Source organism: Triticum urartu, chromosome 1A (assembly GCF_056163025.1).
Source record: "Triticum urartu cultivar PI428250 chromosome 1A, HENAU_Tu73, whole genome shotgun sequence".
Classification (NCBI taxonomy): Eukaryota; Viridiplantae; Streptophyta; class Magnoliopsida; order Poales; family Poaceae; genus Triticum; species Triticum urartu.
In genome coordinates, this window is record NC_141873.1 from 6,820,497 (window position 1) to 6,953,061 (window position 132,565).

Sequence of the window (132,565 nt, forward strand, 5' to 3'; positions counted from 1 at the left end):
GCAGCTTCACCCATTGCAGCATCATTGGGCACATCGTCTGGTTCCTCTTGATCTTCACCAGCTCCCCCCGTTGCAGCATCACCGTATTCAGGGGGCACATAGTTGTCATCGTACTCTTCTTCTTCGCCATCTTCCATCATAACCCCTATTTCTCCGTGCCTTGTCCAAACATTATAGTGTGGCATGAAACCCTTGTAAAGCAGGTGGGAGTAAAGGATTTTCCGGTTAGAGTAAGACCTCGTATTCCCACATTCAGTGCATGGACAACACATAAAACCATTCTGCTTGTTTGCCTCAGGCGCATCGAGAAACTCATGCACGCCCTTAATGTACTCGCGGGTGTGTCTGTCACCGTACATCCATTGTCGGTTCATCTGCGTGCATTATATATAATTAAGTGTCCAAATTAATAGAAGTTCATCATCACATTAAAACCAAAGTGCATACATAGTTCTCATCTAACAACATATAGCTCTCCAGAGCATCTAATTAATTAAACAATACACTGAAACTATGTAAAACATTTCAATGCGAAAACAAATGCGATCATAATCGCAACCAAGGTAACAATTGATCCAACGGCATAATGATACCAAGCCTCGGTATGAATGGCATATTTTCTAATCTTTCTAATCTTCAAGCGCATTGCATCCATCTTGATCTTGTGATCATCGACGACATCCGCAACATGCAACTCCAATATCATCTTCTCCTCCTCAATTTTTTTTATTTTTTCCTTCAACAAATTGTTTTCTTCTTCAACTAAATTTAACCTCTCGATAATAGGGTCGGTTGGCATTTCCGATTCACATACATCCTAGATAAATAAAATCTATGTCACGTTGGTCGGCATAATTTTCATAAACAATAAATGAACCAATAGTTATAAAGATAATATACATACCACATCCGAATCATAGACAGGACGAGGGCCGACGGGGGCGGATACCAAAACCATCGCACTATATAAGATGCAATAATAAATGTAAGAAAATGATACAAGTATCTATCTAAACATACAAGTAAGAATATTTTTCCTTTCAGAAAGAAGATAAGAACAAGAGGCTCACCACGGTGGTGTCGGTGATGAGATCGGCGCGGGTGATCGACGGCGGTGAAGACGGGGACGGGGCATGACGGACCGCTAAATCTAGACAAATCTCGAGGAAAATGGAGCTTGGAGGTCGAGCTTCGAGAGGAGAAAGCTTAAGTAGTGTGGCTCGGGCATTCCATCGAACACCTCATGTGCATAGGAGGTGAGCTAGAGCACCACAAAGCCCTCTCCCCCTCGGCCAGAAAAAACAGAGCACTGTGCTCTGCTCTTGCACGAGGGGGTATATATAGGCACTTCATTGGTCCCGGTTGGTGGTATGAACCGGGACTAAAGGGGAGCCTTTGGTCTCGATTCAAGCCACCAACCGGGACCAATGGTGGTGGGCCAAGAGCGAGGCCCATTGGTCCCGGTTCATCCCACCAACCGGGACCAAAAGGTCCAGATGAACCGGGACCAATGGCCCACGTGGCCCGGCCGGCCCCCTGGGCTCACGAACCGGGACCAATGCCCACATTGGTCCCGGTTCTAGACTGAACCGGGACTAATGGGCTGAGCCGGCCTGGACCATAGCCCTGTTTTCTACTACTGAGCCATCTAGCACGTCAATCCCTCCTCGAAACTTGAAACAGGGAGTAGCATCGACTCTGTAACGCAGCCGTCTTGGTTTTAAAAAAACATGGTGGTAGTTTCTGGGTGATCCGGACACATACGGACAAACTCTTGCGTATCTCGATGTAACGCGTCGTGCGCTGTCGTAGAAAAATTTGATGTGTCCTCAGATTGACAGATCGTCAGAGACACCTGTGGCGGCGCATAAGCCGTAACCCTAATTTCTTATGAACTTAATTCTTGTCCTCGTCAGTCCAACTGATTATTGTTGATGTAAACTCTTCCTCGCCGGCTATTGCTCATCCGGAGGGTCGTGGCCTCTCGATCCTTAAAAAGATCCCTTCAAGAACTCAACACCACCGTGCGCAAGCCCCACGGTGGGCGCCAACTGTCGTGGATTTGTCACGGCAGATGTCCTTAGTGTTAGGACTTAGTCGCGAGGCCAACGCATCTATGTGGTAGCTTGAGAGGGGTTGGGTGGGACGAGAGACGCAGGGCGGATCAACACACAAGACAAGGATTTAGACAGCTTCGGGCCCCGGGAAACATCATCCGGAATAGCCCTACATGCTGTTTGTGGCTAGGTCTCATTATCATCATGAGGGAGACGCCGTAAACCGGGTTTTGTGTCTAGCCCTAGAGATTGTTTCTTGCTTGTAGCTTGTCCCTCTTTGGGGAGCCCTGCCCCTCCTTATATATGTTGAAGGGGCGGTTTACATGACTAGTCCTAGTTGGATTAGGATTACTCTATTACAAGTGGAGTCCTAGTCTTGCTTCGTTTGTAAGGGAATATTCCTTGTGCTTTCCTCATAAACCGGCCCACCATTAAATGTGAACCGGCCTTCTGGGCCATGGGCCTCGTCATCCATCTGACCCGCCCGCCGGGTTACTAATGAACCGCCAAGACCGGGCGGGTAGCCCGTGAACCGCCAAGCTCCACGCGGGTTACCAGTGAGTCGTCCAGTCCGGCCGGGTTATACTTCCGGCCGGTTTACGCCACAGGGTATATCCTCGACAGCCATGGAGCGTCGGCGGCCGCCGGAGTTGCCGTGCCTTCTCCAACCCAACACTCCGAGCAGCTGTCTCTACTCCGATACGACTGTGACGAGCTCTCATGCCCAACCGAAGGTATGTTTCTAAAACATGTGTCGTATTGCGATGCTTGGCCTCGTACGCTCTAACGCCGGGCGCTCCTCCAGGTCTGCAATCGGGACTATGTTTCTGAAACACGACTCATGTTGCATGTTGCAGAAGAAAAAAATCTTCATAGTTGAATTGTTATTTTTCTTTCTGGAGTCAACATATGAGAGACATGAGGGCGACTGGGCGGGCGTCCGGGCCCCCGACCGCGACGGTGCCGTCCGCCGCCGGTGACCGCCGGCGCGTCGGCAGGCGCTTCTGGGATCTCGCTGAGTCCGACGAGGAAGACACGGACGACGATGGGGATGCATCCCCGGTGGAGTCGCCGCCCTCTCCGACGCCCTCAGATCTCATTTGCGAATTTTTCCATTCAGGTTATAGCGAAGATGAAGTGGCCACGACGATCGATCGATTTCTGCCACTGGACGATCCGGCGCGTATCGGTCTTCACGCGGGCGAGAAGAATGAGATGATCCGACGTGTAGTTCATCAGAAGACGGCGGCATCGGCGCTCATACCATGGAAGGGTCCCCTACCTAAGGTGAGTCTTCCGAATCTTACGTTAGTCGATTTGATTAGGCCGGAGTCTTGGATCACTGTCAAGAAGAGAAAGAATGTGAGGCGGCATGCCGTTACTCAGGCAACGGCGGCGCCCGTGACGGCCGCATCGGTGACCGGGATCTCGCTCGCGAGATCGCAGCGTTTGAATCAGCTGCTGGGTGGTGTTGGGCCGGTTCGGAGCGAACCGGGTCCGCGAGGTGTTGGGCCGGGGACAGATGGGTATGAGGCCCAGGCTGTACCGGGCCATACTCCTACCTATATCGAGGTCCCATGCACGTACGAGGGCGATCGTGTTTCTCTCGCTCGTGCGCCGTCGCCTCCTGGTCCTAGGGTTCGGAAGCACGGGATGAGGGGATTCCCGGTCTGTGGAGTTCGTCGGGCTAGGAGGATCCGGCCACTGCTAGACATGGCCGGCAGCGGGGCTGCGCCGCCGCCAGCCAAGAAGGCCTCATCCGATCCAACGGGATGGGGTGGGGCGGCTCCGCCGCCGGCGACGGGTGCCGGACGTGGAGTCCTGGCGCCGCCTGGCCAGAGGCCGCCGGCGGAAGGGGGCGCTGTGCAGGGTCACCCGGGCAGAGGAGTTGGCCCCTTGGGCGTGCGGCCTCCGGGGCATGTGCCCTTACAGCCGGCTGCTGGTCGGGGCGGGCTGAGGCCTCCGGTGCTGGGCGCGGCACCCGCCGCTCAGCCGGCTGCGGGTCATGGAGGGCCTCGGCCTATTGCGCCGGGCGTGACCGGTGTGGTTCCTGCTGGCCGCGGTGGTACTACCCTTGGGGGTGTGCCGACACCGTCGGGCGGTCAGCCTCGTGCCGCACCTCCGCCCCACTACGTCGCGAGGCCGGCGCAGTAACAGTCGGGTCCGACTCAGACGAGATAGAATTCTACCAATAGAGAGCCCAATGATCCGCCCCGAGGCCAGTGGGGGGATGATGGGTATGATGCGTATGGTGATGGACGGCATCGTGGTTCCTCGTCCACGGGAGGAGGTCGTGGCTATGCCTGGCAGAGTGATGGGTCTGCTGAGAGACCGTTTCTCGGCCCTCCAGGCGGATTTGTTGAGGGAGCCTCAGGCCCGGACTACCGCCAGGGAGGAGGCTATCGGGGCCATCGTGGTGGTCGGGGTGGGGGCCGTGGGAGGTTTCGCCGACCGCCTCCGCCTCCGGTAGTTGTTGACCATGCGGCGTCAGCACTGGAGGCCGACCACGTGTCCACTGATCTTCCTTCCCAGGCGATGGAGGTGGTGACTGCCTTGGCCAGTGTTGAGGTTCCTGAGGCTGCGACTGTGGCTGAGGTTACCGACAGGTCAGATGCTGAGAGGGTGTCCAAGTATGCGCGCAAGAAGGAAAAGATGCTTTGCTACCATTGTGGGGAGAAAGGCCACTTCATTGCTGAGTGCGTGGCCGAGCTGTGTGAGTCATGTGGCAAGCCGTCACATGCCTCGGGGGAGTGCCCGTTCTTGCGTGACCAAGCTCCGTCGCTGACTATGTATGGAGTCTATTGTGCTGAGCTTATGTTCTTTGAGTCACCGGCTACGCGAGAGATTCCGGAGGGGACCCCGAGCTTGACCACCGGGGTTGTGAAAGCTACCCAGGGCGAGGTGACTGAGGCTCAGATCGTGCGGAGGCTTCAGGAGCTGGCTCCGGGGGACTTTTGTTGGGAGCTGGTTGTTCTCGAGGATAATGTTTTTAAGGTCGATTTCCCCACGGTGGATGACTTGCAGCGGTTGTTGAGCTTTGGTTTGTGTAGAGTCCCTGGCACTACGTGCATTCTAGAGTTTCACGAGTGGAAGAAGGTGGAGCCTAAGGAAAAGCCGCTTACGCAGGTCTAGTTGCGGTTTGTAGGGGCTCCATCTAAGCCTTTGCAGGATGTTCGAGTTGTGGCCAGTTTGGGTATTATGGTTGGGAAGACGGAGAGAGTTGATATGGCTTTTACCCGGGCTCATGGGGTGGCCCAGATTTTAGTGAGTATTCTGGATATTGAGTTCGTGCCTGATGTGGTCAACTGGACTTATAGGGGAGAGGTGTTCCCGCTCGAGATTGAGTTTGAGGACACTGATCTGTTTGCTGATGCGGTTAATGGGAATTATGTTGATATGCACGAGGGTGACGGCGGTGCGGGAGCCAATGGGGCACCGACTGATGAGTCGACACGAGAGGGGTCTAACGGCTCTCACCCAGATGCTTAGTTGCCCGGGGATGGGACCGGGGTTGAGCCGGCAGAATCGCCATCGGTGCCTATGACTTCGTTGCGGTTTGGATCCTTTGAGTCAGCATCAGTGCCTCCCAGACTTTGGAGTGACCGGGTAGACTCTGATGATATGTTTGAGCGCACGCTTCCTTTGTTGGATTTTGAGGGGGCTGGCGGCTCTTTGCCTGGACGCTTGGTGAGGGCCTCATCGGCGAGGACTGTGGATGGAGTTGGGGTGGGGGAGCCGGAGGTTACTTCTCTTTCCCTTGCTCCTCCTGTGGTCGAGGCTCCGGTGCCGATGGCTGCGTGTGAGTTGGTGCTGGGGGGAGGGGGTTCGGGACAGGAGGCCTTGACTTCTCCTCTCCATATCCCGACGCCGGTGATGTCGGTCACGTTGGGATCGGCCAGCGCTGGGGGAGGGAGCCTGAGGCAGGCGGCCTCGGCTCCTGCTACTCCGGTTGTGGCGGCGACACCCGCGCCAGCAGCAGCGCTGGGGGGGGGGGCTGGGGCAGGTGGTCCTGGCTTCTCCTTCCTCTTCGGCGGTCAGGAGGACCGCGTCTCCTACGACGACGGCGCTCCGCTCTGCGCCAGCGGGTGGGGCGGCAGGAGGGCGCGGGCAGGCAGCCCCCGCCATTCCCTCTCCTGTCGTACCCGTGGCTGTGGACCCCGGCGTGGGGCATTTGTCTGAGGGGCTTGGGAGCCCGCAGCCGCCTCCTCCGGTAACCTTGGTTGATCCTTTGAGGGACTCAGCGCGAGGCTTTACTAGGGAGGAGGTCGTTGCTTTTGGCGGGATCCCGGACCCAGTCTCGACGGGGAGACGGATGAGTGCTCGCATTCACGAGCTTCCGGAGGTTGATGATATGCAGCAGCGGTGCGCTATGAGGGCGGCCAAGCTTCAGGATGCTGCGATCTCTTCTGGTATGACCGTCAACATTTCTAATTCTTTATTGCATTTTTCTAATGAGGAGATTATAAATAATGCAAACCAATTAGGAGTTTCACTAGGTGATACTGATAGTGAGATTTCCAATTCGGTGAATGATCTATTAGATTTGGAGGCGGAGCGTGCCTTAGAGACTATTCATAATCTTGCAGCGATTAAACCAATGAATGATGATGAGATTGATGCGTTAGGGGTTAGAGTGCTCGATAATCTGTGTGAGGATCTAGCACCCCCCAATCATGAGTCTGAGGACGATGATGTGCCCCTAGAGAATGCCGCTGGTAGTATCGTTGAACCCGGTTATGAGGACCGGGCGTCAGAGCCTAGTAAACCAAAGCGCAAGTGGAAACGGAAGATCTATCCCGATTCTGCAGTTCGTAGGAGTGCTAGGATTCGGACTACTAAAAATTTCCATGACGAAATATGAAAGGAATCATTTGGAATAGCAGAGGTCTAAAGGACTTGGCTAAAAAAAGGTTTCTTGCTGAGGCATCTTTAGAGCAGCGTTTAGATTTCATTGCTCTATCGGAGACTGGTAGAGAAAACTTTGCTTCCTAGTTTCTTTCCTCTCTTGCGGGTGGTATTGATTTCTATTGGCATTGCCTCCCTCCGCAAGGAAGATCGGGTGGTATCTTGCTAGGTGTGAGATGCGATTCGCTTGAAGTCCGAAGTGTAGTGATGGGCAACTTCGCGGTAAAGTTTTGAGTAAGGTCTAAAGTAGATGTTTTCAACTGGGCTTTGGTGGCGGTTTATGGTGCCGCACAGCCCGAGCTTAAACCGGAGTTTCTGGCGGACCTTTTTCGAATCTTTGGGTCAGAACAGCTTCCAGTTTTAGTTGGGGGTGATTTCTATATCATTAGGAGGAGAGAGGAGAAGAATAATGATAACTTTGATGGCAGGTGGTCGTTTATGTTCAATACCATTATTGAAAGCTTGGATCTGAGGGAGATAGAGCTTTCTGGTAGAAAGTTTACCTAGGCTAATGCTCTGCCAAACCCAACTTACGAAAAACTTGATCGAGTTCCCGCGAGCGTGGAGTGGGAACAAAAGTTCCCTCTGGTTACGGTGCAAGCTCTCTCGCGGGGAATATCCGATCACACACCCTTGTTCGTGGACTCAGGGGAGCCGAACCACGTGGGTAACAAAAACACCTTTTCTTTCGAGATGTCATGGTTCGAACGCGAGGGGTTCTTGGACCCGATTGCCAGGGAATGGGCTAGGGGTGCAGGAGGTACGACTGCGGTCGAGCGTTGGCAGAATAAGATTAGGCATTTGAGAAGTTTCTTACGGGGTTGGGATAAGCACCTCAGTGGTGTGTATAAGATTGAAAAGGATAGACTCCTTTCTCTTAACAGGCCCTAGACATAAAGGCTGAATCCACGATTTTGCTGCCAGCTGAGCTTCAGGTTAAAACTGAGGCGGAGAAGAGGTTGAAAGAACTGCTCCGCGAAGAAGAATTGAAGTGGGCTTTGCGAGCTAAGATCCGCAAAGTGGTCCAAGGGGACGCGAATACTCAATTCTTTCATTTGATTGCTAATGGTAAGCACAGAAAGAAGCGAATCTTTCAACTTGAACAAGATGAGGGCACTATTTTAGGACAGGATAACCTAAAAACATATATTACCGAGTATTATAGGCAGTTATTTGGACCTCCAGAGGATAATTGTGTGTCCCTCGACGAGTCCAGGACTGAGGATGTGCCTCAACTATCGGCTGCCGAAAATGATATTCTGGTTGCCCCGTTCTCAAAGAAGGAGGTGTTTGATACTATTGCACAGATGAAGAACAATAAGGCTCCCGGACCGGATGGATTCCCGGTCGAGTTCTATAAAAAGTGCTGGCACATTATTAAGGGGGATTTGCTACCTATGTTCCATGATCTGTTCTCTGGACAGCTTCACTTATTTCACTTGAATTTTGGAACTATCACACTGCTTCCTAAGAAAACGGATGCTGTGAGAATTGATCAGTTCAGACCGATCTAACTCCTCAATGTTAGTTTCAAAATCTTCACCAAGGTCTGGACTAATAGGCTCACACAGATTGTGCATTCTGTGGTGCAACAGTCCCAAACTGCTTTCATGTCGGACAGAAATATCCTTGAAGGGGTGGTCGTCCTGCATGAAACGCTCCATGAAATCCATTCCAAAAAATTAGATGGAGTGATTTTTAAGGTGGATTTCGAGAAAGCGTACGATAAGGTCAAATGGTCATTCCTCCAACAGGCATTGCGTATGAAAGGTTTCCATGAAGCCTGGCGCCGACATGTTGAATCATTTACGCAAAAAGGTAGTGTGGGAATTAAAGTAAATGACGATATAGGTCATTACTTCCAAACACATAGAGGCCTAAGACAAGGAGATCCGATGTCCCCTATCCTATTTAACATTGTGGTGGATATGTTAGCAATTTTGATAGGAAGGGCTAAGGAAAATGGTCAAGTAGGTGGATTGGTACCTCATCTGGTTGATGGAGGTGTATCCATCCTTCAGTACGCTGATGATACAATTATCTTTATGGAGCATGACTTGGCCAAAGCGAGAAATATGAAGCTTGTGTTATGCCTATTTGAACAATTGACTGGGTTAAAGATTAACTTTCATAAGAGCGAGCTGTTCTGTTTTGGTAGAGCCAAAGACGAACAGGAGGCTTATAGGCAATTGTTTGGGTGCGAGTTGGGAGATCTACCCTTCTCTTACCTCGGTATTCCAATCCACCATCGTAGGCTGACAAACAGAGAATGGAAGTGCATCGAGGACTGATTTGAGAAGAAACTGAGTCGCTGGAAGGGTAAGCTCATGTGATACGGAGGCCGATTAATCCTGATAAATTTGGTGCTCACGGTATGCCTATGTTTCTCTTATCGTTCTTTGAGGTCCCAGTTGGTGTTAGGAAAAGACTGGACTTTTATCGATCGCGTTTCTTTTGGCAGGGTGATGAGCTTAAAAGAAAATATCGGCTTGCTAAATGGGATATCATTTGTAGACCGAAAGACCAAGGGGTCTTGGTATTGAGTATCTAGAAGTTAAGAACAGATGCCTTCTTAGCAAGTGGTTGTGGAAGCTCTCATCGGAGACTGATGCCATGTGGGCTCAAATCCTTCGCAGCAAGTACCTCCAGACAAAAACTTTGTCCCAGGTCATAGTTAGGCCGACTGACTCGCCTTTCTGGAAATGACTGATGAAAGTCAAACAATCTTTGTTTAATAGGATGAAGTTTGTTATTGGAAACGGCGCTAGTACACGTTTCTGGGAGGATACTTGGCTCGGCGAGACACCCTTGGCCATTCAATATCCGTCTTTATACCGTATTGTTCAACGACGTGAGGTGTTCGTCGCATCGGTATTTCAATCTATCCCCCTTAATATTCAGTTTCGACGGTCGCTAGCAGGCAATCGTTGGAAGAATGGCTCCATCTAGTTAGGAGACTGATGGAGGTTCAGCTTTCTCAACAACCCGATGAACACTAGTGCAGAACTGGGCAATAGCACCGGTTCGTAAGGCCCTTTAGTGCCGGTTCCATAACCGGCACTAAAGTGTGGTCACTAAAGGGCCCCCCCTTTAGTACCGGTTCAGCACGAACCGGTGCTAAAGGGAAACCACGTGGCACGAGCCAGCTCCGGGGGCCGGGAGCCCTTTAGTACCGGTTGGTAACACCAACCGGTACTAAATGTTTGTGGGTTTTTGTTTTATTTTGTATTTTTCAATTAAATTTGTGTTATCAATTTAATTTAGGATTGTTTTACGTTATAATGAGTTGTAGTCGTCATCATCATCATCATCATCATCGCATATTAATAAATAAATAAACTCTAGCTAGCTAAAAATCATCGTAGTCGTCTAATTACCACTATTTAATCATCATAGTCATTACCGCTAGCTATCTAATCATCACCAACACTGGCTAGCTTAAAGAGGAAACATTCACTTTCTAACAGAAGCAAAGATATCATCGAGTTCAACATAATCATCACCAATATCGAAGTTCAGGACACGGACATGAGACACTAATTAAGAGCATGAACTAGTGCTGCTCCCTCTCAGGTAGAATAGCATAGAACATGTATAGCTCTCCTGATTCATCATACTGGAGCATGCAGATGAATCTGTCTCCTAATCTTGGGTTGCGCTTCTCCTTGCTGCCCCCTAGTACTTCTCTGCGATCGTTAACAATTTTGCTCCAATCTTTCACTATTAAGCATTCTTCGCTTTCAGAAATCCTGAATGCACTCATGTGCAATGTAGGATATCTTGGCCGTAAGCTAACCACGGACATGTCACCTTTAGTCTCGATCCACTGAGACACAACTGTCATCGGAAGTCCCTGTTGAAGAACATCGTATAGTAATTAATATACTAAGCAATGAAAGTTTAGCTTCAAAAATAATGTATGCAAAAGATGCACTAATTAAGGACAAATAGTTAAAATCTTACCATCTTTCGATTATAGATGTGACCATAGTTCAATACGATCACCATTGGTCGCACGTTTTGAGTACTAACATTTCTAAGTTCAGGAATTTTTTTGTCTTGACAGTATTAAGATCCTCAAGCCATGAAACATAATGACTTATCTCCTCATAGTTTAGTTGAGCCCCGGGGCAGTAGTAGGTCCTGTCTACCAAGTGCCGGACATGTTTGCTTGAACCGAAATAAGCTGACAATACAAATTAGTTGTCACCTATTTTTGAATAAACTGTATCAAAGACATAAACATATGCATGCATGGTTGAGAAAAACTCACATAATGGTAGAACTGGAGGTGTTTGCACATCGACCCAGATGTCTATATTACCTTCAATATCATCTTCCGGACGAATATCAAAGGTGACAACCATACCAGGCTCAAATGCATAAGCCTTGCATAGTGCTTGCCAAGTTTTGTATTCAAAATGGGTGTATGTGTCTCCATTATATAATTTGACGTTGAAAGTATACCCATGCTCCTTCTTCAAGTAAACTCTCTTTACCTCCATATCATCTATAGCACTAAAACCTATCTTATCCAAGACAAAAATTCTTGCATGGCAGGGGATGCGCTAGTAGAATAGTGAAAATTTAAATTTATAAGTTGAAGCAAATGAAGCATAAGTTTTGCATTCAAATAATAATTGCCAAAGTGACTTACTGTATCAACTTCGAATGCCTCATCCAGCTTGATGCTGAAGCGCCTACCATCAACAAGGAAATTTCTGTCGTACAGGCCGCGCTGGTCTTCACAGTGTTCGCACATAATGAAAAAAATTTCGTCGTCAGATGACATTTCCTATGTTCATATAGGTGAAACATTAAACACCTATTACTATCTAACATTAATTAATATCTAGCCAAATATATATTCATCTAACATTTGACATTAATATAATTAACTATATTCATCACTAACAATTGACATTATTATATATTTAACTTTTCTATCTAATTCATCTAACATTCGACATTAATCTAACATTTATATAAACTCAAAATATATAAAAAATTAAATAAATAGAAAAACTCATTAACAAATAATATTTTAATTAGATCATCAAATCTCAGATACCTAAATTTTCTTACTAAAAATAAACTAGTTATATTAATTATTGAACTAGTTGAAATCTCATATACCTAAATAAACTAGTTATATTAATTATTGAACTAGTTCAAATCTCATATACCTAAATAAACTAGTTTGACAATTTTCTTACTAAAAATAAACTAGTTATATTAATTATTGAACTAGTTCAAATCTCATATACCTAAATAAACTAGTTCGATAATTTTCTTACTAAAAATAAACTAGTTATATTAATTATTCAACTAGTTCAAATCTCTAGTTCGACAATTTTCTATCTAGCTAATTCATCTAACATTCGACATTAATCAAACATTCGATCATCTAATTAACTTTTCTAAAAAATAGAAAATAAGTAAAAAAAATGTGTGTGTATGTGTGTGTGTATGTATATATGCATGTGTGTGTATGTGTGTGGCCCCGTACGCCGCCGCCCCGTACGTACGAGCGGGGGCGCCGGCGTACGGGGCGGGGGCGGCGGCGTACGTACGGGCGGGGGCGCCGCCATACGGGCCGGGTGCGACGACGACGGACGGCGGCGCGGCGGGTATACGCGAGAGCGAGAGACGTACGGGACCGCGGCGGGACGACGACGGACGGCGGCGCGCGGCGTTCGGGGCGGCGGCGCGAGACGGCGACGACGACGGGCGGCGGCGGGGACAGCGACGACGACGACGGACGACGGGCGACGGGCGGCGAGGACGGGTTCGAGCGGCGTGCGAGAGATTGGACGAAAGAAGTGGGGAGATCTAACTGAATTTTCGTAAGTGTTATATATATAGGAGAGGCTTTTAGTACCGGTTGGAGCCACCAACCGGTACTAAAGGCCAACTTTGGCTAGGCCAAGAGGCCGGAAGAGCAGGCCTTTAGTACCGGTTGGTGGTTCCAACCGGTACTAAAGGGTGGTCTTTAGTACCGGTTGGAGCCACCAACCGGTACTAAGGGCCTCGCGCTGCCACCCCAAAGTTTAGTCCCACCTCGCCAGGCGAAGGGCAGCCGCACTGGTTTATAAACCCAGCCGCGGCTACCTCTTCGAACTCCTCTATATAGCAGGCTTCTGGGCCTAATTAATTAGGCGAGCTGCCTTGTGAGCCTGCTGGCCCTTCTGGGCCTGCATTTGCACACCCTAGGTCTGGCAGGCCCACTGGGCAGCGCGCCAACAAATTTTTTATATAGTTTTTTCTTTTCTGCATTATTTATTTTCTTCTATTTATTTTTGAGTAGTTTTTATATAGTTTTTTCTTTTCTGCATTATTTATTTTCTTCTATTTATTTTTGAGTAATTTTTTTGTATAGTTGTTTTATTTTCTGCATTATTTCTTTTCTTCTATTTATTTTCTTCTGGAAATTGAATACTGCATACTGAACAATTAGGTAAATGACCGAAAAACAACAAATGATGTCAGAACATGTTGGAAATTGATGACGTTGCTTTGAATGCTGCATACTGAACACAAAATAAGTCCGGAGTTCAAATAAGTTTAAAAAACATTGAAGTTGGCCATGTAACAGATGAGTTCTCGTCCGAAACCCTGATACTCTGAAAGAGTTTGTCCAGTTTGTACACGAAGTGCGTCCAGTTTTTGCTGTGACCCTCTCTACTCTTTCGCGCATGCTATGCGGGTGATATGATGATACCATGGCAAGTTTCAACATTTTTAGGATTCATTTTGTAGTGATTTTCAAATTCACGGTCATTTAGCTCTCTAAACAATTAGGTAAATGGCCGAAAAACAACAAATGATGTCAGAACATGTTGGAAATTGATGACGTCGCTTTGAATGCTGCATACTGAACACAAAAGAAGTCCGGAGTTCAAATAAGTTTAAAAAATATTGAAGTGGCCATGTAACAGATGAGTTCTCGTCCGAAACCCTGATACACCGAAAGAGTTTGTCCAGTTTGTACACGAAGTGCGTCCAGTTTTTGCCGTGACCCTCTCTACTCTTTCACGCATGCTATGCGGGTGATATGATGATACCATGCCAAGTTTCAACATTTTTAGGATTCATTTTGTAGTGATTTTCAATTTCACGGTCATTTAGCTCTCTAAAACAATTAGGTAAATGACCGAAAAACAACAAATGATGTCAGAACAAGTTGGAAATTGATGACGTCGCTTTGAATGCTGCATACTAAACACAAAAGAAGTCCGGAGTTCAAATAAGTTTAAAAAACATTGAAGTGGCCGTGTAAGAGATGAGTTCTCGTCCGAAACCCTGATACTCTCAAAGAGTTTGTCCAGTTTGTACACGAAGTGCGTCCAGTTTTTGCCGTGACCCTCTCTACTCTTTCGCGCATGCTATGCGGGTGATATGATGATACCATGCCAAGTTTCAACATTTTCAGGATTCATTTTGTAGTGATTTTCAATTTCACGGTCATTTCGCTCTCTAAACAATTAGGTAAATGGCCGAAAAACAACAAATGATATCAGAACATGTTGGAAATTGATGATGTCGCTTTGAATGCTGCATACTAAACACAAAAGAAGTCCGGAGTTCAAATAAGTTTAAAAAACATTGAAGTGGCCGTGTAACAGATGAGTTCTCGTCCGAAACCCTGATACTCCGAAAGAGTTTGTCCAGTTTGTACACGAAGTGCGTCCAGTTTTTGCCGTGACCCTCTCTACTCTTTCGTGCATGCTATGCGGGTGATATGATGATATCATGCAAAGTTTCAACATTTTCAGGATTCATTTTGTAGTGATTTTCAATTTCACGGTCATTTAGCTCTCTAAACAATTAGGTAAATGGCCGAAAAACAACAAATGATGTCAGAACATGTTGGAAATTGATGACGTCGCTTTGAATGCTGCATACTAAACACAAAAGATGTCTGGAGTTCAAACAAATTTAAAAAACATTGAAGTGCCCGTGTAACAGATGAGTTCTCGTCCGAAACCCTGATACTCCGAAAGAGTATGTCCAGTTTGTACACGAAGTGCGTCCAGTTTTTGCCGTGACCCTCTCTACTCTTTCGCGCATGCTATGCGGGTGATATGATGATACCATGCCAAGTTTCAACATTTTCAGGATTCATTTTGTAGCGATTTTCAATTTCACGGTCATTTAGCTCTCTAAACAATTAGGTAAAAGACCGAAAAACAACAAATGATGTCAGAACATGTTGGAAATTGATAACGTCGCTTTGAATGCTGCATACTAAACACAAAAGAAGTCCGGAGTTCAAATAAGTTTAAAAAACATTAAAGTGGCCATGTAACAGATGAGTTCTCGTCCGAAACCCTGATACAATGAAAGAGTTTGTCCAGTTTGTACACGAAGTGCGTCCAGTTTTTGCCGTGACCCTCTCTACTCTTTCGCGCATGCTATGCGGGTGATATGATGATACCATGCCAAGTTTCAACATTTTCAGGATTCATTTTGTATTGATTTTCAATTTCATGGTTATTTAGCTCTCTAAACAATTAGGTAAGTGACCGAAAACAACAAATGATGTCAGAACATGTTGGAAATTGATGACGTCGCTTTGAATGCTGCATACTGAATACAAAAGAAGTCTGCAGTTCAAATAAGTTATTAAAAATAAAAAAGGTGCAATGCGGGTTAATTTGCTTCAAGCCATTCGGAATAGTGTAGACTGCACTACACATAGCTCAATGCAATCTATGCTATTCCGCAAGGCTTGAAGCTAATCAACATGTAGGTGAGCATTGCAACTCTTCGTCATTGTCTGTGCACTCACGGCTTATAAACCGCTCATATTGCCTCTCTCTTGGCGAGGTGGGACTAAAAATCAGCTTACAAAGAAACTCTAGTACCGGTTCATGGCATGAACCGGTACTAAAGGTCTTCGTGGGGGCCCCAGACTGACCATAGCCTGACACAGCCTCATTAGTACCGGTTCGTGGCATGAATCGGTACTGAAGGTTATCCACGAACCGGTACTAATGATGCCCGCCCGCCTAGCCGTTGGAACCGACACTAATGGTCACATTAGTGCCGGCTCAAATTCAAACCGGCACTAATGTGCTTCACATTTGACCCTTTTCTACTAGTGGAATTACGCTGGAAACTGACTAAGTCTGGAGTATTCACAGTTAAATCAATGTATATTGATGTTATTAATTCAAACTCCATTCCTACCTCCAAGCATGTTTGGGATGTCAAAGTTCCTTTGAAAATAAAAGTGTTTATGTGGTTTGTCCATAAACAAGTTATTTTAACCAAGGACAACTTGATAAAGCGTAATTGGACAGGACCTACTAGGTGTAGTTTCTGTGATCGGGATGAGACAATCAAACACCTCTTTTTTGATTGCCCGTTGGCCAAAGTCCTTTGGCGGACGGTCCACATTGCTTTTAATATCAATCCACCAAATTCTGTCAACGCGTTATTTGGGACATGGCTTAATGGGATTGAGCCTGACTTAGCGAGACACATTCGGGTTGGAGTTTGCGCTTTGCTGTGGACTATCTGGACTTGCAGAAATGATTTGGTTTTTAACAGAATATCACGTATCCATTTTTTGCAAGTTATATTCCGAGCCACGGTAGTGATACGTTCGTGGTCGCTACTCACTCCGATGGAGGCAAGGAAGCATTTGGTTACTGGATCTTTCCGCTGGGAGATGGTAGCTCGGGATATCTTCAACCGGTTTGGATGGCGGTCATGTAATAGGATAGGCAATTAGTTTACCTATCTTTTTTTAGCCAGCCGGTTGTGGCGTCTTTTTGTGGCTAGTTTGTGTTTTTAGCCCTTTTTGGCTCTGTGTGAGCTTTCTTTGTTTTTTATTACTTTTGGAGACCTTGTAACCATTGTGGCACTGCTTTATTTGGTTAATAAGATGGCCGTATGCATCACTCGATGCAGAGGCCGGGGAGTCCCCTCTTTTCAAAAAAAAAACAAGACCTTTGTTGCAGAAACTTTCTGAACAATATGCTTGTTGCAAAAAAAAATTCTAAAAAAATTGACTGCACGGTACTTGTGGCCAGCATGAGCGCTCGATCAAGATCAATCCGACGGCTACGCAGGCGACGGACGCTGCGCGTGCATCAGCCGGCTGAAGGATAGCGTTTTCCATATAAAATATAACGAGCACATATCCGGCCTCTGCATAATTAAGATGTACACAACCACCAAACAAAAAAGCCAATGGAAAGAAAGAAACAACCCATAGGGTCTGGGCGAGGCGAACAACTCACTGCAACAAAATATCAGCTACTACCACCTCTATCGGCAACACCGGTATGACGAGTTCCCTCAACAACGACCCCTTTAGCAAGGAGACGGTGCATGAACGCCGTCGTCACAGGATCCAACCACATAGACGAGTAGTGTTTTCACCCAGAAGAGAAAGATCAAGTATGATCCAGGCAGTGCCTTCAACAAGGGAGCAGCCCACCGCTGCCATGTACAACCAGAGAAGGTCGAACCTCGGGTTTTTGCCGTGGAACTCGAGATCTGGTACTCGATGAGAAGAATTCACCAACTTTCCAGAGAATAAGTCTTGCTGCAATGTGTTGATCACTACCCAAAACACGGGTAAAAGTGAAGTCCACACATCGAGCAGTTGCAATGCCATATCTATCCAAGTAGACAACGAGCATCCTAACAGATGCACCGATGTGGGACACACTCCGACCATCACCGGAACACAAGGATATCCATCAAACGGCCCCTCATGTGGACGGGAGGCATGGGGGAGCCTGGAACGCGAAGCCTGACAGCCAAATCAAGGGAACCACCACCGAACATCCCGTCGAAGCCGGCTCCGTCGGTCACTCCACCGGCTGTAACCATGCAGAAGGATGGCGCTCGGCGCGAAAGCCAAACAAAGCAGGCACTCCTTCCCGGTCACACCACCAAGGGACCAAGACGTGATATACTGCATCGTTTTGTCAAGGCATGCCAAGGCCAAACCGTGGACCATGCTCAAGTCTTTGCCCTAGACTACCCGCACGCCCTTCTCACACTAGATTGAGAGTTCAAGGAGCACGAAATGAGCATAGCTTGGTTGGGTTTTTCGTGCCCACCCGAATTCAAGCCCTAGACTTGGTATGAGTGCTTGTATTTTTTGAATTTATTCTAGGCTTTTTGGTGATGCTCTTTTAGTGGGAGTCGACGTTTCCATCGAGGGCAACTATTGATTTCTATGTAGTGTGTCCTCCGTATTGTCATGAGGTTCTCATTCAGTCAACACACAATACATTCCGAGAACACACAACAGAGTGCAAGCTGCTGCTTGGTTGACTATTCTTCGCTATTTATCGCCATCTCTGCCCCTTTTTTCTTTCCTTTGGCAGCTGCTGCTGGGCTCCGTGTTTCTCTTCTTCAATGTTGCCATGTTTTCCTGTTTTTACTTTTTCCTCATGCTTGTGGAAAAATTACACAGGAACTATTCCTAGAAAGCAATTGAAGGTAGGGATGGAAGGGCGCTCACGGTGCACATCTACTCATATCTTTCCCAATTAATTCTCCTCCGTCTAAAACTTATGCACTGAGTGGACTTGAGTGGACATAACATTAGAGTTTTTATTTTATGGTATCTCCTGTAATTGGTTTCATACTAGTATTTATTGTTTATTTCATCATGTAACTTGTAACTGCTTATGTTATGGCAACTCCGTACATATATTGAAGCAGTTTGTGTTAAGCTATTCTATAGTACTAATGTTTCCCTTTTCGCTTTTCAGTTGCTACATAGTAGAACAAAAGATTAATTGTGGGAAAATTCCATGGTGGAATTCTATCGATGTACGTGTTGATTGCTGTGTAACAGCCAACACGGCAATACTCCTAGGTATGTCGTTTGTAATTTATAAGTAATCAAATGTGTGCGAATTATTACTGTCGTCTCCATACTTTGGTAGATCCTAGTAGTGCATAGAGATGTACAATACAACATAACAGAAACGGCAGTAAACACTTGCACGAATGCGATGAAGATAAAGCACAATAAGTTTCCAAGATGGTGTTGAGGAAGATCCCATTTTGCTGCCTAGTGTTTGCATGTTGTGTATTGGTTGGGGGATGTGATTCCGTGGATACTGTTTGGTGAATATTTAAGAATGTGTCGTCCAGTGTTATGAGGTCTTAGTCAGTCAACACGCAACAGTTGAGTGGAAGATACTTCTGGATGACTATTCTTCCGTGTCTGCCTCTTTTCTTTCCTTAGGCAGCTACTGCTCGGCTGCCTGTTTTTATTCTTCATTATCGCCATCTCTACCTCTTTTTTCTTTCCTCGTGCCTGTGGAAAAATGACACAGGAATTAGAGAACGGATGTCCTGGACACGGCAACATATGGTACTAGACCATCGAAGGTGAGCGTTGCCGCGCCCGCCTATTTTTACAATGGATTGGTAGGAATTCCCATCAATACATTAATGTACGGAACACAAAAGTTATACATAAATTTCGACATGTTTTGCAAAAAAAGTGTTATGAAAATGTAAAAGGCTATAGATTTTGCATACGATGTCGAAAAAAACGTATAATATATCAAAATGTTCAGAACAAAAATCCGGTTCCGATTTCGACTGCCGTATGTCGTTTTGGAAATTTTTAGAATCCTCAAATTCTGAAAGGAAAAAAAGTTATCCTCAAATTTAAGTTTTTTTGAATTTTTTGTCAAACTACTTATTCAAGAAATATTAGTGTTACAAAATAATCATCATTTTTTAGAATAATAGTTTCAAACTCAAACGGTGAAACGTGTGACTTTATGCTCAAGTTCAACTCCTAAGGGTTAATAGGATTGATAGCTTACTATTGTCAGGAAAACAACAAGTGCAGACTTGGAAACTAGGGGGAATAGAACTCGGAAGTTAAGCGTGCTTAAGCTGTAGTAGTAAGAGGATGGGTGACCAGCCGGGAAGTTAGACGATTTGGAATGAGTTGAGTAGTGATGAGGGTGATTAGAGATTAAATTGTCAAATGATTGAGAAATTGGAAATTTGAAAAAAATCATTTTTTAAAAAAAAAATTCCTTTAGTCCTGGACAGCAGCCACGTGGAACTCCAGACAGCAGCCACGTGGAACTCCTTTAGTCCCGGTTCATAAGCCAACCGGGTCTAAAGATAATGAGCATTAGTCCCGTTTGTTTTGTCCCGGTTCCAGAACCGGGACTAAAGGCCCTCTGACATCGACTTGGCCCGTCAAGATCGAAATGTAAAGTACTCCCTCTAAAAAAATTATAAGAGCGCTAAGATCACTAAAGTAGTGTCTAGAGGCTCGTATATTTCTTTATAGAGGGAGTTGAAGTTACGAGATGAAAAAAATTCTAGCACTGTCAGCAATCAATTTCAATAAGTTACCTGTTTAGTTGTCGAACTTTCTTTCTCTTTTACCACAAACTTGGATCAATGATTTTGATTTTTTTTTCTAGATGAATACTGGTCAATCAAATTTATTATCTGAACCAGAATAAATATTTTTTCTTACCAAGGATGCGAACATGAGAAATCCAAACAAGCCGATATTGGAAATCTAGAACTTCAGAGGTGAGACATAGCTTGGGAAGACCGACATTCTGATTTAGGACTATTCACAAAGTAGATACTGTAATTAAATTCCCTTTCAATCAATAAGAAAATTTTGATTTCACAATAAATTGAATGAATCTAGTTTATTTTTTTGAGAAAATGGAGAAAAATCTAGTGTTTTACCATTATCGCTTTTAGCGAGCAACAAGTAGCACTCGCCTGTAGTTCCCGGCTGTGGGCCGGCAAGGGGCGGACACAGCCCAAAAAGAAATACTGTCTTTCCATGCTCCGGCCCGCTGGCCACCGCCGGCAAGTTGCGGCCCCGGCGGTGTCCGCTCGTCGGCAATGGTACCGACCACGTCGGCGAGCTCTGCTATGACAAGCTGGGTGCTCTTCTCCCAGTCTCATTCTCAGTAGGTGCTGCATGGTCGCCGCCTCGTGCTCTCTTGATCTACAACTTCTGGTGATTTATGCCACGGATGAAGGAAAATGTTAATTGTTTGTGTCTTGCTGCTAATTTTGGTCGCTGAGCATCGATTTCAGGGACAGGAAGGGAATTTGGAGGAGGTAGGCGACCGGGGCCATAAAGATCAGCTCCCGCGCACCGCCTGTTCGATGAAATGCCCACAGCATGCTGCAGCCACGTCTTCTTCTCCTCTCTTTGTGGGCGCTCCTTGTAGGTAAAGGTTGTGCACTTATCTGCATAGATTACCTGTTAGCAAGCTCTTAGCTTGCACAACACAGAAGTTGGAATGCTATTGTTGTTCTTAACTTGAGCTGCTCATTATCCTGTATCATTTAATCATTGTAGTCTAGTGCTCTAATCTTTATACTCCCCATGCTCTCCCTACTGGTATGAAGGACAAGGTGGCATGCTGTACAACCAAACTTATAATCTTGACCAAGTTGCTCTCGCACAGGAGGGAATTAAGATGCTCAACAGAATGTATGCTGCCTTAATTTCCTATATATCAAGTTCATCGTTGATCCCGGTTCTGGCTCCCAAGATTAAGTTGAAGTGTCATTCATTTTGCAGATGACTGCAATGAAGGCTGCCAATAAAGAGCTGAAAGGGTTGATGAAGGCTGCGAGGATTGAAGATATAGATTTACAAGGAGCAGATCAAGAAGACCAGGCCCCACGCAGGAGGCTGTCAAGGTGCGCGCCATGAGGATCCTCAAGCAGCGCAAGATGTATGTAGTAATCCGTTCTTCCATAACCTGCCGCTACTAACCCAACCCAACCCCCCTCCTAATTTATTTATTTATCTCTGTCCGACTAGTCTCACAAACCAGACAATTGCTGAGTACTAGCTGCTACTGAACTAATGAGGGCATGTAAATTTCTGGGGTAGAGGTCTAGATGACAAGATGTGTATTAAAAAAAACAATTTGAGGATGTTTTCTTACCTAATAGGACACACCTGAAAAATATACTGAACTAGTTTTATTAAACAGTTTTAGTATGTTTCACATTCTCTTATCTTACTAGTCCATAGCTTCTTCTACTCCGCATCGAGGGGCTCCGTAACAAATCATCATCTGCTGCTAAACAGCGCTGATTTTAAAGGGGATCTCCAAATATGCTCTGTTAATGGAATTGCATGGGTAGTTGTGGGATATCCGCATTTGTTATGATTGCTTTCTTGGCTTAGGGGAAACTAAAAGGGAATATTGCATTTTACAATGGAACAACAGCGCCAATACTTGTCAACTAAAATACATGGTTGGCCAGACAGACTTACTCCTTTCTGGTTGTCCAAATCTTGTTGGTGTGCTTTCATACATATCTAGAACTTTTGTAATGTTTGGAGATTTTCTTATCAGTAAAGGTTATGTTCTTATCTGCTTATTAGTTTACTTGATATAGAAACTAGGATTTGCTTATTTGGAAGGCTAGCAAGTTCTTAACATGGAATTTAATGTAGGCAAGACAGAAGTGGAATGCAATTGTTTATCTATGCACCAGGCTTTATTATAGTGCTCTACTAGTCTTTATCCTTGACATGCTTTCCCTGCAGGTACGAAGTGTCAAACAACATTGTTACGTGCGTGACAAGGAGGCAGCCGCACCAGATCATCTTAGGTAGTTCGTAGAGTTGGTTAGCTAGGATCTATCTTTATCTTCCCTTTGTAATCTTATCTCTACCTAGCTTCCTCTCCAAGATGTAATCTAAACTGTATGCGCTATCAGGGAGGTACGCCCCTGCCTATAAACACGTACGGCGTCCCCTCGAGTTGAGGTACGACGCTTTCCACCATCGCACATGGTAATCAGAGCCCTTCTCTTCCACGTCTAAACCCTAGAATTCCATCCAGTGCAACTATATCGTCTTCCTCTTCCTCCGGTGCCTCCCAGGCTGGTCCCAATGGCCAAGTCACGGAGAGGCTCTCCCACACCAACTACGTCCTCTGGCGCGCGCAGATCATGCCGCAGCTGAGGGGCGCGGGTGTCTTCGGCTACGTCGACGGCACGACACCGGAGCCGGCCAAGATCCTCCACACCAAGGACAAAGATGGGAAGGAATCCTCTGAGCCGAATCCCCTCCACTCTATCTGGGTGCGAGAGGACCAGCAGGTGCTCGGGTACCTGCTGAACAACCTCACCAAGGAGGTGCTCGTGCAGGTGACCGCGATCACCACGGCGCGCGAGCTCTGGGTGGTGATGTCGGGGATGTTTTCCTCGCAGTCGCTCAGTCGCGTAAACAACATCAGAACCTCTCTGGTGAACGCCCTGAAGGGCAACAAGACCGTCGCCACCTACTTCGCCGAGATGCGCGGCTTCGCAGATGAGCTGGCCGCCGCCGGGATACCTCTCCAGGATGATGAACTCATCTCCTACATCCTGCACGGCCTCGACATGGACTGCCAGCCACTCGTCTCCGTCCTCGACGCCCGCATCACCCCGGTATCCCTTGATGAGCTTTTTTCCATGCTTAGCAACTTTGATCAGAGGGTGGCGCAGTACCAGGGATCGGGCGGCTTCAAGTCGTCGGCTAACGTCGCGACGCGTGGGCGCGACGGCAATGCTCGTCACCGTGGTCCCCCTTGCTCCAAGGGCAAGCAAGGGAGCGGCGGCAACAACGGCGGGTCCAACTCCCGCAACGGATGGCCAAACTACACCAACACCAGGGGCCGACGCGGCGGTTCTTCCAGGTCGCGCCCCGACGCGGTGCGCTGCCAAATCTGCGGCAAACCGGGCCATACGGCGAGGGACTGCTGGTACCGGTTTGATGAGGATGAGGCCTCCTTTGAAGATGAAGAAAAAGTTGCTGCTGCTGCTGACGGTTCATATGGCGTCGATACCAATTGGTATCTTGACAGTGGCGCAACGAACCATCTTACCGGCGAACTGGAAAAGGTGACACTCAAGGAGAAGTATCACGGCAAGGACCAGATCCACACCGCAAGTGGTGCAGGTATGAGGATATGTCACATTGGTCATTCAGTTTTTCGTACCCCATGTTGAAAATTTCATCTTAGGAAAATTTTGCATGTCCCTAGCACTGACAAGAACCTTCTATCTGTCCATCGAATCACCCTTGACAATCATGTTTACATTGAATTTCATCCCTTCTTCTTTTTGATCAAGGATCAGGTCACGAGGAAAACTCTCTATCGAGGTAGATGTGTTCGAGGCCTTTACCCGTTGATTCCGGAGCTTCGAAGATACAATAAACAAGCTTGTGGTGCTATCAAGCTTTCGGCCACACGATGGCATGACCATTTAGGGCATGCTTCATTTTCCTTAGTTGACCGTTTACTTAAAAAGAATAAGCTCCCGCTTGTTGGTGAGCGCAATGTTGAAACCATTTGTGATTCTTGTCAGAGAGAAAAAAGTCATCAACTTTCTTATCCTGTTTCCACTAGTGTTTCTACTCAACCATTGCAATTAATTTTTTCCGATGTATGGGGTCCTGCCCCAAGCTCTGTTGGTAGACACACGTACTATGTCAGTTTCATTGATGATTACAGCAAGTTCTCTTGGCTTCACTTTCTTAAAAAGAGGTCAGAAGTTTTCCAAGTCTTTAAAAACTTTCAAGCTCTTGTAGAATGACAGTTTGATCGAAAGATTCTTGCTGTCCAATCCGACTGGGGTGGGAGTACGAAAAACTCAACACCTTCTTCCAAACACTAGGGATTTCCCACCAAGTGTCATGCCCTCACGCTCACCAACAAAATGGGTCCGCGGAACGTAAGCACAGGCACAGTGTTGAGGTTGGCCTTGCTCTCTTGGCCGGAGCCTCTATGCCCTTAAAATTTTGGGACGAAGCATTCCTCACTGCTGTACACATCATAAACATGCTTCCTAGTCGGGTTATCAACAATGAAACTCCCTTAGAAAGGCTTTTCCACACAAAACTGGACTATAAATCTCTTCGTGTTTTTGGATGCGCTTGTTGGCCAAATCTTCGCCCCTACAACACTCGCAAGCTTATGTTTCGTTCCAAACAGTGTGCGTTTCTTGGGTATAGTGCTCAGCATAAAGGAGTTAAATGTCTTGATATCTCCACTGGTCGTGTCTACATAGCTAGAGATGTTGTTTTTGACAAGACAAAATTTCCTTTTGCTGATCTCCACCCTAATGCCGGCCCCTTACTTCGCAAGGAGATTCTTCTCCTACCACCTCATCTCTCCGGTCATGATCAAGGGGGACACGATAACTGTGATGATCATTTGTTGACTAATCCTCTTAACCATATGCATGAGCCTTGTGATGACACATGAGATCATAGTGGCGAAAACAGCGAAGAAAACGGTGCAAACAGCGAAGAAAACAGCCCAACAGTCCATCCATATCATATGTGTCGCGGCGAAGGGAGCAAATCCGCCTCGGGATCTGGCGTGCCAGCAGCAGCAGGTGGATCAGCCTCGGGATTCGGCGCGTCAGCAGCGGCAGGAATATCTGCCCCGGGATCCGGAGCGACAGGCGTGACAGCGTGCGGTGCTGCGACAGCAGCGCCCGCGCCCTTCTCCGCGTCGACCACGCGGCCAGCTGCGGTTGGCAGCAGCGGCTCCACCAGCCCGTGCGAATCAGCAGCTGCCACGTGCCAGGCTACTGCTGGCCCGATCGGCTCGCGCTTCGGGAGCCAGCCGGCTGTCTACAAGCGGCGCGACGCGGTTCGATCGGCTGGCGCGGGACCGGACGTAGCAGGCACTAGCTCCGGTCGGGCGGGATCTTCTGCGCCGGATCCGCCTTTTCCACAACAGCCAGCCGCCACAGAAGATCAGCTAGAAGCGGACCATGTGGAAACTGGTGGCGCAGGCGGATCTGCCTCGGATCAAGCGCAGATTTCACCCCCTGATTCTGCCATGGGATCCTCTGTGGCGCAAAACAATGCAGCCACACAGCAGCGCCGTACACGACTACAATCAAGGGTAATTAAGCCAATTAATTAAAAGCACATAACCAAATATGGTATGATCTGTTCTACAGGTGAACCAGGTGAGCCTACCACACTTGAGGAGGCTCTTGGTGATGAGAAGTGGAGAAAAGCAATGCATGAGGAGTATGTGGCACTACAGAGAAATAAAACGTGGCATTTGGTTCCTCCAAAACAAGGTAAAAATCTTATTGACTGCAAGTGGGTCTTTAGGATCAAAAGGAAGTCTGATGGAACAGTTGATCGTTTGTGACGCCCCGAGACCGATGTGCCAGTTGTCGTCCAGTTATTCGCCGTCGTTGCCATGTCATTCGCTTGCGTGTTGCTTCTTGTCATGTCATCATGTGCATTGCATCATCATGTTTTCAAAACTTGCATGCGTCCCGGCATCCTCTTTCTCTCCGTTGTCCGTTCTGAGCCCAGACACACTTGCACGCGCCCGCGGCACGTCTGAAATATTATTTTATAAGTGGCCTAAAATGTTCTCGGAATGGGTTGAAAGTTGGCGTGTGGTCTTATTATAGTGTAGATAGACCGCCTGTCAAGTTTCACTGCATTCGGAGTTCGTTTGTTAGCCCAACCGTTAAACTATAGCGGCATTATAGCCGGTCTTTTCGTCGGACATTTTCGGTCTTCGGAAACAGATGCCGGGCTCTCTCTCTCTCTTCTCCCCCTCGCAGTCTCGCCACGGCCCACCTAGTCCATCCTCTTTCCCCTCTTCGCTTCCGGAGTTGTCCGATGCGATCGCACGGCCCGAAACCCTCTCTTCTCAGTGCATCAAACCCCCCTCGCGCGCGCGTCCGTAAAGCTGTCCCGGACCCAACCCGAGCAGTCGTCACCGTTGTGTCCGGATCATCCCCAAACGTCTACAAAACATCACCGTTTTCTTATTTGGACTTCCTAGTGTTTTATTCTCAACCGCTCGATTTTAATTGGAGGGACGGATTAGCCCCTAAACTTCCCTCTTTTCCATATATATAGTCCACTCCTAGACTATTTTGGACAAACCCTAAAATCTAGGGACCTTGTCCCATCCATCCCATCCGCACGCCGCCGCCACTCTCCTTGTTATCAGCGTCGAACCAACCAGCCGCCCTCCTCGTTTTCCCCCGATCCAATCCAATCCATCTCCTCCTTCCTCTGCCCGCTCGATCTTCCCCACCCCGCGCCCGAATCAGGGGAGAGGAGCTCCTTGCCGCCTCCCACCTCGTGCCCGAGCCCCTTACTCCCGCAGCAGCAGCAGAGCCCCAATCGCTGGGTTTGTCCATCTCCCGTATCACCCATGGCGCCCGAGGTGCACCTCGACCCCGTCGTCGACCCAGCCGCTGCCGGCGAGCAGCAGCAACCAGCAGGCCATCCTCGCCACCCGGATCCACTCCACCACCTCGGCGTTTGCACGCCTCCCGCTCAGCGCCTGCACCTCGCCATCTTGCTGCTGCCCGCACCATCGAAGGTCCGCCGGACCCGCGACTAGGTCACTGCCGAGCCTCCTCGCGACCAAGAACGGAACCCCGGTGACCTCCCGTGCTCGGATCTGGCCGCCCCGACGCCTCCGCTCGCGGATCCGGCGAGCCCCACTCGTATCACGCCGCCACCGCTCCTCCCTGCCTTCGTCAGCGCCACCGTCAACCTCCCTGCTCGTGCGGGAGCACGAGGACGACGAGCACGCCTCGCTCGCCTGGGCCAGCCGGCCTCGTTGGCCCAACCACAGCCCAGCGCCTCCCCAGCCCACTGCGCAGCTGGCCCAGCGCACCAGCCTCTGCACCAAGCAGGCCTCAGCCCACTAGGTGAGGCCAACCCCAGTGCCTAGCCGCCCCTGTTGCGGTCCAGCTCTTGTTTTTTTTTCAGTTCGGCGAATTTATCTATTTTTCCAGAGACAACAGTTTTTGCAGAAAACCCCTTCATGATCATGCATATTGTAACTCACAAACGATGCATCATATTAAAATAAACTTAATATGAAAAATGCTTAGAATTGCATCTAGTTTCATAATATGTCATTTTCACCCATGTTTAAAATGTTTAATTTGCTGTATGTTTAAATTTGCTCCTATGCCATGCTAAAATGATTTATTTCATAACTAAGTAACCGTAACTCGGATTTTAATAAACTTTATATGTAAGTGGGGTGGAAAAATGCCTAGTTTAATATGGTGGCTTCACTTTGCATGCTTAACAACTCTAAAATATTGTTTAGGGCAGAACAATACCAAACTTTAAAATATGCATATGAGGAGTTTCCGGAAATTGTTGTTCGTTGTTTCCGGCCTCATTTAACCTTGACTAGATAGGTAGTTTTCATTCGCTTCATCTCTTGCCATGCTAACAACATTTAATCTTGTTGGATACATAAACGAGATCGAACTAAATAAGTCACGTGGTGTTTCGTCAATATGCAACGGAGTTGCATATTGTGCTCCACTTAATTTGTAGGGTTGCTTGTGCATTTTGCCATGCGATGCTTCATTAAACCGGACATGCATCATACTTGTTTGCGCATCATGCCATGATTATGTGATGGTTGTTTACTATGTTGTTTGCTTATTTCCGGTGTTGCTTCTTCGGGTTGGTTCCGATAACGTCGTGTTTGTGAGGAACCGTTCGACTACGTCTGTTTGTCTTCTTCATGGACTCGTTCTTCTTCCTTGCGGGATTTCAGGCAAGATGACCATACCCTTGAAATCACTTCTATCTTTGCTTGCTAGATGCTCGCTCTTTTGCTATGCCTATGCTGCGATACCTACCACTTGCTTATCATGCCACCCATATTGTTGAACCAAGCCCCTAACCCACCTTGTCCCAGCAAACCGTTGTTTGGCTATGTTACCGCTTTGCTCAGCCCCTCTTATAGCGTTGTTAGTTGCAGGTGAAGTTTGAAGTTTTGTTCCTTGTTGGAACATGGAGATGTTGTTCCTTGTTGGAACATGTTTACTTGTTGGGATATCACAATATATCTTATTTAATTAATGCATCTATATACTTGGTAAAGGGTGGAAGGCTCGGCCGTATGCCTGGTGTTTTGTTCCACTCTTGCCGCCCTAGTTTCCGTCATATCGGTGTTATGTTCCCGGATTTTGCGTTCCTCACGCGGTTGGGTTATAATGGGAACCCCTTGACAGTTCGCTTTGAATAAAACTCCTCCAGCAAGGCCCAACCTTGGTTTTACCATTCGCCACCTAGCCTTTTTTCCCTTGGGAGTCGCGCATCCCAAGGGTCATCTTATTTTAAACCCCCCCCCCCCCCCGGGCCAGTGCTTGTCTAAGGTTGGTCCAAACTAGAGCCCCTTGTAGCGCCACCTCGGGGAAACTCGAGGGCTGGTTTTAGTTGTACGGATTGCTTATCCGGTGTTGCCCTGAGAACGAGATATGTGCAGCTCCTATCGGGATGTCGGCGCATCGGGTGGTCTTGCTGGACTTGTTTTACCACTATCGAGGATGTCTTGTTGTACCGAGATACTGAGTCTGATCGGAATTTCTTGGGAGGAGGTCTGTTCCTTCGTTGACCGTGAGAGCTTGTGATGGGCTAAGTTGGGACACCCCCTGCAGGGATTTGAACTTTCGAAAGCCGTGCCCGCGGTTATGGGCAGATGGGAATTTGTTAATGTCTGGTTGTAGAAAACCTGAACTTGACCTTAATTAAAATGCATCAACCGCGTGTGTAACCGTGATGGTCTCTTCTCGGCGGAGTCCGGGAAGTGAACACGGTGTTGGAGTTATGCTTGACGTAGGTTGTCTAGGATCACTTCTTGATCATACTTTTATCGACCGTGCTTTGCCTTCTCTTCTCGCTCTCTTTTGCGTATGTTAGCCACCATATATGCTAGTCGCTTGCTATAGCTCCACCTCATACTTTTACCTTACCCATAAGCTTAAATAGTCTTGATCGCGAGGGTGCGAGATTGCTGAGTCCCCGTGGCTCACAGATTCTTCCAAAACCAGTTTGCAGGTGCCGATGAGTCCGCGCAGATGACGCAACCCAGCTCAGGAGGAGCTTGTTGAAGATCTTGTCCTTTGTGTTGTTTCGTTCTAGTTGATCAGTAGTGGAGCCCAGTTGGGGTCGATCGGGGACCTTGTCGCATTTGGGGTAGTCTTCTTTTATCTTGGTTCCGTAGTCGGACCTTGATTGTATCTGGATGATGTAATGCTTTATTCATGTAATTGTGTGAAGTGGCGATTGTAAGCCAACTATGTATCTCTTTCCCTTATGTATTACATGGGTTGTGTGAAGATTACCTCACTTGCGACATCGCTTTCAATGCGGTTATGCCTCTAAGTCGTGCTTCAACACGTGGGAGATATAGCCGCATCGAGGGCGTTACAAGTTGGTAATCAGAGCCTTCCCCGACCTTAGGAGCCCCCACTGCTTGATCGTTTTTAGCAGCCACTGTTGAGTCTAGAAAAATGTTTTGAGTCATTTAGGAATTATATATCGGAGAGCTTAGGGATTTTTTTTACTTCCCAGTCTCCTCATCGCTCTGGTAAGGCATCCTGACGTAGAGTTTTGACTCTTCTCTTCTCAAATTTCACTAAAAAAAATTTAGGATCACGCGGGTATCTTGGAATCGTTCCGATGGTTTTATGACGAGAACATTGTCTTGGTGCCTCCTGTCAGGGGTTTTGTGGAAGTGTCCCGGGGAGTTGAGCTCCGAGGTGTTGTCGTCATAATTTTATCGTTGCACTTCTGGAATACCTGAGTTTAGTACGCCGACATCAAAAATCTCTTTTATGCAGTTCGTTGGTGAGATAACCTCGACGCCACCCAGTACTGGGGCGGGAGTTCGGGAGTATTGCCATAACTTGTATAACGGATGCTTTTCGAAGGTTGAGGTAGACGATTTCCGAAGGTTTCTCGGTTATGTGTTGAAGGATGGATACAGTTGGATGTAGGATTTGCTAGATTTGGGTGAGATATTATGCTTCCCCTGTATCCCCAACACCTGATTGCATAACCGGAAAGGTTCGGGAGTTTTATAAGTGGGAATTCTAGTAGCTCTTAGGATATCTTTCCAACAGATGTATGATATGAAATTGGGGTTCGACGTCTAGTGGTCCGCCTATTCACGGTCGATTTTACAGTGGTCTCGTTGTGTCTTAAAGAGTCCTTGGCTATGCCGACTCGGGGACGCTTCGTGTGTCATGTGCACTGCCTTGTACATGATGGTGCTGTACGATCGAGCCCGTGTAGGCCCCATCACGAAAACTTCGGACGAAATCTCTATCATATGTTTGTTCCGGCTTATTCTGCAAGTCAATCCTTTTGTTTTGTTTTGAGTTGTGGTATTCGGGTTGCTTCGAAGTCAAGTGTTGATTCCATACCTTTCCCAAATGGTGTTCTCATACTCCGATGTGAATACTAATCCTTCTTGATAATCGAGATTGTCATGTCAATCCTTTTTCACTGGTGTGTTTCTCTTCAAGTGGATCCGATCACTTCAACATTCGCAAGATCAAGTATTAGTTCTTCTCAATGGTGTTTGTTTCATCCGTCTCCAAGTTGCCTTTGTTTTTTCACGCCCACCCACCCTTTTTCCTCAAGGACTCGGATTTCTTAATCAAGTATCCTTTTATTCATGTGAAGTCTCTCCATTCTTTTCCATCAATATTCTTACCCGGTGGCTTCCATGAATATGTTCTACTAGTTCGTCACTCTTCACTCGTTTTCTTCTCCGGTGGATTCCATTCAAGTCTTGTTGTTGATCATATCCCTTTCCTCGTTTTCAATGTTTTCTCATGCCGGTGCAATTCTTAATCATTCACCTCTCGCTATTCAATTGTTCCGGACTGCCAAAGATATCTCGAAGATTCGTGTTTCCACTCTGCAGTCGTTCAAGATCTTTTGAGGATGTTATCTCATTCAAGCCATTTAATTCAACCGGTACTTTCTCTCTTTTGAATTGTTCTACGGTGTTTCTTTTGAGTGGGCCCTAACCCACAGGTCTTTTTCCAGGATCTTACCTGACTCTTCTATTTATTTTCCCGGAGCTATCCTCAAATTTCTTTTCTAAGTTTGACATAAGAATGATTTATCTTCAGTCAAATGCCTTTCCCCAAGATCGGTTAAATTCTTTTCATCCTTGGCTCAACCTATTCGTTTTTTTATTCTTCCAGAGTATCTAAACAATTCATGGTGGTGTTCCTCATCGTCATTCTCTGCATTTGAAGACCGAAGAAGTTTCTTCTCTCAATCTTTCTCCATTCTCTTCAAGATTCGTGATTCTAGCTTGTTGCCATCCTTTCATAATTGTTTTTCGATTGTGAGAATTCTTTTCACCTATCCGGAGCATTTCAAGATTCTTTTCAGTGTGCTTCTCCGGAGTCCATCATCTCAGAGTTTATTCATTCTCAGCTTTTAGCTATCATTCTCAAATTTTACCGGTGCATCAAGTGATCTCTAATCAGCTCGTGATCTCTTCGCTCTCATGTATCTAAATTCTCTCAAGCGTCTTCGTTCATTTGCTTAATTCTTCCCGGTGTTTCTTTAGGTTTTATTCGTTCTTTTTCAATTCTTATGGTGGTTCTCCAAAGATTTCTTTTCCTTCATTATCATATCAATTTATTCGTTGTTTCAATCCTTCCGGTGGTTCGTGGAAGACTTTCTCAAGTTTGCGCTGTATCTATCTTAATCCTTTCTACGAGAATAAGTAATATGTCAAATCCATTGATTGTCATCAATTTAATTGGTTAAGGATAAGCATAATGTAATTCTTATTCTTGTTTCATCGAGTAAATTCAATTCCTTATTCCAAAGCCTCATCAAAATTCTCCGTCGAACTTGTTTCATCTTTTCTTTTCTGGAGTTCCAAGCTTTTCCGCATTATCTCGTCGCGAAGCTCCATCTATATCATTGCAAGGCTTCACCTTGTGTTTTCAACTACCCTTTCTTTCCGTTTGATCATTCTTTTGTTTTACCGGAGTTCTTCATGAAGGTTTTACATGATGGTTCATCAAGGATTTTATCCCTTCTCGAAGTTTTCATCGAGATTCTTTTCCGAAGAGGTCAAATATTCTTCATATTGTAATCCGGAGCGCAATTTTTTTTCTACTTTATCATTTGTGATGGCCTGGCTTATTAGGGATGATAGACTACTCATATTAATAAGGAATTCCTTCTTTTCCGGGAGCCCATTCGGACAGAACTTCAAAGTTAAGCGTGCTCAGCTTGGAGTAGTGTCAGGATGGGTGACCGACCGGGAAGTTGCTCCCGGGTGCACACGAGTGAGGACAATGTGCGCAGAAAAGACTAGTATTGATCTTTGGGGCCAGTCTAGATCCTGCCAGGAGTAACGACCACCGGCGGGTGTGTCCAGGGCGTTACAAGTTGGTATCAGAGCCGACCCTCGCGGTTACACGGATGGTTGCGGACAGGTGCGTGGTCATGTTGTTCATGACGTTTGTGACCCGTCGTGGCACACGACATGGTACATGTACCGGACTGGATGCACAGACGTATGTGCCAAGAGGGAACGTTCCTGTGGCCCAACGAGGACGTCGGTTCCTCTGAGTGAGGGTGTATGTGATGGCCTGGCTTATTAGGGATGATAGACTACTCATATCAATAAGGAATTCCTTCTTTTCCGGGAGCCCATTCGGACAGAACTTCAAAGTTAAGCGTGCTCAGCTTGGAGTAGTGTCAGGATGGGTGACCGACCGGGAAGTTGCTCCCGGGTGCGCACGAGTGAGGACAATGTGCGCAGAAAAGACTAGTATTGATCTTTGGGGCCAGTCTAGATCCTGCCAGGAGTAACGACCACCGGCGGGTGTGTCCGGGGCGTTACATCATTGGAGGTGGTATTATGTCATTCTTGATAATTTGACCTAATGGTTCATGATTCACATATTGTTAAGAATGAGGTATTTTAAATCCATCAACCTCTTCGTTGGAGCTATCTTGGGTTATATTTCACCTAAAGTTTTCCCTAAGGATTGTTGCTATTATGGTGCTTATAAAGGACCCAAGTTCTTCATTTATCCTCCCGGTGATGTAAGTTTCTCGTCTCCTTGTTCATATCAATCCAATTCTGCTTCCCGTGAGTGGCAGGTTGTCACCTCATAATTTGAGATGTATTCCATAAGACCATATCAAGCTTATTCCTTTCGTTGTTGGTTTTCCAACAAATCCGCTCGACCCGTTCCCTAAGGATGGCTTCTCAAGCTCTTTTGTGGCATAAGATGGCATTTTCTTCTCCATTCTTTTCCAATTATCTATATTATATTCTTTCGTTCCAGAGGCATTGTGATGTTGCTTTCTTCAACCATCATCTTGTTTCATCAAAGATCATGTTCTTCTTATGATTGTCCATTTAACCGGAGTATAGTGCCCTCTTTTCAAGTTCTCTCATCTTATCAAATTTTGCTTCTCTTTTCTACCAGAGTGTTGTCCGAATTTGTTCTTCCTTGTTCCTCTTTCTTAACAGAGTGCTTTCAACTTTGTTCATCTCTGTTGTTTTCTTTCTTTCAAGTTATTCAACCTTTCAAGGTTCTTTGGTTTCACTCGTTTGTCAAAGAAGCAATTTGTTTTACCTCTTCTCTTATCTCTTCCGTTGTCCCTCCGGTGCCATTCTAGATCTCGGGACGAGATCCTCTCGTAGTGGTCGAGTGTTGTGACGCCCCGAGACCGATGTGCCAGTTGTCGTCCAGTTATTCGCCGTCGTTGCCATGTCATTCGCTTGCGTGTTGCTTCTTGTCAGGTCATCATGTGCAGTGCATCATCATGTTTTCAAAACTTGCATGCGTCCCGGCCTCCTCGTTCTCTCTGTTGTCCGTTCTGAGCCCAGACACACTTGCACGCGCCCGCAGCACGTCCGAAATATTATTTTATAAGTGGTCAAAAAATGTTCTCGGAATGGGTTGAAAGTTGGCGTGTGGTCTTATTATAGTGTAGATAGACCGCCTGTCAAGTTTCACCGCATTCGGAGTTCGTTTGTTAGCCCAACCGTTAAACTATAGCGGCATTATAGCCGGTCTTTTCGTCGGACGTTTTCGGTCTTCGGAAATAGATGCCGGGCTCTCTCTCTCTTCTCCCCCTCGCAGTCTCGCCACGGCCCACCTAGTCCATCCTCTTTCCCCTCTTCACTTCCGGAGTTGTCCGATGCGATCGCACGGCCCGAAACCCTCTCTGCTCAGTGCATCAAACCCCCCCTCGCGCGCGCGTCCCGAAAGCTGTCCCGGACCCGACCCGAGCAGTCGTCACCGTTGTGTCCGGATCATCCCCAAACGTCTACAAAACATCACTGTTTTCTTATTTGGACTTCCTAGTGTTTTATTCTCAACCGCTCGATTTTAATTGGAGGGACGGATTAGCCCCTAAACTTCCCTCTTTTCCATATATATAGTCCACTCCTAGACTATTTTGGACAAACCCTAAAATCTAGGGACCTTGTCCCATCCATCCCATCCCCACGCCGCCGCCACTCTCCTTGTTATCAGCGTCGAACCAACCAGCCGCCCTCCTCGTTTTCCCCCGATCCAATCCAATCCATCTCCTCCTTCCTCTGCCCGCTCGATCTTCCCCACCCCGCGCCCGAATCAGGGGAGAGGAGCTCCTTGCCGCCTCCCACCTCGTGCCCGAGCCCCTTGCTCCCGCAGCAGCAGCAGAGCCCCAATCGCTGGGTTTGTCCATCTCCCGTATCACCCATGGCGCCCGAGGTGCACCTCGACCCCGTCGTCGACCCAGCCGCTGCTGGCGAGCAGCAGCAACCAGCAGGCCATCCTCGCCACTCGGATCCACTCCACAATCTCGGCGTTTGCACGCCTCCCGCTCAGCGCCCGCACCTCGCCATCTTGCTGCTGCCCGCACCATCGAAGTCCACTGGACCCACGACTAGGTCACTGCCGAGCCTCCTCGCGACCAAGAACGGAACCCCAGTGACCTCCCGTGCTCGGATCTGGCCGCCCCGACGCCTCCGCTTGCGGATCCGGCGAGCCCCATTCGTATCACGCCGCCTCCGCTCCTCCCTGCCTTCGTCAGCGCCACCGTCAACTCCCTGCTCATGCGGGAGCACGAGGACGACGAGCACGCCTCGCTCGCCTGGGCCAGCCGGCCTCGTTGGCCCAACCACAGCCCAGCGCCTCCCCAGCCCACTGCGCAGCTGGCCCAGCGCACCAGCCTCTGCACCGAGCGGGCCTCAGCCCACTAGGTGAGGCCAACCCCAGCGCCCAGCCGCCCCTGTTGCGGTCCAGCTCTTGTTTTTTTTCAGTTCGGCGAATTTATCTATTTTTCCAGAGACAGCAGTTTTGCAGAAAACCCCTTCATGATCATGCATATTGTAACTCACAAACGATGCATCATATTAAAATAAACTTAATATGAAAAATGCTTAGAATTGCATCTAGTTTCATAATATGTCATTTTCACCCATGTTTAAAATGTTTAATTTGCTGTATGTTTAAATTTGCTCCGATGCCATGCTAAAATGATTTATTTCATAACTAAATAACCGTAACTCGGATTTTAATAAACTTTATATGTAAGTGGGGTGGAAAAATGCCTAGTTTAATATGGTGGCTTCACTTTGCATGCTTAACAACTCTAAAATATTGTTTAGGGCAGAACAGTACCAAACTTTAAAATATGCATATGAGGAGTTTCCGGAAATTGTTGTTCGTTGTTTCCGGCCTCATTTAACCTTGACTAGATAGGTAGTTTTCATTTGCTTCATCTCTTGCCATGCTAACAACATTTAATCTTGTTGGGTACATAAACGAGATCGAACTAAATAAGTCACGTGGTGTTTCGTCAATATGCAACGGAGTTGCATATTGTGCTCCTCTTAATTTGTAGGGTTGCTTGTGCATTTTGCCATGCCATGCTTCATTAAACCGGACATGCATCATACTTGTTTGCGCATCGTGCCATGATTATGTGATGGTTGTTTACTATGTTGTTTGCTTATTTCCGGTGTTGCTTCTTCGGGTTGGTTCCGATAACGTCGTGTTTGTGAGGAACCGTTCGACTACGTCCGTTTGTCTTCTTCATGGACTCGTTCTTCTTCCTTGCGGGATTTCAGGCAAGATGACCATACCCTCGAAATCACTTCTATCTTTGCTTGCTAGATGCTCGCTCTTTTGCTATGCCTATGCTGCGATACCTACCACGTGCTTATCATGCCACCCATATTGTTGAACCAAGCCCCTAACCCACCTTGTCCCAGCAAACCGTTGTTTGGCTATGTTACCGCTTTGCTCAGCCCCTCTTATAGCGTTGTTAGTTGCAAGTGAAGTTTGAAGTTTTGTTCCTTGTTGGAACATGGAGATGTTGTTCCTTGTTGGAACATGTTTACTTGTTGGGATATCACAATATATCTTATTTAATTAATGCATCTATATACTTGGTAAAGGGTGGAAGGCTCGGCCGTATGCCTGGTGTTTTGTTCCACTCTTGCCGCCCTAGTTTCCGTCATATTAGTGTTATGTTCCTGGATTTTGCGTTCCTCACGCGGTTGGGTTATAATGGGAACCCCTTGACAGTTCGCTTTGAATAAAACTCCTCCAGCAAGGCCCAACCTTGGTTTTACCATTCGCCACCTAGCCTTTTTCCCCTGGGAGTCGCGCATCCCAAGGGTCATCTTGTTTTAAACCCCCCCGGGCCAGTGCTTGTCTAAGTGTTGGTCCAAACTAGAGCCCCTTGCAGCGCCACCTCGGGGAAACTCGAGGGCTGGTTTTAGTTGTACGGATTTCTTATCCGGTGTTGCCCTGAGAACGAGATATGTGCAGCTCCTATCGGGATGTCGGCGCATCGGGTGGTCTTGCTGGACTTGTTTTACCATTGTCGAGGATGTCTTGTTGTACCGAGATACCGAGTCTGATCGGAATGTCTTGGGAGGAGGTCTATTCCTTCGTTGACCGTGAGAGCTTGTGATGGGCTAAGTTGGGACACCCCCTGCAGGGATTTGAACTTTCGAAAGCCGTGCCCGCGGTTATGGGCAGATGGGAATTTGTTAATGTCTGGTTGTAGAAAACCTGAACTTGACCTTAATTAAAATGCATCAACCACGTGTGTAACCGTGATGGTCTCTTCTCGGCGGAGTCCGGGAAGTGAACACGGTGTTGGAGTTATGCTTGACGTAGGTTGTCTAGGATCACTTCTTGATCATACTTTTATCGACCGTGCTTTGCCCTCTCTTCTCGCTCTCTTTTGCGTATGTTAGCCACCATATATGCTAGTCGCTTGCTACAGCTCCACCTCATACTTTTACCTTACCCATAAGCTTAAATAGTCTTGATCGCGAGGGTGCGAGATTGCTGAGTCCCCGTGGCTCACGGATTCTTCCAAAACCAGTTTGCAGGTGCTGATGAGTCCGCGCAGATGACGCAACCCAGCTCGGGACGAGCTTGTTGAAGATCGTGTCCTTTGTGTTGTTTCGTTCTAGTTGATCAGTAGTGGAGCCCAGTTGGGGTCGATCGGGGACCTTGTCGCATTTGGGGTAGTCTTCTTTTATTTTGGTTCCGTAGTCGGACCTTGATTGTATCTGGATGATGTAATGCTTTATTCATGTAATTGTGTGAAGTGGCGATTGTAAGCCAACTATGTATCTCTTTCCCTTATGTATTACATGGGTTGTGTGAAGATTACCTCACTTGCGACATCGCTTTCAATGCGGTTATGCCTCTAAGTCGTGCTTCGACACGTGGGAGATATAGCCGCATCGAGGGCGTTACATCGTTACAAGGCAAGGCTAGTTGCTAAAGGCTTTAAACAACGGTATGGCATAGATTATGAGGACACCTTTAGTCCAGTTGTAAAAGCTGCCACCATCCGTCTTGTTTTGTCTATTGCTGTTTCCAGGGGATGGAGTCTTCGACAATTAGACGTACAGAACGTGTTTCTTCATGGTGTTCTGGAAGAGGAGGTTTATATGAAACAACCTCCTGGGTTTGAAAGCAAACATGCACCCTCTCATATATGCAATCTTGATAAAGCACTGTATGGATTGAAACGGGCTCCTAGGGCATGGTATTCTCGTCTCAGTAAAAAGATGCAAATGCTTGGTTTTCTTCCTTCAAAGTCTGACACTTCACTGTTCATTTACAATAAGTCCAATACATCAATATTTGTTCTTATATATGTTGATGGAATTATTGTCACAAGTTCATCTGATGAGGCAATAACAGGATTATTGAAGGACTTAATTACTGAGTTTGCTCTAAAGGACCTTGGTGATTTGCACTACTTCCTAGGGATTGAAGTAAAATAGCACAAGGATGGACTTCATCTCTCCCGGGAAAAATATGCAAATGATTTGGTAAGAAAAGCTGGGCTGCAAGGTTGTAAATCTACTACTACTCCTTTGTCTAGTACAGAAAAATTGTCTCTCACAGAAGGAACACCTTTGAGTTCAGAAGACAGCACCAGGTACAGAAGTCTTGTGGGTGCACTTCAATACTTAACACTCACACGACCTGACATTTCTTTTGCTGTCAACAAAGTGTGTCAATTCCTTCATGCACCAACCACAGTTCATTTGACTGCTGCAAAACGTATAGTCAGATATGTGAAAGATACTATGAGCATTGGTCTTAATTTTAGCAAGTCATCCTCCACTCTTGTTAGTGCATTCTCTGACTCAGATTGGGCAGGATGTTTGGATGATAGACGGTCTACTGGTGGCTTTGTAGTATTTCTTGGACCTAACCTGATTTCTTGGTGTGCCAGAAAGCAAGCCACTGTTTCCAGGTCCAGTACAGAGGCAGAGTACAAGGCACTGGCCAATGCTACAGCAGAAATTATATGGGTTCAATCCATTCTTAAGGAGCTCGGTGTGAAAACTGCTCAGGCTCCATGTCTGTGGTGTGATAACTTGGGTGCAACCTATCTTTCAGCAAATCCCGTTTTTCATGCAAGAACAAAGCATATTGAGATAGATTTTCACTTTGTTAGAGAGAGAGTTGCTAATAAACTCCTAGACATTCGGTTCATACATTCTCAGGACCAGACTGCAGATGTGTTTACAAAAGCCTTGCCTATACGAAGCTTTGAGACTTTCAGATATAATCTCAACTTAATGAAGTTGTGATTAAGGGAGGGTGTCAAACAACATTGTTACGTGCGTGACAAGGAGGCAGCCGCACCAGATCATCTTAGGTAGTTGGTAGAGTTGGTTAGCTAGGATCTATCTTTATCTTCCCTTTGTAATCTTATCTCTACCTAGCTTCCTCTCCAAGATGTAATCTAAACTGTATGCGCTATCAGGGAGGTGCGCCCCTACCTATAAACACATACGGCGTCCCCTCGAGTTGAGGTACGGCTTTCCGCCATCGCACACGAAGGTGAATGTGACATGCTTTACAACAAAACCTATAATCTTGACCAAGTTGCTTGCGCATCGGAAGGAAATAAAGATGCTCAACAAATTGTATGATTAAGCGTCTTTCATTTAAGTTTCCCACCAAGTTCTTGGTTGGTAGATTATGATTCTAGTTCCCAGACTAGTGTTGAAGTGTCTTTCATTTTGCAGATAAATGTAATGAAGGCTGCCAATAAAGAGTTGAAACGGATGATGACAACTGTCAGGATTGAAGATATAGATGTATGCAACATCCTTCAGTGTACCCGATTCTTTATTTGCGTGCTTATTTTTCCTGCCTAATTTTGTTTGTGTTGGATAATGAGCAACAGATCTGCAATGAGGACCAAAGGCCAATACATATACATGTGTGGTAAAGTGCAGGAAACCCCTTATACACTGGAGATATACAGAAAATGGACTATACACATCTAACACCCCCCCCCCTCAAACTCATGGTGGATCAACAACACTGAGTTTGGAGAGAAAAAAGACATGTTGCGCTCGAGTTTGTGCCTTCATGAAGAAGTCCGCCAACTGTAACTCAGAAGGCACATAGTGAAGAGCAAGAGTCTGATCTTGCACAGCAGCACGCACAAAGTGGGCATCCACACCGATGTGCTTGGTGAGCTCATGCTTCACCGGGTCACGAGCAATACTGATAGCACCGGTACTGTCAGACAGTAAGGGAGTCGAGGTAGGAGCAGACACACCAAAATCCTCAAGAAACCACCATAACCAAATCACCTCAGCTGTCAACATAGTCATCGCTCGTAACTCAGCCTCTGTACTCGAGCGAGAAACCACAGTCTATTTCTTGGTCTTCCAGGCAATAAGAGAGCCACCAAGAAAGACACAGTAAGTAGACAGCGAGTGTCTATCAAAGGGATCACTAGCCCAGGTAGCATCAGAGTAGGCCTGGAGCTCGAGAGAGTTGGAGCGGGGAAAGAAAAGGCGATGAGAGATCGTGCCACGAAGATATCGTAGAACACGGAGGAGATGGCTATAGTGGACAGAGGTGGGGGCTGAAACAAACTGACTCAGGATGTGGACGGGATAGGAGATGTCAGGACACGTAACACCAAGATAGACAAGGCTGCCAACGAGGTGACGATAGCGAGTGGGATTAGGAAGAGGGTCACCGTCAGAGGCACGAAGCTGGACATTGAGCTCCATAGGAGTCACAACAATGCGCTCATCACCGAGCGCAGCTCGAGCAAGAAGATCCTGAATATACTTTTCGTGGGACCACTAGTAGAAAACGGGCCATTAGCACCGGTTCGTAAGGCCCTTTAGTGCCAGTTTCGGAACCGGCACTAACATTTCGGCACTAAACGCCCCCCCCCCTTTAGTACCGGTTCAGCACGAACCGGTGCTAAAGGGCAACCACGTGGCACGAGCCAGCTCCGGGGGCCGGGAGCCCTTTAGTACCGGTTGGTAACACCAACCGGTACTAAAATGTTTGGGGGATTTTTGGTTTTATAATTTCTTTTTCATTTAATTTTGTGTTTTCCATTTTAATTCTTTTTCGTTTGCTGGTATTTTACGGTACTACACATTGTACACGTTATGCATATATATATATATATATATATATATAGAATTTCTAGTAGAACCAATCATATATATATATCATCAATGTCTCACAAACCACCATATTAATTTACACATACACACATGTATAGCTATATACAATTTCTCCTACATATGCATGTTGCCTTCGGAGCCAGTGGCATTAGCCTAATTGGTGCCTTCGGAGCACGATGATAATTGGAAGTGGTTCATGGGGGCGGTAGCGGGTAATAGTATTCTCCCTTCGGATTTATGACCTGGTCGAGCAAAAATCCCGCTATTTCCTCTTGAAGTGCTTCTACGCGCTCCGTTTCTAGGAGCTTGTCCCGCACCTCTTTGAACTGTTAAGAAGGAGATCAATATGCATGTGTATTAGTTATGTGACTAGATATCGATAATGGTGTAAAAATTGTGAATAGTGTTCTGACAAGCGTACCCATTCCTGTCTTTGAGATCTGTTCCTTTCGGACGCCATCATGCGAATGTTCTCGCAAACGCAGTATGCACACAGATTAGTCCCCTGCGCCTGCTTCAGGGCCTTTATTACGAGAATGGAATTTAATTTGATCAGATAATAATTAATCAAGCATGATAATTAAAGAGATGGCAGCCAGCTAGCTAGCTTGTACTACTTAATTACTTACCTTGGATCGAAACCATTTCAGTTGTGGTTTCCATTCGCCTTCCGTGACGCTGATGAACCTTGCCCGAGCCCTGCCCGCCGACAAAGAAAATGAATAAAGGGGTTATTAAATAGTTCATATCATGAAATGACGAACTAAATAGGCCGAGATATATAGTTAATAATGATTGAAATTACCTGTTGACTATCCCATACAAGATGTTGTAGTCACTATTTGCTTTGAGTAGCGAGTCCAGTATTTCAACTGTTTCGGCGTCAACTTTAATGATGCACAAGATCCAGTGAAATCTGCATGCACACACGTTTGCATGTCTTAATTAAGCGGGCATATGTAAGAAAAAACATGTAGCTAGCTAGTAGGCAAAACAGAGAATTTGTAGTACAAGAAAGTGTGACTCACTCGAAGTTGTAAGGAAGTAGTGTATCTTCATTGTATTTGAGGCCCTTCAAGAACTCTAGCATGTTGTCCTCTACGTGCTTTTCATAATACTTGCTCATTTTCCATGTGTATTGATTAACGGTGTTTGGGTCAATGAACCCAATGCCATAGCGTCCACCTTTTCTCATTTCATACATCTTCATCCTGCATAATACCACAGAAAAGAATATAGTGAGGATAATTACAGGTAATGATTGATCAAAAGGATCACTACAGCTAGCTTGAGACTTAAATTAATTACAGAAAGAAATCACTTACAGACAATAGCAACTAACGATAGATTTGTCGAGTGCGTCTTGATTGTATAACTGAAACAGTTCAGAATACTCAACGGCCAAAGCTTTCTCATGGTAGTAATGATCCTTCTTGACATACACCATGAGGGACTCTCGATCGGATCTCTTGGTAATGTCCATGTACCATTGATGCAATTCATACATTCTCGTTGGGAGCTTCTTGACATCTTCTGGCTTGACCAAAGGTTGGCCCCGAACATATTTCCGTTTTATTTCCTCCTCTGTAATCACAGGCATGTCCTCGATCTCGAGGAGTTGTCCAACAGTGATCTTGAGTTTTTCAGACTGCATTATATGCTCCTGGGTTATTACCACATCGCCCACCTCGGGAACGTAAACTGTTTGGCCACAATAATATTGGGCGCGCGTACTGTCACGTGTTGTCGGCACAACAAGCGGGGGGGTCAATTGCGCCGCCCGTTCTCCCAGCTGGGCAACGGTTTTCCCGCATTTTTCGACAGCTGCTTGTTGTTTGCTCGAGCTCGAGCTCGCCTCCTTCTGTAGACGTTGTCGATGTAACTTCCTGATGTGGCGCTCATAGTCTGTGTCAACAGGCTTAGGAGTTGGTGGTTGAGCCATACGAATGAAGTGGTCAACTACTTCCACAGGCACTTTCTCCCTTGGCGGCGGTGGCGGTTTCGGTCCAAAATGGGCGTCGACTTCTGCCCGCACTATGGCATCGGTTTGCTCCTCGGTCCTGTCGTAAGCCCTCACAGGAAGAGGAGTAGTGAGGTTTGGACCATATTTATATCGCTTGCCTCCGCCTGTACTTCCTGTACTATGACCTCGACTGGTACCGCTACGCACCATAGCTGCGGGGTGTCTCTTCTGCGATTGCTGAGGTGGCGGAGACGGCTGACGGGGCTGAGTTGGACGAGGAGGAGTGGACTGAAGCTGTGCCGGACTTGGAGGAGGAGTGGCTTGACACTTTGCCGGACTTGGAGGAGGAGGAGTGGCCTCACGCGTTGGTGGACTGGAGGAGCGGGAGTCTGCTGACTCGGTGGTGGACTTCGACGAGGAGTCGGGTGACGCGGTGTCGGCGGCCTTCGAAAAATGATGCAATCCTTTCTCCATAGGATGATACGATGTTTGGCATCTCCGAGTGTGTGCTCCTCATCACCTCCAGGAATGTCAAGCTCTAGCCCCGAATATTGGTCCACCACCTCATCAACCAAGACACGAGCATAGCCCGCTGGAATCGGGTTGCAATGGAAGGTTGCCTCGGGGGAATTTGAAAAAGCAACGGCGTCCGCCACCTTCATGGATATGTTCTTCATTTTGAAGTGTAGCTCGCAGTTAGTGTTCTCCGTGATGTCATCCACGGGGTATCTATCCAGCACTACTGCGTCGCCCGGGGCGGAACCCACGCTGCTTCTCGGCATGGATGGGGCGGTGGTATCCAATGCTGGATCATTCGCTAGCTGCTGCAGCTGCTGAGACCCCCTTTGCTGGCTAAGTGAGTCGATCTGCTCCTGCTGCCGCTGGAATTTAGCTGCCAATTCCGCTTGACTTGCTTCTAGGCCTTGAAGGCGTTCATAGTCGAGCTTCCTTTGCTCCTCCTCCATCTTCCTCTTCTTCTCCTCCGCAATCTTCTTTCTCGCATGGGTTCTGTAGTCGGCGTTCCAGTCCAAAGACCCCTCATACCACGGAATAGCGCCCTTGCCTCGTGTTCTTCCCGGGTGTTCAGGATTTCCCAGGGCACGCGTAAGCTCGTCGTTCTCTCTGTTGGGCTGGAACACTCCCGATCGAGCCTCTTCTATTGCAACAAGTAGCGCATCGTCGGCTCCGTTCAGACATGCCTTCGTCGAAACATTGCCTGTCTTCGGGTCCAACTCCCCCCCATGCGCATAGAACCAAGTCCTACACCTGGGGGGCCAGCTCTTACTAACCGGAGTGACACCTGCATCCTCCATCTCGTTCTTAGACTTATCCCACTTAGGCATTGCCACCGCGTAGCCACCTGGCCCCAGCTTACGGAACTTATCCTTTTTTCGGCATTGGCCTTTTTTATTCTCGACCGTTCCTTAGCTAATTCTGAATCCTTGAATTTCACGAAATCGTCCCAATGAGCACTTTGATTCTCTAGTATCCCCTCGAATACGGGAGTCTTCCTTCCTCCCTTGACGTACTTCTCCCACGTCATTCTCTTGTGGTTCTTGAATGCAACCGCCATCTTCCTAAAAGCAGCGTCCTTGACTTTCCGCACGTCTGCTTCTGTGAAATTATCTGGTAAGGTGAAATGTTCCATGAGAGTATCCCAAAGCAGATTTTTTTGCTTCTCGTCGACAAAAGTAACATCTGGACGTGGATTAGCTGGCTTTCTCCATTCTTGAAGGGAGATCGGGAGTTGGTCCTTCACAATAACTCCGCACTGACGAACGAACTTGTCCGCAATCTTCTTAGGCGCTAATGGTTCGCCATTAGGTCTGATTGCCTCGATATTGTACTTTACGCCCTCCTTCAACTTTTTGTTCGGGCCTCGTTTCGTCCTTTTGCCTGAAGATTTGCTCGATCCGGATGGCTGAAAGAAGAAAGATCGATTCGTTAATATATCTTCAACTCATTTAAAACATGCGATGATCACCAGATTCCTGCTTATATAAATAGATATACCTCGCCGGTGTTTGTTGTTTCAGGATCAGCATGTTCTTCGTCGTAGTTCATGACTTCATCTTCTCGGTCGTCGCGATCGAATATCATATCACCCTCTCCGGTGTTGTTTAGATATTCGGAGCCGTCAAAATCTTGTTCATTCTGATCATCATCTGGCCCGCGTATGATATCGAGCATGGTCTGTTCTCTATCTCTGTCGGTATTGTCCGCCATAGCTTTTATTTAACTATGCCAAAAGAAATATAAAACAATTTAGTATAATCTCGAATAATAGATATAATCTCGAATAATCGCGACGGACGTGCTCGTCCTCCTACCTGACACGGCGACGTACCACCTCCGGCGGGGCCGGCTCCCTCCGCACCGAAAGTGGCCCACGTGAATGCCACCAAAGGAGATGAGGGTCGACGACGGGACCCGGGGCCGGGTTCCTCACCAAGCGTCGCGCCCCTCAAGGTAGCACCTCCCAGTGCCAGCCCGGCGGAGCCCAGTCCCGGACATGGGTCCTCTGAAGTAGGACGTCGTCGCGGACGTGTCGACGGCGAGGATGCGGGCCGGGCATCGTCGACAACAAAATACTATATGCCGCAAAAGTAAAGTAACATTTTTTAAATGATGGATTGTGATGATTTCATATTTGCAAATTCTAAATTTTATAACTAAAAATATAAGAAACTAAAAAAAACATCGATCATCGTCTAACAATTTGAAATTAATCTAATTCATCTAGTTAGCTAAAACTAACATTTCCAAAATTTCTAACATTTCTATATAGCTAACATTTCTATAACATTTGACATTATATATATTATAACTAACATTTCTACATACTATTTGACATTAATCTAATCTAATTAATTAATTCATCTAAAACTTTGTATGAAAAACAGAAAAACAGAAAAAACTAAAAGCTAAAAACAGAAAAATTGTGTGTGTGCGCGTCTAGTGTGTGTGTAGTGTGTGTGTGTGTGTGCATGTAGTGTGTGTGTGTGTGTGCGCGCGCGTGTGTGTGCGCATGGTCGGCGCCGGCGCCGGCGCCGGTGTGCGCTACGATCGATTGGAGGGAGGAGAGGGGCCGGGGGAGGGGCTCACAGCGCGCGCGGGCAAGGTCGAGGCGACAGCGACGGCGAGGGCGAGGTCGATCCAAAGGCAACGGCGACGGCGAAGCGAGGGGATCGGCGACCGGGACGGCGACGGGGGTGCCGCGGAGTCGACGGGGACGACGCGACGAGGACGGGGGCATCGCGGAGTCGACGGGGACGGCGCGACGGGGGCGGCGACGGGGGCGGCGGCAGAGAGAAGTGGGAGATGAGAAACTGAAAATTTTCGAAGTGCTTCTTATATATGGGACACCTTTAGTACCGGTTGGAGCCACCAACCGGTACTAAAGGCCTGTTTTGGCCAGGCCAAGCGGGGGGGAGCACCCCCCTTTAGTACCGGTTCCTGGCTCCAACCGGTACTAAAGGGGGGTCCTTTAGTACCGGTTGGAGCCAGGAACCGGTACTAAAGGGGGTGCGCTGCCAGGCTAGGGGCGCAGAAGTTTAGTCCCACCTCGTTAGCCGAAGGGCGCTCACACCTGCTTATAAGCCCCGCCGCCGCTGCTGTCTCGAGCTCCTCTCTAATGCAGGCCTTCTGGGCCTACCTCTGCTACTCTGCCCTGTGGGGCCTATTGGGCTTGCGGGCCTGCATCCTGGCCCAACAACAGGTTTGGTTTCTAGTCATATGCAGGCCGCTGTGGCCCGGTAGGTGGGCTTTTTTCATTTAGTTTTTTCTTTTCTGCTTTATTTATTTTGTTTTATTTATTTTTAGTTGTTTTTTGCTGTATTTAGAGTTTCTTTGTGAATATTTTTGATAGTTTTTAGAAAACTTTCAGTTAGTGCCGGTAGTTTTTAAATTTGAATAGTTTAAATTTTGAATTATTTGAAATTTGTGTGAATCACTAGTTTGTGAATAACTTAACTTTAAAAATACATTTTCCAGTGATTCTTTTTTATTATGTTTAATATTTGTGTGTTTTATCATTATATTCAATTTGGTAATGCTTAAGTTATTTAAAAATGAAATGCCTTTGTAACGGATGAGTTTTCGTCCGAAACCCTGATACTTCGAAACAGATTGTCCATTTTGTACACGAAGTGTATCCAGTTTTTGCGGTAACCCTCTCTACTTTTTTGCACATGCTATGTGGGTGAAATTATGATACCATGCCAACTTTCATCCTTTTCTGAGTTCATTTGAAATGCTTTTCAATTTCAGGGTCATTTAGCTGAAAAAATCAATAAATGCATGAAAGAATTTGCTTGCACATAAAATTTCTTCGCGTTTCAAATGCCAAAACACATAACTAGCTACCCTAACTATTACAGAGATTCCCTCCTGGGTGTGAAACACAGAAGAAAGTGATGATAGCTAAGCCGATCACATCCCAGATCTTTGGGTGTGAAACTTTTTCTTCGCGTGTGTCCCTTTGCGTCGTAGCCATGGAAAATCTTCATCATTTAACGGGATGCTTGGGTCAATATTCACTGTGAATGGAGCAATTTCATCAAACTTTTCATAATCTTCTGACTTGTCTGTCTTGTCATCCACTCCCACGATGTTTCTCTTCCCAGAAAAAACTATGTGCCGCTTTGACTCATCGTACGATGCATTCGCTTCCTTATCTTTTCTTTTTCTTGGCTTGGTAGACATGTCCTTCACATAGAAAACCTGTGCCACATCATTGGCTAGGACGAATGGTTCGTCTGCATACGCAAGATTGTTGAGATCCACTGTTGTCATTCCGTACTGCGGGTCTTCCGTTACCCCGCCTCGTGTCATATTGACCCATTTGCACCGAAACAAAGGGACCTTCAAACCACATCGATAGTCAAGTTCCCATATGTCCTGTATATAACCATAATATGTTTCCTTTCCCGTCTTGGTTTCTGCATCAAAGCGGACACCACTGTTTTGGTTGGTGCTCTTCTTATCTTGGGCGATCGTGTAAAATGTATTACCATTTATCTCGTACCCTTTGAAAGTCATTATATTCGAAGATGGTAACTGTTACAGCAAGTACAGGTCATCTTCAATAGAGGTGTCATGCATGGTAAGTGCTTGCAACCAGCTGGCGAAACTCCTGGTTTGTTCACGTGTAATCCAGTCATCAGACCGCTCCGGGTGTTTGGAGCGTAGCAAATTCTTGTGTTCATCCATATACGGAGCCACCAAGGCGGAATTCTGTAGAACTGTGTAGTGTGCTTTAGTGAGAGAATGTCCGTCCATACATATTATTTGTTCCCCTCCTAGCGTGCCTTTTCCATCCAGTCTGCCCTTATGCCGCGATTCAGGAACACCAATCGGCTTAAGGTCAGGAATAAAGTCAATACAAAACTCAATGACCTCCTCATTTTGACGGCCCTTGTAGATGCTTCCTTCTGGCCTAGCACGGTTATGAACATATTTCTTTAAGACTCCCATGAACCTCTCAAAGGGGAACATATTGTGTAGAAATACAGGACCCAAAACGTTAATCTCTTCGCATAGGTGAACTAGGACGTGCGTCACGATGTTGAAGAAGGATGGTGGGAACACCAACTCGAAACTGACAAGACATTGCACCAAATCATTCTGTAACCTTGGTATGATTTCTGGATCGATTACCTTCTGAGAGATTGCATTGAGAAATGCACATAGCTTCACAATGGCTAATCGAACATTTTCCGGTAGAAGCCCCCTCAATGCAACCAGAAGCAGTTGCGTCATAATCACGTGGCAGTCATGAGACTTTAGGTTCTGGAAATTTTTCTCTGCCATGTTTATTATTCCCTTTATATTCGACGAGAAGCCAGACGGTACCTTAATACTGAGCAGGCATTCAAAGAAGATTTCCTTCTCTTCTTTGGTAAGAGCGTAGCTTGCATGACCCTGATGTATGCCGTCTTTTCCGTGCATACGTTGCTGGTCCTCCCGTGCCTCAGGTGTATCTTTTGTCTTCCCATACACGCCCAAGAAGCCAAGCAGGGTCACACAAAGATTCTTCGTCACGTGCATCACGTCGATTGCGGAGCGGACCTCGAGGTCTTTCCAATAGGGCAGGTCCCAAAATATAGATTTCTTCTTCCACATGGGTGCGCGTCCGTCAGCGTCATTCAGAACAGGTTGTCCACCAGGACCCTTTCCAAAGACCACCTTCAAATCCTTGGCCATATCATGTACATCAGCACCAGTACGGTGGCGAGGCTTCGTCCGGTGATCTGCCTCACCTTTGAAATGCTTGCCTTTCTTTCTTACGGGATGCCTGCTCGGAAGAAATCGACGATGTCCCAGGTACACATTCTTCTTACAATTAGCCAAATATATACTGTCGGTATCGTCCAAACAGTGCGTGCATGCGCGGTATCCCTTGTTTGTCTGTCCTGAAAGGTTACTGAGAGCAGGCCAATCATTGATGGTCACGAACAACAACGCCTTTAGGTCAAATTCTTCCCCCATGTGCTCATCCCACGCACGTACACCTGTTCCATTCCACAGTTGTAAGAGTTCTTCAACTAATGGCCTTAGGTACACATCAATGTCGTTGCCGGGTTGCTTAGGGCCTTGGATGAGCACTGGCATCATAATGAACTTCCGCTTCATGCACAACCAAGGAGGAAGGTTATACAAACATAGAGTCACAGGCCAGGTGCTATGGTTGCTGCTCTGCTCCCCAAAAGGATTAATGCCATCTGCGCTTAGACCAAACCATACGCTCCTTGCGTCATCTGCAAACTCCTTCCCATACTTTCTTTCGATTTTTCTCCACTGCGACCCGTCAGCGGGTACTCTCAACTTTCCGTCTTTCTTACGGTCTTCTCTGTGCCATCGCATCGCCTTGGCATGCTCTTTGTTTTGGAACAAACGTTTCAACCGTGGTATTATAGGAGCATACCACATCACCTTGGCAGGAATCTTCTTCCTGGGGCGCCGGCCCTCGACATCACCAGGGTCATCGCGGCAGATCTTATAGCGCAATGCACCACATACCGGGCAAGCGTTCAAATCCTCGTACTCACCGCGGTAGAGGATGCAATCATTAGGGCATGCATGTATCTTCTGCACCTCTAACCCTAGAGGGCAGACAACCTTCTTTGCTTCATACGTACTCTTGGGCAATTCGTTGTCCTCTGGAAGCATATCCTTTATCATTACCAGCAACTTTCCAAATCCCTTGTCAGATACACCATTCTCTGCCTTCCATTGCAGCAATTCCAGTGTGGTGCCCAGCTTTTTCTTGTCACCTACGCAATTCGGGTACAACAATTTTTTGTGATCCTCTAACATGCGCTGCAACTTCTTCTTCTCCAAATCACTTGCGCAGTTTCTCTTTGCATCGGCTATGGCCCGACCTAGATCATCAACGGGCTCATCTGATGCCTCTTCTTCAGCTTCTTCCCGCATTGCCGGCTCAGCTTCTTCCCGCATTACCGGCTCAGCTTCTTCCCCCATTGTTGTATCATCGTATTCAGGGAACCCATGGCCAGGATAGCTGTCGTCGTCCTCTTCTTCTTCATTGTCTTCCATCATAACCCCTCTTTCTCCGTGCTTGGTCCAAACATTATAATGGGGCATGAAATCGGTCTTAAACAGGTGGATGTGAATGGTTCTTGACGTAGAGTAATTGTGACCATTCTTACAGCGAGCACATGGACAAGGCATAAAACCATCCGCCCGCTTGTTTGCCTCAGCCGCAAGCAGAAAAGTACGCACGCCCTCAACGAACTGGGGAGAGCATCGGTCATCGTACATCCATTGCCGGCTCATCTTCATTACACAACACCGAATAGACCAAATTAATACAAGTTCATACATAAAGTTCATACAACACTTAAATGCAACAAACAAATAACTCTCTAGCTAAAGCATTTAAATGCAACAACAAATACGATCAAGATCGCAACTAAGGTAACAATGGATCCAACAGCATAATGATACCAAGCCTCACTATCGATGGCATATTTTCTAATCTTTCTAATCTTCAAGCGCATTTTCTCCATCTTGATCTTGTGATCATCGACGACATCGGCAACATGCAACTCCAATTCCATCTTCTCCCCCTCAATTCTTTTCAATTTTTCTTTCAAGTACTCGTTTTCTCTTTCAACTAAATTTAACCTCTCGGCAATAGGATCGGTTGGAATTTCAGGTTCAGATACCTCCTAGAAAAAATTTCTATGTCAACTTGATGGGCATAATTTGTCATAAACACGAAATGCAACTAGTTTTAAAAGAGAATATACATACCACATCCGAATCATAACAAGGACTAGGGCCGACGGGGACGGATATCAAAACCATGGCACTATATGTATAAAAAACAACGTACGGGTAAGATAATTATACGAGTAACTATATATCCAAATCACAAACATCAATTTTTATATAAAATTTCATGAACAAGAGGCTCACCACAAGGTGGTGCCGGAGACGGGACGGTGCGGGCGATCGACGGTGGCTACGATGGAGATTTAGAAGGCACTAAGTAAACCACACCTACATATGCAAACTAAGTGTTATTTTTGACCTCAAATTGCATATAAATCAAATACTAGCACATATATATATATCCTCCCAAATTACTAAACTCACAAATTAATCACTATATAAACCAATGCAAGAGCTAATCTAGCAATGAGAGATGAAAGGACAAAGTTGCTAACCTTTGTGATCATTTGAATGGATGAGGGCCTTCAAATCTTGACAAATTTTGGGCAAATTTTGTGATGAACTCGAGAGGAAGAAGGGAAGAACAGAGGAGAGGGCCGGAGAGGGGAAAGGGGGAAGAACAGAGTGCTGGTGGACGAAGGGTTTATATAGGACGACCTTTAGTACCGGTTCGTGGCACGAACCGGTACTAAAGGTGCTGGAGGGGCCCCACTCTGGCAACATCCTGCCACCACTCTCATTAGTACCGGTTCGTGGCACGAACCGGTGCTAAAGGTTTGCCACGAACCGGTACTAATGAAAGCGGCCCGGCTAGCCGTTGGAACCGGCACTAATGTATACATTAGTGCCGGCTCAAATACAAACCCGCACTAATGTGCTTCACGATTGACCCTTTTTCTACTAGTGGACATGTAGAAGCCATCAGAGGTCGAGGAAACCTCAATCCCAAGAAAATAGCGAAGTGGACCAAGATCATACATGAGAACTGGTCGCGAAGGCGAGCCTTAACAAAGGCAATGTAGTCAGAGTCGTCATCAGTGATGATCATGTCATCAACATAGAGAAGGTGAAGAGTCCGACCACGAGGAGACGTGTGAATAAACAACGCAGGATCATGATCATTGGGCAAGAAGCCAGCGGTAGTCACCACGTAGGCAAAACGCTCAAACCAGGCGCGAGGGACCTGTTTAAGACCATAGAGAGAGCGGCGAAGTCGACAGACCATGCCATCAGGAGCATAGTACCCCGGTGGTGGCCGCATATAAACCTCCTCACGTAACTCGCCATTGAGAAAAGCGTTCTGGACATCAAGTTGAGAGATAGACCAATGACGAACAGAAGCCACACTAAGAAGAGTGTGGACAGTGGTCATGTGGGCCACATGAGCGAATGTCTCATCATAATCTTGTCCCTTCTCCTGCTGAAAGCCATGAGCCACAAGCCGAGCTTTGTAGCGCTCAAGAGAACCATCGGAGCGAGTCTTAATATTGTAGACCCACTTGCAGGTGATGGGACGAACACCGGATGGAAGGGAAACCAGATCCCATGTGTCAGAGCGCTCAAGGGCAGCAAGCTCTTCGGCCATCGCAAGCTGCCATTCAGGCTGAGTCATGGCAGTCCGATAGGAAGTGGGCTCAGCAATAACAGAGAGACTGTACCAATAAGGAGAATAGCGATCAGGCGGGGGCGAAGCCGAGCATGGAGGTTATGAACCGGGGGAGGCGTGAAGGGAGGCGCACCAGAGGAGGAAGGCACATCAGGGGAAGCATCCTCAGTACGAGGGCGGCGACCCGCGCTACTACTAAAAAGTTAATAGTAGCGCGGATGCCACCCACGCTACTACTATTTGGAGCCCGCGCTACTAATAACAGAATAGTAGTAGCGCATCTATTACACCACACGCTACTAGTATCTTAAATACTAGAAGCACACATTTTCCCCCCACGCTACTACTAACAAATTAAGAATTAAAAAAAATTAGATGCAACATTCATGGATGAAGATCAATGACACGTCCAGTGCAAAATAAATTAAGGTCACAGGACCATCTTAACACTCGCACCATTCATGGATGCAACATTGAACATCTCAACTGCAAGAGATCACGTGATTCCATTTAACAGTAAACGCACACAACCAAAGGTGGGTACCTTTCCTAGTGTTCCACCAGCAGCCTAAAGATACCACTTCTCTAGATGTATCTACCAAGGCTCGGAGTTCAGATGCTGGTGGACCCCAATCCTCCCTCCCCCCAAACGATGGTATCGAGGTCCTCCACCTCGGCGACCTACGGCGTCACGATCACCTGGACGATCATCTGTGCGACGCGGTCACCGGGCTTCACGGCGAAGTCCACCTCCGAGTGGTTGAAGAGCACGACGCCCACCAGGCAGCGGTAGTCCGCGTCGATCACCCCTGTGGCCACGTCGGGAAAGTGAAAACTTGTTAGTGCTCGTCAGCGTCCAAATTTAGTAGGGTATTTTCTTACTTTTTAGCACATGCACACGAATCAATAGTAATAGCCAGAGGTCTTTACTTTCTCCATGGTGATTAGCGAACACCGCTGCCAGCCTACATATATGGAGTAATTCTCAGAAAATGTATGCTTGGAGTATCAATGGTTAATGTTTAAAATGATGAGAAAGATATATGTCTTGTGCATGCAGATTGGTAATTAATTTTTTTACAGTTGATTGGCAATTCTTGTTATTCAATCTAATCTAAAAAGTGAAAAAGACAAGGAGCGTACGCACCTTGACTCCCACAGGTTAGCTCAATCAGAATACTATGGTTTCTACAAAACTATAGTTTTGGAAACTGTGAGGTGTTTGGCTAAACCAACAACAGTAGTTTCATAAACACTTGTATTCCTGATACAGTGTTTTTTCTAAAATCCTACGACCAACGACTGTGATGTAAGATGCCACCAAAAAATGTATCTCCATCTTGAAATTTAGATTTTATTGACACTATACATAGGTCAGACAAAACACTGTAATTCAAGAAAAAAACAGTAGCTTTGCTTAAGAACATGATACTGAGTACTTACAATTTATCTTAAAATTTCAGAATCAAGAAGACGAAGGAAACAAAGGCGGAGTAAGAATGCGAGGATGAGTCATACCTGCAAGATGAAGAGCATGCATCCCTTCATGTAAGCCAAAAATAGCTTCTTGTGAAAAAGAAAACAAAAGATCAGGTTTTTGTATCTAAATGGTTTGTAAAATATTGTATTCCCTCCGTTCCTTGATATAAGGTGTATAGATTTTTGAGAAAAAGTCCAAAATATAAGGTGTATTGCGTTTCACCACTCGTTTGAATAATTTCTTAAGGGATTTGATTACATTTCCTTATATAGGTCAAGCTCCTTTATTTTCTCATGTCAATTATTTAGGTGCAATCTCGCCCAAAACTTGTGAAATTTTCCCTCCATGTGCGTTCTTTAATTTCCGTGCCAAAAACTATACACCCTATATTTAGGAACTGAGGGAGTATTTACAGAATGGGACGTACACATTTACTGAACTTCTTTAGAATGGGGCACAAAAACTGATAAGAATACAAGAATATTCAGGTAAACTAGAAGTGACACATTACTGAAAATTACAGTCCAAAACCACTTTAAATTCCGGCAACCAAAAAGAGAAGGAATACACATTACTGGGCAAAAATCCACATTAAATTACAGTGCATATTTTCAGTCTAAATAAATGCTAGTTCTGTATTACTAACAGAGTGGCTTTCCGGATTGAATTGAATAGAAATTCTGATTAGAACAAAGTATGCTACTATTAGCAGCCTGCACACAAGTACTAGCAGTTATTTTCAAATCCTAGAAAATGACCTACGGGTATTGTGTCACATTAACCCTATCAAATTTGATTAGAATAAAGTACATGCCTGATAAGAGTAGCACATTAACCCTATCAAATCCTAGAAAATGACCTACGGGGAGTGTGTCACATTAACCCTATCAAATCCTAGAAAATGACCTACGGAGGTCGATCGCCGCAGCAGGCAGCGGCCGAGCCGACGGTTCGTTTGAGTCCAAGCAACGATGTCGTCTCGCCTCCCATTTAATCATTAGACTCACATTAGTACATTACAGAGAGAAACAAAAACACCAAGTAGTACTAGAACTATGAAAGCCACTCTTACCTTGGTCATTTCGTCAAACACCTTCCGTGCGACAGCAGCTTGCACCGCCCGCATAGCACGGTCTTCAGTTGGTTGTGCCTCTTCTTCTGCTCACACAAGATACAAACAAGACAATGTTGTCACGTCCAGCAATCATACAGTCAAGATAAACAAATTGTCACTTTAGAATTTCATTTCCTAGTGCAGACACTACATCAGCCATCAGGTGTGATTTGGCATCGAATTTTCACTGCCGACAGCGACGACAGGCGAAAGGAAACACACTGTGTCATGTTAGTCCATGCTCTGATAAGCAGAATGTTCTTAAGGGCATTCTTCGCGTCTGTGCGCTTTTCACGGACGTTGAACCGGATACGAGGCTGCGCAAAAATAATTACAGAACCATGGTCAAGCTCACATCCCAAATAGTTTTATTGAATACACGCATATGCTACTGTACTTGGCATTTGGCAAGCCCTCGGGCACTCAATTTTTTGTGGGTGAAATTAATGGAACCCCCAATTTGAATTTCATTATGAAATTGAGGTAGACCTCAAATGTGCAGTGGACCTGAAAAATGCACGGCACGATAGAGCTTCCATTGCTGAAGCGTGCAAACTAATCACCCTGCTAAGCTGACTGTGATGATGATCCCGGGCAGTAAATATTCCTCTTTTACAGCCTATCTAGTATAGCAATCCTAATGGGATTTGGAGAGCGAGAACTGAACTGGATGCGTGGATCGAATTGGTTCGTCATCAGGCAACAAGAAAGAGGGAGAAAGAGATGGATGGGGAAAGTCAGCGTGGGCGCACCGTGGATTTTGAGAGCGCCGCGGCGGTGGAGTGGAAGGACGCCGACGCTGCCGCCGCCGCCGCCGCGCCCTTCCTTGCAGCTGCTTGCATCCCGGGAGAAGAGGATGGGAGCGGGAGTGTGTGTTGGGGTCATCTTCTTGGCCAGGGCCCTCCGCTTCTCCTTGCGGCGGCGGCGCCTCTCGACGTCCTCCTCCGGCGTGCGCGTGTGGGCGCCCGTCGCGGCCGCGGCCGCGAGCTGCCGCCCCAGGTACACGTCGCCCCGCGTCGCCGCCGCGGGGCCGACCCCGTCTGCCAGAGGAGACGGCGAGGGGGACGGGGCGCTGGGGGAGGCGGCGCGCGCGGGTGGAGAGGGAGAGGGAAGCGGTGGCGGTGGCGGACGGGTGGTGCTTGGTGGGGACGTTGGGCGGCGGCGCCGGGGACCTGGGAAAAAGGAGAGGAAGAGCGGGCGGAGTGGTCAGGAGGGGAATTTGGCGTCATGCGTCGGTGGTTCTATAGTAGTAGCGCTGGGTTTATACCCCATGCTGCTACTACGGCATGTCACGGGAGGCACGATGAAGACCACATAATAGTAGCGCGTGGTTTACAAACCGCGCTACTATTATCAAGTTAGTAGTAACGTGGGTTTATATCCCGCACTACTACTACTGCTTGTCCGGACGGGCGCGGTGGAGAACACTTAGTAGTAGCGTGGGTTGATAACCCGCGCTACTACTATCAACTTAGTAGTAGCGTTGGTTCACAACCCGCGCTACTACTACTTAGCAGTACAGCCTCTTTTTGTGCCGCGCTACTGCTAAGATTCTGTGTATAAGGTTTTCCCTAGTAGTGACTCATTGGTAGGATAAGGTAATTGGGTCTGTTTGCCAACTCTACAACCATTCCTATGTAAACAAAAATCTCCAGATACAGACCGTAAGAGGCCCTGACGCACTAAAGATGGCAAGCGAGAGCCATAGATATGACCAAGGTGATGATGCCACTGCTGGAAGGACGCAGACGAAGAGGCAGCAAGAGCATGAGAGCTAGTAGAAGTGGTGGCAGCGGAAGGAACACAAAGCCATTCAACCTCCCAAAGGCCCTCTGACTTACGGCGCTGGGGGCCAGCACCAACCAAAGCCTTGGTGCGACGATCCTGAATGGAGCAAGAGTCGGTATCAAGAATGACACGACAACTAGAATAGGTAAGTTAGGCAGCGGAAAAAAGATTCATAGTAAGGCGAGGAACATGTGAAACACTAGGAACATAAAAGGATGGAGTGGAAAGAATACCATGACTAGCAACAAGAAGAGATGTGCCATCGGCAGTAAGAACATTAATAGGAGATTCAAGAGGGCGAAGAGAAGACAACACTAAAGAATCAGAGGACATATGAAAGGAAGCTTTAGAGTCCAGAACCCATGAAGATGTACCTGACGGTGTAGATGCCAGCGGTGATGAAGTGGTGAAAGCAGTCACAGCAGCAGCAGAACCTGTCGATGAAGAATCGGAGGAACCTAGAAGGCGCTTGAGCCACACAATGTCCTGGTTAGTGAGTGATGGAGTCGATGACGACACAGGAGTCCCACTGGAAAAGAAGCGCCTCTGATTTCGCTGCTTCTGGCGACAATCAGACTCTAGGTGACCTGGCTTGGAGTAGTAGTCATAGAAGGTGTCACGGTGTGACCATCCCTTCTCAACATAAGGAGGGCGACCCCCCCCCCCCGAAGGTGTGGGCAGGAGCGGTGGAGCAGTGAGACAAGCAGATGGCCCAGGAGCGCGGGCAGCCAACACTGAAGGAACCACGAGCAACCCAGCAGAACAAAGGCGGGTCTCCTCGGCACGAAGTTCAGCAAGGACCTCCGAGATAGGAACACGACCACGAGCAAGCAAGTGAGCACGTCGAGGCTCAAACTCAAAGCGAAGGCGAGATAAGAACTCATGGACACGCTGAAACTCCAAGTCGATCGGACCGCATAGTCTGGCAGCAGCGGCAAGCTCCACAAACAACTGACCGAAGAGAGTCAAGCTGGCGCCAGATGGCAGACGTCTGTGTGTAGAACTCATCAACAGAAGAGTCACCCTGCTGAAGAGCATGCTCCTGACGCACCATAGATAAGTAGAGAGCATCACCAGAGGGCTGATAGCGCTGACTGACATAAGACCACATTGCTGCAACGGTGCTGAGGCCCATAAACTCTGAAGCAAACTGAGGGAGGACACTCGCAGTAAGAACATCAGCAGCACGAGCATCATCATTGCACCACTGAGTGTAAGCAGACAGAGCATCTCGGTAGGAAGAAAGAGCATCTGAATAAGCTGACATCTACTGATCATAAGCATCAACCGCGGCGTCATTGAGAGCCTTGACTGCATCCCGATCAGCCTGGGAAACATCAGCAGCAAGGACCGGCGGTACTGGCGGGGTAGGAGCTACGGGAGCAACAGCGCATGGCGGGCCAGAGAGAACACCCCACAGAAGAGGACTGCGCATATGGATACACATGAAACCCACAAACTTAGCATAGTTGGTGCCATCGAAGATCACAGAGCACCGAGGAACAACAACATAGCCCGAAGAAGACATAAGGAGCTCTCTTCTGTTTTTTTGGTCAACGGACACATAACTTGATTTAGATCGAGCGAGAAGCAGACAGATCGACCACTGGCGGACCAGCCAGCCACGGGCTGGACCAGCCACGGGCAGAACGACGGCTGGGCGGAGAGGGGCGCCCGGGAACGAGGCCGACATGGCCGGTGGGTAGGAGGGCCGACAGCTGGGCGGGAACAGGGCGCCCGCAGCCAGACGGGAACCGGCGGAGAAGGGGCCAGCACCTGGGCGGGAACGGGGCGGCGGTAGCCCATCGGGGAGGGAGCGGTGGCCGGACGGGATGACGAGCCGGAGTTCGGCAGCAGGGGCTGCAGATCTGGGTGGGGCCAAGCACGGCAGGCGGCGGGAGCTAGACGGGGCCGAGCACAGCCGGGCTGGAAGCAGCCGGTGATGAAGAAGAAGACTGGGACGAGCAGCCGGTGAAGAGGAAGACTAGAAACGGAGCCTAGCAACGGCGGCGGCTAGGACGGACCACGCACGGAGTTGCATCGTGCGGGAGAGAGGCTAACCTAGCATCTGATACCATATTGGATAATGAGCAACAGATCTTCACTGAGGACCAAAGGCCAATACATATACATGTGTCGTAAAGTGCAGGAAATCCCTTATACACTGGGGATATACAGAAAAGGGACTATACACATCTAACAGTTTGAACTACATCTGAATCCATACCTTTTTTTATAATCCGTAGAGCATGCTAGACGAGATGATGGATCTTATGGATGTGAGCAATGAAATACAGGAAACTCTTGGTATAAGCTACAATGTCCCAGATCACATCGATGAGGAAGAAATTATTGGGGGGGGGGGGGGGGGGGGGGGGGGTATGTCTCTTATTCTGTAGTGTTTTGTTCTCAGATAATTCAAAAGCTTACTTGGCCAACCAGTTTTCCTTGCAGTGGTTACCAGCTTTATACTTATATCAGTCTTACGTCTGGGATTTTATCTGAAACGTTTCTTTGGCACTTCGGTTGTCATCCCTGAACTGATTTTGCGTCGTGCATTGTATCATACTGCAACGCTGTTCTCTGTTTTCTGTTCTCATTTTGTATATTGAATAATGCAGAGCTTGATGCTTTGGAAGCCGATATGGACTTTGAATCGAATTCAGTCCTATCATACCTCCAACCAGACAAGGAGACAGATCTTCATTCCGAGCTTAACTTACCTGCCGGACCAAGTGGGCACGTCCCGGCAAACCGGCAACAGGTATGTCAATTGTGAGACTTGGTTGTTTCTGTTCACATTGATTATGATGTTGATATCTCTATGAAAATTGATGACTCATGTCATTTCCCATCCAATCACTGTGCGTGAACCTGCAAATGGGTTTCTTTTATCTTGTCACATGATCTAATTAACAGGCTAGATACTTGATATGATTATGAACGCATTTCTTAACTCATGTCCTGTATTTCGAGCTTAATTTCATGATACATACCTATGTTATTGGTGTGAACAATTTTCGCTTATCTTAGCTTGATCTTAGTAGTAAAAGAAACACACAGAGGGGGAACATGCAAAACTTTTCGTGCCAAACATTTGTTATATGATGGATTTGATCTTGAACTTTGAAGTCTCTGTTGAACATCTCAAACGGCACATACTTTAATTTTCTTGATTGATTCCCTCTGATTGTCCTACAACGATCTGTTAGTCCTTTTACATTGTATTGTGATAAATTTTCCTTTTTGTGCACCTAGCTCCATGTGCTTACGTTCCTTTGTTCCTGTTTACACAATATAGCGTGACCGCTGATATCATGTCAGTTTTAGATTCTGATTCTTTCATCCTCAGGTTCATGGGAGCAATAGTAAATAAATATAGAATTGTTAGTACACCATTCCAAGTACCCTTGCAGACAACAACATAAAGAAAGTGTCAAATGTGGGTATAACATCTAAACAAATGTAAACATAGAGATTTGCACACATTTCAAGCAACCATACAGACACATTGTCATGAACTCATCCTGAAGTATATATTGTTGGAGCAGAAATGGGAGGGAGAAGAATCAGTGAACACTCTAGTATCTGGATATTTTGCTGCGTAAATTGTTGCAGATTTTCTGCTTTGTTCTCCTCTTTATTTAAACAGCTCATTAACTCAACTGTGCTAATAGGGAGATCCTAATCTTGCGCTATGACCAAGCTTCATGGACGTGCCATCCCACGTCCCTTGACCATGCCTGAAGTTCTAAGCCGCTACGGCCGGTACTCCTACCATTCCATGAGGTGATTGTACCAGCATGCAACTACTGATACGGCCATGTCGTGTACAGGCTCACGCTGCATGGACCGTTTTTTTGCTAAAAATAAAACCTTCGAGACGACATGACTGGATTACAGACTTCAACATGATTCGAGGCAAAACGGGAACCTAAATCAGCTCCCGCTATGATAGACCCTGGCTTCTCACTAGAAGTTGGATCATATATCAACATGCATCCCTTACTTCCTGTAATGTAAGTTCGCCAAAAGGCACGGGGCATGAACTAGAAGAGGGTCGCTGGATGAGTGTTTGGTATGCCTCCCGCATCGTTGGCCTTGCTTGTGGAGAAGATTCCAAGCAAGAAAAGGCCAGCTTGATGAGCAGAGCTAAGCTATTCTCTTATGTTGCTGTTGGTGTTGTCGGCCATTGGTCTAGAATATCTTTTACCAACATAGCTTGTTCCCCACTCGACAAACTACCGTCTAATAGATCCCTTGGATGCTTCCCCATCACTAGCTCTAGTACAACCATACCAAAGCTATAGACATCACATTTTTCCATCACAACAGATGTGTATGAGAGTTCTGCACAAATTAAAACATTAGAATCCGGAACAAGTAGATAAGAGATTAATACTTATGATGTAGGAAGGAAGGTTATACAAGTACATACCAGGAGCTATGTAGCCATATGTTCCTGCAAGTGCACTCCAGTTTGATGAATCTGGCTTAAGAATCCTTGCTGTGCCGAAATCCGAGACAAAAGCCTTGAAGGTTGTATCAAGTAAGATGTTGTTGCTTGTGATGTCTCGATGGATTATAGGTGGACTACATTCGTGGTGCAAATAAGATATTGCTTGAGCAACATCAGTTGCAAGAGCAATTCTCTTCTTCCAATCTAATTCCTTTGCTAGCTCCTCATTTTCCAATGTCCCGTGGAGGCTGCCCTGCTCAATGTAGTCGTAGACAAGAAATTTATATGCTGGATGGGAGCAGAATCCATACATTTTGACAATGCTTCGTTGTCGGATTTGTGATAAGATTTCCATTTCTCTGTGAAATCTTCTTTCATCATCCAACTCTTCTCCGTTCTGATGAAGCTTCTTCACAGCAACTAGCTGCCCGTCTTGAAGTTGTGCCTTGTATACTTTGCCGTATCCTCCTGTTCCAATGATGTACTTATCATTGAAGTCTTCTGTTGCCCTTACAATATCGTCAAATGCCAATCTTCCATCAAAATTCCAAACAGAAAATAGGTCCCTTGCTTCAGCTGTGACACCTTCTTGTGGTTTTCTCTTGTTACGACTAAGAATTATTAAGACAACAATTGCAGCAACAATGGCGAAACCCACCACAAGTACAATTGGCAAAAGCAAACCAAGTGTATTCCGTTTAGGGTGAACTAGTAGAGTCGAATAACAAGGTGTCAGGCCAGAGTGGTTACCACACAGACCTTTATTGGGAAGAAACCAACTTGCCGAAGCATTTTGGAGTAGCCGTGCTGTTGGGATTGGTCCTTCCAAGTTGTTGTAGGACACATCAAGGAGTATGGAATGCTGCCACTGAACTGATTATGTGATAGATTCGGAAATTGTAGCTTCTCCAACTTCCCAAATTGCTGCGGCAACACACCACTTAGGTTATTGTTGCTCACATCTAACATGATCTGTAGGGCCGCTAAATTTCCAACCGCACCAGGCAAACTCCCACTGAACTTGTTGTTGTTGATCTTCCAGGACAGTAGTTTTGTGCATGTCCCTAGTTTCTCAGGTATTAATCCATCCAGTCTGTTCCCAGATATATCAAGGTTTTCTAGATTGCTTAGCTTCCCTATTTGTGTAGGTATGGATCCAGATAACTGATTCGATGATAAGTCTAGGTAATATAGATTTGCTAAACTAAAGATTTCAGGTGGAATCTCACCACTGAGATGATTAGAATCTAGTCTTAGCACTGCTAGGTTTGACAATTTAGAAAGGGTACGGGGTATGGAACCCGTGATCATATTATGTGCTAGTGTTAGTGCTTTTAGCTGGGTAGATGCACCTAGATTTGGTGAGATGTGACCAGAGATTCTATTGGATACCAAGTTCATCAATGTGAGATGTGGATATGCACCAAAATGCTGAGATATATCACCTGTTAGTTGGTTCGACTGCATGTCAATTATAACCAAACTTGTGCATGTCTTTAAACTCCTTGGAATGGGGCCATTGAACATATTTGATGCGACACCGAGATCTTGAAGTTTTCCACCTGAACAAATATTTGTAGGTAAAGGTCCTGAAAGTGAGTTGTTTGTTATCACGAGATTAACAAGGTTTGTGAGGTTCCCAAACTCTTGAGGAAGAGAACCTGATAATTTGTTACTGAAGATTCGCAGATCATGGATGCTTTGCAGCTTCCCAAAAGTTTTTGGTATTGGTCCTGAAATTTGGTTCAGATGCAACCTTAAATTTCAAGGTTCATTAGATTGCCAATCTCTTTGGGGATGGAACCAGTTATCTGATTTGCGTAGAGGGATAGTGCTACTAGCTTGGTGATATTTCCTAAGCTGGCAGGAATAGAGCCAGATATTTGGTTGCCTGAAAATTCTAATACTTGGAGATTTAGCATGTTGCCCAATTCTGAAGGTATTGGGCCTGTGATTTGATTGTCGTAGAGACTAAGGTTATTGAGCATAGTGAGGTTGCCTAGTTCTGGGGGTATTGAGCCTGTGATTTGATTTCGGTACAACAAAAGTTGGTTTAACATATGGAGGTTGCCTAGTTCTGGGGGTATTGGGCCTGTGATTTGATTTTTGGATAGAATAAGTGTGTTCATCTTAGTGAGATTGGTTATGGAGATTGGAATTGGACCTGAAAAATCATTTAAATAAAGCGCAAGCTTTTGCAAATGGACTAACCTGCCTAGTTCTTGGCGTATAGGTCCTGAAAGTTGATTACTATAGAGAAACAAAATACTTAGTTGGGTCAGATTTCCAAGGATTTTTGGTATTGTGCCTCTTAATTTGTTGGTGCTTAGCTGTAGACTTTGTAGGTTGACAAGCCTTCCAATCTCCTGTGGAATAGGACCTGATACCATGTTTTGGCTAATGTCAAGTGCAGTTAACATTGTTAGGTTACCCAGAGATGCAGGAATATGTCCCGTGAGTCTGTTATATGCGAGACCAAGCAATCTGAGACTTTGCAGGGCACCAATCTCATAAGGAATTTTCCCTGTGAGATTGTTATATGTGAGACCAAGCACCCTGAGAATTTGCAGGGTACCAATCTCATAAGGAATTTTCCCTGTGAGCTGGTTGATTTGAAGATAAAGTTCTGAAAGTGCTGACAGGGAGCTGATACTAGCTGGTAGTACACCATGGAGACTGTTGTTCCGAAGGCCAATATATGTAAGGAATGGAAGTGCCGAGAAGTTGAGCTCACCGAGCTGGCCACCGATGTCAGCATCCGGCAGGGAGATGTTGGTCACCACCCAAGGCATGCGGCGGCCATGGCGAATGGCCGTGCACATGATGCCCGTCCAGTTGCACGGGCTGGTGTTTTCCTGCCAGGAGCTCATCTGCAGCGGTGGACTCACTAGTGTAGCTTTCCAGTGGAGGAGGGCCATGCGTTGAGACCTCAGCGAGATCCCTCCATGGCGTGCCGCATGTGCCTCTTCCAAGAGATGAAGGCATGACACTAGCAGTAGGCAGTAGAGGTAGAACAAAGGTGTTGAGCAACATGGCTTGCTGCCTAGTGTTTGCATGGTGTGTTTGGCTGGGTGATGCGATTCAATAAAAATTGCAACTCTACTGATTTTTAAGTAGTGTTATAAGGTCCTCAGTGAACACACACACACAATTGATGACTATTCTTCAGTGTTGCTATCTCTCCCTGCTGGAAGTTCCAAGCTCTTGTTTGGAAATTAGCACACCCCTTTGGCAGCTTAGCTCCTGTGATTTTCCTTCTTCAGTGTCACCATCTCTTCCTCTAATTTCTTTCCTCATTCCCGTGTATAACACATGCAGGAATTATTCCTAGAAAGCAATACTTATGGCGTACGCCTACGCATATCTTTCCCAATTCTCCTCCGTCGACAACGTATGCACTGAATGGAGTTGAGTTAACAACAGTAATGCAGTAGATTTTTCATTTGATGGTATCTCCTGTGGTGTTTTTGATAGTATTTCTTTGTTTATTTGGTGGTTTCTCCTGTGATTTGTTTGGTAGTATTTCTTTGGTAACTGCTTTAATTATGAAGAAATTGAAGCAACCTGTGTTATAATTTCTAAAATGTTTCCCTTTTCGTTGTTCAGATGGTACATAGAACAAAAGATTTAGCTCAAGGACTTGTGACCGGTGGCGCAACACAACGATTACATCAGGGGAAATTCCATGCTGGAATTCTGTCGATATGGTAAAAATAAAGGCTTCTGTGCTGAATTTTGTTTAAAACAAATCCTGGACCACAAGTCTCGATGGAAGTCATGTGTCGAGGGGAAATGAGTTAGTGGTTGTAACTTGTAGGTTCTTAAAGCCTGTGCAACCAAGCAGCATCTTCACCACACAAGCTGAAGTAAAAAATCTAAGCTCAAGTGCGTTACCAGCGCTTTCTCTACGTCTGTCGGCCCATGTATGCTGATTGCAACGAAAAAAGAAGAGAATATTTAGCTCAAGGACTCGTGACTGGTTGCGCAGCCCAACGACAAATTAGGTGTGGAATTCTATTCACCTGTGGTGGTCAAATAAAAGTTTCAGTGTTAAATTGTGGTTCACACAAATCCTGGACCCCAAGTCTTGTTGAATTGTGGCTGCAACTGGTGTTGAATTGAAAGGCGGTACAACCGAGCAGTATCATGACCACACAGTCTGAAGCAAAAATCCATGCTCAAGTCGGTCACTGGCGCTTTCTGCAGGTCTGCCGGCCCACGTACGTGTAGGTTGCCGTGTAACATCCGACACACCAATATTCTCAGGTATGCCCTTTGTAATTTATGAGTAATCAAAAGGGTGGAAATTGTTACTATTTCTTGCATACTTTAGAGAATAATAATCAGTAGAACCGAACTATTTCACTTAGGTACCTCCATGCCAAAATTCAGTGTACGTACAAATTATCCAATCTCTCGAAACAGGCTCTCCCTCGGCTTTACAGACGAAGCACAAACCAGGGAATCTCTCGAAAGAGGCTCTCCTTGATGCTTTGGAAGCTGATATGGACTTGGAATCAAACTCAGTCCCATGGTACCTCCAACCAGACAAGGAGACTGATCTTTTTTCTGAGCTTAACTATCCTGCTGCACCAAGTGGTCATGCAGCAGTCCTGGCAAACCAGCAGCAGGTATGTCAATTGCGAGACTGACTAGTTTCTATTCACATTGATTATGGTGCTGATATCCCAAGGAAGAAATCCATGACTCGTGTCATTTCCCCATGCAATCAAAGTGCTTGAAGCTATAAACGCGTGTCTTTTATCGTGTCACGTGATCTAATTGAAAGGTATTTCTTAACTCATAAATCATGAAGTCCAGTCTTAATTTCATGGTAAATACCTGTATTGTTGGTGTGAACAATTGAGCTTATCCTATCTTTGATCTTACTAGCAAAAGAAACATGCAGAAGGGGGAATATAAAAATCATTTTCATGCCAACGATCTGCCGTATAATGGATTTGACCTTGAACTTTGAAATCTCTGTTGAACATCTCAAATGGCACATACTTTAATCCCCTGATTGACTACACTTGTCAGCCATAGACTAATTTGCTCTAATTACTTTTGTCTGTTAGCACAGGAGGATGAACTGGGATTGTCTACAGTGCCGCACGCATCAATTCGTATCTGAAAAGTAACCCCAAAAAATACGTTATAGGTTTGATCTCGTTATAAATAGTCGACACTTCGTTTATGCACGGACAAATTCATTGTATCTTGCCTCATATACCACTGCAATTCGCTGAACGATGGAATGTCTCTTTCCCTTTGTGTTGGAATAATAGTGTGTGATAAAAGAGTGTTCTCTATACGGTTGTACATCCCGTTGTTAGTATGTCTCTGCTGAGTAGAATGTCAACGCTTTTCCTATCATCTCATCTCATCCTTTGTCAAGTTTGTATTAGGCATCAAGAAAAATAAGGTTGTATCTTTGTTCCATGAAATTCTCATTGCCAGTGCTTGAAATTAAGTGCAGTAGTAAATTATCTATTGCTCCATCCTAAGAACAAGGACCACATATGCTCCATCACGAGGACAAGGACTACGTATGCGTGTCGTACAACCCTCCGTAAGCCATTTTACTTAGTACTGGTGTACTTTTGTTGTTTTATGCACCTATATCCGTGTGTTCACATTCATTTGGTCCTTTCGAACACTTGATCATTGTGATCGTTCCTGCTTGGTCCAAGGTATTTTACTTTGATACCCAGAGAACAATAAAGTGGGATGAAATGATAACATGTCAGTTTTGGATTCCAGTTTTTCACCGTCAGGTTCATGGGAGCAATAATAAGGAAAAAGGACTACATACTCCTGCCCTACAACCCTCTGTAAGTGCTTTTACTTAGTATATTGCTTTTTCTCGAATATGCACGAGAGAGTGCGTATCATTCATTAATAGAAGGGGGGGGGGGGGGGGGGACTCCCAAAACATCCACTTGGTTTACAATATATACACACCCCACTCCACCGTTACAATTGGATTACTTGCGACCCGTTCACCCGCTACCTATCTCCTCGAACCCTCTGTTTTCATTTTTGAACATGCCGGCCTTTGCCCAGAGCATTCCCTCTTCACGAAGTCGTTCCTTGACCCTTGTGGTACTTGCTCTTTTTTTTATGAACCTATCTCCAATGCGCTTACATTCATTTCGTTCCGTTTATGCATTGTGATTGTTCCTGTTTGGTCCAAGATATTTGATCTTGATTCCCATATGGAATAAATAAAGCAGGACAACATGGTACTGTGCCAGTTTTGGATTTCATTTTTTTCAATCTTTATTAGGTTATACGAGCAATAATAGTAGATAAAAGAGACAAATATTAGGACACATTTTAAGTACCCTACAGACAACAGCCGAAAGAAATTGTCACATGTGGATACTATGTCTACACTATGGTCTTTAACAAATATAAGCAAACTGCAAACCATATTATATTAATGCATTTGTTAGAAATCAAGAAGCAAACAGAGAAATATCAAGAACACAGGACTGGACACACATTTTTACGTGGAAAACCCTTGCCGGAAAAACCACGGGCACACAACGGTGATCTTTTGCTGTATCAGGAGAATATACAAATACATAAACTTGCAATGAGTCGTCAACTCATCCTGTGTGGCATGGCATGGCATACAAGGGGTATATATAGGTGGTGTATGAGTGACTTGTGTAAAAAATCAGAAATCTGAATCGGCCTCTGCTTCGGTAGACCCTGGTTTCTCACTAGGATTCAGACCTTATGTCAACATGCATCCCTTGCTGTAATGTAAGTGCACTGAAAGGCACGGTAGTTGAACTAGAAGATGGCTGGATGAGTGTTTGGTATGCCTCCTGCATGGTTGGCCTTGCTTGGGGAGAAGATTCCAGACAAGATAAGGCCAGCTTGATGAGCAGAGCTAAGCTATTCTCTTCAGTTGATATTGGTGTTGTTGGCCGTTGGTCCAGAATATCTTTCACCATCATTGATTGTTCGCCGTTAAAAAGAGTACCATATAATAAATCCCTTGGATGCTTGCCCATCACTAGCTCTAACACAACCACCCCAAAGCTATAAACATCACATTTCTCTGTCGCAACAGATGTGTATGACAGTTCTGCACAAAAGCATCAAGAATATTATAATTAGGAATAAATGGATGGAGATGAATGCTTCTGAAGTGAGAAACAAGGCTATTCTAGTACATACCAGGAGCTATGTAGCCGTACGTTCCTGCTAGTGCACTCCAGTTTGATGAATCGGGTTTAAGAATCCTTGCCGTGCCGAAATCCGAGACAAAACCCTTGAAGGATGTATCAAGTAAGATGTTGTTGCTTGTGATATCTCGATGGATTATAGGTGGACTGCATTCGTGATGCAAATAAGATATTGCTTGAGCCACATCATTTGCAAGAGCAATTCTCTTGTGCCAATCCAATTCCTTTGCTAGCTCCTCATTTTCCAATGTCCTGTGAAGGCTTCCCTGCTGAATGTAGTCGTAGACGAGAAATTGATACGTTGGATGGGAGCAGAATCCATACATTTTGACAGTGCTTCGTTGTCGGATCTGTGTTAAAATTTCCATTTCATTACGAAATCTTCTTTCATCATCCAACTCTTCTTCGGTCTGATGAAGCTTTTTCACAGCAACTATCTGCCCGTCTTGGAGTTGTACCTTGTAGACTTTGCCGTATCCTCCTGTTCCAATGATGTACTTATCATCAATGTCTTCTGTTGCCCTTACAATATCGTCAAATGATAATCTTCCATCAAAATTCCAAACAGAGAATAGGTCCCTTGCTTCAGCGCTAGCACTTCCTTGTGGTTTTCTCTTCTTATGAGTAAGTATTATTATGACAACAATTGCAGCAACAATGCTGAAAACCATCACAAGAACAATTGGCAAAAGAAAACCAAGTATCTTTCCCCTTTTATGAGCAGTTGCTGGGGTTGAATAACATGGTGGCAGGCCAGATAAGTTACCACACAGACCTTTATTGGGAAGAAACCAACTTGCTGAAGCATTTTGGAGTAGCCGTATTGTTGGGACTGGTCCTTCCAAGTCGTTGTAGGACACATCAAGTGTTGAAAGGCTCACCATGCTCGCAAAGGAGGATGGAATGCTGCCACCGAACTGATTACGTGATAAATTCAGAGATTCTAGCATCTCCAACTTCCCAAGTTGCTGTGGCAACACACCACTGAGGTTATTGTTGCTCACATCTAACATGATCTGCAGGTCTGCTAAATTTCCAATCGCACCCGGCAAACTCCCACTAAAGCGGTTGTTGTTGATCTTCAAGGACTGTAGTTTCGTGCATGCCCCTAGTTCCTCAGGTATTAATCCGCTCAGTATGTTCCCAGAAATATCAAGGTATGCTAGATTGCTAAGCTTTCCTATCTGTGTAGGTATCGATCCAGATAACTGGTTTGATGATAAGTTCAGGCTATATAGATTGGTTAAAGTACCGATTTCTGGTGGAACCTCACCACTGAGATGATTAGAATTGAGTGTTAGTTCTACTAGGTTGGACAATCTAGAAAGGATAGGAGGTATGGAACCCGTGATCATATTTTGTGCTAGATGTAGTACTGTTAGTTGGGTACATGCACCTAGATTGGGTGAGATCTTCCCATAGAGTCTATTTGATGTCAAGCGCATCTTTGTGAGTTGTGGATACACACCAAAATGCTGAGATATATCTCCTGTTAGTTGGTTCGACTCAAGGCGAAGTCGAATCAAACTCGTACATGTCTTTAAACTGCTTGGAATGGGGCCATTGAACATATTAGAAGAGACATCGATATATTGAAGTTTGCCACCTGAACATACATTTGCGGGTAAAGGTCCTGAAAGTGAGTTGTTAGACAACTCAAGTGTAACAAGGCTGATGAGCTCTCCAAATTCTCGAGGAAGAGAACCTGATAATTTGTTATCATAGATTTGCAGTTGTTGGATGCTTTGCAACTTCCCAAAAGTTTTTGGTATTGATCCCGAAATTTGGTTCTGATACAAGCCTAAAGCTTCGAGGTTCATGAGATTGCCAATCTCGTGGGGAATGGAACCTGTTATCTGATTTTCAGAGAGGGTTATTTTTACTACCTTGGTTATATTTCCTAAGCTACGAGGAATAGAGCCAGATATTTGGTTGTCGGCCAAGTCTAAAAACTGCAAATTCATCAGATTGCCAATATCTTGGGGAATAAAGCCAGATATTCTGTTATTGGACAAGTCTAAATCTTTGAGATTCAACAAGATGCCCAACTGTAAGGGTATTGAACCTGTGATTTGATTTCCATAGAGATAAAGTGTGTTCAACTTTTTGAGATTGGTTATGGAGATTGGAATTGGGCCTGAAAAATCATTTAAACTAAGATCAAGACTTTGCAAATGCACTAGCCTGCCTAGTTCTTGGGGTATAGGTCCGGAAAGTTGATTACCAAACAGGTACAAATTATTTAGTTGGCTCAGGTTTCCAAGGGTTTTTGGTATCGTGCCGCTTAAGTTGCTGTTTCTTAGCTGTAAATTTTGTAGGTTAACAAGTCTTCCAATCTCCTCAGGAATGGGACCTGATACCATGTTTTGGTGAATGAGAAGATCAGTTAACATTGTTAGGTTACCCAGAGACGCAGGGATATGTCCTGTGAATCTGTTAAATGAGAGCTCAAGTAGCCTGAGACTTTTCAGGTCACCAATCTCAGAAGGAATTTTCCCTACGAGCTGGTTGTAGGGAAGGTTAAGTACTGAAAGTGTTGACAGGGAGCTAATACTAGCAGGCAATGCACCATGGAGACTGTTGTTTTGAAGGTCAATGTATGCAAGGAATGGAAGAGCCAAGAAGTTGAGCTCACCAAGCTGGCCACGGATGCCAGCATTAGGTAGGGAGATGTTGGTCACCGCCCAGGGCATGCGGCGGCCATGGCGAACAGCCGTGCACATGATGCCTGTCCTGTTGCATGGGCTGGTGGTTTCCTGCCAGGAGCTCATCTGCAGCGGTGGGCTTGCAAGTGTAGCTTTCCAGTGGAGGAGGGCAATGTGTTGGGACCTCAGTGAGATCCCTCCATGGCGCGCCGCGTGTGCTTCTTGCAAGAGAAGAAGGCACGGCGCCAGCAGTAGGCAGAGGTACAACAATGGTGTTGAGAAAGATGGCATCTTGCTGCCTAGTGTCTGCGTGTTGTGTATTGGTTGGAGGATGTGATTCCGTGGGAACTATTGATGAGTATTTAAGGAATGTCTCGTCCATTGTCATGAGGTCCTCAGTCAGTCAACACACAGCAGTTGAGTGGAAGCTGCTGCTGGATGATATTCTTCAGTATCTGTCACCATCTCTGACCCATTTTTTCTTTCCTTTGGCAGCTTTGTTGGACTGACAGTTTTTCTTTTTCAGCGTGATCATCTCTTACTCTATTTTATTTCCTCATGCGTGTGGAATGATGACACAGTAATTACTCCCTGAAAGCAAATTGAAAGCAAGGATAGAAAAGTTAATGGACTTTTGAATTAACATTCTGGAGAGTTTTTATCTGATGGTATCTCCTCCGATTGGTTTCATAGTATTTCTTGTTTGTTTGACCATAACTGCTTGAATATTTCTTAAGCTATTCTCTAAAATGTTTCCCTTTTTGCTTTTCAGCTGGTACGGAACAAAATATTTAGCTCAAGTGGATAGTTAACCATGGGAAAATTCCATTCTGGAATTCTATCGATGGTGAATATAAAGATTTATGTGCTGAACTTTGGTTCATACGAAACCTGGATCCCAAGTATTGTGTCCTGTGTCCGAGGGAATACGAGGCAGTGGCTGCAACTTGTTAAATTCAAGTGACTAGCTGAAGAAAAGTTCAACTTGTGAAAGACAAGTGGGGGAATACAACCAAGCAAAAATTTGGACCACACTGACCGAAGAGAAGTTCCAAGCTCAAGTAGATTGATTTGGTAATATTCTACTTCTTCTAGTGCTTTCTGTATGTCTTTCCATGTATGAGTTGATTGCCCGGCACTTTGTAAATACAAGCAATCAAAAAGTGTGCAAATGATTAGTATTGCTCCCATACTTTGGTCGCTCCAAGTGGCACCTGTGTACGTGTAAATTAGACTGATTGCATCTTAAACATAGTCTCTAAGGTAGACTCGTACTACCTTTGCTGTTTACGTCACCCGTGCATGGTATTCTCTTGCCGCAGCTCCTGGTTGCAAGAACTTGATTTTTTTCCTTCCTGATCCTAGTTGAACAATGAAATGTCTCTTTACTATTTTTGTTTTAGAATAATAGCGAGTGATAGAGGGAGCTGCTCCCGATACCGTTGTACGTTTTTTTTTTGCGGAAAGTACGTTCTGTTTTTAGCATGTCTGGTTCCACTAGCTGAGGTGAATTTTGATGATTATTTTGGTTTAATTGGTATCTACTTTTTTTCTTATAAAGAATTTATGGGGCATTGCTAGCTCTCCTGTTTTATTCACCTGGGCCTTTTCACGTGATCTTAAGTTTGTAATGGGCAGAAAGAAAAAAGAAGGCTGTATGTTTGTTCCATGTCAATCTTGCCAACCAATGCTTGAAACTAAGCCACAAGGTACCGCAGTAGTAAATTATTTGTTGTTCCATGTCAATCATTTTTCTTATGAGCACACGGCGAATTTCCAATGTTTGCTTGCCTGCGTAACCGTCGACCAAACTTCTACTGCAAGTCTGTAACAAAAGTCTCTGATTATTCAGACTATCATGTTAGCTGATAAATTTATTGTACAGATCATCAGGGGTTGTCCACAACAACAATTGTCAACCTTCGAGACACATCTTCCTGCTCACTGTGCCCAGCTGATATACTGACGCCCGTGTGGATAGATCATTGTGCCCAGCTGATATTTCTTATGTGCAGCAGTGCCGGATCTGATCATAGTTCGTGAGATGCTGCGCACAGCATCACGACCATCATGGGTGAATCCTATGGTCCCCCTTGAAAAAAAAGAGGGTGAATCCTATGGTATGCCCAAAATAATTATGGTGGACAATCAAGCCAAAAGAGAATGTTTGGTGAAGCCGGCCCAGATTTTTTTTAGAGAAAAAGGACACACTGTCCGCTTTCATTCATTATATTGACGAAACATGAAGAGCTCGGATGCTAAGCACATTCACATGTATCAGAACTTCAGAAGTAAGGTTCAGGTTTCCAACAGAAATTTTAAAACGCGCCACATGAGGCTAGTAGCACAAGCAGGCAGATCGCCACAGAAGGAGTGCTTGCAGGTTCCGAGTTGGCTCAGGATGTATCTTCTCATGCTTCCAGTTGAATGATCTACATCACATCTCCAGCACTGACGGGAAGACTTGGAGCTCTCTTGCGCCTGATCAAGCATGAGTCCAGGCTATATATATGGAGCAACTCTCCAGTTGATGGACAAAACGATCCAGCAGTTCTGATTGCGCATCCAAAATTGGTTGACATGCCATCCTCTGTAAGTGTTTTTACTTAGTATATATACTATACGTCTCATGACATCCTCTGTAAGTCTGTATTAGGCATGGCGCAGATGGCAATTTTTGTAATATTGCTTGCCTGTCGACCAAAGCTATCGTGTAGCAAAGGTCTCTGAACTCGAAGGTTGTTCAAATTATCGTGTTAGCTTCTAAATTTTCTGCTACAAGTCATCACGAGAAACGAAAGCAAAAGCAAGCATCGTGCCCGTCTCTGGCTTAGGGTGTGTGCTCGATCAGCCCCCGTCATCATCATCATCACCGTGACACCGTCATCTCCTGCATGCCTGGGTTGAGAGAGACGAGAGATTCAGGTGCTGCCTGACTCGTCTGCTTGTGCAGGAAGGAAGGAGTGTGCTCCACTTTCTCTATGCACCAACCCTGCACTGCACACAGTGAGCATCTTTTTTTTTGAGACAAGCTCCAGGCTTTCAGTGGATGGAGGGTTTGGCCACAGCAGCAGGTGCACACACAGAATAAACATTTCGCGCCCAAACACACACTCCTAATTCATCAGATGGATAATATACCACAATGGTTGGTAGTGTTTTACTATTGTTACCTAGCTCCTGTCAGAAGTGCACGTGTTGGGAACGGCATAAGTGCACGGTGAAAACCAATAATTTAATAAACTAGAGACGATGGCGATAATCAACATCAAGACCAAGTTGGAACAAAATAAATGAAATAAGGGACAGTCTTTGACCATTAAGTAACATATTTTTTATTTATTGAACGCAAATGGCAATACAATTTATTTTTATCAACCAACACAACCACCTGGTCCACCATAGTTGAACATATAACCCTTCTTATATTCGTGAAATAAATTATTTGCTCTATAACAATCTGCCTGTCAACTAACTTGACCATGGGAATGCCAAAGAGGTCGGAAGGATGACCATTTGGATTGTAATTCTGAATGTGCTTGAAGTACGCAGATTTCTTATCGTCATAATCGGGGAAGTGACCGCTACCCATTGGAGGACCATGTGCATTCTTCAAGTAATTCACGAATCCAGTCAAGGCTTGTATACGTTGTGATCCGGGGCAAAGCTTATTTGGAAAATGTCCCAAAAATGATGGTTTTTGTAAATCATGACGGTACACCACCCAATCTCCGGAATTTGGATCCTGTAGTCAAGGGATTGATGACATCAATGAACAATAAATTTCATGTACAAGAAGAGTAGAAAACATGTTGTTATTTGCAAGAATCTTGGGTGGCGTACAATTTCCTAGATTCCAATGTTTCATATTTTCTTAATAAAATACAAAGCATGGTACTTAATAACCGTGTGAATTTATGCCTAACTAATTTTAACATTAATAAAATATATCTTTGTTAATTTAATCCTCTATTCTTAAATAGTTGCAAACCACTACCTATTTTTCCTATTCAAGCAGCCATGCCACGTCAACAAGTCGTACATGTTAGTTATAAGTTTACTTTTCTTTCTATGTGTGCATCCATATCACATCAACAAGTCATGCATGTTCCCCGTAAGTTATATTTTTCATATGTGCTTGTTTTTCCTATCCATGCAGTCTTGCCACGCCAGCAAGTCATGCATGTTCATCATAAATTACTGTTTTTGCATTTATTTTTTGTTGTCATGAATGGATTATATGTTGGGCACTCTGAGGATACCTATGCAGTTCATATTTCACATTTTGTTAGAAAAATGGAATTCTGTTAACTACAATCCATCTTTTTCTCTTTTGTAGTTGCTCTTATAGCATCTATTTACGTGATTCATTCGATGAGGTTGCTGCAGGAACGCGCATGTATCATCTACTTATTGTAGAAATAGTAGCATATTTGTGAATTTGTATAGATATAGTAATCTCCAGAATGGGACAAATGGTGCACCTTGTTGAGGCTAAGCCTAACGTAGTGGTCTTGTTCGCCATAAATTGATGGAGGAGCCACGGCTTGTCCAGGCACCAGATTAGCTCGACTTGCAGGAACAAATCCTGGGCACTGCAAGTTGTAGCACCCCTTCGATTTCAAGTCCTTCTGAGCAACAAAAAAAGGAAACATGTATTATTTTGGATGTAAAGAGACTTTTACTTAGTCCAGTAGTGCCTCTAACTCCTACGAAATACCAGAAAACTATATGGGGACCACAATAATATATAACTTGTTAAAATGACATTGATTATACTTACGGTCCAATATGTAAAGAAGCAAATATCTCTGTTCTGGTACAAAGAGGGGGAAATCTGCAAGCACAAGCAAATTATGAAATAGTTGTTTATTCAAAAGCATTTTGACTTTACCATAATGGGTGATATGTTTGTACATGAAATCCAACTTGAATTAAGTTGTAGTTTCCTCCATATTGACAATTGATCTGTAAGGATGCTCCGGATTCTTGAGAAGTTCCTTGATTTGGTGAAGCCCATATACTCATGTCAGCTCGAAGGCCGTAGAATTGGCCTGGCTCTGTGTGCCACATTGCATACTAGTGATAGAAGATTATAGCTCAAATTAGTAAATAACCAGAAAAATCTATAGAGAACGACATAATAAACAAGTGATGGTGTGCGTTCTTGGCCTTGGTATGAGGTTCACCTACCAGACATTTACAATGGGGAATTTTTCATGCTATCTTGGAGTTAGTCTAGATTAGTTTTCATTGGCCTTGTTGAGTATATCATACTGGATTTAGCTTCCTCCATGGGGAGTGGTATCAATCCAACGCAGTTAGACCTTTTGTGGTGATGCATGCAATGCTTTAGTTCATGTGCATTTTCGATGGTCTTACTTACGTGTTTGGGCTCACACCATTTTCTCTCCTTGTGTCATGGGTGAAACAAGATTTGATTCTCTCTCTAATATGTGTGAAGTGTATTGCCAATAAAGTTGGTATGTCAGCATAAGTCTCCAATAGAGTATGTCTTAAATGCCTTTCTGAATCTATTGTTCACAGTATTTTGGTAGCATGTTTTGTATGTAATGATCATAGCTTTCGCGGTATATAGGGGATCAAGATAAGTTCATTTAGGTGTATGCCTTTTATCTGGTCTTTATGTACCACCTTGTCTCTTGGACCATTGACCATAATTTAGATTGACCAGCAATGATTTAGATACATCACGAATAAATTAGATTTCTACTATTTTTTATCTATGGTTTAAATATGTGATGCTTATATTGGAAATACCTTGACTTTGCCTTTTATATTTGTCACATGTCACTCTGGCATATACATTGTGACGTTTTTTGTGATCAATACCCAACAAGAAATTAACAAAATATCCCAAATCTAACACATGAAAAAGTAAAGAGAGATATATAGAGAGAGAATGGGCTTGAGTGTGTGTACATGAGAAACAATGCCGCCTCCTTCATTCATGATATCAGCTCTCCAAGGAAAATGGAAAGGTTTAGGTCTTAAAAGAGTGGTGTTCTGCAGAGGGAAATAATAGTTCATGACTAGTTAGCATATATAATTGATGTACAGAGTCTTTGAAAGATAAGTATTTGTTTCACATATGTGTCCTAAATTTTAGTTGGGCATATAAGTAACATAAAGTAGTTATGAATATCAACACCAATAGTAATTATCAAGATTAAGTGGTCAAGTAGATACAACAATGGGATAATACATAAAGCAATTGATAAAAAGTTGTATATATCAAAATCTAAAAGTAAACTATTGATTACCTTCTCATTTGTCTGGAGATTGACATCTACGTCTATCGATTCAACAAAGGTGAGGTGGAAAGTTATACACAAAAAGCATAGTAAGACCGATATTACAACATAATCACCTCCCATTTGTATAGGTAATTGTGTTATTTTTATGAAATAGTAACTATGTGATTCTTGATGTACTTGTATCTTCTTCATAGAACACAACTTATATGGAATTGAGCCAGGTTCTTTTTTTAGAAGGCTTTAGATTGCATTATATTGATGATGCACTGAACATTTAATGGGTAGTCATCCGATGAACTAATCTTTCTAGAGTTGGGTATAAATCAATTGTTTAATTAATGTTCATTAAATATGGACTTGGTTTACATCCAATTAATGATTGCTTGATGGCCTATCTTTTATATGAATATAGATCAATTTATGCATCAATAATAATTAACAATGGACTTGATTTACATCCAAGGAAAGGATGTATGAGGACATATACAATGGTATTATCTTAGAAGTGCCACTTAGGATAATTGCAGAGGTGGAGGAGAGAGAAACCATAAGAAAAGACTTGCCTTCTCTTCATTAAGAGATGATCTCTTAGCAAAAATTCTCTCACCACATAATTAGGAATATCTTGTTATTAGAGATCAGACGAAGAGTAATACATTGTACATCATTTTTTGTTGTCTTCTCTAGATTACATAGGGGACATAAGATAAGACAATCTTATTAACCATTGTACATGCCCTCATGATCTATATATATGCAAAAAATAGGCATTGTCTCAATGTTCCTTAAGTGTGGAGCCGATATGCATCTAATGAATGTTTGATTCATGATATATTTTTGTTTAGATATGAATATAGATAGATTTTTAATCAATTTTTATTTCTTAGTGGACTTGATTGACACTTTCCTCCATTTAACACATATACCAGTTAAGTTAAAGAGGGTCTCCATGTTAATTGCAGGAAAATTGGGCTAATGTTAATATTACAACACCTATAGACATGGGACCATTAGCTGACCTGGCTACAAAAATATACTATATGTACCCTATTGATAATACCATTTGTTGGAATGACTCACAAATTTCATCATTCGCCATTCATTGACTACAATCTAGGGCCACGACACCAAGATAATCCTCACGATCTCATGATACATCCATTTTGCATCATGTTTTTATATCGATATTTATTGCATTATGGGTTGTTATTACACATTATGTCAAAATACTTATGCCTATTCTCTCTTATTTTACAAGGTTTACATGAAGAGGGAGAATGCCAGCAGCTGGAATTCTGGACTGGAAAAGGAGCAAATATTAGAGACCTATTCTGCACAGGTCCAAAAGTCCTGAAACTCCAGGGAAGTCAGTTTCAGAATATATAAAAAATATTGGGCGAAGGAAGCACCAGAGGGGGGCCACCCACCATCCACGAGGGTGGGGGGCGCGCCCCCTGCCTCGTGGGCCCCCTGGCAGGCCTCCGATGCCCATCTTTGGCTATATGAAGTCTTTCGCCCTGGAAAAAAATCATAAGCAAGCTCTCGGAATGAAACTCCGCCGCCACAAGGCGAAACCTTGGTGGAACCAATCTAGGGCTCCAGCGGAGCTGTTCTGCCGGGGAAACATCCTTCCGGGAGGGGGAAATCACCACCATCAATCCTCTCATCGGGAGGGGGTCAATCTCCATCAACATCTTCACCAGCACCATGTCATCTCAAACCCTAATTCATCTCTTGTATCCAATCTTTGTCCCAAAACCTCAGATTGGTATCTGTGGGTTGCTAGTAGTGTTGATTACTCCTTGTAGTTGATGCTAGTTGGTTTATTTGGTGGAAGATCATATGTTCAGATCCTTTATGCATATTAATACCCCTTTGATTATGAACATGAATATGATTTGTGAGTAGTTAAGTTTGTTCCTAAGGACATGGGAGAAGTCTTACTATAAGTAGTCATGTGAATTTGGTAATCGTTTGATATTTTGATGAGATGTATGTTGTCTCTCCTCTAGTGGTGTCATGTGAACGTCGACTACATGACACTTCACCATTATTTGGGCCTAGGGGAAGGCATTGGGAAGTAGTAAGTAGATGATGGGTTGCTAGAGTGACAGAAGCTTAAACCCTAGTTTATGCGTTGCTTCGTAAGGGGCTGATTTGGATCCATATGTTCCATGCTATGGTTAGGTTGCCTTAATAATTATTTTGTGTAGTTGCGGATGCTTGCAAGAGGGGTTAATCATAAGTGGAATGCTTGTCCAAGGAAGAGCAGTACCCAAGCACCGGTCCATTCACATATCAAATTATCAAAGTACCGAACAAGAATCATATGAGCGTAATGAAAACTAGCTTGACGATAATTCCCATGTGTCATCGGGAGCGTTTTCCTTTATATAAGAGTTTGTCCAGGCTTGTCCTTTGCTACAAAAAGGATTGGGCCATTTTGCTGCACATGATTTACTTTTATTACTTGTTACTCGTTACAAATTACCTTATCACAAAACTATCTGTGACCGATAATTTTAATGCTTGCAGATAATACCTTACTGAAAACCGCTTATCATTTCCTTCTGCTCCTCGTTGGGTTCGACACTCTTACTTAATCAAAGGACTACGATAGATCCCCTATACTTGTGGGTCATCATCTCACAATGACGACACCAAGCCCAAATGCCTCAAAAGATTTGCAAATATATTGCGAATAGAACATCTCCAATTTTAGAGACAAACATCATTGAAAATATATCTATCCATTTTGAAGTTTAATTGTGTTGATTAGAAAATATTAATCTACTAATAGTTGTGATTAAGGAAAAATTCATGTGTTTCTTTACGTGTAGAAATACATGGAGCCACAGGAAGACGCGCCTGTCAGGCAGAAAACTTGGAGTGACCATATCTTGTAGGTGGTCGAAAGTAGTCATGGAGATTGACCAGCTCCTAGGGACTTTGGGCTTGGCGGCTGTTCCAGCGGAGCAAGAAGAACAGCAAATCATGGTACCTTCTGTTGTGGCGTTCCGGCCCTCGAGGCCAACGGTTGTGTCACTCCTGCTTGCCATCACCGTCGCGTGTGACTCTAGATCTGTGCTTCCCTGTCAGCGGCAATGGATGAGTTGCGGGAGAATCGCGGGAAGAAGTTGCGCACCATACAATTTATATGGTCTGATAAAGCCATGTGTGGAGGGCAAAACAGCAGCACGTCCCTCAAGAATTAGGCCGATAACAGGGCAATGCGTGGAGTTCTAGCATGAGAAACAAGGGCATGTTTTCCGCTGTAAAAGCTTTTTTAGAAGAATCCGTTGTAACAACTTTGGGCCCATGCCTAGCGCGAAGGGATTCCACGCCATCATTGAGAAGGCATGAGCTGACCCATTTGATAGGCTTTTTTAATCATCGTACATCCGTTTGTTTGGGCCATTTCAGGTCTCCCGTCTAGACCTTGGGCTGTTTTCGGACCATCATTTTATGTGGTGTAGACTACTTCAGCCCATCGTAATTGTGAGGTCCATCACGGGCACCAAAACATAGAGCCTGGCACGCACACACAGTTGACTAGAATTGCCTTCGCCAAGCGCGAGAGCTATATCACAATTGATGTATGTCGTTTTTTGCTAGCGTTACGACGTCAATCACCTACAGGCGTGTCCAGTGGGCCAGTCCATTGAGCGGAAGCATTCCCAAAAGTTTTGGGAAGCTTCCAAATGGTCTTTTCTTCTCTGTGTTTTTTGCTTGTTTTTTTTGACCCGGTTTCTATTTCTACTTTTTCCTTTTCTTCTTTGGTTTCTTTCTTTTTGGTTTTCCGTTCTTCTCTTTTACCTTTTCCTTTTTAAATACATGACTTTGAAATAATAGTTTTATTTTCTACTATTTTTTCCTCCCAGTTTTTTTACCTTTTATGTTTAATTTTCTTTTCTTTTACTTTTTAATTTCAAAATTTTCTATAAATGTTCAGATATTCTAAATTGTTCATGTTTTTATGAAAAAAATCACATTTTTTCAAATCATTTTTTATTTTACCAAAATATGTTCAAAATTTAAAATTTTAATCACAATTTCAAGAAATTTTAAAAAACTTTTCACATTTCTAAAAAAAAATTCGAGACATCAAAAATTATTTGGGATTTTTAAATATTGTTCACCATAAAACATAAAATTATCAGTGTAATTAAAAATTATTCACCGTATATTAAGGAAATTTCATTGTACATAATTAAAATGTTCATTGCATATTCAATAATTCTTCAGTGTGATTTTGTAAAATTGTTAACCATATATAAAATTTTCATTTTATATAAATAAAATGTTCAAAAAAAATATATAATTAATTGATAAGTGTGTATTTTTTTAAAAAGTAATTTGAAAATTGTTCACTTTTTTAAAATTTGCATAGAATTTCGATTTTTTGCTTGGATTTAAAAAAATCGTGTTTTTCGTGTTTTCAAAGAGTTCACTCTTTAAAAAAAATTCAAATTTCTTAAAGAATTTATCTTTTATAAAAATATTCAGAATTTTGAATTCGCAAACATTAAAAAGTTACAATTTTCGGAGAAAAAGAAAACAACCACCACACTAGCTCGCGCTGGCTCGCTGGTGCCACAGCGCTAGCACTCGCTGACCTATTTAGGGGTGATCAGCGAGGGACTCGTACGCTAGCGCTTGCTAAAAGCGATGTATAGTAGCGCAAGAGCTATATATTTCAAATGCTCTACTTTTTCTTTTGTGTACACACTGAATATTTTTCAAATGCATGATGAACATTTTATAAAATACGTATTTGAACATGTTTTGGAACACATGATAACCATTTTTCATGTACATGTTTAATATTTTTCAATACATGTGAAACATTTTCAGGATACAACTTGATAATTTTGTAAATGCATGATGAATATTTTTTAAATGCACATTGAATGAATACGCGTTGGACATTTTCCATATACATGCAAACATTTTTTAATTATATGTTGAGCATGGACAAACTTGTTTTTTGAAATTTATGAACATAATTTTGTTGAAAGTGTGAACATTTTAAAATGTCACAAACATTCTATTGAATGGTGTGGTTTGTTTTAAATCATATGAAAACAAGTTGTACTGCATGAGAATTTTTTAAACTCACGAACATATTTCTCAATTGTACGAACATTTTTTAAAGCCGCGAGAACATAATTTTTTACATTCCCCGAAACATTTTTATATTACAGGTTGAACATTCTTTAAAAACTACCGGTAAACCACGGCACTTATTTTGGAATGGATGATTTTTTTCAACTTCCTCCGTAAAGAACTATAAAAATCACTAAAACTAGTGATTTGAACGCTTTTATATTCCTTTATAGAGGGGTATATATCCACATATCTATAGTACTATCTTTTTCGTCCCAAAATAAGTGTCTCAACTTTATACCAACTTTGTATCAAGACATACAAATTTGATACAAAGTTGAGACACTTATTTTGGGATGGAGAAAGTACTAAGTATATTTTAGTGCACTTTTGGAATATAAGCATAAGTGAAAAAGAATAGCCTCACACCCGCGGGAAAGAAAAAAGGCCTGTATTGGGCATCGAGGCCGTCGCTGCCAAGTTGCGCCGCCTGGAAGCCGGGACGGCCGACCGTGTGCTCCGTCCCCGCCGGCGAGCGACTCCGGTGTCCGCTCGTCGGCAACGACACCGACCTCGTCGGCCAGCTCTTCTCTCCGCTATTCTACATCGAGGTCGCCAACTTCATCGACTCCTCAGGTCAGTAGGTGCTCTCTCCTTCTACCAAATCCAACAACTTCCGTTGATTGATGCCACAGATGAAGAAAACTGTTGATCGTTGCTGGCTTGCTGCTGATTTTGGTAGTTTGAGCACCGATTTCAGGGGCAGGACGAGGATTCGGAGGAGGGAGGAGAGCAGGGCCATAAAGATCCGCTCCCGCACACCACCTGTTCGATGAAATGCCCAAAACGCGCCACAGCAATGTGTTCTTCTCCTCTCTTCCCAGCGGCAACGACATCCATCAATGTTGACAAGTCAACATCTAAAAGGTTGTCCAAGAAGGTATATATAGCTGAATCCCGAATCGTCCCCCCCCCCCCCTCTTTACAATAATAGGTCATTTTTGTGTAGTTTCAAAACCTCCTTATAGGTAAAATCCTGTGTTCTTATCTACTCATTAGGTTACTTGTTATAGAAACTGCTGATTTCAAACACTAGCACGTTCTTGACATGGACAAGACAGCAGTGGAAATGCTATCAGTTAAAGGGTGCTGATTACCCTGTACCATTTAATCATTCCTCTTGTGGCCGTAGGCTATTATTCTAGTGCTCTAATCTTTATACTCCACATGCTTTCCCTACAGGTGTGAAGGTCAACGTGACATCTTGTCCAACCAAACTTATAATCTTGACTAACTTGCTTTCGCATTAAAGATGCTCAACACAGTGTACAGTTTCCGACCAAGTTCATGATAGATTCTTATTCTGGCTCCCAAACTTATGTTGAATTGTTTTTCATTTAACAGATGACTGCAATGAAAGCTACCAATAAAGAGCTGAAAGGGATGATGAAAACTGTCAGGATTGAAGATATAGATGTATGCAACATCACTGTTCATGTCTTCAAGATTTTCAGCTTATTTTCTTCGAATTACATCTGAATCCGTACCTGCTTTCATAATCTGCAGAGCATGCAAGACGAAATGATGGATCTTATGGATGTGAGCAATGAAATACAAGAAACTCTTGGTAGAAGCTACATTGTCCCAGATGACATCGATGAGGAGGAACTTATGGGGGGTATGGCTCTTATTCTGTAGTTGGTTATTCTCAGATAATTCAAAAGTTTACTTGGCCAACTAGTTTTCCTTGCAGTGGTTACCAGCTTTGTACTTATATCAGTCTTAGGTCTAGGATTTTATTTGAAACGTTTCTTTGGCACTTTGGTTGTCATCCTGTACTGGTTAATTTACAGACAATTCTGTTTGCTGTTCTCATTCTGTATGTTGGAAAATGAAGAGCTTGATGCTTTGGAAGCCGATATGGACTTTGAATCGAATTCAGTCCCATTACCTCCAACCAGACAAGGAGACTGATCATGATTCTGAGCTTAACTTACCTCTGCACCAAGTGGCCATGCAGCAGTTCCGCCGAACCGGCAGCAGGTATGTGAATCGCAAGACTGACTAGTTCAGTTTCTGTTCACATTGATTCTGATGCTGATATCCCTAGGAAGAAATCGATGGTTCCTTTATCTTGTGACATGATCTAATTTGACAGGCTAGATGCTTGAGATCATTATGAATGTAGTGCTGAACTCATAACTCTTGTATTTTTGGCTCAACTTTATGATGCATGCATATGTTGTTGGTATGAACAATTTGAGCTTATAATAGCTTGATCTTAATAGTAAAAGAAACACACAGAAGGAGAACATGCAAACCATTTTCATGCCAAACATGTGGTATGTGATGGATTTCATCATGAACTTCGAAGTCTCCATTGAACATCTCACACGCCACATACTTCAATTTTCTTGATTCCCCCTGATTGCGATGTCAACCCTTGTCAACCAGTAGACTAATTTACTCTGCAACCGTTTCTCTGTTGATGCAGGAGGATGAACTGGGACTGCCTACCATGCCGCACGCATCAATTCGTACCTGAATGAAAGTAACAAAAAAGCTATGGTGTAGGTTTTGATCTCGTTGTAAATGGTCGGCACTTTGTTTATGCATGGACAAATTCATTGTATCTTGCATCATATACCACTGCAATTTGTTGAACGATGGAATGTCTCTTTCCCTTTGTGCTGGAACAATAGTGTGTGATAAAGGGTGTGTTCTCTATACGGCTGTACATCCTGTTGTTAGTATGTTTCTGCTGAGTTGAATTGGCATCTGCTTTCTGATAATGAAATTATGGGACGTTGCTAGCTCTCGTGTTGTCTGTCACGGCTTCTCCTATCATCTCATCTCATCCTTTGTTAATTTTGTATAGCATCAAGAAAAAAAAGGTTGTATCATTGTTCCATGAAAATCTCGTTACAAGTGCTTGAAATTAAGTGTAGTAGTAAATTATCTATTGCTCCATCCTAAGGACAAGGATTACATATGCTCCATCCTAAGGACAAGGACTACATATGCGTGCCCTACAATCCTCCGTAAGCTCTTTTTACCTAGTACTCATACTGTTGTACTTTTCTTGTTTTATGCACCCATATCCGCGTGTTCACATTCATTTGTTCCATTTACGCATCGAACACTTGATCATTGTGATTGTTCCTGCTTGGTACAAGGTATTTTACTTTGATACCCAGAGAACAATAAAGCGGGATGACATGATAACGTGTCAGTTTTGGATTCCATTTTTTCACCTCCAGGTTCATGGGAGCAATAATAAGGAAAAGGACTACATACTTCTGCCCTAGGACCCTCTGTAAGTCCTCTTACTTAGTATATTGTGCTACTTCTCTTTTTTACACCTACTCTCCAATGTGCTTACATTCATTTCTTCCTGTTTATGCATTGTGATTGTTCCTGCTTGGTCCAAATAAAGCAGGACTACATTTGTTCCATTTGTTCCAATCTTTAGGTTATGGGAGCAATAGTAGTAGATGAAAAGAGACAAATATTAGGACACATTTTAAGTACCCTGCAGACAACAGCCGAAAGAAAGTGTCACATGTGGATACTATGTCTACAGTACACAGTCTTTAACAAATATAAGCACCCGCAAACCAAATTTTATTTATGCATTGTAAAAATCAGCAAGCGAACACACAGAGAAATATCAAGAACACAGGACAAGACACACATTTTTACGTGGGAAACCCTTGCAGGAAAAACCACGGGCACACAACGATGATCGTTGGTGTATCAGGAGAGTCTACAAATACATAGACTTACAATGAGTCTTCTACTCATCCTGTGTGGCATGGCATGTCATATGGAGGTATATATAGGTGGCGTATGAGTGACGTATAAGTAAAAAAAACAATCAGAAATCTGAAACGGCCTCTGCTTCCGTAGACCCTGGTTTCTCACTAGGATTGAGACCTTATGTCAACATGCATCCCTCGTTGTAATGTAAGTGCGCTGAAAGGCATGGTAGTTGAACTAGAAGATGGCTGGATGAGTGTTTGGTATGCCTCCTGCATGGTTGGCCTTGCTTGGGGAGAAGATTCCAGACAAGATAAGGCCAGCTTGATGAGCAGAGCTAAGCTATTCTCTTCAGTTGATATTGGTGTTGTTGGCCGTTGGTCCAGAATATCTTTCACCATTATTGCTTGTTCGCCGTTAGAAAGACTACCATCTAATAAATCCCTTGGATGCTTGCCCATCACTAGCTCTAACACAACCACCCCAAAGCTATAAACATCACATTTCTCTGTCGCAACAGATGTGTATGATAGTTCTGCACAGAAGCGTCGATAATATTAGAATTAGGAATAAATGGATAGAGACGAATGCTTCTGACGTGAGAAGGAAGGTTATGCTAGTACATACCAGGAGCGATGTAGCCATACGTTCCTGCTAGTGCACTCCAGTTTGATGAATCGGGCTTAAGAATCCTTGCCGTGCCGAAATCCGAGACAAAAGCCTTAAAGGATGTATCAAGTAAAATGTTGTTGCTTGTGATATCTCGATGGATTATAGGTGGACTGCATTCGTGGTGCAAATAAGATATTGCTTGAGCCACATCCGTTGCAAGAGCAATTCTCTTGTGCCAATCTAGTTCCTTTGCTAGTTCCTCATTTTCCAATGTCCTGTGGAGGCTTCCCTGCCGAATGTAGTCGTAGACAAGAAATTTATATGCTGGATGGGAGCAGAATCCATACATTTTGACAATACTTCGTTGTCGGATCTGTGTTAAGATTTCCATTTCACTACGAAATCTTCTTTCATCATCCAACTCTTCGGTCTGATGAAGCTTCTTCACAGCAACCAGCTGCCCATCTTGGAGTTGTGCCTTGTAGACTTTGCCGTATCCTCCTGTTCCAATGATGTACTTATCATCAAAGTCTTCTGTTGCCCTTACAATATCATCAAATGCTAATCTTCCATCAAAATTCCAAACAGAGAATAGGTCCCTTGCTTCAGCGGTAACACTTTCTTGTGGATTTCTCTTCTTACGAGTAAGTACTATTATGACAACAATTGCAGCAACAATGATGAAACCCATCACAAGAACAATTGGGAAAAGCAAACCAAGTATCTTCCCCTTTTTCTGAGCAGCTACTGGGGTTGAATAACAAGGTGGCAGGCCAGAGAGGTTGCCACACAGACCTTTATTGGGAAGAAACCAACTTGTTGAAGCATTTTGGAGTAGCCGTGCTGTTGGGACTGGTCCTTCCAAGTCATTGTAGGATAAATCAAGCATTGAAAGGCTCACCATGCTTGCAAAGGAGGATGGAATGCTGCCACTGAACTGATTATGTGATAAATTCATAAATTCTAGCATCTGCAAGTTCCCAAGTTGCTGCGGTAACACACCACTGAGGTTATTTTTGCTCACATCTAACTTGATCTGCAGGCCTGCTAAATTTCCAATCTCACTGGGCAAACTCCCATTGAAGTTGTTGTTGTTGATCTTCAAGGACTGTATTCTTATGCAGGCCCCTAGTTCCTCAGGTATTGATCCACTTAACATGTTCCCAGATATATCAAGGTATCCTAGACTGCTCAGCTTTTCTATCTGTGTAGGTATGGGCCCGGATAATTGGTTGAATGATAAGTTTAGTATATATAGATGAGTTAAACTGCAGATTTCTGGTGGAATCTCACCACTGAGATGATTAGAGTCAAGTCTTAGTTTTTCTAGGTTGGACAATTTAGAAAGGATTGTAGGTATGGGACCCGTGATCATATTTTGTGCTAGATGTAGTGCCACTAATTGAGTAGATGCACCTAGATTGGATGATATCAGCCCAGAGAGTCTATTCGATGCCAAATTCATCACTGTGAGTTGTGGATAAACACCAAAATGCTGAGATATATCTCCTGTCAGTTGGTTTGACTCAAGGTCAATTTCAACTAAACTTGAACATGTCTTTAAACTACTTGGAATGGGGCCATTGAACATATTATACGCGACATTGAGAGTTTGAAGTCCGGCACCTGAACATATATTTGCGGGTAAAGGTCCTGAAAGTGAGTTGTTAGCTAGCTCAAGCACAACAATGTTTATGAGATATCCAAATTCTTGAGGAAGATCACCTGATAAATTGTTATTGAAGATTCGCATTTCTTGGATGTTGTGCAACTTCCCAAAAGTTTTAGGTATTGATCCTGATATTTGGTTCTCATTCAAGTATAAATATGCGAGGTTCATCAGATTGCCAATTTCTTCAGGGATGAAGCCGGTTATCTGATTTCCATAGAGGGATAGTGCTACTAGCTTGGTAATATTTCCTAGGCTGCCAGGAATAGGGCCAGATATTTGGTTGTCGAACAACTCTAAATTTTGAAGATTCAGCAAGTGGCCCAATTCTGAAGGTATTGGGCCTGTAATTTTATTTGTACTGAGAAAAATTGCATTGAGCATGGTGAGGTTGCCTAGTTCTGGGGGTATTGAACCTGATATTTGATTTTTGAGGAGAACAAGTAGGTCTAGCATCTTAAGATTTCCTATTTCTGGGGGTATTGGACCTGTGATTTGATTTTCACGGAGATAAAATTGGTTCATCTTAGTGAGATTGGTTATGGAGATTGGAATTGGACCTGACAAATCATTTGAATGAAGTGCAAGACCATGCAAATGGACTAGCCTGCCTAGTTCTTGGGGTATAGGCCCTGAAAGTTGATTACCAAACAGGTACAAAGCATTTAGTTGAGTTAGATTTCCAAGGGTTTTTGGTGTCATGCCGGTTATGTTGCTGTTGCTTAGCTGCAGACCTTGTAGGTTGACAAGTCTTCCAATCTCCTGAGGAATGGGACCTGATACCATGGTTTGGTGAATGGCAAGAATATTTAACATTGTTAGGTTGCCCAGAGATGCAGGAATATGTCCTGCGAGTCTATTAAATGAGAGCTCAAGCACCCTTAGACTTTGCAGGCCACCAATCTCATAAGGAATCTTCCCTGTGAGCTGGTTGTAAGTAAGGTTAAGTATCGTAAGTGCTGACAGGGAACCGATACTAACGGGTAGTGTACCATGTAGACTGTTGTTACGAAGGTCAATATATGCGAGGAATGGAAGAGCCGAGAAGTTGAGCTCACCAAGCTGGCCATGGATGCCAGCATCTGGTAGGGAGACGTTGGTCACCACCCAGGGCATGTGGCGGCCATGGCGAACAGCCGTGCACATGATGCCCGTCCAGTTGCATGGGCTGGTGTTTTCCTGCCAAGAGCTCATCTGCAGCGGTGGGTTTGCAAGTGTAGCCTTCCAGTGGAGGAGGGCCTTGTGTTGAGACCTCAGTGAGGTCCCTCCATGGTGCGCCGCGTGTGCTTCTTGAAAGAGAAGAAGGTACGGCACGAGCAGTAGGCAGAGGTACAACAATGTTGTTGAGGAAAATGGCATGTTGTGTATTGGTTGGAGGATGTGATTCCGTGGACATCATTGATGAGTATTTAAGGAATGTGCCGTCAATTGTTACGGGGTCCTCAGTCAGTCAACACGCAACAGTTGAGTGGAAGCTGCTGCTGGATGATATTCTTCAGTATCTGTCACCATCTATGCCCCATTTTTCCTTTGGCAGCTACTGCTGGACTGCCTGTTTTTCTTTTTCAGAGTCACCATCTCTTACTCTATTTTCTTTCTTCATGCTTGTGGAAAGATGACATAGTAGTTACTCCTTGAAAGGGAATGAAAGCAGGGATAGAAGGGGTACCCACGGCTTACGCCTACTCATATCTTTCCGAACTCTTCTCCAACTACAACTTGCACTGGATGGAGTTTTGAGTAAACATTGCGGCAGAGTTTTTATCTGATGGCAGCTCCTCTGATTGGTTTGATAGTAATTCTTGTTTGTTTGATGATGTAAATTGTAACTGCTTCAATTATGTCTTAAGCTATTCTCTTAAATGTTTCCCTCCTTGCTTTTCAGATGGTACACAGAACAAAAGATTAGCTCAAGTGGTGGGGCGGCAATGCAACTATCCTTGGGAAAAATCCATGCTGAATTTCTATCGACTTTATATTAGTAATAGAGGTTTCAGCGTTGGATTTGGGGTTAATACAAATCCTGGACACCAAGTACTGTTGGAAGCCCTGTGTCCGAGGGAACATGAGGCACTGGCTGCAACTTGTTGAATTCAAAGTGATAGTCCTGCAACTTGTTGAATTCAAGTGGTTGGCTGAAGAAACGTTCAACTTGTGGAATACAAGTGGGGAATACAGCCAAGAAATTTTTTTGGCCAACTGTTATGACCGGTTTACAATACAACCGGAGGAGGCCCGCTGGGCAGTAGATTAAGGGCTTAGCCCACAAGTTATCTTAGGCTAGTCGTTTTCAGGTTATAAATATTAGATTGTAAGATACCTTTTGGAATTAAGCAATAAAGATAGTTCTATCCTATTGCCCGGCTCCAGAGGAACCGGAAACCCTAGCCGCACCTTGCCCTAGCCGCGCCGCCCTCTTCTTCCTCGCGACGGCGCCCACGCGCCGGAGCCGCCGCCCTCGCCCCCAACCCTCGCTGTTCTGCCCGTATAACCTACGGAGTAGAGCCGGTAGGAACCCTAGCCCTACCAATTTGGTATCACGTAACCGGGTTTCGACCATGTCTCCGCCAATTCCACCGCCACCACCACCGCTGCCCGCCAACTCCTCCACCACCGCCGCCTCTGCGCCGGGCGTCACGGCCTAGCTCTCGGCGGGCACCACGGCGTCGCTCTCAGCGCCGGCCCTAACGGCACCCGGCACCACGCTGGGCCAAGGGCAGCCACCGGCCCCCGTCCAACACTCGCCGCCGCCGTCACCTCCCCCGCAGCCGCAACAGTTCACGCCGGAGGCCATGGCGGGCGTCCTCAACGACCTCGTCACCGCGGTTCAAGGGATCCGCCTCTACCTGGCAGGTCCGTACGGGCCGCCCCCACCACTCCATCCAGCCATGGCCGCGGGTCAGCAGGCGCTTCCGTGGTACTCGGCACCGGGGGCCATCACCGGAGGCTACCCGGCGCTTCCCGCCCCAGCGGCCGCACCGCCGCCTTGGCCGCAGTGGCCGCCGCAGATCGCGCCGGCAGCCCCGCCACTCGTCGCCACCACGGGGCCGCAGTGGCCCACCTGGACCGCGCCGGCCGCGCCGTCCTCCGTCGCGCCCTACCTTCCAGCAGCCTCGGAGCAGGGTCCTCCACCGGCCCCGCCCAGCCCTAACCTGGGCAGGTCTTCGCCGAGCGGGCTCCCAATACAGGAGGTCTGCTTTCCGCCGTCCCCATCGCCACTCCCCGGCTGGCTCAACGGGCAGCCATCGGCCTACCCGGAGGCCCGTTCACCGTCTGGTTTTTCGCTGCAGCCCGCGGTGTCGGGCGCAGCTGGAAACTACGCCGGGCCTTCCACCATGGCCTGTGCGCCATCATCCGCCCTCCGCACCGCCGAGGCAGTGGGCCAGGGCGCGCCACACCAGCAGCCGCCCCGGTTCGCCAGGATCGACTTCGCCACGTACGACGGCTCCGACGCCCCGCTTAACTGGCTCAACCAGTGCGACCAGTTCTTTCGCGGCCAGCGCACGCCCGCGTCGGAACGGACCTGGCTGGCATCCTACCATCTCCGCGGGGCCGCCCAGACATGGTACTACGCCCTCGAACAGGACGAGGGCGGCATGCCCCCGTGGGATCATTTTCGAGAGCTGTGCCTTCTTCGTTTTGGGCCACCGGTACGCGGGAGCCGCTTGGCCGAGTTGGGCCGTCTGCCGTTCACCTCCACGGTGCAGGACTTCACCTCCACGGGCGTAACTTTTCATCGGCGGTCTCCCCGACCACATCCACGTGGACGTCGAGATGAAGGGGCCCCAAGACCTTCAGACGGCCATGTACTATGCCCGGGCGTTCGAGCAGTGTGCCCAGGTCGTGACGCGTCCATCTGCGCCACGTGGGGGCCGATAGCTTCCCCGGCCGTCTCCGGCGGCACCAGCGTCCCCTGCAGCCGTTCCGGCAGCCGCCCCGGCACCGACGCGGCCATTCAGGCGCCTCACCCAGGAGGAATAGTTGGAATGCCGGCGACTGGGCTTGTGCTTCAACTGTGATGTGCCCTATGCACCAGGTCATGTCTGTCCCCGCCTCTTCTACTTGGAGACGACAGACGAGTCTGAGGAGGAGCCACTGGAGGATGGCCTCGGCGCCCCAGCCCTTGCGGAGCCCGCAGCGGCACCCGCGCCCGCCCCGGCCACCGCCCTTGTGGTGTCCCTACACGCGCTGGCCGGCATCCGTGATGAACGGACGATGCTCTTACCGGTCATGATCCAGGGTGAGCACCTGGTGGCCCTAGTGGACACAGGGTCCACACATAACTTCCTGCCGGAGACCACCATGCGGCGCCTGGCATTACAGCCGACCGGCGGTGAACAGTTGCGAGTCACCGTCGCTAATGGTGACCGTCTCCGCTGCCACGGGCTCGCCCGCGACGTGCCCATCACTATTGGCGACGAGCAATTCGCCATCACCTGCGCCGGCATCGACTTGGGCTGCTTCGACTTCATCCTCGGCGTCGACTTCTTGCGCACTCTTGGTCCTATTCTCTGGGATTTCGACGCGCTGACGATGACCTTCTGGCGGTTAGGCCGCCGCATTCGGTGGGCCGGCATTGGGGGTGCCGCACCCACCCCTCCACTCTAGCTCGCCGCGACCACGGCCACGGCCGAGCACCCACTATTGGAGAGCCTCCTACAGCAGCACGACGACATCTTCACCGAGCCACAGGGGCTGCCGCCCGCCCGCGCGTACGATCATCGTATACATCTTCTGCCAGGCTCTGCACCGGTGGCGGTACGGCCTTACCGCTATCCGCAGTTGCAGAAGGATGAGTTGGAGCGGCAGTGTGCACTCATGCTCGCGGCCGGCATCATCCGGCTATCCACTTCGCCGTTTACCGCACCGGTGCTTCTCGTCCGCAAGTCAGACGGCACATGGCGTTTCTGCATCGACTACCGTGCCCTTAATGCTGTCACACTCAAGGATAAGTTCCCTATTCCGGTGGTTGACGAGCTCTTCGATGAGCTCCACGGGGCGCGCTTCTTCACCAAACTCGACCTCCGGTCGGGGTACCACCAGGTGCGCATGCACCCTGATGACATTGCCAAGACGGTGTTTCGGACTCATCACGGCCACTTCGAGTTCTTAGTGATGCCCTTTGGCCTCACCAACGCCCCGGCAACTTTCCAGGCTCTGATGAACGACGTCCTCCGACCCTACTTACGCCGGTTTGTGCTCGTTTTCTTTGATGATATTCTGATCTACAGTGCATCTTGGGCAGAGCACCTACAGCACGTCGCCATCGTCTTCAACGAGCTTCGGGCGCACCATCTCCATCTTAAGCGTTCGAAGTGCTCGTTCGGGACGCCTTCGGTGGCCTACTTGGGCCATGTCATCTCGGCCAACGGGGTCGCTATGGACGCCGACAAGGTGGCCGCTGTCGCTGCCTGGCCGACGCACCAGTCCCCGCGGGCTCTTCGCGGGTTTCTCGGCCTTGCGGGCTACTACCGGAAGTTCATCCGGGAGTTTGGTGTCATCGCTTCTCCACTCACGCGGTTGTTGCACCGTGACGCGTTCGCCTGGGATGCGGAGGCGACGACAACCTTCGAGGCCCTCAAGGGGGCCTTCATGACGGGGCCCGTTCTTCAGATGCCGGACTTCGACCGGCCGTTCATTGTGGACTGTGACGCCTCAGGTGTGGGGTTCGACGCTGTGCTTCATCAGGGCGACGGGCCTCTTGCTTTCTTCAGCCGGCCCTTCGCCCCGCGCCATCTCAAGCTCGCGGCGTACAAGCGGGAGCTCATTGGCTTGGTGCAGGCGGTGCGCCATTAGCGGCCCTATCTGTGGGGCCGGTCTTTTCAGATTCGCACGGACCACTGCAGCCTCAAGTTCTTGCTGGATCAGAGGCTCTCCACCGTGCCCCAGCATCAGTGGATTAGCAAGCTCTTCGGCTCCGATTTCTCCGTCGAGTATCGCCCGGGTCGTCTTAACACCATGGCTGATGCCTTATCCCGCCGTGATGCCGACCTCGACTCCGTCACCGGCGACTCCGAGGGGTAGGCACTCTGCATCCGCTCAGGGCCAACTTTCGGCCTCTTCGACGACATTCGCCGGGCCACCACGAACGCCGCTGATGCGGTTCTCCTGCAGCAGTAGCTGGCGGCCGGCGACCTGGAGGAGCCATGGCGCCTCTCCGACGGCCTGCTGGTCCATGGGCGCCGTGTCTTCGTTCCCGCTCATGATGATCTCCGTCACCAGGTCTTGCTGCTAGCCCACTCGGCTGGCCATGAGGGTGTGCAGAAAACCCTCCATCGTCTCTGTGCTGACTTCTACATTCCTGGTGATCGTGCCCTCGTTCGCGATTGGGTGCGCTCTTGTGCGACGTGTCAGCGCAACAAGACGGAGACGCTACGGCCAGCTGGTCTTCTTCAACCCCTGGATGTGCCTTCTCAGGTTTGGGCCGATATCTCCATGGACTTCATCGAGGGGCTTCCCAAGGTGGGAGGCAAGTCGATCATTCTCACGGTGGTCGACCGCTTTTCTAAATATGCTCACTTCATCGCGCTGGGGCATCCTTACACCGCCGCGTCCGTGGCTCGTGCCTTCTTCGACGGTATTGTCCGTCTACACGGATTTCCTGCTTCGATCGTCAGTGATCGCGACACGGTGTTCACAGGCCATGTCTGGCGCGATCTCTTCAGGATTGGGGGCGTTAAGCTCCGCTTCAGCACGGCCTTCCACCCCCAGACGGACGGCCAATCAGAGGTGGTTAACAAGGTGATCGCCATGTATTTATGCAGTGTTACAGGTGATCGGCCTCGTGCTTGGGTGGATTGGCTCGCATGGGTGGAGTACTGCTACAACACCTCCTACCACTCTGCCCTGCGTGCGACACCATTTGAGGTGGTCTACGGGCGGCCACCTCCGCCGATCTTGCCGATGGACCCGGCTACGGCGAGGACGGAGGCCGCGGGCGACCTTATTCGCACCCGTGACGAGATGCTTGCGGAGGTCCGTCAGCGTCTCCTTCAGGCTCAGCAGCTGGCGCAACATTACTACAACAACCACCATCGCGAGGCGGAGTTCGCGGTGGGTGATTGGGTGTGGCTGCGTCTTCTTCACCGCTCTACGCAGTCACTCGACCCGCGCGCGAAGCGCAAGCTCGGGCCTCGCTACGCGGGACCCTTCGCCATCTTGGAGCGCATTGGGCAGGTGGCCTATCGTCTTCAGCTGCCGGCCGGCGCTCGCATCCACGATGTGTTTCATGTGGGGCTGCTCAAGCCTTTTCATGGAGAGCCACCGGCGGCTCCACCAGCGCTTCCCCCGACCGTCAATGGACGTCTTCTTCCGGAGCCAGAGAAGGTGTTGAAGGCGCAACTTCGTCGCGGGGTATGGTTCATCTTGATCCAGTGGGCGGGTCTTCCTGTGGAGGAAGCTACTTGGGAGCCACGTGAGGATTTCCGCCAACACTATCCAGACTTTCAGCTCGAGGACGAGCTGTTTGTGCAGGCGGGGAGAGATGTTATGAACGGTTTACAATACAACCGGAGGAGGCCTGCTGGGCAGTAGATTAAGGGCTTGGCCCACAAGTTATCTTAGGCTAGTCGTTTTCAGGTTATAAATATTAGATTGTAAGATACCTTCTGCCCATATAACCTACGGAGTAGAGCCGGTAGGAACCCTAGCCCTACCACCAACACTGACCGAAGAAAAGTTCCAAGCTCAAGTGGATTGATTTGGTAATATTCTACTTCTTCTAGCACTTTCTGTACGTCTTCCCATGTATTAGTTGAAAGCCCAGCACTTTGTAGATACGAGTAATCAGAAAGTGTGCGGATGATTATTATTGCTCCCATACTTTGGTAGATCCAAGTGGCGCCTGTGCTTATGTGTACGTGAAGATTAGACTGGTTGCATCTTAAACATAGTCTCTAAGGTAGACTCATACTACCTTTGCTGTTTGGCACAATTTCTGCATTATTCTGTACGTCACCCCGTGCATGGTATTCTCTTGCCTTAGCTCCTGGTTGCAAGAACTTGTTTTTTTAGCATGTCTGGTTCCACTAGCTGAGGTGAATTTTGATGATTATTTTGGCTGAATCAGTATCTACTTTTCTTATAAAGAATTTATGGGGCGTTGCTAGCTCTCCTGTTTTCTTCAGCTGGGCCTTTTCACATGATCTTAAGTTTGTAATAGGCAAAAAGAAAAAAGAAGGCTGTATGTTTGTTCCATGTCAATCTCGCCAACCAATGCTTGAAACTAAGTAAGACACAAGGTACCGTAGTAGTAAATTATTTGTTGTTCCATGTCAATCATCTTTCTTATGAGCACAAGACGAATTTCCAATGTTTGCTTGCCTGTGTAACCGTCGACCAAACTTCTACTGTAAGTCTGTAACAAAAGTCTCTGATTATTCAGACTATTATGTTAGCTGATAAATTTATTGTACAAATCTTCAGGGGCAGGCCACGACAAGTATCAACCTTTGAGACGCATCTTCCTGCTCACCTGCTGCCAAATGATATACTGACGCCTGTGTAGATAGATCGTTGTGCCCAGCTGATATTTCTTATGTGCAGCAGTGCCGGATCTGATCATCAGAGTTTGTGAGATGCTGCGCACAGCATCACGACCATCATGGGTGAATCCTATGGTGTGCCCAAAATAATTATGGTGGACAATCAAGCCAAAAGAGAATGTTTGGTGAAGCCGACCACAATTTTTTTTAGAGAAAAAAGGACGCACCGCCCGCTTTCATTATACTGTATTAACGAAGTATGAAGTGCTCGGATGCTAAGCACATGCACATGTATCAGAAGTAAGGTTCATGTTTCCAAGAGAAATTTTAAAACGCACCACATGAGGCTAGTAGCACAAGCAGGCAGATCACCTCAGAAGGAGTGCTTGCAGGTTCCGAGTCAGCTCAGGATGTATCTTTGCATGCTTCCAGTTGAATGATCTCCATCACATCTCCAGCACTGACGGGAAGACTTGGAGCTCTTTTCCGCCTGATCAAGCATGAGTCCATGCTATATGTATATATGGAGCAACTCTCCAGTTGATGGACAAAACAATCCAGCAGTTCTAATTGCATATCCAAAATTGGTTTCCATCACATAAAAAGATCCAGTTCATGCCAGTCCTGCCCTAACCCTGAAAACATATATTATTTTCTGTTCCGCCCCAAGGACAAGGACTACATATTCCTGGATATATAATGCTCATATGGACAAGGACTTCATTTTTGTAATATTGCTTGCCTGTCGACCAAAGCTGTCGTGTAGCAAAGGTCTCTGAACTCGACGATTGTTCAGATTATTGTGTTAGGTTCTACATTTTCTGCTACAAGTCATCACGAGAAACAAAAGCAAAAGCATGCATCGTGCCCGTCTGCGGCTTGGGGTGTGTGCTCGATCAGCCCCCGTCATCATCACCATCATCATCCTCGCCGTCATCTCCTGCATGCCCAGAGACGAGAAATTCGCCGTCATCATCATCGTCAACTCGGCTGCTTGCGCAGGAAGAAGTGTGCTCCACTTTCTCTATGCACCAACCTTGCACTGCACACAGTGAGTCTATCTGAGACAAGCTTCAGACTTTCAGTGGATGGAGGGTTTGGCCACAGCAGCAAGTGCACACACAAAATAAACATTCCACATTGGTTGGTAGTGTTCTACCTAGGTTTCCTGCCCCATATTTGGGCCCATAGAGGTCCGATCGTATGGTGTTTGCTGCTTTGAGGCTTCATTGATTTGTCTTACTATTGTCACCTAGCTCCTGTCAGAAGTGCACGTGATGGGAATGGCTTAAGTGTGCGGTGAAAACCAACAATTTAATAAACTAGGACAATGGTGATAATCAACATCAAGACCTATAACCCTTCTTATATTCGTGAAATGAAACAAGGGACAGTCTTTTTTATTTATTGAACGCAAATGGCAATACAACTTTTTTTTATCAACCAACACAACCACCTGGTCCACCATAGTTGAACATATAACCCTTCTTATATTCGTGAAATAAATTATTTGCTCTATAACAATCTGGCCTATCAACTAACTTGACCATGGGAATGCCAAAGAGGTCGGAAGAATGGCCATTTGGATTGTAATTCTGAATGTGCTTGAAGTACGCAGATCTCTTATCGTCATAATCGGGGAAGTGGCCGCTACCCATTGGAGGACCATGTGCATTCTTCAAGTAATTCACGAATCCAGTCAAGGCTTGTATACGTTGTGTTCCGGGGCAAAGCTTATTTGGAAAATGTCCCAAGAATGATGGTTTTTGTAAATCATGACGGTACACCACCCAATCTCCGGAATTTGGATCCTGTAGTCAACAAGGGATTGATGACATCAATGAACAATAAATTTCATGTACAAGAAGAGTAGAAAACATGTTGTTATTTGCAAGAATCTTGGGTGGCGTACAATTTCCTAGATTCCAATGTTCCATATTTTCTTAATAAAATACAAAGCATGGTACTTAATAACCATGTGAATTTATGCCTAACTAATTTTGACATTAATAAAATATATCTTTGTTAATTTTAATCCTCTATTCTTAAATAGTTGCAACCCACTACCTATTTTTCCTATTCAAGCAGCCATGCCACGTCAACAAGTCATACATGTTAGTTATAAGTTTACTTTTCTTTCTATGTGTGCATCCATACCACATCAACAAGTCATGCATGTTTCCCGTAAGTTATATTTTTCATATGTGCTTGTTTTTTCTATCCATGCAGTCTTGCCACGCCAGTAAGTCATGCATGTTCATCATAAATTACTGTTTTTGCATTTATTTTTTGTTGTCATGAATGGATTATATGTTGGGCACTCTGAGGATACCTATGCAGTTCATATTTCACATTTTGTTAGAAAAATGGAATTCTGTTAACTACAATCCAACTTCTTCTCTTTTGTAGTTGCTCTTATAGCATCTATTTACGTGATTCATTCGATGAGGTTGCTGCAGGAACGCGCATGTATCATCTACTTATTGTAGAAATAGTAGCATATTTGTGAATTTGTATAGATATAGTAATCTCTAGAATGGGACAAATGGTGCACCTTGTTGAGGCTAAGCCTAACGTAGTGGTCTTGTTCGCCATAAATTGATGGAGGAGCCACGGCTTGTCCAGGCACCAGATTAGCTCGACTTGCAGGAACAAATCCTGGGCACTGCAAGTTGTAGCACCCCTTCGATTTCAAGTCCTTCTGAGCAACAAAAAAAGGAGACATGTATTATTTTGGATGTAAAGAGACTTTTACTTAGTCCAATAGTGCCTCTAACTCCTATGAAATACCAGAAAACTATATGGGGACCACAATAATATATAACTTGTTAAAATGACATTGATTATACTTACGGTCCAATATGTAAAGAAGCGAATATCTCTGTTATGGTACAAAGAGGGGGAAATCTGCAAGCAGAAGCAAATTATGAAATAGTTGTTTATTCAAAAGCATTTTGACTTTACCATAATGGGTGATATGTTTGTACATGAAATCCAACTTGAATTAAGTTGTAGTTTCCTCCATCTTGACAATAGATCTGCAAGGATGCTCCAGATTCTTGAGAAGTTCCTTGATTTGGTAAAGCCCATATACTCATGTCAGCTCAAAGGCCGTAGAATTGTCCTGGCTCTGTGTGCCACATTGCATACTAGTGATAGAAGATTATAGCTCAAATTAGTAAATAACCAGAAAAATCTATAGAGAACGACATAATAAACAAGTGAGGGTGTGCGTTCTTGGCCTTGGTATGAGGTTCACCTACCAGACTTTTACAATGGGGAATTTTTCATGCTATCTTGGAGTTAGTCTAGATTAGTTTTCATTGGCCTTGTTGAGTATATCATACTGGATTTAGCTTCCTCCATGGGGTGTGGTATCAATCCAACGCAGTTAGACCTTTTGTGGTGATGCATGCAATGCTTTAGTCCATGTGCATTTTCGATGGTCTTACTTACGTGTTTGGGCTCACAACATCTTCTCTCCTTGTGGCATGGTTGAAACAAGATTTGATTTTCTCTCTAATAGGTGTGAAGTGTATTGCCAATAAAGTTGGTATGTCAGCATAAGTCTCCAATAGAGTATGTCTTGAATGCCTCTCCGAATCTGTTGTTCACAGTATTTTGGTAGCATGTTTTGTATGTAATGATCATAGCTTTCGCGGTATATAGGGGATCAAGATAAGTTCATTTAGGTGTATGCCTTTTATCTGGTCTTTATGTACCACCTTGTCTCTTGGACCATTGGCCATAATTTAGATTGACTAGCAATGATTTAGATACATCACGAATGAATTAGATTTCTACTGTTTTTTCTCTATGGTTTAAATATGTGATGCTTATATTGGAAATACCTTGACTTTGCCTTTTATATTTGTCACATGTCACTCTGGCATATACATTGTGACGTTTTTTGTGATCAATACCCAACAAGAAATTAACAAAATATCCCAAATCTAACACATGAAAAAGTAAAGAGAGATATATACAGAGAATGGGGTTGAGTGTGTGTACATGAGAAACAATGCCGCTTCCTTCATTCATGATATCAGCTCTCCAAGGAAAACGGAAAGGTTTAGGTCTTAAAAGAGTGGTGTTCTGTAGAGGGAAATAATAGTTCATGACTAGTTAGCATATATAATTGATGTACATAGTCTTTGAAAGATAAGTATTTGTTTCACATATGTGTCCTAAATTTTAGTTGGGCATATAAGTAACATAAAGTAGTTATGAATATTAACACCAATAGTAATTATCAAGATTAAGTGGTCAAGTAGACACAACAATGGGATAATACATAAAGCAATTGATAAAAAGTTGTATATATCAAAATCTAAAAGTAAACTATTGGTTACCTTCTCATTTGTCTGGAGATTGACATCTACGTCTATCGATTCAACAAAGGTGAGGTGGAAAGTTATACACAAAAAGCATAGTAAGACCGATATGACAACATAATCACCTCCCATTTGTATAGGTAATTGTGTTATTTTCATGAAATAGTAACTATGTGATTCTTGACGTACTTGTATCTTCTTCATAGAACACAACTTATATAGAATTGAGCCAGGTTCTTTTTTTAGAAGGCTTTAGATTGCATTGTACTGATGATGCACTGAACATTTAATGGGTAGTCATCCGGTGAACTAATCTTTCTACAGTTGGGTATAAATCAATTGTTTAATTAATGTTCATTAAATATGGACTTGGTTTACATCCAATTAATGATTGCTTGATGGCCTATCTTTTATATGAATACAGATCAATTTATGCATCAATAATAATTACCAATGGACTTGATTTACATCCAAGGAAAGGATGTATGAGGACATATACAATGGTCTTATCTTAGAAGTGCTACTTAGGATAATTGCAGAGGTGGAGGAGAGAGAAACCATAAGAAAAAACTTGCCTTCTCTTCATTAAGAGATGATCTCTTAGCAAAAATTCTCTCACCACATAATTAGGAATATCTTGTTACTAGAGATCAGACGGAGAGTAATACATTGTACATCATTTTCTGTTGTCTTCTCTAGATTACATAGGGGACATAAGATAAGGCAATCTTATCAACCATTGTACATGCCCTCATTATCTATATTTTCTTATACTAGAGATCGTCAGTATTCCAATACCTAGTTCAATCTCGTTACCGGCAAGTCTCTTTACTCATTCTGTAATACACCATCCCGCAACTAACTCATTTAGTTGCAATGCTTGCAAGGCTTAAGTGATGTGCATTACCGAGAGGGCCCAGAGATACCTCTCCGACAATCGGAGTGACAAAACCTAATCTCGAAATACGCCAACCCAACATGTACCTTTGGAGACACTTGTAGTACTCCTTTATAATCACCCAGTTACGTTGTGACGTTTGGTAGTACCCAAAGTGTTCCACTGGTAAACGGGAGTTGCATAATCTCATAGTTATAGGAACATGTATAAGTCATGAAGAAAGTAATAGCAACATACTAAACGATCGGGTGCTAAGCTAATGGAATGGGTCATGTCAATCAGTTCATTCTCTTAATGATGTGATCCCGTTAATCAAATAGCAACTCATTGTTCATGGTTAGGAAACATAACCATCTTTGATTAACGAGCTAGTCAAGTAGAGGCATACTAGTGACACTTTGTTTGTCTATGTATTCACACATGTATTATGTTTCCGGTTAATACAATTCTAGCATGAATAATAAACATTTATCATGATTATAAGGAAATAAATAATAACTTTATTATTGCCTCTAGGGCATATTTCCTTCAGTCTCCCACTTGCACTAGAGTCAATAATCTAGATTACACAGTAATGATTCTAACACCCATGGAGCCTTGGTGTTGATCATGTTTTGCTCGTGGAAGAGGCCTAGTCAACGGGTCTGCAATATTCAGATCCGTATGTATCTTGCAAATCTCTATGTCTCCCACCTGGACTAGATCCCGGATGGAATTGAAGCGTCTCTTGATGTGTTTGGTTCTCTTGTGAAATCTGGATTCCTTTGCCAAGGCAATTGCACCAGTATTGTCACAAAAGATTTTCATTGGACCCGATGCACTAGGTATGACACCTAGATCGGATATGAACTCCTTCATCCAGACTCCTTCATTTGCTGCTTCCGAAGCAGCTATGTACTCCGCTTCACATGTAGATCCCACTACAACGCTTTGTTTAGAACTGCACCAACTTACAGCCCCACCGTTTAATGTAAACACGTATCCGGTTTGCGATTTAGAATCGTCCGGATCAGTGTCAAAGCTTGCATCAACGTAACATTTTACGATGAGTTCTTTGTCACCTCCATATATGAGAAACATATCCTTAGTCCTTTTCAGGTATTTCAGGATGTTCTTGACCGCTGTCCAGTGATCCACTCCTGGATTACTTTGGTACCTCCCTGCTAGACTTATAGCAAGGCACACATCAGGTCTGGTACACAACATTGCATACATGATAGATCCTATGGCTGATGCATAGGGAACATCTTTCATATTCTCTCTATCTTCTGAAGTGGTCGGGCATTGAGTCTTACTCAACTTCACACCTTGTAACACAGGCAAGAACCCTTTCTTTGCTTGATCCATTTTGAACTTCTTCAAAATTTTGTCAAGGTATGTGGTTTGTTAAAGTCCAATTAAGCGTCTTGATCTATCTCTATAGATCTTAATGCCTAATATGTAAGCAGCTTCACCGAGGTCTTTCATAGAAAAACTTTTATTCAAGTATCCCTTTATGCTATCTAGAAATTCTACATCATTTCCAATTAGTAATATGTCATCCACATATAATATCAGAAATGCTACAGAGCTCCCACTCACTTTCTTGTAAATACAGGCTTCTCCAAAAGTCTGTATAAAACCAAATGCTTTGATCACACTATCAAAACGTTTATTCCAACTCCGAGAGGCTTGCACCAGTCCATAAATGGATCGCTGGAGCTTGCACACTTTGTTAGCTCCCTTTGGATCGACAAAACCTTCTGGTTGCATCATATACAACTCTTCTTCTAGAAATCCATTCAGGAATGCAGTTTTGACATCCATCTGCCAAATTTCATAATCATAAAATGCGGCAATTGCTAACATGATTCGGACAGACATAAGCATCGCTACGGGTGAGAAGGTCTCATCGTAGTCAATCCCTTGAACTTGCCAAAAACCTTTTGCGACAAGTCGAGCTTTGTAGACAGTAATATTACCGTCAGCGTCAGTCTTCTTCTTGAAGATCCATTTATTCTCAATTGCTTGCCGATCATCAGGCAAGTCAACCAAAGTCCATACTTTGTTCTCATACATGGATCCCATCTCAGATTTCATGGCTTCAAGCCACTTTGCGGAATCTGGGCTCACCATCGCTCTTCATAGTTCGTAGGTTCATCATGATCTAGTAGCATGACTTCCAGAACAGGATTACCGTACCACTCTGGCGCGGATCTTACTCTGGTTGATCTACGAGGTTCAGTAGTATCTTGTTCTGAAGTTTCATGATCATCATCATTAGCTTCCTCGCTAACTGATGTAGGTGTCGCAGAAACAGTTTTCTGTGATGTACTACTTTCCAATAAGGGAGTAGGTACAGTTACCTCGTCAAGTTCTACTTTCCTCCCACTCACTTCTTTCGAGAGAAACTCCTTCTCCAGAAAGTTTCCGAATTTAGCAACAAAAGTCTTGCCTTCGGATCTGTGATAGAAGGTGTATCCAATAGTTTCCTTTGGATATCCTATGAAGACACATTTCTCCGATTTGGGTTCGAGCTTATCAGGTTGAAGCTTTTTCACATAAGCATCGCAGCCCCAAACTTTTAGAAATGACAACTTTGGTTTCTTGCCAAACCACAGTTCATAAGGCGTCGTCTCAATGGATTTTGATGGTGCCCTATTTAATGTGAATGCAGCTGTCTCTAGAGCATATCCCCAAAACGATAGCGGTAAATCAGTAAGAGATATCATAGATCGCACCATATCTAGTAAAGTACGATTACGACGTTCGGACACACCATTACGCTGTGGTGTTCCGGGTGGCGTGAGTTGCGAAACTATTCCACAATTTTTCAAATGTACACCAAACTCGTAACTCAAATATTCTCCTCCACGATCAGATCGTAGAAACTTTATTTTCTTGTTACGATGATTTTCCACTTCACTCTGAAATTCTTTGAACTTTTCAAATGTTTCAGACTTATGTTTCATTAAGTAGATATACCTGTATCTGCTTAAATCATCTGTGAAGGTGAGAAAATAATGATATCCGCCACGAGCTTCAATATTCATCAGACCACATACATCTGTATGTATGATTTCCAAGAAATCTGTTGCTCTCTCCATAGTACTGGAGAACGGTGTTTTAGTCATCTTGCCCATGAGGCACGGTTCGCAAGTACCAAGCGATTCATAATCAAGTGGTTCCAAAAGCCCATCAGTATGGAGTTTCTTCATGCGCTTTACACCGATATGACCTAAACGGCAGTGCCACAAATAAGTTGCACTATCATTATCAACTCTGCATCTTTTGGCTTCAACATTATGAATATGTGTATCACTACTCTCAAGATTCAATAAGAATAGACCACTCTTCAAGGGTGCATGACCATAAAAGATATTACTCATATAAATAGAACAACCATTATTCTCTGATTTAAATGAATAACCGTCTCGCATTAAACAAGATCCAGATATAATGTTCATGCTTAACGCTGGCACCAAATAACAATTATTTTGGTCTAATACTAATCCCGAAGGTAGATGTAGAGGTAGCGTGCCGACCGCGATCACATCGACTTTGGAACCGTTTCCCACGCGCATCGTCACCTCGTCCTTAGCCAATCTTCGCTTAATCCGTAGTCCCTGTTTCGAGTTGCAAATATTAGCAACATAACCAATATCAAATACCCAGGTGCTACTGCGAGCATTGGTAAGGTACACATCAATAACATGTATATCACATATACCTTTGTTCACCTTGCCATCCTTCTTATCCACCAAATACTTGGGGCAGTTCCGCTTCCAGTGACCAGTTTGCTTGCAATAGAAGCACTCAGTTTCAGGCTTAGGTCCAGGTTTGGGTTTCTTCTCTTGAGTAGCAACTTGCTTGCCGTTCTTTTTGAAGTTCCCCTTCTTCTTCCCTTTGCCCTTTTTCTTGAAACTAGTGGTCTTGTTGACCATCAACACTTGATGCTCCTTCTTGATTTCTACCTCCGCAGCTTTTAGCATCGCGAAGAGCTCGGGAATAGTCTTGTTCACCCCTTGCATATTATAGTTCATCACGAAGCTCTTGTAGCTTGGTGGCAGTGATTGGAGAATTCTGTCAATGACGCAATCATCTGGAAGATTAACTCCCAATTGAATCAAGTGATTATTATACCCAGACATTTTGAGTATATGCTCACTGACAGAACTGTTCTCCTCCATCTTGCAGCTATAGAACTTATTGGAGACTTCATATCTCTCAATCCGGGCATTTGCTTGAAATATTAACTTCAACTCTTGGAACATCTCATATGCTCCATGACGTTCAAAACGTCGTTGAAGTCCCGATTCTAATCCGTAAAGCATGGCACACTGAACTATCGAGTAGTCATCAGCTTTGCTCTGCCAGACGTTCATAACATCTGGTGTTGCTCTAGCAGCAGGCCTGGCACCCAGCGGTGCTTCCAGGACGTAATTCTTCTGTGCAGCAATGAGGATAATCCTCAAATTACGGACCCAGTCCGTGTAATTGCTACCATCATCTTTCAACTTTGCTTTCTCAAAAACGCATTAAAATTCAACGGAACAACAGCACGAGCCATCTATCTACAATCATCATAAACAAGCAAGATACTATCAGGGACTAAGTTCATGATAAATTTAAGTTCAATTAATCATATTACTTAAGAACTCCCACTTAGATAGACATCTCTCTAATCCTCTAAGTGATCACGTGATCCAAATCAACTAAACCATGTCCGATCATCACGTGAGATGGAGTAGTTTCATTGGTGAACATCATTATGTTGATCATATCTACTATATGATTCACGCTCGACCTTTCGGTCTCCGTGTTCTGAGGCCATATCTGTATATGCTTGGCTCGTCAAGTATAACCTGAGCATTCCGTGTGTGCAACTGTTTTGCACCCGTTGTATTTGAACGTAGAGCCTATCACACCCGATCATCACGTGGTGTCTCAGCACAAAGAACTTTCGCAACGGTGCATACTCAGGGAGAACACTTCTTGATAATTTAGTGAGAGATCATCTTATAATGCTACCGTCAATCAAAGCAAGATAAGATGCATAAAAGATAAACATCACATGCAATCAATATAAGTGATATGATATGGCCATCATCATCTTGTGCTTGTGATCTCCATCTCCGAAGCACCGTCGTGATCACCATCGTCACCGGCGTGACACCTTGATCTCCATCGTAGCATCGTTGTCGTCTCGCCAAGCTTGTGCTTCTACGACTATCGCTACCGTTTAGTGATAAAGTAAAGCATTACATCGCGATTGCCGGTTGGCTCCTGCCGGTTGCCGATAACTCGGTTACAAAACATGATCATCTCATACAATAAAATTCAGCATCATGTCTTGACCATATCACATCACAACATGCCCTGCAAAAACAAGTTAGACGTCCTCTACTTTGTTGTTGCAAGTTTTATGTGGCTGCTACGGGCTTAAGTAAGAACCAATCTCACCTACGCATCAAAACCACAACGATAGTTTGTCAATTTGACTCCGTTTTAACCTTCGCAAGGACCGGGCGTAGCCACACTTGGTTCAACTAAAGTTGGAGAAACTGTCACCCACAAGCCACCTCTGTGCAAAGCACGTCGGGAGAACCGGTCTCGCGTAAGCGTACGCGTAATGTCGGTATGGGCCGCTTCATCCAACAATACCGCCGAACCAAAGTATGACATGCTGGTAGGCAGTATGACTTATATCGCCCACAACTCACTTGTGTTCTACTCGTGCATATAACATCAACATATAAAACCTAGGCTCGGATGCCACTGTTGGGTTTCGTAGTAATTTCAAAAAATTTCCTACGCACACGCAAGATCATGTGATGCATAGAAACGAGGGGGGGAGTGTGATCTACATACCTAGTAGATCGACAATGGAAGCGTTTGGTTGATGTAGTCGTACGTCTTCACGATCCGACCGATCAAGCACCGAAACTACGGCACCTCCGAGTTCTAGCACACGTTCAGCTCGATGACGATCCCCGGACTCCGATCCAGCAAAATGTCGGGGAAGAGTTCCGTCAGCACGACGGCGTGGTGACGATCTTGATGCACTACAGCAGCAGGGCTTCGCCTAAACTCCGCTACAGTATTATCGAGGACTATGGTGGCTGGGGGCGCCGCACACGGCTAAGGAATAGATCACGTGGATCAACTTGTGTGTTTCAGGGTGCCTCTGCCTCAGTATATAAAGGACCAAAGGGGGGAGGATGGCCGGCCACATAGGGCACGCCAGGAGAGTCCTACTCCCTCTGGGAGTAGGATCCCCCCCCCCCAATCCTAGTTGGAATAGGACTTGTGGAGGGGGGAAAAGAGAGAGAGGGGCCGGCCCCCTCTCCTTGTCCAATTCGGACCAAGGGAGGGGAGGGGCGCGCGGCCCATGTAGGGCTGCCTCTTCTCTTTTCCACTAAGGCCCATCATGGCCCATTTAGCTCCCGGGGGGTTCCGGTAACCTCCCGGTACTCCGGTAAAATCCCGGTTTCACCCGGAACACTTCCGGTATCCAAACATAGGCTTCCAATATATCAATCTTTATGTCTCGACCATTTCGAGACTCCTCGTCATGTCCGTGATCACATCCGGGACTCCGAACAACCTTCGGTACATCAAAATGCATAAACTCATAATAAAACAGTCATCGTAACCTTAAGCGTGCGGACCCTACGGGTTCGAGAACAATGTAGACATGACCGAGACATGTCTCCGGTCAATAACCAATAGCGGGACCTGGATGCCCATATGGGCTCCTACATATTCTACGAAGATCTTTATCGGTCAGACCGCATAACAACATACATTGTTCCCTTTGTCATCGGTATGTTACTTGCCCGAGATTCGATCGTCAGTATTCCAATACCTAGTTCAATCTCGTTACCGGCAAGTCTCTTTACTCGTTCTGTAATACACCATCCCGCAACTAACTCATTTAGTTTCAATGCTTGCAAGGCTTAAGTGATGTGCATTACCGAGAGGGCCCAGAGATACCTCTCCGACAATTGGAGTGACAAAACCTAATCTCGAAATGCGCCAACCCAACATGTACCTTTGGAGACACCTGTAGTACTCCTTTATAATCACCCAGTTACGTTGTGACGTTTGGTAGTACCCAAAGTGTTCATCCGGTAAACGGGAGTTGCATAATCTCATAGTTATAGGAACATGTATAAGTCATGAAGAAAGCAATAGCAACATACTAAACGATCGGGTGCTAAGCTAATGGAATGGGTCATGTCAATCAGATCATTCTCTTAATGATGTGATCCCGTTAATCAAATAACAACTCATTGTTCATGGTTAGGAAACATAACCATCCTTGATTAACGAGCTAGTCAAGTAGAGGCATACTAGTGACACTTTGTTTGTCTATGTATTCACACATGTATTATGTTTCCGGTTAATACAATTCTAGCATGAATAATAAACATTTATCATGATTATAAGGAAATAAATAATAACTTTATTATTGCCTCTAGGGCATATTTCCTTCAACACCACCTATAGACATGGGACCATTGGCTGACCTGGCTACAAAAAATACTATATGTACCCTATTGACAATACCATTTGTTGGACTGACTCACAAATTTCATCATTCACCATTCTACAATCTAGGGCCACGACACCAAGATAATTAATCCTCACGATCTCATGATACGTCCATTTTGCATCATGTTTTTATATCGATATTTATTGCATTATGGGATGTTATTACACATTATGTCAAAATACTTATGCCTATCTTCTCTTATTTTACAAGGTTTACATGAAGAGGGAGAATGCCGGCAGCTGGAATTCTGGGCTGGAAAAGGAGCAAATATTAGAGACCTATTCTGCACAGCTCCAAAAGTCCTGAAACTCCATGGAAGTCAGTTTCAGAATATATAAAAAATATTGGGCGAAGAAAGCACCAGAGGGGGGGCACGCACCATCCACGAGGGTGGGGGGGCACGCCCCCTTGCCTCGTGGGCCCCCTGGCAGGCCTCCGGTGCCCATCTTTGGCTATATGAAGTCTTTCGCCCTGGAAAAAAAATCATAAGCAAGCTCTCGGGATGAACCTCCGCCGCCACAAGGCGGAACCTTGGCAGAACCAATCTAGGGCTCCACCGGAGCTGTTCTGCCGGGGAAACATCCTTCCGGGAGGGGGAAATCATCTCCATCAATCCTCTCATCGAGAGGGGGTCAATCTCCATCAACATCTTCACCAGCACCATGTCATCTCAAACCCTAGTTCATCTCTTGTATCCAATTTTTGTCCCAAAACCTCAGATTGGTATCTGTGGGTTGCTAGTAGTGTTGATTACTCCTTATAGTTGATGCTAGTTGGTTTATTTGGTGGAAGATCATATGTTCAGATCCTTTATGCATATTAATACCCCTCTGATTATGAACATGAATATGATTTGTGAATAGTTACGTTTGTTTCTAAGGACATGGGAGAAGTCTTGCTATAAGTAGTTACTTCTTGCGCTGTTTTCGGACCATCATTTTGTGTGGTGTAGACTACTTCAGCCCGTCGTAATTGTGAGGTCCATCACGGGCACCAAATCGTAGAGCCTGGCACGCACACACAGTTGACTAGAATTGCCTTCGCCAAGCGCGAGAGCTATATCACAACTGATGTATGTCGTTTTTTGCTAGCGTTACGACGTCAATCACCTACAGGCGTGTCTAGCGGGCCAGTCCATTGAGCGGAAGCATTCCCAAAAGTTTTGGGAAGCTTCCAAATGGTCTTTTCTTCTCTATGTTTTTTGCTAGTTTTTTTTACCCGGTTTCTATTTCTACCTTTTCTTTTTCTTCTTTGGTTTCTTTCTTTTTCGTTTCCGTTCTTCTCTTTTACTTTTTCCTTTTTAAATATATGACTTTGAAATAATAGTTTTATTTTCTACTATTTTTTCCTCCTAGTTTTATTACCTTTTATGTTTAATTTTCTTTTCTTTTCTTTTTTAATTTCAAAATTTTCTATAAATGTTCAGATATTCTAAATTGTTCATGTTTTTATGAAAAAAATCACCTTTTTCAAATCATTTTTTTATTTTACCAAAATATGTTCAAAATTTAAAATTTTAATCACAATTTCAAGAAATTTTCAAAAAGTTTTCACATTTCTAAAAAATTGTTCGAGACATCAAAAATTATTTGGGATTTTTAAATATTGTTCACCATAAAACATAAAATGATCAATGTAGTTAAAAATTATGCACCGTATATTAAGGAAATTTCATTGTAGACGAATAAAATGTTCATTGCATATTTAATAATTTTTCAGTGTGATTTTGTAAAATTGTTAACCGTATATAAAATGTTCATTTTATATAAATAAAATGTTCATTTTATATAAATAAAATGTTCAACAAAATATATAATTAATTGCTAAGTGTGTATTTTTTCAAAAAGTAATTTGAATTTTTTTCACTTTTTCAAAATTTGGATAGAATTTCGATTTTTTGCTTGGATTTAAAAAAAAATCGTGTTCTCAACATTTATTCGTGTTTTCAAAGAGTTCAATCATTAAAAAATTACAATTTTTGGAGAAAAAGAAAACAACCCACACACTAGCTCGCGCTGGCTTGCTGGCTAGCACTCGCTGACCTATTTAGGGGTGACCAGCGAGGGACTCGTACGCTAGCGCTTGCTAAAAGCGATGGATAGTAGCGCCAGAGCTATATTTTTCAAATGCTCTACTATTTTTTGTGTACACACTGAATATTTTTCAAATGCATGATGAACATTTTATAAAATACGTCTTTGAACATGTTTTGGAACACATGATAACCATTTTTCAAGTACATGTTTAATATTTCTCAATACATGTGAAACATTTTCAGGATACAACTTGATAATTTTGTAATTGCATGATGAATATTTTTTAAATACACATTGAATGTTTTCTGAATACGCGTTGGACATTTTCCATATACATGCAAACATTTTTTTAATTATATGTTGAGCATGGACAAACTTGTTTTTTGAAATTTCATGAACATAATTTTGTTAAAAGTGTGAACATTTTAAAATGTCACAAACATTTTTATTGTATGGTGTGGTTTGTTTTAAACCATATGAAAAAAAATTGTACTGCATGAGAATTTTTGGAACTCCCGAACATTTTTCTGAATTGTACGAACATTTTTTAAAAGCGCAAGAACATAATCTTTTACATTCGCCAAAACAATTTTATATTACACATTGAACATTCTTTAGAAACTACTGGTAAACCACGGCACTTATTTTGGGATGGATGATTTTTTTCTATATATATCTACATATCTACAGTAGTAGGAGTAGATTTTAGTGCATTTTTGGAATATAAGCATAAGTAAAAAAAAAGCCTCACGCTGGAAAAAAAAGCCTGTAAATGGGCATCCAGGCCATCGCTGCGGAGTACTCCCTCCGTTCGGAATTACTTGTCTCGGAAATGAATGTATCTAGAACTAAAATACGTCTAGATATATTCATTTCCGCGACAAGTAATTCCGAACGGAGGGAGTACCTGCCAAGTTGTGCCGTCTCGAAACTGCGACGACCGACACCCTCGACCCCCGGTGCTCGTTTCCGCCGCCTCGTGCAACTTCTGGTGATTGATGCCACGGATGAAGCGAACTCTCGTTGTTGTTGTTGTTGTTGTTGTTGTTGTTGTTGTTGTTGTTGTTGTTGTTGTTGTTGTCTTGCTGCAGATTTTGGTAGCTTGAGCATCGATTTCAGCCAGGGACAGGAAGAGGATTCGGAGGAGAGAGGCGGCCAGGGCCATAAAGGTCAGCGGCTCCCGCACACCACATGTTCGATGAAACGTCCACAACGCGCTGCAGCAACGTCTTCCTCTCCTCTCTTGCCGGCAAGTCACCATCCAAATAGGTTATCCGAGAAGGGAGAAGGCATAGCTGAATCCTGGCCGAATCTAGTTGAGGTTCTTTCATACACGTTTCGATTTTTTTTCTCTTCTTTAGAATAGCTCATTTTTGTATGTTTCAAAAATTTCTTGTAGGTAAAGGTTGTATTCTTGTCTACTTAGGTTGCTTGTACAAACTAGGGTGTGCTGACTTGGAAGGCTCACAAGTTCTTAACATGCATGTAGTACATGACAGAAGCGAAATGCTATTATTCCTCCATATTCTTAACTTGGAAGGCTCCAGGCCTTAGTTAAGACTTAAATATGGAGCTGATTATCCTGTAGCATTTAATCATTCCATTTCTGTGACACAAGCCTATGTAAGTATGCTGCTCTAATCTGTATGCTCCAACTGTGCTCTCCCTGCAGAACCAAACTTATAATCTCAACCAAGTTGGTTTCGCATCAGAGGGAATTATCGATGCTCAACAGACTGTATGTTGCCTTGGTTTCCTATCTAGTTCATGATAGATTCTGATTCTATCTCCCAAACTTATGTGGAAGTGCCTTCCATTTAACAGATCACTGCCATGAAGGCTGCCAGTAAAGAGCCGAAAGGTATCATGAAGACTGTCAGGATCAAAGATATAGATATATGCATCATCCTGTTGTTTACCAGATTCTTCATGTTTTCAAGATCTTCAACTTAAATACATTTTCATTTGATTTTTATTATTCCTGTATAATTTTGTTTGAATCACATCTGAATCCATGGATGTTTTTCAAATATATAGAGAATGCAAGATGAGATGGTGGATCTTATGGATGTGAGCAATGAGATACAAGAAACTCTTGGTAGAAGCTACAAGGTCCCAGATGACATTGATGAGGAGGACTTATGGGGGGTATGGCTCTTATTTGCTAGTCGGTTATTCTTAGATAATTCAAATGCCACATATGGTCACCTTAAAGATACCGAGGTGACTAGTTCCCTTACAGCGGTTGCCAGCTCAGAACCAATCCTCTATCGAAATTTCATAGTTGAATTTGAACCAGCAAACTCTCCAGTTTATACCAGTCTTAGGTATCATCTGAAAAATTTTGTTGGCATTTTTGTAAAACTTCAGTGGGGTTTCCCGCATGTATGTGTTAATTTACAGGCAAGCCGCTTCTCTGTTTTTCTGTTCTCATTTTCTGTATTGCAAAATGCAGAGCTTGATGCTTTGGAAGCCGATATGGACTTTTATTTGAATTTAGTCCCATTGTACCTCCAACTAGACAACGAGACAGATCTTGATTCTGAGCTTAACTTACCTGCTGCACCCAGTGGTCACATTCTAGCAAATTGGCAGCAGGTATGTCAATTGCGAGACTGACTAGTTTCTGTCCACACTGTTTATGGTGCTGATATCCCTAGGGAAATTGATGGCTCATGTCATTTCCCATGCAATCATTGTGTTTGAAGCTTTAAATGGGTTTCTTTTATCCTGTCACATGATCTAATTGACACTTTGACTGGCTAGATACTTGATATCATTATGAAAGCATTTATTAACTCATGTCTATTTCGGGCTCGATTTCATGATACATGACTATGTTATTGATGTGAAAATTTTGAGCTTATTCTAGATTGATCTTAATAGTAAAAGAAACACATAGAAGGGGAACATGCAAACCTTTTTTGTGCCAAACATTTATTCTATAATGGATTTGATCTTGGACTTTAAAGTCTCTGTTGAACATCTCAAAAAATTCACATACTTTACTTTGCTTGAGCCCCCCCTGTTTGTGTACACTTGTCAACCAGTAGACTAATTCTCTGCTCACTTATGTCTATTGGTGCAGGAGGATGAACTGGGACTGCCTACGGTGCCACAACACCGACACATATCAATTCATACTTAAAAGTAATACAAAAAAACTATGGTGTAGGTTTGATCTCAATGTAAATGTCCGGCGCTATGTTTGTGCATGCAATTTGTTGAACGGTGTCTCTTTTCCATTGTTTTGGAATAATAATAGTGGAGCTGTTTTATGTATTGTTGTACATCCTGTTATTAGCATGCCTGTGATTGCACTAGCTGAGTTGAATTGGTATCTAGTTTTCTGATGAAAAAATTATGGGATATTGCTAGCTCTCATGTTGTTTGTCACCTTGGGATTTTCTTCATATCATATCATCTCATCGTCTTTTAAGTTTACATTAGGCATGAAGAAAAAGAAGGCTGTATCTTTGTTCCATGTTAATCTCGCTAACCAATGCTTGAAATTAAGTGTAGTAGTTTTTTTTCCATCCTAAGGGCAAGGACTACATATTCCAGGATACAATGCTCCAACGTAAGGACAATAACTCCATACTCCTGCCCTACAACCCTCTGTAAGGTCTTTTACATAGTATTGAGTTAATTTTCCATTTTTATGCACCTAGCTCTGCATTTATACATTCATTCATTCCTGTCTACACTCGACCACTTGATCTTAGTGATTGTTCCTGCTTGGTCCAAGGTATTTTACAGTAAAGCGGTAAAGCGTGATCGCTTATATTGCGTCAGTTTTGGATTCTGATTTTTTTCATCCTCGGGTTCATGGGAACAATAGTAGATAAATATAGAATCTTAGTACTCCATTTCAAGTACCCTTGCAGATAAATAAGCATAGAGACCGCATACATTTTACAAGCAACCGGCCAAAATAATTATATTTATGCATTGATAGAAATTACAAGTAAAAAATAATGAAATATCAAGAACATGCATGGGACACTAATTTCTTGTAGAAAACCCTTGCGGGAAAAACCAAGGGCACACGGCGATTATCTTTCACTATATCGGGAGAGTACACTAGTAGAAAACAGGGCTATGGTCCAGGCCGGCTCAGCCCATTAGTCCCGGTTCAGTGTAGAACCAGGACCAATGTGGGCATTGGTCCCGGTTCGTGAGCCCAGGGGGCCGGCCGGGCCACGTGGGCCATTGGTCCCGGTTCGTCTGGACCTTTTGGTCCCGGTTGGTGGGACGAACCGGGACCCATGGGCCTCGCTCCTGGCCCACCACCATTGGTCCCGGTTGGTGGCTTGAACCGGGACCAAAGGCTCCCCTTTAGTCCCGGTTCACGCCACCAACCGGGACCAATGAGGTGCCTATATATACCCCCTCGCGCAAGAGCAGAGCACAGTGCTCTGTTTTTTCTGGCCGAGGGGGAGAGGGCTTTGTGGTGCTCTAGCTCACCTCCTATGCACATGAGGTGTTCGATGGAATGCCCGAGCCACACTACTTAAGCTTTCTCCTCTCGAAGCTCGACCTCCAAGCTCCATTTCCTCGAGATTTGTCTAGATTTAGCGGTCCGTCACGCCCCGTCCCCGTCTTCACTGCCGTCGATCACCCGCGCCGATCTCATCACCGACACCACCGTGGTGAGCCTCTTGTTCTTATCTTCTTTCTGAAAGAAAAAATATTCTTACTTGTATGTTTAGATAGATACTTGTATCATTTTCTTACATTTATTATTGCATCTTATATAGTGCGATGGTTTTGGTATCCGCCCCCGTCGGCCCTCGTCCTGTCTATGATTCGGATTTGGTATGTATATTATCTTTATAACTATTGGTTCATTTATTGTTTATGAAAATTATGCCGACCAACGTGACATAGATTTTATTTATCTAGGATGTATGTGAATCGGAAATGCCAACCGACCCTATTGTCGAGAGGTTAAATTTAGTTGAAGAAGAAAACAATTTGTTGAAGGAAAAAATAAAAAAATTGAGGAGGAGAAGATGATATTGGAGTTGCATGTTGCGGATGTCATCGATGATCACAAGATCAAGATGGATGCAATGCGCTTGAAGATTAGAAAGATTAGAAAATATGCCATTCATACCGATGCTTGGTATCATTATGCCGTTGGATCAATTGTTACCTTGGTTGCGATTATGATCGCATTTGTTTTCGCATTGAAATGTTTTACATAGTTTCAATGTATGGTTTAATTAATTAGATGCTCTGGAGAGCTATATGTTGTTAGATGAGAACTATGTATGCACTTTGGTTTTAATGTGATGATGAACTTCTATTAATTTGGACACTTAATTATATATAATGCACGCAGATGAACCGGCAATGGATGTACGGTGACAGACACACCCGCGGGTACATTAAGGGCGTGCATGAGTTTCTCGATGCGGCTGAGGCAAACAAGCAGAATGGTTTTATGTGTTGTCCATGCACTGAATGTGGGAATACGAGGTCTTACTCTAACCGGAAAATCCTTCACTCCCACCTGCTTTACAAGGGTTTCATGCCACACTATAATGTTTGGACGAGGCACGGAGAAATAGGGGTTATGATGGAAGACGGCGAAGAAGAAGAGTACGATGACAACTATGTGCCCCCTGAATACGGTGATGCTGCAACGGGGGGAGCTGGTGAAGATCAAGAGGAACCAGACAATGTGCCCAATGATGCTGCAACGGGTGAAGCTGCTGAAGATCAAGAGGAACCAGACGATGTGCCCGATGATGATGATCTCCGCCGGGTCATTGTCGATGCAAGGACGCAATGCATTAGTCAAAAGGAGAAGCTGAAGTTCGATCGCATGTTAGAGGATCACAAAAAAGGGTTATACCTCAATTGCGAAGATGGCAACACAAAGCTCGGTACCGTACTGGAATTGCTGCAGTGGAAGGCAGAGAATGCTGTGGCTGACAAAGGATTTGAGAAGCTACTAAAAATATTGAAGAAGAAGCTTCCAAAGGATAACGAATTGCCCGACAGTACATACGCAGCAAAGAAGGTCGTATGCCCTCTAGGATTGGAGGTGGAGAAGATACATGCATGCCCTAATGACCGCATCCTCTACCGCGGTGCATACAAGGATCTGAACGCATGCCCGGTATGCGGTGCGTTGCGGTATAAGATCAGACGAGATGACCCTGGTGATGTTGACGGCGAGCCCTCCAGGAAGAGGGTTCCTGCGAAGGTGATGTGGTATGCTCCTATAATACCACGGTTGAAACGTCTGTTCAGAAACGAAGAGCATGCCAAGTTGATGCGATGGCACAGTGAGAACCGAAAGAAAGATGGGAAGTTGAGAGCACCCGCTGACGGGTCGCAGTGGAGAAAAATCAAGAGAAAGTACTGTGATGAGTTTGCAAAGGACCCGAGGAATGTATGGTTTGCTTTAAGCGCGGATGGCATTAATCCTTTCGGGGAGCAGAGCAGCAATCACAGCACCTGGCCCGTGACTCTATGTATGTATAACCTTCCTCCTTGGATGTGCATGAAGCGGAAGTTCATTATGATGCCAGTTCTCATCCAAGGCCCTAAGCAACCCGGCAACTAAATTGATGTGTACCTAAGGCCATTAGTTGAAGAACTTTTACAGCTGTGGAATGGAAACGGTGTACGTACGTGGGATGAGCACAGACAGGAGGAATTTAACCTTAAGGCGTTGCTGTTTGTGACCATCAACGATTGGCCCGCTCTCAGTAACCTTTCAGGACAGACAAACAAAGGATACCACGCATGCACGCACTGTTTAGATGACAATGAAAGTATATACCTGGACAAATGCAGGAAGAATGTGTACCTGGGCCATCGTCGATTTCTTCCGACCAACCATCAATGTCGAAAGAAAGGCAAGCATTTCAAAGGCGAGGCAGATCACCGGAAGAAGCCCGCCATGCGCACCGGTGATCACGTGCTTGCTATGGTCAATGATTTACACCATGTAATCTTTGGAAAGGGTCCCGGTGGACTAGCTGTTCCGAATGACGCTGAGGGACACGCACCCATGTGGAAGAAGAAATCTATATTTTGGGACCTACCCTACTGGAAAGACCTAGAGGTCCGCTCCTCAATCGACGTGATGCACGTGACGAAGAACCTTTGCGTGAACCTGCTAGGCTTCTTGGGCGTGTATGGGAAGACAAAAGATACACCTGAGGCACGAGAGGACCTGCAACGTTTGCACGAAAAAGACGGCATGCCTCCGAAGCAGTATAAAGGTCCTGCCAGCTACGCTCTTACGAAAGAAGAGAAAGAAATCTTCTTTGAATGCCTGCTCAGTATGAAGGTCACGACTGGCTTCTCGTCGAATATAAAGGGAATAATAAATATGCCAGAGAAAAAGTTTCAGAACCTAAAGTCTCATGACTGCCACGTGATTATGACGCAACTGCTTTCGGTTGCATTGAGGGGGCTTCTACTGGAAAACGTCCGATTAGCCATTGTGAAGCTATGTGCATTCCTCAATGCAATCTCTCAGAAGGTGATCGATCCAGAAATCGTACCAAGGCTAAGGAGTGATGTGGCGCAATGTCTTGTCAGTTTCGAGCTGGTGTTCCCACCATCCTTCTTCAATATCATGACGCAAGTCCTAGTTCATCTAGTCGACGAGATTGTCATCCTGGGGCCCGTATTTCTACACAATATGTTCCCCTTTGAGAGGTTCATGGGAGTCCTAAAGAAATATGTCCGTAACCACGCTAGGCCAGAAGGAAGCATCTCCATGGGCCATCAAACAGAGGATATTATCGGGTTTTGTGTTGACTTCATTCCTGGCCTTAACAAGATAGGTCTCCCTAAATCGCGGTATGAGGGGAGACTGACTGGAAAAGGCACTCTTGGAAGAGACTCAATAATATGCAGGGACGGATATTCTTGGTCTCAAGCACACTACATAGTTCTACAGAACTCTACCTTGGTGACCCCGTATGTCGATGAACACAAGAACAGTCTGCGCTCCAAACACCCGGAGCAGTGCGACGACTGGATTACATGTGAACACATCAGGACTTTCAGCAGTTGGTTGGAAACACGTCTCAGAGGTGACAACACTGTTTGTGATGAGTTGTACTTGTTCTCCAGGGGACCATCTTTGACTGTATTGACTTACAAAGGATACGAGATAAATGGGAATACATTTTACACGATCGCCCAAGATCAAAAGAGCACCAACCAAAACAGCGGTGTCCGCTTTGATGCAGCAACCGAGAGCGGAAAGGACACATATTATGGTTACATAGTGGACATATGGGAACTTGACTACGGACCTGATTTTAAGGTCCCTTTGTTTAAGTGCAAATGGGTCAATCTGTTAGGCGCGGGGTACAGGTAGACCCACAGTACGGAATGACAATAGTGGATCTGAAAAATCTTGGGTACACTGACGAACCGTTCGTCCTAGTTAATGATGTGGCACAGGTTATCTATGTGAAGGACAATGCTACCAAACCAAGAAAAAGAAAAGATAAGGAAGCGAATACATCATACGATGAGCCAAAGCGCCACATAGTTCTTTCAGGAAAAAGGGACATCCTGGGAGTGGACGGCAAGACAGACATGTCTGAAGATTATGAAAAGTTTCATGAAATTCCTCCCTTCAATGTCAAGGCTGACCCAAGCATCCTGATAAACAATGAAGATTATCCATGGTTACGGTGCAATAAGCAAATGACACAAGCGAAGAAAAAGTGAAGACTTTCTCCCGCAACTATTATGATGATACCATGCCAAATTTGTAACAGACGAACATGCTACCATTGTCCGTTTTGTACATGCACATGCTATGTGGGTGAAATTATGATACCATCCCAACTTTCAACTTTTTCAGAGTTCATTTGAAATGCTTTCATGTCTTATGGTTTGAAACTTTGATACTTCGAAAGTGATTGTCCATGTTGTACACGAAGTGCATCAAGTTTTTGTCGTAACCCTCTCTACTTTTTGGAACATGCTATGTGGGTGAAATGATGATACCATGCCAACTTTCAACCTTTTCAGAGTTCATTTTGAAATGCTTTCCAATTTCAGAGTCATTTAGCTCAAAGAATGAATTAATAGCAAACAGAATAAACTACAAAACTTTTATGAAAATAAAAACAATCAATTAAAATATTATGTTATGATCAACTAAAATAAAACTATAATATTCTTCAATAGCAAAAAGAATATAATTTTTGTGACCTAAAATCAAACTATAAGTATTTAATTGTAAGTATAAATAAAAAATAAATAGCAAAGAAGAAAAAATTTCTAATTTTATAGTAAAGTTATTCATAAACTAGTGATTCACACAATTTTTAAAAATTCAAATTTAAACTATTTAAAATTTAAAACTAATGGCACTAACAGAAAGTTTATAATTTTTGTGACCTAAAAGCAAAAAGAAATCACTAAAAAACTGTAAGTATTTAGTTGTAAGTAGAAATAAAAAATAAATAGAAAAAAATTCTATTTTTATAGTAAAGTTATTCATAAACTAGTGATTCACACAAATTTTTAAAAATTCAAATTTAAACTATTTAAAATTTAAAACTAATGGCACTAACAGAAAGTTTATAATTTTGTGACCTAAAAGCTAAAAGAAATCACTAAAAAACTGTAAGTATTTAGTTTTAAGTAGAAATAAAAAAATAAAAAACCAAAAAAATATAGAAATAAAAAAGAAAAAACAAAAAAAAATGCCTCCTACTGGGCCTCCACGGCCTGAATATGACTAGAAACCCTACATGGGCCAGGATTCAGGCCCGCAGAAGGCCCAATAGGCCCACAGGCAGTAGCAAGTTTAGGCCCGAAAGTCTGCATTAGAGAGGAGCTCGAATGGGTAGGAACACCAGCGCTTATAAACCAGTGCCGGCGCCCTTCAGCTAGCGATGTGGGACTAAACTTTTGGGCTCGGGGCAGCAAAGGCCATTGGTCCCGGTTGGTGGCACCAACCGGGACTAAAGGGGGCATTGGTCCCGGTTCGTGGCACCAACCGTGACCAATGCCCCCCTTTAGTCCCGGTTGGTGCCACCAACCGGGACCAAAGGCCTTCGCTTCCCGCCCTTTGGGCTGCTGAAAATTGGCATTTGGTCCCGGTTGGTGGCACCAACCGGGACTAAAGGTGGCATTAGTCCCGGTTGGTTTCACGAACCGGGACCAATGCTCTGGCTATATAAGCCAACACTCGTGAAATTCTCGATTCAGTTCGATCGATCTCCTCGTCCTCTCCTCCGACGACGCCGCCAGGCTGCTCGTCGTCCTCGTCGCCGCCGAGCCCTCCGGACCACGTCGTCACCTCCCTGAGCCCGCGCCGTCCTCGTCGCCGGCATCCCTGAGCCCGCCGCCCTCGTCCCCGTCGTCGCGTGCCTCCCCGAGCCCGCCTCCTTGTCCCCGTCACCGCGTGCCGCCCCGAGGCCGCCGTCCCCGTCACCGCGTGCCGCCCCGAGCCCGCCGTCCTCGTCGCCGGACTCCAGCCGTCGCCGCCCCCCTCAAAGTGAGCCCCCCTCTCGAGTGCCACTCTTGCGCCCGAGCGCCCCTTGCTCCGCCCCTGCTCCATGGTCGCCGCCGGCCCCGATGCATTCAAGAGCAGAAGGAGAGGAGAAGTAGAGGAGAGGAGAAGTGGAGCAGCAGCAACGCGCTGTCCACTTTTCTGAATTTTTTGGAATTTCTGAATTTTTTTGTCCATATAGAAGGTGTTTGATGAAATGCTAGATGGCTTTGGGCATTTTTGGAATTTTTTTTTAAAAAATGTGGTGAGGTACTGATGCAATAAAAAGGCGATGGGAAAATTTCAGAATTTTTGGAGAGGTTTAGAATAGGTTTTCAACAAGTTATTTCGATCCGATTAAAATTTCATTTTTGTGCATTTTTGTATGTATGTACAGATGTATGTATGTGGATACATGAGGGGGTCGATATACCCCCTCTTCGATAGCATTTTTGTGCATTTTAGGTTAGTGTGTATATATATATGTTGATGTATATATGCAAAAGTTTTTCATATATGCATTTTTTCATATATTTATTAATTTTTAGGTTAGTGCATTTTTTCGAAAGAAGGAGAAGACGAGGAGAGGAAGAAAAGGAAGAGGAGAAGAAGAAAGGAATAGAGGAGAAGAAGAAAAAATAGAAAAAATTTCTATTTTTTCTTCTTCTCCTCTATTCCTTTCTTCTTCTCCTCTTTTTTTTCTTCGATCTTCTCCCCCTCCCGATAGGAAAGTTTTATATAGAAAGTTACAATTTTAGAAAAGTTTTATATATGCAAAAATTACAATTTTAGAAAAATAAGGATAGGAAAGAAGAAAATAAGAAGAGGAAAGAAAGAAGAAGAGGAGAGGAAAAGAAGAGGAGAAATAAATAAGAAGAAGAAAAAATACGAGGAGAAGACGAGGAGAAGACGAGGAGAGGAAGAAAAGGAAGAGGAGAAGACGAGGAGAAGACGAGGAGAGGAAGAAAAAATACATACAAAAAATAGAAAAGACGAGGAGAAGACGAGGAGAAGACCAGGAGAGGAAGAAAAGGAAGAGGAGAAGAAGAAAGGAATAGAGGAGAAGAAGAAGAAAAAATTTCTCCACTATTCCTTTCTTCCTTCTCCTCTTCTTTTTCTTCTTTTTTCTTCTTCTTATTTATTTCTCCTCTTCTTTTCCTCTCCTCTTCTTCTTTCTTTCCTCTTCTTATTTTCGACTTCTCCACTATTCCTTTCTTCCTTCTCCTCTTCTTTTTCTTCTTTTTTCTTCTTCTTATTTATTTCTCCTCTTCTTTTCCTCTCCTCTTCTTCTTTCTTTCCTCTTCTTATTTTCTTCTTTCCTATCCTTACTTCTCCACTATTCCTTTCTTCCTTCTCCTCTTCTTTTTCTTCTTTTTTCTTCTTCTTATTTATTTCTCCTCTTCTTTTCCTCTCCTCTTCTTCTTTCTTTCCTCTTCTTATTTTCTTCTTTCCTATCCTTCTTTTTCTAAAACTCCCGACCCCTCGGAGATCCTCTCGAAGATGAGAGGAAGAAGAGGGTCGTCTAGGGGTCGAGGGTTCCAGGGTCGTCGAGGGTTCGAGGGGTTGAGGATCGCCGAGGGGTCGAGAGAGGTTAATTTCCTAGTGTCAAAGTATTGAAGAAATCCATGCCTTCATCATTAGCCGGAAGTAACCAGGGCATGTTGGTACGAAGTTCTGCAAAGTTGTTCTGGAATGGAGTCCCGGATAGAATAATCCGCCTTTTGGTACGAATTCAGCAAAGGACTTCCAAATAGCGATATCGGAAGGCTCATTAACACATATCTCATAGATGCAACTCAGGTTAAACTTCATGCCGCAGCTACCGAGGCCAGCTTGCTACGATCGTTCGTAATAAATCAAAACAAAGATATAATACTCTTTCCTTACAACTTCAGGTGAGTGTTACTGTCTTGTGCGTATTCGGTTTCCCTTATATATTAGTCAAGGTTATAGTAATGTAATTCATGAGTTATGCATGTGTGTGCAGTTTCCACTATATTCTCCTAGAGATTAAGCTTGAGCAGGGAGTAGTAACCGTCTTGGACTCTAAACGAAAAGATCCCAATGAGTATGCGGACATGACTGAAATCCTCAAGAAGTAAGTTAAATCGATCATTATCCACCATATCAGCAACTTTGTTCATTTCCTGATATCAAGTAATTGTTTTCTTTGTCCGGCAGGGTTTGGAGAAAATTCACCAAAAGAGTTCCGGGACTGCCGAAGGAGCTGGAATTTAGACACCCGAAAGTAAGTACTATAGTAGCATGTTCCGTGCATCTCCTAGTGATTCAAGCACTAGTTTCATCAATACCATTTAGCATTCTTGCTTATCAGTTTGATTGACCTCTATTTCTTGTAAAGTGGTTGTGGCAGGAACAAGGGAATGATTTCTGTGGATACTACATCTGCGAGTCCATCCGCCACACGACCTGTGAGCGGAGAGGGTACTCTAACGAACAATATGAAGTACGTAAATAACAACATTCACAATTTTATTTTATTACCATCATTTGTGTTGAGTTTCATTCATTTATATATATATATATATGTATGTATTGACCCCCTTCTTCAAATTAGATGTTTCGGAAGAGGGATGAACTCCTAGCACCAGCTCGCATGCGAGCAATTCAAGAGGAATTGGTGGCATTCTTTCTTGACCACGTGATCCCTGAAGACGGAGAATTCTATGTGGACCCTGAGTCCGTATAATTATATTTGTAAGAGATAATTATTGTATATATGTAGCCGGTAGTGTCAGATAGATATACGAGAACTTGTTGTTCGACCAATCTCTCGGAGAAGGAGAGGTGGTCGATATCACTTCTCTCTGTATATATGCATATATGTTCATGACGATCTTCTGTTTCCTTCGTTTGCTTACTAGCTAGCTAGCGTGTCTAGTCCTCTCTATATACGTATGTATAGTACGTAGCGTCGACCAAGCACGGACATAACAGAGGACACTTCTCTCTATTAATTATAACTAGCTAACACAATATATGAAACACCTAAATTAACCCCCCAAAACCCCCAACACCCCCCCCTTTCAAAAAAAAAACAAAAACCCCAGCCACAGAAGTGCTGACGCGTGGATGCCTATTGGTCCCGGTTGGTGCCACCAACCGGGACCAAAGGGTCTCCTGACTGGGCTCTGCGCACTGCCCACGTGGAGGGCTTTTAGTCCCGGTTCTGGATTGAACCGGGACTAAAGGGGGGAGGTATTAGTACCGACACTTTAGTCCCGGTTCCGGAACCGGGACTAAAGGCCCTTACGAACCGGGACTATAGGCCCTTTTTCTACCAGTGAGTGTCTACAAACATGTAGACTTACAATGAGTCATGAACTCATTCGGAGATATATATTGTTGGAGCAGAAACGGGAGGGAGAAGAATCCGTGAACACTCAGGATATTTGCGATGAGTAAAACGTTGCAGCTTTTCTGCTTTGTTCTCCTCTTTATTTAAACAACTCATTAGCTTAGAAAGATCCTAATCTTGCGCCATGACCAAGCTTCACGGACGTGCCATCCCACGTCTCTTGACCATGCCTCAAGTTATAAGCCACCACGCACTAGTAGAAAACAGGGCTATGGTCCTGGCCGGCTCAGCCCATTAGTCCCGGTTCAGTGTAGAACCGGGACTAATGTGGGCATTGGTCCCGGTTCGTGAGCCCAGGGGGCCGGCCGGGCCACGTGGGCCATTGGTCCCGGTTCTTCTGGACCTTTTGGTCCCGGTTGGTGGGACGAACAGGGACCAATGGGCCTGGCTCCTGGCCCACCACCATTGGTCCCGGTTGGTGGCCTGAACCGGGACCAAAGGCTCCCCTTTAGTCCCGGTTCATGCCACAAACCGGGACCAATGAGGTGCCTATATATACCCTCCCCGCGAGCAGAGCACTCCAGTGCTCTGTTTTTCTCTGGCCGGCGAGGGGAGGGGTTTGTGGTGCTCTAGCTCACCTCCTATGCACATGAGGTGTTCGATGGAATGCCCGAGCCACACTACTTAAACTTTCTCCTCTCGAAGCTCGACCTCTAAGCTCCATTTTCCTCGAGATTTGTCTAGATTTAGCGGTCCGTCACGCCCCGTCCCCGTCTTGACCGCCGTCGATCACCCGCGCTGATCTCATCACCGACACCACCGTGGTGAGCCTCTTGTTCTTATCTTCTTTCTGAAAGGAAAAATATTCGTACTTGTCTGTTTAGATAGATACTTGTATCATTTTCTTACATTTATTATTGCATCTTATATAGTGCGATGGTTTTGGTATCCGCCCCCGTCGGCCCTCGTCCTGTGTATGATTCGGATTTGGTATGTATATTATCTTCATAACTATTGGCCCTTACGAACCGGGGCTATAGGCCCTTTTTCTACCAGTGACGGCCGGTACTCGTGCCATCCCACGGGGCGATCATAACAGCATGGAGCTACTGATCCGGTCATGTCGTGAACAGGCTCACGCTGCATGGACCGGTTTTTATTTTTGCTAGAAATAAAACCTAGGAGATGACATGACATGATTACAAACTTAACCATATATACATGGCATATTAGGTTTCTGCTACGATAGAACATGGCGTCTCACTAGAATTTGGATCATATATCAACAAACATCCCTTACTTGTTGTAATGTAAGTGTGCTGAAAGGCACGGGACTTGAACTAGAAGAGGGTCGTTGGATGAGCGTTTGATATGGGTCCCGCATGGTTGGCCTTGCTTGTGGAGAAGATTCCATGCAACAAAAGGCCAGCTTGATGAGCAGAGCTATACTCTTCTGTTCTGCTGTTGTTGGTGTTGTCGTCCGTTGGTCCAGAATATCTTTCACCAGTATAGCCTGTTCCCCGTTTGGCAAACTACCGTCTAATAGATTTCTTGGATGCTTCCCCATCACTAGCTCTAGCACAACCACACCAAAGCTATAAACATCACATTTCTCTGTCACAACAGATGTGTACGACAATTCTGCACAAGATCAAAACATTAGAGTTAGGAATAAATGGATAGAGATAAATGATTCCGACTTGACCAGAAATGTTATACTAGTACATACTAGGAGCTATGTAGCCATATGTTCCTGCTAGTGCACTCCAGTTTGATGAATCAGGCTTAAGAATCCTTGCTGTGCCAAAATCGGAGACAAAAGCCTTGAAAGTTGTATCAAGCAAGATGTTGATGCTCGTGATATCTCGATGTATTATAGGTGGACTGCATTCGTGGTGCAAATAAGATATGGCTTGAGCCACATCAGTTGCAAGAGCATTTCTCTTCTGCCAATCTAATTCCTTTGCTAGCTCCTCATTTTCCAATGTCTTGTGGAGGCTGCCATGTTGGATGTAGTCGTAGACAAGAAATTTATATGCCGTATGGGAGCAAAACCCATACATTTTGACAATGCTTCGATGCCGGATCTGTGATAAGATTTCCATTTCACCGCGAAATCTTCTTTCATCATCCAACACTTCTTCGGTCTGATGAAGCTTCTTGACAGCAACTAGCTGCCCGTCCTGGAGTTCTTCCTTGTAGACTTTGCCATATCCACCTGTTCCGATGATGTACTTATCATTAAAGTCTTCTGTTGCCCTTACAATATCATCAAATGCCAATCTTCCATCAAAATTCCAAACTGAGAATAGATCCCTTCCTTCAGCAGTAATAGATTCTTGTGGTTTTCTCTTGTTACGGCTAAGCATTATTATGAAAGCAATTGCAGCAACAATCCCAAAACACACCACAGGAACAATGGGCAAAAGCAAGCCAAGTATCTTCCGTTTATGGTGACTAGCTACTGGAGTTGAATAACAAGGTGGCAGGCCAGAGAGGTTACCACACAGACCTTTATTGGGCAGAAACCAACTCGTTGAGGCATTTTGGAGTAGCCGTGATGTTGGGACTGGTCCTTCCAAGTCGTTGTAGGACACATCAGGTGTTGAAAGGCTCACCATGCTTGCAAAGGAGGATGGAATGCTGCCACTGAACTTATTATGTGATAAATTCAGGAATTCTAGTAGCTGTAACTTCCCAAGTTGTTGTGGCAACACACCATTGAGGTTATTGTTGCTCACATCTAACATGATCTGCAGTCCTGCTAAATTTCCAATGGCACTGGGCAAACTTCCACTGAAATTATTGTTGTTGATCTTCAAGGATTGTAGTTTTCTGCAGGCCCCTAGTTCCTCAGGTATCAATCCACTCAGTCTGTTCCCAAATATATCAAGGTATCCTAGATTGCTCAGCTTTCCTATCAGTGTAGGTACGGATCCAGATAATTGGTTTGATGACAAGTTCAGGCTATATAGGTTTGCCAAAGAGCAAATTTCTGGTGGAATCTCACCACTGAGATGATTAGAATCAAGTGTTAATTCTTCTAGGTTGGACAATTTGGATAGGGCTGGAGGTATGGAACCTGTGATCATATTTTGTGCTAGATGTAGTACAGTTAGCTGGGTACATGCACCTAGATTTGGTGAAATGTGCCCAGACAGTCTATTCGATGTCAAGAGCATCTTTGTGAGTTGTGGATACACACCAAAATGCTGAGATATATCTCCTGTTAGTTTGTTCGACTCAAGGTCAATTTTAACCAAACTTATACATGTCTTTAAACTGCTTGGAATGGGGCCACTGAACGTATTAGAAAAGACATAGAGCAATCGAAGTCTGCCACCTGAACATATATTTGTGGGTAAAGGTCCTGAAAGTGAGTTGTTAGACAGCCCAAGTTCAACAAGGTTGATGAGATCTCCAAATTCTTGAGGGAGAGAACCTGATAATTTGTTATTGTACATATATAATATCTGGATGCTTTGCAATTTCCCAAAAGTTTTTGGTATTGACCCTGAAATTTGGTTCTGAGACAAGAATAACTGTTCGAGGTTCATCAGATTGCCAATTTCCTGGGGGATGGAACCAGTTAGCTGATTTTCAAGGAGGGATAGTACTACTAGCTCGGTAGTATTTCCTAAGCTTTTAGGGATAGAGCCAGATATTTGGTTGTTGGACAAGTCTAAATTCTGGAGATTCAGCAAGATGCCCAATTCTATAGGTATTGGACCTGTTATCTGATTTTTAAAGAGCATTAGTATCCCTAGCTTGGTTATATTTCCTAGGCTGTTAGGAATGGAGCCAGATATTTGGTTGTCGGCCAAGTCTAAAACCTGGAGATTCAACAAAATGCCCAATTCTAAAGGTATGTGGCCTGTGATTTGATTTGTATAGAGAACAAGTGCATTGAGCATAGTGAGGTTGCCGAGTTCCGGGGGTATTGAACCTGTGATTTGATTGCTGTAGAGACCAAGCTGGTTGAGCATATGGAGGTTGCCTAGTTCTGGGGATATTGAACCCGTGATTTGGTTTTCATGGACAAAAAGGTCGTTCATGTTTGTGAGATTGGTTATGGACACTGGAATTGGACCCGAAAAATCATTTGTATTAAGATAAAGACCTTGCAAATGGACTAGCCTGCCTAGTTCTTGGGGTATAGGCCCTGAAAGTTGATTACCAAACAAGGCCAACCCATTTAGTTGGGTCAGATTTCCAAGGGTTTTTGGTATCATGCCACTTAAGGTGTTGTTGCTTAGCTGCAGAATTTGTAGGTTGACAAGCCTTCCAATCTCCTCAGGAATGGGGCCTGATACCATGGTTTGGTGAATGGTAAGATCAGTTAACAATGTTAGGTTACCCAGAGACACAGGGATGTGGCCTGTGAATCTGTTAAGTGAGAGATCAAGTTGGGTGAGACTCTGCAGGCCACCAATCTCATAAGGAATTTTCCCTTTGAGCTGGTTGAAGCTGAGGTCAAGTGCCGAAAGTGCTGACAGGGAGGTGATACTAGTGGGTAGTGCACCATGGAGACTGTTGTTTTGAAGGTTGATATATGCGAGGAATGGAAGAGCCGAGAAGTTGAGCTCACCAAGCTGGCCACGGATGCCAGCGTCTGCCAGGGAGATGTTGGTCACCACCAAGGGCATACGACGGCCATGGCGAATAGCCGCGCACATGATGCCCGTCCAGTTGCATGGGCTGGTGTTTTCCTGCCAAGACCTCATCTGCAGCGGTAGGCTTGCGAGTGTAGCTTTCCAGTGAAGGAGGGCCATGTGTTGGGACCTCAATGAGATCCCTCCATGGCGCGCCGCATGTGCATCTTGCAAGAGAAGAAGGCACAGCACCAGCATTAGGCAGAGGTACAACAATGGTGTTGAGGAAGATGGCATTTTGCTTCCTAGTGTTTGCGTGTTGTGTATTGGTTGGAGGATGTGATTCCGTGGACACCATTGATGAGTATTTAAGGAGTGTGTTGTCCATTTATGAGGTCTTCGGTCAGTCAACACACAGCAATAATTGAGTGGAAGCTGCTGCTGGATGATATTCTTCAGTATGTGCCACCATCTCTGCCTCATTTTTCCTTCTTTTGGCAGCTACTGTTGGACTGCCTGTTTCTCTTTGTCAGCGTCACCATCTCTTACTCTATTTTGTTTCCTCGTGCCTGTGGAAAGATGACACAGTAACTACTCCTTGAAAGCAATTGAAAAGCAGGGATGGAAGGGTACCTATGGCGTACGCGTACACATATCTTTCCGAATTCTTCTCCATCTACAACTTATGCACGTGGAGTTAACATTGCGGCAGAGTTTTATCTCATGGTAGCTCCTCTGATTGATTTGATAGCATCTCTTGTTTATTTTATGATGTAAATTGTAGCTGCTTCAATTATGTCTTAAGCTATTCTCTTAAATGTTTCCCTCCTTGTTTTTCAGCTGGTACACAAAACAAAAGATTAGCTCAAGTGGTGGGGGGATGCAACTAACCATAGGAAAATTCCATGCTGGATTTCTATTTTTCCTGAAAAGCGGATATCTATCGATGGTAGTAATAAAGTTTCTTGGGTTGAATTTTGGTCAATACCTATCCTGGACCCCAAGTATTTTTGGAAGTCCCGTGTCGGAGGGAATACGAGGCAGTGGCTGCAACTTGTTGAATCCAAGTGGCTGCTGAAGAAAAGTTCAACTTGTGGAATACAACCAAGCAAAAATTTGGACCACACTGACCGAAGAAAAATTCCAAGCCCAAGTGGATTAATTTGGTAATATTCTACTTCTTCTAGCACTTTCTGTACGTCTTCCCATGTATGAGTTGATTGCCCAGCACATTGTAAATACAAGTAACCA

General features: G+C 44.7%; 5 protein-coding genes, 1 long non-coding RNA gene and 5 pseudogenes across 10 annotated transcripts; 4 read left to right on the forward strand and 7 right to left on the reverse strand.

The window, feature by feature from the left end:
* Window positions 1-2,966: 2,966 nt before the first annotated feature.
* LOC147988208 (uncharacterized) lies at window positions 2,967-8,476 on the forward strand (annotated as a pseudogene).
* Window positions 8,477-21,364: 12,888 nt separating this feature from the next.
* On the forward strand, window positions 21,365-67,486 carry LOC125532597 (vacuolar protein sorting-associated protein 60.1-like). The gene is made up of 7 exons (XM_087534256.1): window positions 21,365-21,438; window positions 21,599-21,687; window positions 40,134-40,225; window positions 40,328-40,399; window positions 60,140-60,272; window positions 60,515-60,657; window positions 67,436-67,486. Exons 1-7 carry the CDS (start codon window positions 21,365-21,367, stop codon window positions 67,484-67,486), a joined length of 654 nt encoding a protein of 217 aa, XP_087390382.1.
* LOC125533261 (uncharacterized) lies at window positions 61,495-65,417 on the reverse strand (annotated as a pseudogene).
* Window positions 67,487-68,833: 1,347 nt separating the features above from the next.
* On the reverse strand, window positions 68,834-72,796 carry LOC125543586 (uncharacterized). The gene is made up of 2 exons (XM_087543514.1): window positions 69,547-72,796; window positions 68,834-69,454 (listed from the first exon to the last, which is right to left on the reverse strand). Exons 1-2 carry the CDS (start codon window positions 72,488-72,490, stop codon window positions 69,084-69,086), a joined length of 3,315 nt encoding a protein of 1,104 aa, XP_087399640.1. The 5' UTR covers window positions 72,491-72,796; the 3' UTR covers window positions 68,834-69,083.
* Window positions 72,797-75,462: 2,666 nt separating this feature from the next.
* On the reverse strand, window positions 75,463-76,854 carry LOC147988209 (protein neprosin-like; annotated as a pseudogene). The gene is made up of 2 exons (XR_015610186.1): window positions 76,684-76,854; window positions 75,463-75,944 (listed from the first exon to the last, which is right to left on the reverse strand). The product of XR_015610186.1 is annotated as a protein neprosin-like (transcript).
* Window positions 76,855-77,122: 268 nt separating this feature from the next.
* Window positions 77,123-78,635, reverse strand: LOC147988210 (uncharacterized). Its single transcript, XR_015615977.1, has 3 exons — window positions 78,484-78,635; window positions 78,143-78,226; window positions 77,123-77,278 (listed from the first exon to the last, which is right to left on the reverse strand). It is a non-coding gene; the product is annotated as an uncharacterized LOC147988210 (long non-coding RNA).
* A 5,379-nt stretch (window positions 78,636-84,014) lies between these two features.
* LOC125527660 (vacuolar protein sorting-associated protein 60.1-like) lies at window positions 84,015-86,227 on the forward strand (annotated as a pseudogene). The gene is made up of 6 exons (XR_015615970.1): window positions 84,015-84,219; window positions 84,344-84,523; window positions 84,988-85,059; window positions 85,150-85,261; window positions 85,481-85,626; window positions 86,078-86,227. The product of XR_015615970.1 is annotated as a vacuolar protein sorting-associated protein 60.1-like (transcript).
* A 169-nt stretch (window positions 86,228-86,396) lies between these two features.
* LOC125542884 (uncharacterized) lies at window positions 86,397-91,280 on the reverse strand. 2 transcript variants are annotated; one of them, XM_087543512.1, is made up of 3 exons: window positions 89,680-91,280; window positions 87,970-89,607; window positions 86,397-87,877 (listed from the first exon to the last, which is right to left on the reverse strand). In XM_087543512.1, the coding sequence occupies exons 1-3, from the start codon at window positions 90,980-90,982 to the stop codon at window positions 87,507-87,509; spliced, it is 3,312 nt and encodes a 1,103-aa protein (XP_087399638.1). In that variant the 5' UTR covers window positions 90,983-91,280; the 3' UTR covers window positions 86,397-87,506. The 2 variants fall into 2 exon arrangements, with proteins under 2 accessions (XP_087399638.1, XP_087399636.1); XM_087543510.1 differs by having other exon boundaries at window positions 87,970-91,264.
* A 6,774-nt stretch (window positions 91,281-98,054) lies between these two features.
* LOC125541358 (protein neprosin-like) lies at window positions 98,055-102,632 on the reverse strand (annotated as a pseudogene). Its single transcript, XR_015615945.1, has 6 exons — window positions 102,459-102,632; window positions 102,118-102,201; window positions 101,094-101,255; window positions 100,960-101,013; window positions 100,661-100,807; window positions 98,055-99,917 (listed from the first exon to the last, which is right to left on the reverse strand). The product of XR_015615945.1 is annotated as a protein neprosin-like (transcript).
* Window positions 102,633-113,683: 11,051 nt separating this feature from the next.
* Window positions 113,684-116,059, forward strand: LOC125532549 (vacuolar protein sorting-associated protein 60.1-like). The gene is made up of 8 exons (XM_087534264.1): window positions 113,684-113,720; window positions 114,003-114,080; window positions 114,500-114,534; window positions 114,584-114,649; window positions 114,736-114,821; window positions 114,951-115,059; window positions 115,369-115,509; window positions 116,000-116,059. Exons 1-8 carry the CDS (start codon window positions 113,684-113,686, stop codon window positions 116,057-116,059), a joined length of 612 nt encoding a protein of 203 aa, XP_087390390.1.
* An 11,859-nt stretch (window positions 116,060-127,918) lies between these two features.
* LOC147988211 (uncharacterized) lies at window positions 127,919-131,647 on the reverse strand. Its single transcript, XM_087543491.1, has 2 exons — window positions 128,452-131,647; window positions 127,919-128,363 (listed from the first exon to the last, which is right to left on the reverse strand). The coding sequence occupies exons 1-2, from the start codon at window positions 131,609-131,611 to the stop codon at window positions 128,005-128,007; spliced, it is 3,519 nt and encodes a 1,172-aa protein (XP_087399617.1). The 5' UTR covers window positions 131,612-131,647; the 3' UTR covers window positions 127,919-128,004.
* Window positions 131,648-132,565: the final 918 nt, after the last annotated feature.

What these genes read in the sequence shown, in the direction of transcription:
- LOC125532597 (XM_087534256.1), top strand. Translation starts at nt 21,365, where the DNA reads ATGCTGTACAACCAAACTTATAATCTTGACCAAGTTGCTCTCGCACAG. An exon ending in TCAGGATTGAAGATATAGAT is followed by an intron (nt 40,400 to 60,139) that starts GTATGCAACATC and finishes TATAATCCGTAG; the next exon opens with AGCATGCTAGACGAGATGAT. An exon ending in TCCCGGCAAACCGGCAACAG is followed by an intron (nt 60,658 to 67,435) that starts GTATGTCAATTG and finishes CTGTTAGCACAG; the next exon opens with GAGGATGAACTGGGATTGTC.
- LOC147988211 (XM_087543491.1), bottom strand. Translation starts at nt 131,611, where the DNA reads ATGCCATCTTCCTCAACACCATTGTTGTACCTCTGCCTAATGCTGGTG. An exon ending in ATATGGCTACATAGCTCCTA is followed by an intron (nt 128,364 to 128,451) that starts GTATGTACTAGT and finishes GATCTTGTGCAG; the next exon opens with AATTGTCGTACACATCTGTT.
- LOC125532549 (XM_087534264.1), top strand. Translation starts at nt 113,684, where the DNA reads ATGGGCATCCAGGCCATCGCTGCGGAGTACTCCCTCC. An exon ending in ATGAGGAGGACTTATGGGGG is followed by an intron (nt 115,060 to 115,368) that starts GTATGGCTCTTA and finishes CAAAATGCAGAG; the next exon opens with CTTGATGCTTTGGAAGCCGA. An exon ending in TTCTAGCAAATTGGCAGCAG is followed by an intron (nt 115,510 to 115,999) that starts GTATGTCAATTG and finishes CTATTGGTGCAG; the next exon opens with GAGGATGAACTGGGACTGCC.
- LOC125542884 (XM_087543510.1), bottom strand. Translation starts at nt 90,982, where the DNA reads ATGCCATTTTCCTCAACAACATTGTTGTACCTCTGCCTACTGCTCGTG. An exon ending in GTATGGCTACATCGCTCCTG is followed by an intron (nt 87,878 to 87,969) that starts GTATGTACTAGC and finishes GCTTCTGTGCAG; the next exon opens with AACTATCATACACATCTGTT.
- LOC125543586 (XM_087543514.1), bottom strand. Translation starts at nt 72,490, where the DNA reads ATGCCATCTTTCTCAACACCATTGTTGTACCTCTGCCTACTGCTGGCG. An exon ending in GTACGGCTACATAGCTCCTG is followed by an intron (nt 69,455 to 69,546) that starts GTATGTACTAGA and finishes GCTTTTGTGCAG; the next exon opens with AACTGTCATACACATCTGTT.